General features: G+C 32.9%; 7 protein-coding genes, 4 long non-coding RNA genes and 1 pseudogene across 15 annotated transcripts; 4 read left to right on the top strand and 8 right to left on the bottom strand.

Annotated features, from left to right (window-relative positions):
* Positions 1-9,024: 9,024 nt before the first annotated feature.
* On the bottom strand, positions 9,025-18,748 carry LOC146914130 (histidinol-phosphate aminotransferase, chloroplastic-like). 2 transcript variants are annotated; one of them, XM_085717049.1, is made up of 10 exons: positions 18,697-18,748; positions 18,371-18,604; positions 17,193-17,276; positions 16,458-16,612; positions 16,239-16,336; positions 16,044-16,152; positions 11,845-12,002; positions 10,879-11,021; positions 10,238-10,378; positions 9,025-9,391 (listed from the first exon to the last, which is right to left on the bottom strand). In XM_085717049.1, exons 2-10 carry the CDS (start codon positions 18,596-18,598, stop codon positions 9,260-9,262), a joined length of 1,248 nt encoding a protein of 415 aa, XP_085573175.1. In that variant the 5' UTR covers positions 18,599-18,604; positions 18,697-18,748; the 3' UTR covers positions 9,025-9,259. The 2 variants fall into 2 exon arrangements, with proteins under 2 accessions (XP_085573175.1, XP_085573173.1); XM_085717047.1 differs by having other exon boundaries at positions 18,701-18,748.
* Positions 18,749-22,330: 3,582 nt separating this feature from the next.
* DCP2 (decapping 2) lies at positions 22,331-31,398 on the bottom strand. The gene is made up of 9 exons (XM_085717046.1): positions 31,273-31,398; positions 31,059-31,174; positions 28,814-28,965; positions 27,880-28,007; positions 26,863-26,958; positions 25,953-26,105; positions 24,279-24,382; positions 24,127-24,194; positions 22,331-22,807 (listed from the first exon to the last, which is right to left on the bottom strand). Exons 2-9 carry the CDS (start codon positions 31,142-31,144, stop codon positions 22,623-22,625), a joined length of 972 nt encoding a protein of 323 aa, XP_085573172.1. The 5' UTR covers positions 31,145-31,174; positions 31,273-31,398; the 3' UTR covers positions 22,331-22,622.
* Positions 31,399-38,965: 7,567 nt separating this feature from the next.
* On the bottom strand, positions 38,966-40,257 carry LOC146914128 (uncharacterized). The gene is made up of 3 exons (XR_015016463.1): positions 39,977-40,257; positions 39,828-39,881; positions 38,966-39,611 (listed from the first exon to the last, which is right to left on the bottom strand). It is a non-coding gene; the product is annotated as an uncharacterized LOC146914128 (long non-coding RNA).
* Positions 40,258-44,032: 3,775 nt separating this feature from the next.
* On the top strand, positions 44,033-49,769 carry LOC146914127 (5'-3' exonuclease family protein). The gene is made up of 4 exons (XM_085717045.1): positions 44,033-44,523; positions 46,680-46,914; positions 48,423-48,645; positions 49,032-49,769. Exons 1-4 carry the CDS (start codon positions 44,071-44,073, stop codon positions 49,240-49,242), a joined length of 1,122 nt encoding a protein of 373 aa, XP_085573171.1. The 5' UTR covers positions 44,033-44,070; the 3' UTR covers positions 49,243-49,769.
* Positions 49,770-52,003: 2,234 nt separating this feature from the next.
* GR1 (glutathione-disulfide reductase) lies at positions 52,004-65,772 on the bottom strand. Its single transcript, XM_085717043.1, has 17 exons — positions 65,686-65,772; positions 64,576-64,747; positions 64,283-64,347; positions 64,121-64,190; positions 62,316-62,387; positions 60,318-60,521; positions 59,020-59,093; positions 58,853-58,936; positions 58,181-58,268; positions 57,994-58,075; positions 57,331-57,404; positions 55,824-55,931; positions 55,613-55,677; positions 55,352-55,465; positions 54,232-54,331; positions 52,883-52,936; positions 52,004-52,271 (listed from the first exon to the last, which is right to left on the bottom strand). Exons 2-17 carry the CDS (start codon positions 64,720-64,722, stop codon positions 52,176-52,178), a joined length of 1,497 nt encoding a protein of 498 aa, XP_085573169.1. The 5' UTR covers positions 64,723-64,747; positions 65,686-65,772; the 3' UTR covers positions 52,004-52,175.
* A 17,747-nt stretch (positions 65,773-83,519) lies between these two features.
* Positions 83,520-85,892, bottom strand: LOC146914125 (uncharacterized). Its single transcript, XR_015016462.1, has 2 exons — positions 85,784-85,892; positions 83,520-83,827 (listed from the first exon to the last, which is right to left on the bottom strand). It is a non-coding gene; the product is annotated as an uncharacterized LOC146914125 (long non-coding RNA).
* Positions 85,893-90,754: 4,862 nt separating this feature from the next.
* Positions 90,755-95,874, top strand: SKL1 (shikimate kinase like 1). Of its 4 annotated transcripts, none has more exons than XM_085717041.1 (11): positions 90,755-90,995; positions 92,137-92,177; positions 92,319-92,373; positions 92,457-92,529; positions 92,623-92,710; positions 93,200-93,282; positions 93,671-93,797; positions 93,899-93,977; positions 94,059-94,123; positions 94,327-94,415; positions 95,591-95,874. In XM_085717041.1, exons 1-10 carry the CDS (start codon positions 90,803-90,805, stop codon positions 94,393-94,395), a joined length of 873 nt encoding a protein of 290 aa, XP_085573167.1. In that variant the 5' UTR covers positions 90,755-90,802; the 3' UTR covers positions 94,396-94,415; positions 95,591-95,874. The 4 variants fall into 4 exon arrangements, with proteins under 4 accessions (XP_085573167.1, XP_085573166.1, XP_085573164.1 ...); XM_085717040.1 differs by having other exon boundaries at positions 94,327-94,439; XM_085717038.1 differs by having other exon boundaries at positions 92,131-92,177.
* An 816-nt stretch (positions 95,875-96,690) lies between these two features.
* LOC146914123 (uncharacterized) lies at positions 96,691-99,868 on the top strand. The gene is made up of 2 exons (XM_085717042.1): positions 96,691-97,078; positions 99,571-99,868. Exons 1-2 carry the CDS (start codon positions 96,826-96,828, stop codon positions 99,588-99,590), a joined length of 273 nt encoding a protein of 90 aa, XP_085573168.1. The 5' UTR covers positions 96,691-96,825; the 3' UTR covers positions 99,591-99,868.
* A 1,750-nt stretch (positions 99,869-101,618) lies between these two features.
* LOC146914122 (low temperature-induced protein lt101.2-like) lies at positions 101,619-102,551 on the top strand. The gene is made up of 2 exons (XM_085720492.1): positions 101,619-101,783; positions 102,385-102,551. Exons 1-2 carry the CDS (start codon positions 101,703-101,705, stop codon positions 102,466-102,468), a joined length of 165 nt encoding a protein of 54 aa, XP_085576618.1. The 5' UTR covers positions 101,619-101,702; the 3' UTR covers positions 102,469-102,551.
* An 11,037-nt stretch (positions 102,552-113,588) lies between these two features.
* Positions 113,589-116,904, bottom strand: LOC146914121 (uncharacterized). The gene is made up of 2 exons (XR_015013910.1): positions 115,301-116,904; positions 113,589-113,852 (listed from the first exon to the last, which is right to left on the bottom strand). It is a non-coding gene; the product is annotated as an uncharacterized LOC146914121 (long non-coding RNA).
* Positions 116,905-127,485: 10,581 nt separating this feature from the next.
* LOC146914120 (secreted RxLR effector protein 161 pseudogene) lies at positions 127,486-128,247 on the bottom strand (annotated as a pseudogene).
* An 11,789-nt stretch (positions 128,248-140,036) lies between these two features.
* Positions 140,037-141,159, bottom strand: LOC146914119 (uncharacterized). Its single transcript, XR_015016460.1, has 3 exons — positions 140,760-141,159; positions 140,562-140,660; positions 140,037-140,465 (listed from the first exon to the last, which is right to left on the bottom strand). It is a non-coding gene; the product is annotated as an uncharacterized LOC146914119 (long non-coding RNA).
* Positions 141,160-144,179: the final 3,020 nt, after the last annotated feature.

Genomic DNA, 144,179 nt, shown 5'->3' with positions numbered 1-144,179 from the left:
TTTTTTAAGAGAATTTGTTTCTTGCTGTCTATTATTCACACTCCTGTTTGTTTTGTGACTAATATTTTTCACTCATTATTTAGACCTTAGACTATTTTGATGTTTTTCTTTCAAAAGAGGAAAGAAAAAAAATGCTAAAGCAAGTTGTTTTTTGTTTGTTCTTGTCTTTCCCATGCCTTTCTATAACTTGACCCGTTTACTTGAGTTGGAAACTATAACCCAGCACCATCTACACTCCAACTTGATCACGACTCCACCGTAAGTGTGACTAACAAAGAAATAGTCGTTTTAGTCCTTAATTTTGTAAGGCGTTGTTACTATATTTTTAAATTTATTGAAATTACAAACGCATCTCAAATATCACTTTTGTTAGTAATTTTGTAAATCAAGTAATTAACGGAATACATATTTAATGACTAAAATAACTAGCAATAAACATATTATGCGTGTTTTTTTTAGAACGTTGATACATTCAAAGACTATATTGAAATAAAGACTTGAACATTTTGGGACAAAAATATTTGTTATTCTTAATTAAACAGATACATTGGTATGAACACGATATAACATGTTCAACTATATATAGGACACAAGTTCATTTCAAATGATTGCTCTTGTGTGGATATAATTAAAGAGAAGAATTTTTTGATTGATCTAAAGAAAAATTTGCCACTGTGATTAAGTTAAATATAAAAGATTTTTTTTAATTTTTCATACACTTATATTCAAGTCCACTTCTAATGGATTTGTTGCCCAATTCCCCAAAAATCCTATTTATGAAAGGACACCTGCATAGGAGAAGTGTACACACATTATATATCATTTAATATCTTCCACCCACTGATTTTAGTCAAAGATTGACTTGAGTGTTAGGGTATTTGCAGATACATCTCTGTCGATAAACTCAATCGTCGTCCTCTACCATGCTTCATCAAATCCGACCGTTGATCATCAGGGCCGTTCCTATGAAATAGGAGGCTCGGTTCTATTTTTAAAATAGGCTCCAGTAAAATCAAAACACAATTCTTATTGTGTAGTTAAGCTTCATTAAAAAATCAGATTATGCGAAAAAGAAATAATTGTTGTGATTCTTTCAATGGGGGTGGGTATTATAATTTTTTTTAGGCCCATAGTTTTTAGAGGCTCGGTTCGGTAGCGCTTCTTGCACTCTCCAAGGTCTGGCCCTGTTGATCATTATCCACCTCGGATCACAAGCCTTAGCTAGGATCGTGATTTTCTACCGTCACAAATCGCAAGCCGTTCGATTAAGATTGAATGACTCACGTTTCAATTGTGTATAAAAATATGCAATTCAATTTTTGTCTCTTTGAGATTGGCAGACCTAAAAAAAGACACAAAACATGTTGCAATGGATGAGATAACAAAAATAAGCAAGCAAGCAAGCCAACCATCCAATTATGAGGAAAAGGGTATGAGAGAAAGAGCCAATATTAAATGCTCTCAATCAAGCTAGCTAGCTAGTGTAACAATTTCAGTGAGGTTAAGGTCATGACACTCAGAACTGACCCACACATTTAATGCATAAACCAAGTTGGCTGAGGAAAAGGACTTTTGCTAGTATTTACTCACTCAAACAAAGAAACTAGAGACATATGCAGCTCCTAATTTTATGAACAGCCGACACAAAGATGGGCAGTGAAGTCACGGGTGGCCCTGTGAGTATGGGCGGGCGGCGGCCGCCACGGCGCATCATCATTTTAGGGACATCAAAATTATTATTTTTAATTAGTATTATATGCTTTTTTTTAACTTGTTTTGATTAATTCAATTGAAAATGTAATTTTAAATAACCTTGATTATGAATGAATGTTTGACAAGGGAAAATGTAAGAAAAAAAACATTCAAATAATTAAAGGGATATAATTTTATTAATTCGTCTAGGACACCAAAAATTTTAGGACCGACATAACTAAACTGAATGATATTAAAATATTAATGGATGTAGTGTGGTATGCTACTACACATGGGGACCGTAGATTCATGCCTAAAATTTTATTGTAGTTTTGGTTTTGTTTAAATTTTTCAATTTGATATAATATTTAACTTTTTTCTACGGTATTTTATCTACAAAATTACCCTCGTCGTTTATTAACTTAATCTTAGATAACGATTATGTTTTTTATCTTTCTATTGACGTCATCTTTGTCGTCTTGATCAATTTACATATTGATCTTCAAGATTGCGATTTATGATTTAATTTCGATATAAGCTCATACTGTTCCAATCTACGGTCCTTCACTCATGTTTTCATATGAATTTTAAATTTGATTCTTGAAAATCTATATGCAAATAAAACAAAGGGAGAAAAAATGACGTGAAAAATAAAAAACGAAATCATTATTTAAAATTAAGTTAAGGAACGATGAGTTTAATTTTATCTAATTTTATTTTACTTGACTTTGTATTAAAGCAATTAATGACTAATTTTTTTTTGCACATATTTTATGTTGTAAACTGTTTGCATGTGATAATGTCATTGAAACACAAACCAAAGTGACTAGATTACAGCACACTAGATCAAATATCTTACCCTCTTCAATTTTTGTGTCCTATTTATTATTTGCCTTGTAACGAGTGACTCATTTGTGAAAATAACTTGTCCTAAAATGAATAAACCTTTCAAATTTTAAAGCGATATTAAAAAAATAAATCAATTGTACCTTTGTAATTAATATTATTTGTTGTGTGCAAGTGTGAGTTATATATCCTAAATTGGATAGAAATTTGGAGGTTGAACATTTTATAAGTGAGAGGATCCATAAACTCATATCTTACAGTTTTGGCTAAGAGTGTGTCTCTCTCACTTGTATAGTTGCTTTGAACGTGGGTGGTCTTCGAACCCCTCATGACCCAACACTTACATCACTTTTAAGTTAAAAATTTTCACTTTATATTTATTCTAATTACTATATATAAAGAAAACTACCTCTTTCAGCACTTTTGAGTTGGATTTTTTTTTCCCAAAAATGTCATCAATTTTCAATACAAATAAAACATGTAACAAATAGATAATAATAAATTTAAATATTAAAAAATTGTAACAAACACGATATGAAAATATATATACGTCTGATTTTTTTTCTTTCTGTATCATTTAAAAAATGTAAGAAACTAAATGAGTATATTTATACTTACTTTTTTATTATCTCAATTATACACTTAAACAACTTTTTCTATAATAAAAATTGTTGTTGGTGTTATTGAAAAGATAATCATCTTTAATTTGATTTGTTATAACTAGAAAGCAACAAACATTTATATTTTTAGTTTTAATCAAAATTAAAATTTTATAAAGAAACAGAGTTCATAATTTTCAAATTACATGTCCGTCTTTTCACTAGTTTTAATAATGAACACACCAATACTTGAGAGTATACATAATAGATACCGATTTATAAACAACAACCTATTATTTTTATATATGTGCTATAGTTTTAATTTTTGGCCGTACGTCAGTGATATTATTGAGTCGGATCCGTCTCATTCATCTTTTTTTTTTTGGAATTTAATACACTTGATGTGAAATGTTACATTAATTTCAAGCCTCGTGTTTTCAAAATACAACTCAGCCAAATATTTTTTCAAAGTAAAAATTACTCATAGATTTGATAGTGGGTGTAATAGAAATTTTGTGACCTATTTGACACATTTGTCTTGTAGATGGAATACCTAAAGTCAAGCCCATAAAACACGTCCCAACATTATTGATTACAGTCCATCTACTCTCAATATAACAAAACAACATACTAGCAAAATTATTTAACTGTCCCTAACTCTATTAATTTTCACAGTTGCTTTTTACTCCCAATCAAGGGTACTTTTGGAATTTCATTGCCCTTTTGTTTGAAAGGAAGCCGTGCCATGTGTCGCGTTCTGATTCCAGCAAAAATGGCAAGTGTATCACACTCTCCGACAGCGCAAGTGGGGAGCAGAGGCCGGAGAGAGAAAGCAAAAAAGCTGGACAGCATGGACGCGTGTTGGGTTTCTATTGGTTGGTTGGTTTTTAATTTTTTTTAATAATTGTAAATCAATTATTTTGTCGAAAAATAATTTAAAAAAAACAAAAAATTATATCAAAATTCATGATTTATTTTTCTCTATAAATAGAGACTTGGTTCATTTCATTTGGACACAGAAAAAAATACCAAGTTTTTTACTATCTTCTTCTTATTATATCTTTCTATTAGCAAACTAAGTGAAGTTTTAATCTTCTTTTTAGTGAAATGGATCCCAATAAATTATTTTAATAAATATTTTTTAAATATTTTTTCAGTTTTTCTTTATTTTAATTTAATTATAATCGATAATTGTAATTTTATGTAATTATAAAACCAAAAATATAAAATTAGAGAAGAATAAGAAATAAAAGGTGGTGGGGTAGAGTAGGTGGTGGGGTAGATCACTAACAGAAAAAATGACTACATCAAATAATAGTATAGTACATCAAAAGTTGTAGCAATAATTTAGTTCAATGTCTATATTAAAATATTTTATGTTAAAATATAGCAAACATATATTTTATTTCATTATTACTTATAAATAAAATTTGACTTTTTAAATATATTAAATAATTAATGTATTTAGTTTATATTATAGAGTAGATACATTAATTATTATTCAATTTATCTAAACAGTGAAATTTAGCTTATAATAGTGATCGGATGGAGTAGTACAAATAGCAAACATATTTTATGACATTGAATGTACTTTAAGAGTGCATATCCAATATTTGTTTACACATATATTAGGACCATGACCTACTACTAACAAACTCGAATCTTAGTAATGACAAAAAGCATGAAGACCGAGGCATTAACAACTAAGTTATTATCAAATATTGTTAGTATATGTTAATATCCAATTTCACTATATTTTTTTACGGGAATATGTTAGTATATACTCCCTCTGTTTCAAAATACATGTCCAAGTCAACCACTTCACATATGCCAATGCACAATTTTGACTGTTAATATCTTTAATTTTCTAAAGTAAAAAATTATAAAAATTTAATATTTTGAAAATATTTGTCGAGACAAATCAAACAACATCTTACATGATAATATTTGTATTTGTACATTAGTTAAAAAGTATGGTCAAAGTAAGTCAAGTGAATAGTGCACATTGCAAAAATTGGACATGTATTTTGAAACGGAGGGAGTATTTATTTATAAAATGTATTTTCATTTATTAGCTTTTTTAATATCCTCAATTATAAAACAAGAACAATATTATAATATACTATGATTAATTATACTTCAATTTTTTTCGTTGTTTTTTTTTAAATGTATCACTAAAAAAATCCTTCGAGTGTACAATTGTAACACGGGACTTATTTTAGTAACTACAACGAGTGATCGGTTTTAATTAGTATTTTCTTAATATATCTATTTAAACACCGCAGCTACCTAAGTTTTATGAATATATTGAAAAAAATATATGTGGGTGTATGAACTATATATTAATAAAAATATATATGTGAGTATATGTTTGTTTTACGGGAATATATTATTATATTCTAATTTCTAAAATCAAATGGGAACTATATATTGATAAATATATGTGAGTGTATGAACTATATATTAATAAACTATATATTAATAAACATATATCTCAATATCTCAATTTTTATATCTATTTAAACACCGCGACTGCCTAAGTTTTAATTTTTTTTAAAGAACTGCCGAAATTTTATTAATATATTATTAAAGTATATGTTGGTGTATGGACTATATATTAATAAAAAAAAATTGAGTATATGTTTGTTTTACGGGAATGTATTAGTATATTTTTATTTATTAAATCTATTGAGAACTATATATATTGATAAAATATATATGAGTGTATTGACTATATATTAACAAAAATATATCTCACTGTATTTTTTTTTACGGCAATATGTTACCATATGCTTATTTATGAAATATATTTTACGATAACAATATTATATAATACATTAGTTATGATTTTTCACGGGATCCTTATTAGTATTTTTCACACTAAAAAATATTAGTAAATAAAAACTATGATTATTTTTATTTATTAGTTTTTTTAATATCGTCAATATTAAAATTTAATATATATTTGTTCATATTAAAATTTAATTATTATGCTTTAAATATTTTACATATTTTCAGTATGGACAAAAAAATACTATACCAAGCTCAGTCGAGACGCGACACGCGGCGTAGCCGAGGCCATACAGCGCGGCGAAGCCGCGCTACCCGTGCTATAGCACGGGTATGTCGACTAGTTGTATGTAGAAAAAAATAGCAAACCTTATCTTTAGAGGAAGCAAAAAGATAAAATAAAAAATAAAAAAGATAAAAAACACAAACATATATTTTAGTTAGATTGTGCTACTCTAGAGTGAACAATTTATTTTACAGAGTAAAATGAACAATTACGATCGTAATAAAAAAAAAAAAAAATAGTTGATACACATGTATAATAAATTATAGATGATTAAAATATAAACTCTTGTGTTTCTTGCTTTACTAACTATACTTTAGAAGAGGAGTCAAATCAATTTTACTCTATTTTAAATCTTTTCAAATTCAACCCATATACTATCAATGGTTATAATTACTACTCCCTCCGTCTCTAAATTATTGTCGTTTAAGGTTTGTGCACGGTTATTAAGGAAATGATTGATTGTGTTGATTTCAATGGTAAAATTAATATCATTTACTAAAATACCCTTATTAATTGTAGTTAGTGGAGTAGTTAAGTATGATGAAATTCAATAAATAAGGGTATAATAATGGAAAAAAATAATAAATGCTGCATTGGTATTCTAAAGTGACAATTATTTTGAGAAAAAGAAAAAATGCTAAAGATACTATTATTGTAAGACGGAGGGAGTATAAGGTTCTTGTTAACAAGTACCTTAAGGGTATTGTTTAAGGAATCTATAAAAAGAAATTATACCTTGAAAATATAAGTCAAACACTTGTTGATGTTATAACCGTACAATTTCCAATGCAAAAGTTGCTACTTTTAGATGCTTAAACAATGTCATTAGGGCACTTGTTAATATTTTCCATACTATAATTATAAAGAGGTATATCCTAATGAGTCACCAAGGGCGGACATCGTGACCCGGGTTCGAATCCTGGACCTCATAGTTGTGTGTGGGTTTAATTTCAGTGGATTACCACTTAATCTAAGACAAAAAAAAAATAAAGAGGTATATCCTAATGAGTCACCAAACCTCTATTTTAATGTGAACTAGGATTTGGCAAAATAACTTTTATGATCTCTTAATTTAATTTCAGATAATAGTTTAGTTTTTTTTTTCACGTCATATTTCAAATATATTGTTTCCTTTTGGAGCATAACATATTTTAAGACTACTCACGGTCACGGGGGAAAACAGCTACAGATTTAAAGCTTGCAATCCATGTTCAAACATGGGTGAAAGACCAAAATGACATAAAGAAAAAGATTAAACACAAAAAAATTACCTTAAAGAACTACGTGAGCATTCTTATTCCATGAGTTCAAACCCTAGCCCAGTTGGGATTGCTGCTATAGGTATTTGTATATTTTTCAAGTATATGTCTATTTCCAAAGCAATTTGTTTAATTTTAACCCGCCAAATGCAGTAGGCAATTTTGTATTTATTTTTTTTTTTTACGTAAAATGAATTTTTAATGAATTTTCTTACTTTGCCAGAAACTAAATCGACGTTTTAGTATTTTCTGAGGGACTAAATAACAATTTGTGTATGTTCAATGATATCATACAATGGTAACTTGTCTTCTTTTTCTTTTTTTTTTGTCAAGTAACATAATGGTTAGAAATTCACATTTTAAAGTTGAATAAGTGGAAAATCCGAAATTCGAACCCCAGCCTCTGACATATATAATGCAATGTCCCTACTAATTAAGTTAGGCTCATGAGACTGCTAACTTCTGCTTTTAATTATATCCAAACAAACATCATTTTCCCTTTCATTTTTACCAAAAAATCTAAAATAAATCACTACCAAACACAATGGTACCGGCAAGCAGGGGTGGGAATAGGCTAGGCCGAGCTAGGCTTTGCAAGGCCTGAGCCTGACCTGCCATATTTTTTGAATGATTAAGTCTGGTCTGCGGCCTGTCATAGGCTTACTTTTTAGGCCTGAGTCTGGCCTTCTGAAAGCCTGATACGGCCTGCTAGCCTGATTAAAAGCCTACTTTATATGAACATCTTTTAATAAGCAATGTGATCTAAGTTTAAATAGACCACGAAACTAATATATCAACTAGATTAAACTCTTTTGATAATCAAGATAAGGTTTTAGGGAATTTGACTATATATTGTATCATATTTCAATTCTAGTTTATAATAATATATTTAAATATGCAAAAAATTAATGTATACTAATACGCTTAAAATACTGAATAAGTTAACAAACTTTTATTTTAATTCAAAGTACATAATATAATATAATAATAAATAATAGTATTCATATTTACATAAATAGACCGGCTTAATATGCCTAAAGGGATTTTTCAATGGCCTGTGGCTTGGCCTTTTAAGCTAAATAGGCTTCTAAAAAAGCCTAGGCCTTTTCTGTTTAAGAAAAAAAACCTGGCCTGACCTGTCGTAGGCTAGGCCGTAGGCTGGCCTGGCCTATTTCCATTCCTACTGGCAAGTCCAAAACGAGTAAAAATCCTCTCCATTTATAAAAATAAATGGAGAATGTCATTTAGAAAAAGATACACACAGAAATAGGTTGTGGGTCTTACCATTGAGTGGGTCCCACCATCATTAATAATTTTTTGCTTTTTATGTGTTTTTATCTCTCCAAATGGAACAAATGGAGAAAGACATAAATGGAGATGATCTTAACTCGTCTTAAACACGATGGTACTACCAACAAATACAACCTGAATATCTAAAAGGTACCACCTTAAAATAACCACCTTAAATACGAACAAAGCAGGTACAAAACTCAACAAAATACAACATGAGATGGTTAACTTATCCCTTAATTAACCATCTTAAAATATATAATACAAATGTTACAACTTCATATTAGGTGATGTGGCATTCATGTTGTGTATCTGAACCGTCCAATTAAATTGGACGGTTTAGAATGCCGTGAATATAGAACAGTTTTGAATAAGATGAAATCATTATTGTCTACATAACATAAACTAGCTCAACTTCTCTTAATATATTTTCCTCTAGTTTTGAATGTTACTTAAGAGAATTTATCTGTAATATCAATCACGTTGAAATTTTGCTCCTACGATAGTTTGCTTATGCAATTCATAAGCACATCTGTGTGTTCAGGCTTCCCAACGGATACTCGGACGTAGCCTTTCAGCTCTTTATTGCTGTAGTGGCGAATCATCACACCCATTTCGGCAAGGTCTTCCTGTGATCCAAAACAAAATGTCTATTTAGTTGGAAATATTCATACACAACTATTTTTAATGAAGTCATGCCAAATTTTCAAACAAATTGATTTTGCATTATGTCTACAAGGATCTTTCGGAAAATAATCAAAGTTCGCAGGTAGGAATCAATTTTGCTGCGTTTCTTAGGCCTTTAACTTGAGGGGGACCATGGTACCTATCAGTCCCTCATCTCCCTCTACCGCTGCTCTTAAAAACAAGGTTGTGAAAATCGTAAGTTAACTTATGGAATCGTAAGGTATCAATTTCGAGTTAACTTGGTTCTAAACTCGAATTTTAGCAAATGCGGAAATGAAACCGAGTGTACCCGGCTGGACTCACGGGGAACTTTTTACTGTTTTGATCCGTTTCTTCTTCGGTAATTTGATTTTGTTCTTGTCATTTTTTTTTATTTATAATTGAGTTGAATTATTGTTGCATTCATTGTATTATATTAGCACATATGTCATCAATATACTCATCTATGATACGAACCAATTTCAAATAGGCAAATAGAATTTTCTTAAACTCTCGATTTTGATAAACTTGCTTAAGAGTGTGCAAAGAGGTGATTTAAAAGAACAAATTCAAATTTTCCAATAGTTCAATTCCTATAACACGAGGACTAGTTTTTCTCCATGTGACTATTTATCCTATAAAATTGAAATTTTCTAGGACAAAACAGAAATCTACCAAATCAAATATTAAGGTGAATGTTTTGAATTTGGCAACAAACAATTATTACCACACATATATATAAAAAAAAATAAAAAATAAAAAAGTAAATAAATAAGTATGAAGATCTGGAGACATGAAAATGAATGTACCTTTAACTTCTTTGGATCAACTCCAGATGTAACCTCGCAAAGAATGAAATTAGAATGGCTTGGAAATGGCTTAAGGAATGGAACTGCCTTCAAAAGGTCAAAAAGCCTCCCTCTTTCTTTCACCAAAGCATCTTTGACATTCTGTATTATTTTAAGAATGTTTAGATTTGGGCCATTTGGCTTGCGTTACGCATAATAATATGCAATAATCATCTCGTGCTTGATACAATTTGTATTATGGTTCATCGATACTTTACTTATACTCCCTCCGTTTCAAAATAATTGCCTTGGTTTTTTTTACATAAATTAAGAAAAGCTATAAATATATTAAAGAATGTAGCAATTTTACAAAACTATTGGTTTTCAGTCATTGTATAAATGCATAATGACATGAAAGAAGTGCTGACAATAATAATTTAGGGGTAGAATTGGAAGAAAGGAAAATGTCACGTTGAAAAAGCAAAACACCACTTATTTTAGAATATTTTTTATACGCTAAAACAACAGTTATTTTGGAGACAACGGTTATTTTGGAACGGAGGGAGTGACAAGTATAGATGGTCATAATGTACTAGTGCAAAACGAATTAGCGTACATGTGTGAGAAGAACTTATACATATGACAAAACACAGAAGAAAAACCTCTAGATAGGTAGGATTTTGCAATGCTGCACATGCAGAAATTTCAGCAGCAACAGATACATTATAAGGTTGTTTTGCTCTCCATAGATATTTGATTATACTCAAAGGAAAAGCTCCATATCCCACACGTAATCCAGCTAAACCTGAGAAATTAATGATTGACATTAGGACATAGAAATCTCACCATGTTATATGTCACAAACAACCCAATATGATGATAAATATGATTTTATGCTTACTATTTCAACAGTAAATACATCAAACATCGGGTACTGTCCATACATTAATAATTTTATGCAGATTATTTTAATTTGTACAAAAAATATAAACCATACAAAATCGGTTAACAATTCCAATCCAAAGAGTGTCATCATTAGCTTCTACCTTTTATGTAACTATTCTTAGATTATAGATCTATCATCTATATGTTGTGTGTTGTAACAACAGCATCTTAATGCTACTAAATCTTCAAACACACTCATTTGTTATAGTTTGATTAATCAAATTACTGATATTCAAGTCAATAAATGACTATTAGAATATATAAAATGTCTAAAAAATCATATTATGCTAGAGTATTTTAGTTTATCACCTACAATTAATTTCTAATCTTAAATTATCTCTCAAGATTAGTTTCCATATTACTTGTTATTATCATGGTTTGTTTCCTGATTTCCCTATATATTCAGGATTAGAAGTCTTGTATCTCTATAAACAAGGGCTAGTATTTTGCAATTTGTATCAAGTTAGTATCAAGTGATAATTATGCATCATATTCAGAGATATTATTTATCTCGTCTTTCATCTAAATCCATTACTTCAACAATAACCATACACTAATAAATACTAGTAATGATTATGTTCAGCTCAGAAAAACATAATAGTATCATGATTCATGGTTTGATCAAGTATCACAAAAGAACAATTCTTATGAAAAAACTAATAGGAAAAAAGTACAAGTGTTACCAGCTCTTTTGCTGAATGTCCGAAGAACAATCAGATTGTCGTGTTTCTTCACCCAACTCATCTTTGATTCAATTGTCGAAAACTCAATGTACGCTTCATCCAGGACCACCAGTATGGGAAGCTCAAGTATCTTTAAGAGATCGTCATCATCAATTATACTGTTATGAAATTTTTATATCCATATACTTGATCAGAAGCTAACAGAAGAGAAACACAAATTACCAGGATAATAATAAGTGTTAAATATGTTTCTTAACCCTATGAATAATGAAATAATGTGCTTTTAGTTCATAAGAAGTCTCTTATCAGGGAATTTGAACCCTACGACTGAGGACGGCGGGGGTTGGGAACGGTGCAGGCTGAGGACAACGAGTCATGGCTCACAGCAGAGACGCTCAGAATGACAGAAAAGAAGGTTTAGAGTTCCTTTTCTGTGATAACCCTAAAATACCAATGCAACGGTTCGTTTTAAGGGTATTGTGGGGATTTCGGATTAGAAACAGCATAGTGCAACTGTAGTGCCACTCCAGTGGTGAAACGCGACATGATTTCCAGCCGCTACTCAATTCCTCGCTGCATCGCAGTGTGTGGGGGCAGTTACTAAACGCGATACAATTGAGAACATAGATTATATGCCGTAATTTACCTTTTCTCTCGTGGCATCCAACATATGACATCTAAAAATTAATTACCCTCAAATATTATATCCTCGCCAACATGTACATTTCTTTCACTTAAAACCAGAATGCAAATTCATTTCTACATAGATTTCGCTTGTCCTTCTCTAAATACCTATCCTCTCTTGCTTTTATTCGATGCAAAAGCTATCAATTCTTGCTTCCATCAGAATAGTTTTCAAATGGCTAGTTTTCAAAAAAGGTGAGATCTTTTCTTGAGGAATTGGATAAACCAACATGTACATCTCTGGCATACACAGGTATATCTCTTTCTCCACTTCCACTTGGTAAGTCTCAATTTTCTGTTGGATTTAATGCTTCGGATAAACCATCTAACCAATATTGGATACTAGATTCTGGAGCCACTGACCACATGACACCCTTACCCACACACTTTTCCACTTATTCACCTTGTCCTAGCAACAAGAAAATATCCATAGCAGATGGTTCCCTTATAACCGTAGCGGGTCAAGGAAATGTCCAAATAAGCCCAACTATAATCCTAGAAAATGTCCTTCATATTCCCAAATTGTCCACTAGCCTAATTTCCATTAAAAAACTCACAAAAGACCTATCATGTAATGTTGTTTTTTGCGACAATGCTTGTGTTTTTCAGGACAAGGATTCGGGGAAGACGATTGGAAATGCTAGAGAATGGAATGGTCTTTATTATTTTGATAACCAGAATCTCATCAGCTCCTCTAACATTTCCAACAACAATTCCTTTTTTTCTGAATCAATTAAGACCAACAAGGAGAAAGTCTTTTTGTACCATTGTCGTCTTGGTCATCCTTCAGTTAGAGTCATGAAACAATTATTTCCTTCACTTTTAAAAAATTTAGATGTTGAGAGTCTTTGTTGTGAGGTGTGTGAACTTGCTAAACACAAGCGTGTCTCTTTTCCTGTCAGAAATAAAATTAGTACTTCACCGTTTTGTTTAATTCATACTGATGTGTGGGGTCCCTCAAATGTTGCAAATATATCAGGTAGTCGATGGTTTGTAACATTCATTGATGATTGTAGTCGAGTTACTTGGGTCTATACTAAAACAAAAGTCTGAAGTTACCTCAGTGTTTCAACATTTCTTTGCAATGGTTAAAACTCAGTTTGGAGTAAGTATTAAGAGAGTCAGGTCTGATAATGCCAAAGATTACTTTAATCACGGGTTTAATTCTTTTTGTCAAAAAGGTATTATTCATGAGTCTTCATGTGTCAAAACCCCCAAACAAAATGGGGTTGCTGAGAGGAAAAATGGGCATTTGTTAGATCAAACTCGAGCTATGTTATTCCAAAATAAGGTTCCTAAGCGATTTTGGGGGGAGGCGGTTTTAACTGCATCTTATCTGATAAATTGTTTACCTTCTAGTGTCCTTGACTCCAAAACTCCTATTGAAGTTTTATCATCGTTCTATCCTTATATGCCCACCTCTAATAATCTCACTCCTAGAATATTTGGGTGCACGTCGTTTGTCCATATCCATAGTGATGGTAGAAGTAAACTTGATCCTAGAGCCTTAAAGTGTGTCTTTATAGGGTATTCCTCCACTCAAAAGGGTTACAGATGTTATCATCCTCCATCTCATAAGTATTTTGTTTCTCAAGATGTCACCTTCCATGAACAAGAAAGTTATTTTGGTCAAACTCATCTTCAGGGGGAGAATATAAGTAAGGAAGATAAGTCTCTTCTACTTCCTGACCTTACTTTCGGGCTAGAAATTGTGGTTGAAACTGGAGGTGACAATGTTGAGATGGAAGTTGATTCTGAAAATCATGTAAATGTTGAAGCTGATGTAAGATATGGGAAAAATATAAGGATTTATACACGAAGAAAGACCTTTGGTTAGCCTTCATTGCAACCTCCAACACCTTCATTGCGTTGGATTTGAGGGGGTGGATTTAGTCCCACGTCGGATAGATAGCACTCTTAAGAAGAGTTTATAAAGAGGAGGCACTCCTCACCTTACAAGCCGGTTTTGTAAGGATGAGTTAGGCCCCAAAATTTCAACACACATGAACAATACATTCAAATTATATTGGCTTTGTGTTTGCACCCATAATTGATTCTGAGCAGTTCATAATTTATACAAAATGGACACATAATAATTACATGCAGCTCTTCCTCTGTAGTCCAGAAAATAAGTTCTTTGACTTAATTCTTGGTGCAAATCTGGAGGCAGGCTAATGGATAATTTATCATCGCGAGTACATCAAGGACCTACTTGTCAAGAGTCAAGACCGATATGCTAGAGGTAAAGTCGACCCTCTCCTAAGGTTCATGATTCTAAGTTGACTGAGCAAGGAAGCCAAAAATCAAATTTTCAGTAAATAAAACCTGTCAAATTGCGATCTCTGGTCTTGAACCACATTGGGGTGATTTGAAATGGATTTTTGGTATTTAAAAGGCAGTCTTGACTATAGGTCGCAATTATTTCCTACTGCTCCCACTCAGCCAATTCACTATCAAAGCCTATGCGGATACTGAATGGGAAGTAAACCTTAATGACAGGAGGTCAATTTCTGACGTTGCCATCTTTCTTGGTCCTAACATTATCTCATGGTGTTTTCTAAGCACATTGTGGTTGCTAGGTCCATTACAGAAGCTGAGTATAGAAGCCTACTTCAAGTTACAGCCGAACTGTAATCCATTCAGACATTACTTTCTGAGCTAGACGTGTCTGCCAATGTTCCTCGGGTTTTATGTGAATACATTTCTCAATTAGCTGTCACAGTGAGAGAATACATTTCATTTTCTAAATACTGGTTGCGCCATTGTATTGAGCAGTTTTTTAATTAAATTGATTCAATATAGTAAACACTTTTTCGAATTCACTCATAACATACGACCAAATTCTCCTATTTATTTAGGATTTGGAGTCTTGTATCAAACTATTTATCAATCATCATATTACACAAAAATCATATTTCAAAAATCTTTATTTATTTTTTTTCGCCTTCTTTCATTTTAAAACCATAAATCCAACATAGCATCAGAGTCTATCCCAACATGAAGATGGCAATTCCTGAAAATTTCATGCTCCAAATGTCCAACTCTGGGCTGAAGGGTTAATGTCCTACACCTCTTTTGATGTGAGGTGCATCGCCAGTTATAACTACTAATTCCTGAAAATTTCATGCTCCAAATGTCCAACTCTGAACCTATTATGATGTGAGATGCACCGCCAGTTAATGCCGTACTAATTTCATGCTCCAAATGTCCAACTCTGGCGGTGCACCTCACATCATGACCAGCTTTTGGGATTGAGTTAGGTTCAAGCCCAAATTCTAGGAAATTCAAATTCTGGTACCTAGTTTTCTAAACGGTTTGTGGATAGCGGAATATGGCTTAAGGCCAAAATCTTCCATACAAACACACCATTGATGATGAGCATCCCTACACAAATTGGCTATGACAGTTGTCAAAAAATCTGACACCATTATGCCTGGCTACCATTTAATAAGAGTGTTTCGATATATGCATTGTATAGCATAAAGATGTCGAAAAAAGGGATACTAGATAGTTACCTCCCATCTGGATTGTTTGGAGATGTTAAAAATATGCATTTGGGCTTCTCTTGTTTAATAACCTCCGTTATTTGTTCCACATTCAAGCTGAAATCTGGCTTCCTTGGAACTACAGTTTAAATAATGCACACAAGTTATGCACATCTGACATGGCATAATAACAAAAATCTGAAAGTTGATAACAAAAATTCTCACCTTTGATGACAAGTGCTCCATTAACTGCAGCGTCAAATTCATACATTGTGAAAGTTGGAGGGCAGTCGACAATCTTGTCACCGGGATCAAGAACACAACTGTAATATATATAAACCATATTTCAAATCACAGAAAATAAGAATGAGTTGTCAGAGCTAGCTATGCTGAAAAATAATTGGAAGCCAATGAAAAAACACGAAATGATGAAATGGTTCTAACCGCATGATCAAATCAATAAGCTCGTCGGCACCACATCCTACAAGAATATATTCAGATTCAAGTCCTGAATCTTGGGCGAGAGCTGCACGCAATCGACGGCTCTCCGGATCCGGATAGACATATGGGAATCGTATTGACCCTAGGGCTTCCATGACCTATCATGTCAAAACTCCAATAGTCAGCTCGAGAGACAATACATTTGAACATAATAACCAAGACAAGAATTTAAAATCATAAAAAAATAGGAACATGTAAGAGTACTAAAACAAGATAAATGAGATTTTAACACAAATTTGACATTAATTTCGACAACAAACTAGATGGTTAACAGAGTTCAAAGTGGTTAATTATATTCAGTAGATGCTTAATGAATATAACAAGGTGTCACTACACATTAGCCATCCACTGAACACAATTAACCACGATTTTTAGGTGTTCAAATATACATGCATATCCATTAATCATCAAAAATATATTCAAATATACACAATTTTCAGATGTTCAAATATGCATGATAGTCATAAACCACGGTTAGTGTTATGGTTAATGACTTCCAAAAGCTGCGGCAACTTGTTATATTCATTAATCATCCACTGAACTATTTAACAATCTAATTTGTTGTCAAATTTGTGTCAAAATATCATTTCTTATAAAGCAGTGCGCTGGTCAGTTTGAACATTATGTTATCATTTAATAATTTATCAATGTGGAGAGGAAAATAGAATAAAAGCTCACCTCTGGAGGTGGTCCATAAGGATTTTCATTAGCATCTAACTTAACAATATCCTCAGGCTTGCGTCCTAAACGAGAAGATAAAACCTGCAGCATAAACCCTCTTCATTTGTTACTAAACAACATTGCAGTGGAACAATTTTCCCAAGTAACATGGTTGCAATACACAGACACAAACGCAAAGGCCAAACACAACACTGACACATCAGCACATAAAAGAAAATAAATTATGAAAAATTCTTCGGTACTCTGGAGCTTTGTTGGATGCTGGTGTCCTGTTGGTAAAGCTAATTAAAAAAACTTAAGAGCAACAAAGTTTATATCAATAAATTTACTTTGTCAGTGTGAAACACCAGACACGCCTTGTATCAGAAGCGTATTTGCTACATAGTGCAATAGTCAAAGACAAAAAAAAATTATAACACTAGAACAAACAAGAATGCTAGACACCACACAGACATGTTTGACACCAGTAGTGATTTAAGAAAATAAATTAATTGAATATAATCAGAAATCACATGTATTGATGTCGTGTCACTGTGCGGACACCTCTTGTATTAGAAGTGTATGTGCTACATAGCACAATGATCAAAGACTATTGATAAATGAGTAAACACTGACACAGTCAGGGACACCAGACATGACACACACATTTGGACACTCTGATGTTTATCAACCAATAATAATTTATAAACATAAATTAATCGAATGTAATCCATAATCGCATGTGTTGGTGTGTTGTCATTGTGCGGACACACCTTCAATCAAAAGTGTCTTAGCTACTTAATACAATGGTCAAAGACAATATACTAATAAAAGAGTAAACACTAACACAAACAAGGATACTGGGCACGACACAGACACGTCGACACCTATGAAGCACGGATGCAGACACAACACGGACACCGACGCCGCTAATAATTTGAGAAAATCACATAATTCAGTGTGATTATATGTGTTAGTGTTGTGTCGTGCCAACACGTGTCCAACACTGGGACACTCCTCATCCGAGAAGTGTCCGTACTTCATAGGTCGACACCAATAATAATTTAAGAAAATATATTGATTAAATATAATCAGTAAGTAATCACATGTATTGGTATCGTGTCACTGTGCGATATAGACACGCGTTCTATCAGAAGTGTCCATACCGCAGAGTGCATTGGTAAAAAAAAACAAACCTCAAAAGGCAAAATGGGTTGATAAGGAGCCAATTTCCTGAGATGTTGTCTGATAAAGGAATCACCAGTAGTAGTAACCTGAAGAGGACCATTGTTGACTTGTTCAACAGAAGAAGGAGGAACCATTGAAGAAGCCATTGTTACAAATTTCCTTCTCTGCAAATTGGTGAGTGATGAATCAACCAAGCATAAAGCAGATGAAGAATTTTGTAAATTTATAATACCCATTTTAACCTGAATAACAAGAAGAAATAAATCAAAATGTTCCAATTCAGAAGGGTATTTTACAGAGAGAGAGAGAGAGAGAGAGAGAGAGAGAGAGGTACAAACAAGGGTTGTCTGTCTGTGTTCGTATGTCTCTCTGAACTGGAAGTGTTTGTGGTAGCCGCCGGTCGGAAAAAATAAATAAAAATTACAAAATTTGTTTTTTATTTACTTTTTTTTTCTTACTTTTTGTAATTTTTTTCGTACCTACCTTCCGTGAGCATTCCCAACTTTTTCCGTACGTATTAAAGTCTGTTGGTATTTGACAACAATATTATTACCATGGGTTTCAAATATCGAATTATTTATTTATTTAATGAATTTTAATCATTAAACTATTTCACTAAAAAAAGTACTAAATTTCATTTTTCTTCATAATCTTTCAGCAGAAAAAATTTCTTCTCCATAAAAAATGGCGTGTTTCTGTCTCTGCAAAAAAAAATTGCACACGGTTTTAATCTTTTGTTTTTTAAAATTAAAATTGTTTAATTATCTTTATATTTTTAAGATTTTGAGAGAAAAAATTCTATATGTATAGAAGTTTTTCCAAAAAAATTTAGAATCTTTAATCAATAATAAATTAAATATGAATTTCTTAAATTTACAAGTTCAAAATATAAATAAATAATTAATACCTCTGAGCTAAATATATGCACAATGTTAATGTAGAGTAACAACATTTTCAATTTCATCATTATTGAAAAAAAAAACATTTTCAATTTCAATCAATCATAATGAGGTTAATTTTAGTTTGGACCAGTGAATGTTGGGGTTCAACTTGGACCAGTTTTTTTTTTTTTTTTGAGAGAGCTTGGACCAGTTGAATTCTAGCTTTTGATATAAATTAATTAATATACATGGTTGTGATTGTTTTTTTTTTTGAAGAATGGTTGTGATTGTTTGTCCACTACTTGATGTCTAAGTTAGATGATATCCAAGCCTACTCTAAGACTACCTGCACAGTAGTACTGTTGTCATTTTGTGAAAATGGTTGCTTGGGCCGGATATAGACCTGGACTGATAAATATCCAAGCCTTTTGCCAAATTTGGGTCGGGTTAAAATTGTGTGAACAAGTTTAAAACATTAATTTCTCCTTTAAATTGAGTACTATTGTTAAAAACATTAATTTCACCATTAATTCCAAATGGATACACGGTTCCAAGTTAAAAACAATTGTATAAATTTTTTGATTTTCTGCAGCTTAAATAAACATTCCCATTAATTTCATCAAACAGCAAACAGCAAAATCCAAATCCGTCGGAAAGGATTCTCGTCGTGGATCTTTGATTGTTTACAACCCATTGAATTTGATTCAATTTCTAAAAGTGTTTATCAAATTGAAGTGATGAAAAGTGAACTGAAACTGAATTTAAATTTGGGGGTTGGAGGAAAAAGTATGAGTTGTTGAAGTCATGAATTGAATGTCCTTGTGTTTCCAGATCTGTAGATTGATGATTAGTCTTAGTTTTGGTTAATGGAAAGAATATATGAGGTTTCTAGAGTGGAACAGTTGGGGATCTGGAAGAATTAGGGATCTGGAGAGTTGTTTTTGTGCATCCTTAAGCAAAACACATGAAGCTGAGAGCGATAGTAGCAAGGTTGGATCTGGAAAATTTGTTTGAAAAAATTGTCTTTGTTTTAATGAACATTAAATTTAAGTTTATAGTTGGTTAATAGATCTGAAAAAATAAGAACTTTGTAAATATTTTGTTAAGAAGGATTACTATCATGTATTCTTGTAATAGGGTGTATGGTATAGGGTAACTTGAACACAACCTGCAAAAGCAGGTTATTTTATTGGTCCAAGTTAAACCAAAACATACAGTGGTCCAAACTAAAGGGACCCTCATAATGATTATAAATATTTGACTCTTATCATAGGGTGCATTTAGTTTGGACCACTTGAAGTTTGGGTTCAAGTTGGATCAGTTTTTTGTACCATAGATTAAATCAGCTCATCAATTTTAATGGTAGTCTATCTACACCAAATCTCTCCCCTCTCTCATTCATGTCTCTATCAGAATTTAGAAATGGAAGTGAGAGAAAGTAGAAAATCATCAACACATATTTTTTTTAGCTGAATGAAGATTTGTTGAATTTGTGTCTCTGTCCACAACACATTCAACTTTGTTCAATAACTCATCTTTCACCATTAGAGTAAACTACTTACACTAGTCACTGAAGATTTTATTACACCGACACTACCAGCTGAAGTGTGGTTTTGTTTTTTTGGTTTTTTGGTTTATCTGCTTTTACTATGAAAGAGCGTTTTAATGTAAATTTGTTTTGATCTAATTTGTGTATGTCTTCTGGCTTCTGCTTAGGATAGTGTTATTAATATTTTTTTTTGTTTCTAAAAAAAATAACTATTGAACAAACACTAATCACTTCTTTACCAAACAGAAGAGTAATGATAATTGATAGTGCTATCTTCATTTTTTTTCCTTCTTGTTAATCAAAATCCAGGTTAAAATAAAAATTAATTAAGTTAGTTAAATCCTAATTGAACTAAAAAACTTGATAAAAATTAATAAAAGTTCTTTTTTTCTTTCAAACTCTTTTCACCCATTCAGTTTTTTTCACATTAATGTTTTAAATACATTACATTAATGTCTTATTTCACAAAAAAACAAATAGCCCATTATAAAAAAATTATTGAAATAACGAGTTTTTGCTGCAAGATTCTTTGAGAGAGAAAGACAAAGAGACAATGAGATGAGACAAAGATAGAGGGATTTGATGTGGAGAGACCATGATAAAATTTGATGGACTGATTTAATCTAATGGTTCAAAAAACTGGTTCAACTTGGATCCAAACTTTAAGTGGTCCAAACTAAAATCACCCCTTATCATAATCACTTTTAAAGTCATGCAGAAAATTAGTTTTGATGCACAAGACTCTAAAATTGTTTAACGACACTGTATGAAAATTATCCTCAAACTAAAAGTAACACTTAAAATTGTCTTTACTTACATTTAGTTACCTAAAAGACAAATATAAATTGCAAACTGATCGGACTAACTGTTCAGTCATTTATTTCCTAGTTTATGACTTTCTGTATGTAGAAACCAAATTTTGAATTGTTTATTCATGGAGTAACATTTTATAATGTTCTAAAAAAGTCTGAAAAAAAAAAATACATTCATACATACTCATTGACTTAAGAAGGGCAAAAAAAAAAAAAAACTGATTGTATTGTTCTCGTAATGAAATTGTATTAAGATATTACTGCTACATTTTCAAGTGCTAAAATAATACCAAAATCAAAAAATCAATTTATTTTAACTTGCTTTCGAAGTAAACTTCAAGACCACCATTTATACATTCCGAATAATTGATTTCAAAATATATTAAAACATGCCCTGCAAATTAACATTCAACAGGTTAATCACATCCTAAGCACCTATTGAAAGCGAACATTCGGGGTATATTTTCTACGCAATCTGGAATCAAACTTTTACAGCCTAAACTGCAATGCTCACTTTCAAAAGCCAATATACGTTCCGAAAAAAAATACATTTTACTTGTGAATATTGAATATTTTAAACAGAAAGAGTCGTAGAATGTTGGGTGTTACATAAGCAATCCCTTTATTTCCAACAATAAAGATGTCATGTTTACAGCACAAGTTTTCCAACAACAAAAATGTGCTTGCTATGTTGGCATGAAGTAGCTGCTTTGTAGAGATTAATCGTATACATAACCGCAGAAATAAATTATATTCTTTTTGAGATCGAGTTTGAGGTATCACAAGAACGAGTACAGTAACTTTTACACCGAAATGTTTCTACTTCTTCATATGCTACTGAGAATACTATCTTTTCACAGGTACAAAATACTTGGTTGATGCACATAATCTACATATTAGACTACTGGACAAACATCATGTACAGAAACCTAACTAGACCATAGAGAGGGATAACTACGGGTGAAATGGGCAAAACAATTCAGTCGAAGAATACTTTACAGAAACGGTTGCGGGACTTTCAAGAAAAGGAAGCTTCCATTGCTTGTAGAATAGGTGCAGTGCTAAATCTGAAATTCCTTAAGCTCCGGCCAGGCCCCACATCGATAGGCTGAGAATCTGGTTCAGATTTTGTTGGTTGGCTGTCCATAATTATTGTGGAACTACTTCCAGTAGAACTGTGCTTGGCTTTCCACACACAAATTGCTTGATAAAAGAATAAAGGCCGTTAGTAATCCTGATGCAAAAGTCTTGAAAATCCACAAGAATCAAAGTAAAAATGCATGAGTACAATTTATGCAAGCGCATCTACCATTTATTTTCTTTTTGAATCCGAGCCTAGTGCAATACATTGAACTATAGCTGGTAATTAACACAAGTCTAATGACAGCCAGAGTAGATAAAATAATACTCCCTTTGTCCCATATTATAAAATCATGTATATTCTATACTAGTCAAAAACTTATTAGTTATTACTAATTGTGACTGACTCATAGCATTTTATAAATACATCACTGCCTACGACTACAGTGAATAAAAATATGGGTGAATCCAGCCAACACTACTGTGCTGCAGAACAAACAACTTTGTATATGTGGATGATATTATCATCCATAGATCTTCTCTAATTCCGTAGCTCATTCAGAAGTGTGAAACACAATTTTCCTTGAAGCAACTAGGTTTGGTTGCTTGTTTTTCTTGATATCCAGATTAAATTAAACACATCTCTGGCTCTTTACTGTTGTATCCATCAAAGTATACCAAGAACCTTCTACACAGGGCAGATATGGCAGATTGCAAACCAATGGCCAATCACAAGCTAGGAAACTGCAAAGTCTCTGGTAGATCCCTTTTTTATCTTTCCCTTTATTGTTCTAGGTTGGAGCGTAGCTATATGCTACAATCACTCATCCACAACTAAGTTTTCTGTTAATATGGTCTTCCAATACATAGAAGTGCCCATTTTAGAGCAGTCGAAATTTGTCAAAAGAATTCCATGGTTCCTTAGGATACCATTCATCACGGGGGTACTGCCGCAGCCCTGTTGTTGCAGATTTCTTGCACCAGTCCTGTAGTTAATTGTGATAACCAGAGTACAGTAGCCTTCAGCCACAATCCAGTTCTGCCCCCCAGAATAAAGATTGTGGGATTGGATTTTTATTTTCTTTGCAAAAGGGCTATGCAGTCAGTAATTTTCTAAATGCTGTGCATGTGACATCTCTTGATCAACTTACTGACTCCCTTACTAAGTGTCTCACAGACCTCTGTTTTCAATCCATTCTTGACCAAATCAGAGTGCAGTCTTCTCTTAGACCACCTTGAGAAGACGGGGAATGTTAACGGTATATGCAAATGCATGAGATAACACTGTGAATACAGCTAAGGTCATAAATTCATAAAACAGATTAATGTTCTTTCTCTCTCAAATTAGTTTCTCTTTCTTTATTTTCATTATAGGCAGTTAAACAATAAAATAATAGATGCTTGTAACAACCAACCAGTACTTGCATTGACATAGGAAATACCTTTAAGTGGCAAATCAGGTCTTGGAGCCATAGGAGGTTGGTGTGTTGAAATCCAAGATTTCAAAGATCTGCATTAAGGCAGTGAAATTTTTTTCAACATTGACAACACAAGAGACATTACCAAAATATCAAAAACATAAAGTTGTACTCACGCCAGAAAGGGAGACACCATATACAGCTTAAGACCAGTGATCCCACGAGATATCACATCATCACTAGAAGGTTGAAGTTCATCAAGCCGTTGCCATGCAATTTCCTGTAAAGATATAACAAGATGAATTCTCAGCTTCTTGTAAAATCAGAAGAGTTCATAGAAGATTTTTAACCAACTTTTCTTATCAATTTCTGACTCTCATTGAATGAATAGAAAACAGTTACAATAACCTTTTACAAACTGACATGTGCCCGTCACTTGACAACTGTTCATAGCTGTTTGGTGCCAGCTGTAGCACACTGATCTAACTATAACTAAGCTAGTCTAACTACTTCTCTTATAATTCTTATCTCCTACAGTAGAACTATAACTAAGCTAGTCTAACTACTTCTCTTATAATTCTTATTTCCTACAGTAGCTATAAAACTAAACAATGCAGGGGATAAATACAAATTCAAATTTCAAGGAAACGTGACTCCAATATATCGGCAACACTAGTTCACAAACTACAGCTGAACAAGGGATAAAAATGATGAAGTGCTATATGTTTCACAACTTCATTTATTCAATATAAAGGGTTTGGTGACAAAATAGAAAAATGTTAACCTTCTTGAAATATGGTCAAAGTAATTCCGATAGACTTGGACAATCCACATCCCTCGAGCTTTTCGGGTTGAATTACGCTAAGTATAAACTTTAAAATATGCATCAGACTATCCTATGTATGTTATTGAGCAAACCATATTTTCCCACTCTCTAGATGTCTAGTCTTAGGCAAGAACGAGTGTTTTTGGGAAACCCGCATTTATCAACCTTTTAGAGCCTACACATGCAACTCTTGGTTTGATGGAGTGTGTTGCCGACGTGATTAAATACAAAGCTTTCAATGTTTTAAAATTTGTTTTGCCAAAAACAAAAACAAAAAAATCTTATTTATCTCTGTACTAAGTGTGTTTTTGTTAAATAATAATTTGATATTTTAATTTCAGAAATTGGAAACTTTAATCTTAGATATGATACACTTGTTGTAAAGAAGTAATAAGATTTTGATTATGTTTACATATCCTAGTAATCTCCCTCTTTATCCTATATCCATCTGTGGGGCAGTTTAAAAGAGAATATGTTACAAACCTGAAAATTAGAATTGAATACTAAGAACACTTTTAATCGAGAAAATATGAAAGAATTGGAGAGAAAACTATCCCCTTCTACAATAGAGTCACAGTCACTACTCTATTTACAAAATGTTTACAATACTCGATGAATCTTCTATGTCCTTGTATTCTTCTATCTATAAATGATACTCTCCAACTAATCAAATAACAAACTTCCCTAACTAATTCTCCTTCATCCTATATCCTAACAGAATAATATGTACATTAGGCTGGAGAAGAATACCCAATACCCATGATCATATATTTTCTCCTTATATGCAGATGTTTTCTTGTTTTTGGAGTACTGTGACTCTATGTTTTCCGTCTAGCTTCTTTGTTTTGGAAATCAGGGTATAACTCATAGTGCCTTGTAATTTCCCGTTCTCTTTATGTAAAGAAATTTTATTTTTTTATCCGAAACTACTACTAAATATATTGGTGATAAATCTGGTGTTAAGGAAATACGATGATTGAATTATAAAAACCTTCAAAATAAATACATCAAAAGAATTACATACACTGATCTCCTTTTTGGTTTGTGGGGCAAATGAAGTATCATCTTTGACACCAGCAATAATGTAGAGTCGTACTCTCTGTTGTCCAAAAATAACTTCAAGGTATTCATCCTTGTTAAGAAATTTTGAAACATCAAAACCAGTTTCTTCCAAGACCTGCATTTAGCACAAACAAAAACAAGTTAGGAAAAGCCAAAGCAAGACTCTGGTGTATTTGACCAAGCTTAAATTTTCCTTAAATTAAAAACTAAAAATAAGAGCTGAAATTGTTTGGTGATTTCAGCTTGATTCCAGCTTACTGGTTATTTTTTAAATAAAATTCTTTGGTAAAATATTTTTATAAAAACCTCAAACTTATTAAAAATTCTATAAGACCAACATTAGCAAGTAATAGTTTTCAATTTCTTTTAGAATGTGTGTGTGTGTGTGTGTGTGAAAATAGTTCAAATTAAACCAACATACAATGGTATTTTTACGCTGTGCAATAACTTTTTATCAAATGCTTGTATTACAAAACTCACTGTTGTATTAAGAATAACTATCACATAGATCGTACATGTAAATTTTAAATAATTTAAAAAATAGTCTGTTATGTTATTGAAATAAATAAAAATTATTGGTATTTAAAACCGTTTAATAGATAACATATGTGACGATTGTTTCAATATGCCTACTAGTCTTTAAGAAGGATATTTGGCCTAACTTCTCCATTTAAGGAGATGAGAAGCCAAAACTAAGATGGGTGAAATTCACCCTTAGTATGACATGAATTAGCCAATTCAAAATACTTGTAGGTTTTATAAATCTATATCAATTTTGTTATGTTTCCTAGACCAACAGGGCAAAAGAAAATGGAAAGAGAGTCATTCACGACTAGAATCAAAAAGGCATAACTCTGAACAGTCACGCTTACTTCTCTAACAGCACATGCATGATCTTCTTCATCTTTACTCTTTTTGCCACGAGGAAAACTCCAACTTGAACCTTTCCATCCCTTAACTAGCAAACACTGTCAACATATATGGAAGTAAATAAGCATCACCATACCAATAAATAACTTAGATAGGAACATTTTGAGTCCCGCAATGGAGGTTTCTGATAGATATTGGTTCAATAACAAACAGATTTGGAACAATTTCTGATATTTATTGATACAAACAGAATTACAGTATAGAGAATAACACAAAAATCACACATAATAACACTAGGATAATTGTTCTCCAAGGTTTCGAGAGCCTTGGCCTCTCCCTTCCCCAAATGTTCGAGAGTTGGGTCTCTCCCAAATCCCAATAACCACTCAATAACTTCCAGACAACCCTCTTATGTCTGACCCTTCTCTTATTTATCCTTAAAACATAACTGACTCAATTAATAATTAATTAATAAAACATAACTGACACAACATAGATAAGACAAAACATAACTGTCCTAAAATAGCTGCTTGACAGAATATAAACCACAAGTCTAACAGTTCCCTAGAAAAGTTGCATGGCTTCATTATAAAATTATTTTCTTGAACCTAGAAAAATTTATGACATGATGTAAAATATACACTAGCTTCAACATATGGCTTTCCCCTTCTGAAAAAAGTGACAGCTTGAAATTGCAGGTTATAAGCTAAATAAACCTGAATGACTTTTCTTCATAAATAATTGTGCCCGGGTCAAAAAAAATAAAATAGCTGTGCTTGAGTCAGAAAATTTTTGCTTCTGAGAGACCTAATTAAAACAATTTAATGAGCATTTAAAGTACCTACATCCCTCATGTTCAGAAACAGTAGGTTTTACGGAACACAGGATTTGTGGAGATGAAAGCAATATTTCAAAAAATAACCCATAATAATAAATTGTAATATAATAGAGAAACAAGGTATTGTCTTATGAAGAAACCAAATAATCAGTACCGTTAAGAGCATTTATTCTCAGCTTACCCTTTCATAGGTTTCATCAAGAATTATTGCCCCAGTTACAGGAACTCGAACCTTGTAGGAAGTGAAGTCCTTAAAAATATCATCTATATGGGCCACATAAGGCTTCAAAACATCACAGCTATTGAACACTGATCAATATTAAGGAAGAATCCAGGTATAAGATGTGAATACAGAGATTAGGACAATGAAATTAAAATGCCGGGATGATTAGCCTTTTCTATGCAAAGCCTAGACAACATTGCCTTCAAATGTCTAATAAGTAAATCATAACAGGGATATCCTCGTCTCGCCTGGTCAAAAAATTAAATTCAAAAACAACACTATTCTAATATTAGCATTTCATTTGAAGTATGTGTGTATCATTGCACAAGCATGTGAGCATCTTTCTGTTCAATACCATGCAGAGAAAATTTCCACTAAGCCACTAATAGTTTGATCTGAAATCCATGTAACACATGCAGTTTCCAACCTTAAACATGGCATAAATGACGACAAAAATACGAAGCTTTCCACAAAACTAAACTGTACATGGTTATGCTTGGTTCAGTATTAGAATATTAGAGAAAATCATACGAGGAGAATAGTGTATATTCCCACCACGATTTGTTTCATACATTACAAGAGACTGTATGAAGTATAAAGTATAATAGAATATTTAAATCTTGAAGAGCAACAAAGTTTTAACAAAATCAAAGATTTCAAAACATCCAAGGAAAAAACATTCTATGGATATATCACGTTCATGTCTAAACCAAAGAATTCAGCTTACCATGTTGTTTTCCCTTGTTTAATGAAAACTGAGAAAGAATCCAGTGCATGAAAGAATTAGAATAGCTCATATATTACTGTTATAAAATGTAGATTAAGTAATAAGAGTAACTTATGCTATTTTAAACAGAGGATAGAAAACAAAAGAAAACTGCTGTAAGGATACTTAAAGAAGTGAACTCCTTCAGACTTAAAGACTTCAGAGATGGATTATTTTCTACAGAATTATCTTCATAAAACCAATGTGCATACTCCACAAGAAATAAGATCCTTTCGAATGATTGAAGATCTTCCTTTGGCACATTTAGCACAAACCGGCTGCAATATAAACACATAAAGTGGCCTTTTACTATAAGAACAGCGTAAATAGAGGAAATAGAGAGGAGAGAGTCAATGGAAATGATTCCGAGTGTGACACAAATAAAAGGATAGAATATCAAACAGCATACGATAAACCAATATCACCAAAAATGCATACCAAATCATTTCAACAAATGTCCAAGCTATTATCAGAAAGTACAAATAAAAACCGAATAAAACAATTGAATGGGCGACAGAACCCCAGAAAACAAGGTATATTCTAAACCACTCCCTTATTAATCCTCTCTAAATGTTATTAATCTCTTTCTGACATTATTCTAGATGTTGTTGATTCGTATGAATAAACCTGATTTTTCTTACGATATTTCTTCCATCGAAGTACATACGGTAATCGTACTTCTACGCCAATAGCCATATGGAAGGATATAAGTTGACTTGTTAACTAAGTAAGTTGATTCCAGGTCTAGTGATTTGGCATTTGGAGGTTCCCTCTGTATAGCATCATCGCCCTGTTTTGACAACTTGCAGCCAGAAACTATAGGCGATGAAATAACTTTGGCTTCAGCCATCTCACTGTCGATTGTATTTATAGTGATTAGTTATTCCTTCTTTTCATTTAACTTAATACAGTTTCCTTAGATAGTTCAGTCATTTCCAAATTTCCCTCCTTAGAGAAAAATGTGTTTATTAATGAGGCTCATTTTATATTGTATGCTCAAGGCAATTATTACTAGTATCTTTGTCTTATACTCAATATGGTTTATTTTCGCAGTGTTCGTTTTCTTATTGCAGATTGAGTATCAGAATCCTAACAATTAGATTTTAACCAAAAAAAAAAGTAGCCTAGTAATCTATTCTTCGGCAATTAAAAACCCTTTAACAGCTCGACTAATAAGTATACAGTAAAATAAATTGATAATAAGAGCAAACAGTCATTTTGGTCCATAAATGCAAGAGGCTCTGTCATGAATATGATAGTATTTGAATGTATCAAAATCACAACAACAACAACATGCCTAAATTCTTCTTTAACTGCATTTTTTGCAAGTCCATAAAATTACTAACAAAAGCGACACTTGAGGATGCCTTTGTAACTTTGATACACTCAGGACTAAAGTAACAGCACTTCACATATTCAGGAACCATGAATCGAATCATCGATGCTTAATCTATCATCTTCTTAATAGCTGTTCATTTTAAAAAATATAATAAATGTTTCATCCATTGCCAACACCACAATTCCTCAAGTAAGACAGCACTAGTCAATTTCTAAGTGTATGTTTGGTTTCACGAGGAATCGATGATTTCGGAGGTGTGGAATTGATTTTGACATGTTTACTGTGTGTTTGGTTCTATGGTGAAAATAATTGAATTTGAGTTAATTGGTTTTGTAAAATTGAATCTAAACGTAAAAGTGACTTGAACAATAAACTTGAGTGTTAAAATCAATTCTAGAATCAAAAGCTACAAATCATAGCTTCAAGTAGAATCAATTGTAGAGGCAAAATCAATTCTTCTTGAAAACAATCAATTATGTCAAAATCAATTTTACACCTCCAGAATAAACTTTGGATTCCTCAAAAGTGGAACCAAGCATACACTTAGTGAGTGTTTGGTGTACCGGTGGGAATGAGCAAAACTCGGTTTGCATAGAAGCTACAATTTGGAGCTTCTGCTTTTTCACTTTAGATTTGCTTTGGTAACTGTGCCTACCGTGGTTTTGGTCTTTACAAAGCTATACCAAACACAGCTTTAGATGTTCTCTAGTAGAATTGATTCTAAATTGAAACAATATATATCGTTTAAATACGTAGATATATCCAAACACAAACCACTTCATATGCAACTCACAATTAGGGCCCATTTGGAATGACTTATTTTTAAGCTTATGAAAAATAGCTTATGCAAATAAATAAGCTTTTATGTTAATTCATAAGCTGTTTTTTCAAAAACTACATTGACAAGCTTATGAATAATACATAAAAGCTTATTTATTTGCATAAGTTATTGTGCATAATCATTTCTAAGCAAGTAAAAATTCAGAAGAACGTAACCCTAAAAGCAGAAAAAGGGAAAATTGATGAACGAACCTGCAGAGATCATCGAGGAGTTCTTGAGGAGGAAGAACGGTTTTGTAGTAGGAAGAACTTGGAGAACGATGATGATGATTTGACATTGATGAATGATGGGTTAAAAACAACAATCACTACAAAACCAAACACAAATCAGAATTTGATTATAAAAATTGATGTGTGAATGATGAATGGGAGAGATGATTAAAAGGGGATGTGATGGGAGGCTTACGGTGGTGGTGGGTGGAGGCTTACGGTGGCGATGAAAGAAAGATGGGAGAGAAAAACAGTGTTTTGTTCTTGTTTATTATTAAAGTTTATTATTAAATAAATCTCAACATTTAAATTTAATCTTGCCACATGTCTTTCATCCAAAGCCTAAATGGACTAAATGGAGCATTACATAAATGGAGCATACACTCATTTTGGGATCCAAATGTTGATTTTTTGTTTGTTTGTTTTTGGTTAAATTCCAATTTTGACCCCTTAACTTACGCAACAGATGATTTTGGGTCTCGACTTTTGAGTGTCGTAGACGAAGGTTTGTGAATGATTTATGATCACGACGAGTTTGATAATGGACACCATCTTTTAATGTATTTACGACAAAATTATTGTCTGGACAAGAGTTATGAGCCTAAATGATTTTTTTTTATGACGACGATGTTTTCTGGGCTTCGGCCTAAATGATGGGTATTCGTGTTAAAGTTGATTGTTAAACCTTGAAGATTGATTGCAGAAGGTTTGTGTGTATGTTTGTGGAAGTTGATATCGGAAAAGACAGTTGCTGGTCATGTGGAGGACAAATAGAGAGTGGTACCAAGTGCAATACGAGGGTCTACACATAATTTTTACGTGTTGTGGATGCGATGAAAGAGTATGCTCCTTCAAAAGAGAAATCAAAAGTAATGGTAGTGTCGAAATAAGGTAGGTTTTCTAAACGCGTGACTTGAGGATCAAGCCGTCTTGATCCGCAAGTCTCTCCTTTTAGGTTACGATCTCTGCCTATAAAAGGAGAGCTCGCCCCACTCATTCTTCACACCAAAACTCACAGTTGATGCTTCCTGTGCGTTTTCTCTCTTCTCCCTTCGATTTATGTTAACGAATCGTTCTTCTTCTTCTTCTACTCCTTTCTGTCCCTTCGATTTCGATTAAGAGTGGTTACGTACCATATTCGAGTGGTTTTAATCGAACGATTAAACCATATTTGAGGTGTAAATTCTCGAGCGATTACATATTGTGCAGTGTGTACTCGTAACAGTGATCTGGACTATTTTATCCTGGAGGCGGCGCGGTTGTTAGTCTACCTTGCACAATTAGAGTAGTGCCGTGAAACGTCTTAAAGAAAGCGACCTGATCGTGACTCACCCCGGTAATTTCCTTGTTCGGTATATTTTTAAATTCGAAAAACAACAACCTTTCATAGACCCATAATGAATTTGAATAGAACAGTTACAAAATAAGATAGTAATGAGGATACAATTCTCTTTATGGTGAGTAATTACATTCTTAATTCTTTACTTGGTGAGTAAATCAAGGTGGAAAGGAAAGAGAGAAATAATAAAACTATATTTGTGGATATTATGGATCATTTAAGCGGAGGAAGATTCAACATCAACATACCAAACATGACTTTTCTAACTTGGAAGAATATATCAACATGCAAAAATCGATTCAAAATGAAGAAATGGATCCAGGGATTAGACTTAGTCAAAAAGTCAAGAACAAGTTGAACAAAAAAAGGCTTAATCCGAAATTAAATTATAGCATCAAACTAAGCCCAAGCAAACATCATTATGACCCTTTAAACATTGGGGTTTATGTTGAGAATATACAACACATGGATGGTGGTATTGCAAACGATGCAAAGAATATTAACAAAAGCCAAGTACAATGAGAAACCACAAGGTTCCTATGTTATATGGTATTATAATCACCAACCATCTTTACTTACCTCGCACAAGGAGTACTAGAGAAAAACTAAGAGCAAGGTATTGTTATATTGAACTCTTTAGAAGCTACTTTAGTTCTGATCTTCAACTTTTTTTGTATGTAAACCATGTATCCTCGACACGTACAATTGCGGAGACTAATCCCTCGAGCCTTGTGGGACCCAGATGGGTGGCAAACTCTCTCTAAGAGTTTTAACGTTGTTGCGTGTCCAAAGTTGGATTCGAATCTATGCGCTCTTGAGTCTGATCTACAACTGTATGTAAACCTTCATGGGTTCATTTTCGATTTCCTTAATTTTGGTTGTGCAAAATATCTTTAATATCGATAAAGGAAGAGAAAATACTTTTGATGCCACAACTTTAGAGACCAGACCAGTGTGTACAATTGCAAGACCCATAAATTTTTTTTATATCTATACTATATATGAAGAAAATAAGGTATTTAATTGGAAGGATTTTAGGCTGGCTTTTTTGTCATTCAAATTATACCCTTAAACAAATTTTCTTATAATAATATTATATTGTTGGTGTTATTAAAAAATATAAGAATTTTTATTATATTTGTTATATTATTGTTGTCATTTAAAAAATCAAATATAATTTGTTGAGTTTGTTACATTTGAAAGTCACAAATATCTATATCTATACTTATAATTTATATATATATATATATATATATATATATATATATATATATAAATTCATATAAAATAATATTTGTCATTTACACGTAATTTTCTATAAAATATTTTTGATAATCTACACGCGTTAGCACATTAAAAAGAGCAGAAAGACATACACTCACGTTCCCGTCTTTTCGCTAGTAAAGATAAAAAAGTTTATTCGATTTGTGTTAGAATGGTTTAACTTCATTATCTATTATATACTATATATAAAGAAACAGGGTCGTTCCGGTAAAATCGGAGGCCATGTTCAAATATTAAAAATGGTCCCCTATAAAAAAAAAACAAGATTTTTTAAGCAATGGTAATCATCTTTCTTAAATTCTTAAAATAAATAAAAAATAGTAATCATCTAGAAAAACAAGATTTTTTAAGAAATGGTAATTATCTTCCTTCAAAAAAAGTAATAGTAATCATCTATTTAAGTTGTAAATAACATAAAAAAAATCATTCTTATTAAATAAAAGTAAGTTTGTATGGGAAGGACTAACTAATTTGTGTTGAACTTCACTAACCACTAATTGTTTTAATATTAAAAATTGGGTTCATATTTCATAATAAAAAGAAACGCTAAAAACTTAAAAAGAATCATCACTTTGTTTAGTGCAAAATAGGTCTTAAGTATATTGGTTGTTGTTGCTTAAACAAAGTGTCTTTGCTCGGAAAAAATAGCAGCAAATTAATACTAGCATGCATAATTAAACTTGAAACAATAGAAAAAAAATACTAACTATTTAACGGATTTAATTTGAGTTGTTGATGGAAATAGATGACAAAATTCATGATATATAGTAGTTTTCTACATTCATACGTAACTCTGAAATGCATATTAAATTGTAATGGTCTGATAGTTGTGTATGTAATTGAGACTTTTATATTTGGTTCTAATTCACACAAATGCTCGGGATTGAACCTCAAGACCAAGGACTCAAATGTATTCTATTTTACCACTAAACTATTACAAAATATCTACTAATTTTTTATATTTTATTATATATATAGCTAACATTTTTAAGTGCTATATTTAAAAAATGTCTATTTTACCACTAAACTATTACAAAATTGATTAAGTTAGTGTGTATTATTGAGTGAGTTTGTTTTAATTTATTTTTAAAAGAGAAAAATTCTTTTAGAAAAAGATTAAGTTAGTGTGTTTTATCAGTGACTTTGTTTTGATTTGTTTTTAAGAGAGAAAAGTTGGGGGTGATTGAAGGAAAAAACACAAAAGTATATAATTTTGGTGACGTGTTAAAATATTAAAAAAGGGTAAGATTGTATTTTTGATAGATATTTAGAAGTTGAATTATAGATTAAGTTTGTTTATTACTGTATTTTATTTATTCTAATTGACATTAAGATTAAGTTTGTTTTTGTACCAAAAAAAAAAGATTAAGTTTGTTTATTCTTTAAAAAAAATATTAAGCTAGTGTTTTTATCAAGTTTGTTTTAATTTGTTTTAAAAAGTGAAAAATACGTGGAGATTGAAGCAAAAGACACAAAAGTATATAATTTTGATGACGTGTCAAAATATTAAGATGTGGTAAGATTGTATTTTTAGTAGACATCCTTATTTATTAATTTTGTTACGTCTGCAGCAATTTAACCTAATTTTTTCCCGCTCATTTTTTTATTAGGTTTGCAAGTATTTAACCTAACAAATTCCCTCTAAAAAAATGCATCGCACCAATTTTATTCCTATCCTCTTGCCTTTTTTTTTTTGAAGAAAATATTTTCTACACTTATTTGATGCTGCACGTTTGTTCTAGAAACTATAAGCATATCAATGATCACGTTTGATGCCTTCTATTTTATACTTTTTTTTCGGCTACCCTAATTTCCATGTAAACTTGGTTATATATACCTGAATTATTGATAGGATTACCGAATTTTCTTTTATAATATTTTCAGATGTCATACATTTTATGAAGTGTTTTATTTTGCCTACTATGAATTATCACGTGTTATTTTTTCACCGTTACCTATTATATATTGCATTTTATTATTCGTATGTCAACCCCTTTACAATAAACCCGAGCGGAGCACGGGTCAAAAATCTAGTTAAGTTTCATAATTAGACAATAGATAAACACATATAACAATAAATAAGAAAAAATTTAAATATTAAAAAAATGCAACAAACACGATATATATATATATATATATATATATATATATATATATATATATATATATATATATATATATATATATATATATATATATGGGTCTTGCTACAAGCCACCCTTTGGTGGTGTCTTTTAGCAAGTCACACCTCAAGGTGTGATTTGCACTTTTTAGTTATAACTTTGCTAAAAGACACCTTCATAAAAGTAAGTTGGTGTCTTTTCGCAAATGCTCATAGAGTAACTTGCTAAAAGACACCTTCACAAAAGGTGTCTTCTAGCAAAACCCTATATATATATATAGCATATCAAGTGAGAGGGTTTTTATTGTGAGAGGTGAGAGGGTTAAATTATAACCCTTGGATCAATATTAATGACTGAGATGAAGTTTGTACATTTTTGGTCTCTCCTTCCTGTATCATTCGGCCCTCCTTCTCTTCTCCAGTTCTCCATTATTCCACTTGTTCTCTTCTTGCTCTTACCATGATAACTCAAAGCAGAGTTTGTTTAACCAAAAAAATAAAACTCACGAAATAATTCTTGAGATAATTTCATCGAAGGAAGATATCCAACTACCCTTTTTTTCTTCAATCGGGAATAATTGGAATAGAGAGGTAAAAAAAAACTCATTGATTGAATTAGAGGATTAAAATGGAAGAAGGAAGGAATCAATTGATTGAAAATATTCTTTTATCGATAGAAAACAAGAGAGACCAATTTGAATATTCATCCAAAATCAATTCACCATCACAAAGGGAGAGATCCCAATATCATTCTTTTTTAAAATCTTCATGTTTCTCAATTGAGCTTCAGTTTCAGGATTCACGTTTAGAATCAACATTTCAGCCTCTGTATTAACCCAAACTAATTTATCTTTATCTGTTTGATCACCCATTTCATCAGTCATTTATGAAAAGCTAAATAAATTAAGAAGAAGGAAGAAAAAGAAGAGATAGATGATCAGGATTTTATAGCACACACAGTAGTTGTTGGGTTAAGTTCTCCTGCAATACTTAATTCAACCAGGTCATCGATCTCTTCTTTTTCTTCATTCTTCATAGATTATTTAGCTTTTCACAAATAAGTGATAAAATGGGTGATCAAACCGATAAAGATAAATTAGTTTGTGTTAAGACAAATGCTGAAAAAACTAATTGCATATGATAAACAACAAGAATTGATTGTTATTGTAGAATTTGTTAGTTAACATGGAACATCATTAACACTTAGAAGAGGTGCATTACATGTATGTATAATATCATTGGAATAACCGAGAGCAACCATTTACTTGAGATAGATCATTATGTAAAAAAAACACATTAACTATTGATAAATACAATAAACAACAATCAATATTAACATACATAATCATATATTTATAAATACGCTAAAATTATAAGAAAAAAAATGACATGACATAGTTTTCTACATTAAAATCATCTAATCAATTTCCACTTCAATTAGTTTTACAGAGAATTTACTCAATTCGTCTAAAACTATGTGCTAATTTACCTACGAAATAAAAAATACAGTTAATTTTGTATGTAAAAGAAAAATCATGACGAAAATATTAATTATATCTCATCAAAATTTATTGAAATGGATAGGATATGGTTTGTAAAGTGGTTGATGTTTCATTTTGTGTTCTTTTACTGCCATTATAAGAAGGTACGGTGATGGTACAACCATATTTGAATAAATTCACAAACTAAACACATACTTTCATTTAAACAACATACACTCAAAACATATACTAACAAACCATGAGTCTATATATATCAACAAAACACAAATTTTCAAATCATTCAGTCTCAATTTGTATGGGATTTGGGTTACCTATAATTAAGGAAACACAATTGCAGATAAAAGCTAGACAGTCACTTGTAACACCTAATGCAAAAAGGCAAGAGGTCAAATTTAATATATTACAATAGATCTTAATATCAGAAAATGCAGCCAAAAAGAAAGTTGTTGAAATACTATGACATCTAGTTGTTTATCGTATGCAATTAGCTTTTCAACGTCTGATTTTTATGACACACTTTATCTTTCTTTTTCTTCATTCTTCTTATATTATTTATCTTTTCACAAATGGGTGATCAAAAGGATAACGATAAAATAGTTTGTGTTAAGACAAAAGCTATAAAGCTAATTGCATATGATAAACAACAAGAATTGATATTGTAGAATTTGTTAGTTAACTTGGAACATCATTAACACTTGGAAGAGGTGCATTGCATGTATGTATAACATCCTTGGAATAACCGAGAGCAACCACTTCCTTACGATAAATCATCTTGTAAAAAACACATTGACTCTTGATAAATACAATAAACAACAATCAAAGCTAACATACATAATCATATATTTATAGATACACTAAAATTATAAAATAATAAAAATGACATGACTTAGTTTTCTACGTTAAAATCATGATCTAATCAATTTCCATTTCAATTAGTTTTACAGAGAATTTACTAAATTCGTCTAAAACTATATGTTAATTTATGTATGAATTAAGAAATACAGTTAATTTTGTTTGTAAAAGAAAAATTATGACGAAAACATTAATTATATCTCATCAAAATTCATTGAAATAGATATAACATGGTTTGTAAAGTGGTTGATGTTTCGTTTTATGTTCTCTTCCTCCCATTATAAGAAGGTACATTGTTGATGCAACCAAATTCGAATCAAATCACAAACTAAACACATACTTTCATTTAAACAACACATACACTCCAAACATATACTAAAATACCAGGAGTCTATAAATCAACAAAACACAAATTTTCATTTCAATCGGTCTCACTTTATATGGAATTTGGGTTACCTATAATTAAGGAAACACAATTGTAGATAAAAGTTAGACAATCACTTGTAACACCTAATGCAAAAAGGTTGGGGGTTAAATTTAATATATTACAATAGATCTTAATATCATAAAAATACAGCCAAAAAATAAAGTTATTGAAATATTATGACATCTAGTTGTTTATCATATGCAATTAGCTTTCCAGCCTCTGTCTTAACACAAACTAATTTATCTTTATCAGTTTGATCGCCTATATCATCAGCCATTTGTGAAAATCTAAATCTAAATCTAAGAAGAAGGAAGAAAAAGAATAGATAGATCATTTGATCAGACCAATTGATAGAAACTCGAGTTAAAAAAAAAGAAACAGTTGTATTATTGAATTGAAAATCCTGTAACCCTAGAACAGAAGCTCCTCAGAGAAGAGATGTTTCTCTTCCTGCCTAAACCGTAAGGTTCTAAGTGAATAGTGATCAAAATATCCCTAACTCTCTCTTACCATCCCTTTATATAACCTCTCCACTTTATTTTTCTATTGTAACTAACTCTCCATCTAAGTGGGCCTTGAACATTTGGGCTTACGAATACATATTAGAAACTTATCATTGGTCTTAGACTAAGGAAGAGGAATTTATGGTGTACAATGCCAAGGGTAGAATTTACAATCTTCATACCAGTTGAGATTTCTAAAATTCACAACCTAACAAGAAGTTTGATTCCAAAAACATTAAAGATATATACAAAATAAATGGGAGGGTGTCAGGAGGCAGAACTCACACTTTCAGTGAAATTTGTTAAATTCAGTGCTATTTCTCTGATACCAATAACAAGATTCTGGTTCCACAGTTCAGCCGCCTTAAGAGCAGAGAGAGCTTGCTCCAACTTTGCTTCAGTTGCACTGTTTTGGGACATCAGTTTTGTAATCTCTTTAATGGCATCCTCGTATTTATTGTTGAGTATGGAATATCGCAAATCAAGAGAACTCTTTTCTGATCTAGCTGCATCAACTCCAACAGCACAAACATCAAAAGCATCAAGCACTACACCATCAATCAATCCAAATTCATTCAAATAAGTCAATCCAAACATAACCTAAATCAAAAATCGAAATGATTCTAATTCAATTCAATTCAAATTCATTCGATTGATAATAATAATAATAATAATAATAATAATAATAATAAAAACAACAAAATGAAGAAGAAAAATCAAACTGTGGTTAGGTGGAAAAGGATGAAACTCCTGCATCCTAGGGTTTTCCTAAAAACCTACAAAATTGAACAAATTACAAAATCTTCATTGAATTCAACGAAAACAATTGGGAAAGTGGACGATGAGGTGATGAAGAGTGAACAAAGTTTACCTGAATATGGATTTGATCGAGTTACGGAAATTTTCCCGGAGATTCTCGGGAAATTCCGGCGAGAAAGTGAGGGAGTGAATATTTGGAATCCGATAATTTTTTTTTTTTAGAAACTTAATATGTTTTGTATGTTGTCTGGTGTCGGACACTTACATGTCAGTCTTAGTTTTCTACGTTGAAATCATATCTAATCAATTTCTACTTCAATTAGTTTTACAGAGAATTTACTAAATTTGTCTAAAACTATATGTTAATTTACGTATGAATTAAGAAATACAGTTAATTTTGTATGTAAAAGAAAAATCATGACGAAAAAATTATTTGTATCTCATCAAAATTCATTGAAATAGATATGATATGGTTTATAAAGTGGTTGATGTTTCATTTTGTGTTCTCTTCCTCCCATTATTAGAAGGTACGATGATGGTGCAACCATATTCGAATCAATACGTAAATTGAACACATACTTTCATTTAAACAATACATACACTCCAAACATATATTAACAAAACGAGAGTCTATAAGTCAACAAAACACAATTGTAGATAAAAGATAGATAGTCATTTCTAATGCAAAAAGGTAAGGGGTCAAATTTAATATATTATAATAGATAAAATTTTATATATGCAAAAGAATAAAGTCGATATAATAAAATTTTGAAAACTCGTGACTATTTTAAAAATATCAAACATCAATTCCTTCAAAAAAAATCAACATTAATATACTGTTTCTATTAAATATTTTTTATTTTATATGTAAAACATCGTTAATTATTTACATCTCATTCATTGCAGATTTTTTGTGCTTATATCTCAAAAATCTAATTTTATATATGCCGATATGAGAAAGTTGATATGCTTAAATTTTGAAAGTTAATGATTATTTCAAAAAATATAAACATTAATGTAGTGTTTTTATTGATTTTTCTATATATACAAATTACTCAAATTAAAAGATTAAACGATACGAGAAAAAACTGTTTCTTTATACTTATGACATGAAAGAGTATATTAAACTTTTTTTCCTATATTTATGCCATAATACATTGTTTTTTTCCCTATATTTAAGGGAATTTTTAAGGAGAATAAAAATGAAACAATTTAGATCTCGTAAAAAGTCAGTCAAAAAAGACAGTTATGGAAATACCGATGTCTGTTTGCAAACAAACTTCTGAAGCATCTCTTCATCCTCAGATACTTACTTTAGTACACCTCTGTACAACTTCCACTTTAAAAGTTGCACTCAACACAATTTCTATACTACCGATCAACTTGTTATATTGCTTATTCCTAGGCATTAATTTCTCATCTGAAATTTTATACGACTAGTCTGAATCATATGAAAAAAGCGTTCAACATCATCATCATAGTTAATACACTTTCCTTTTATAACCCTCTATATCCTTGAGGTAGAAGCTAAAATTTTTTCCTTGTCCACCTTTACTTTTTGTTTTGGTGAAGCACTTCATATCATTTTATAATGACGCAATCCCTTCAATAACCCAAATCGCTTGAATTCTCATATAATGTTCTAATCGAAGTAAAAGAAGGTAAAAATTGGTATTGCGTGATTTATTGGATAAATTAAAACATCATTAACACTTGGAAAATGAGTATTGCAAGTATGTATAACATCCTTGGAATGACCGAGAGCAATCATTTCCTTGAGATAGACCATCTTGTAAAAAACACACATTGATTCTTGATAAACACAACAAATAACAACCAGGGCTAACATACATTATCAGATATTTATAGTTAAGTTAAAATTAATTAAAAAAATATTACATGGTTTAGTTTTCTACATTAAAATCATGATCTAATCAATTTCCACTTCAATTAGTTTTACAGAGAATTTACTCAATTCGTCTAAGACTATATGTTAATTTATTACATTACACATGAAATAAGAAATATATTTAATTTTGTTCGTAAAAGAAATATTATGACGAAAACATTAATTATATCTCATCAAAATTCATTGAAATGGATATGACATGGTTTGTAAAGTGAATCGATGTTTTAGTTTGTGTCCTCTTCCTCCCATTATTAGAAGGTATGGTGATTAGAGTTGTCAAAACGAGCTATCCGTTTGGGCCGAAAGCCTGAATAAAACGTAGGGTTTGGGCCTCAAAATATCAACATTAATATAATGTTTCTATTAATTATTTTATTATTTTATGTTCAAAACACCGTTAAATAGTTTCACCACGCTCGTTGCAAATTGTATGTGTTTGTATATACAAAGACAAATGTTTATGTATTGATATGAGAGATTTGATGTGATAAATTTTGAAAACTCATGAGTATTTTCAAAATATCAACATTAATGTAGTGTTTCTATTGAATAAATTTTTATTTTATATTTAAAACAACATTAAATATTTGTAGTTGAGGATTTTATATGTTTATATATGCAGAAGAATATAGTCGTTATGATAAAATTTTGAAAACTCGTGACTATTTTAAAAATATCAAACATCAATTCCTTCAAAAAATATCAACATTAATATAGTGTTTCTATTAAATATTTTTTATTTTATATATAAAACAATGTTAAATATTTACACCCCACTCAAAAATCTAATTTTATATATATGCCAATATAAGAAAGTTGATATGTTTAAATTTTGAAAACTAATGATTATTTTAAAAGTATAAACATTAATGTAGTATTTCTATTGATTTTTCTATATATACAAATTAGTCAGATTAAGAGATTAAACGAGACGAGAAAAAACTATTTCTTTATACTTATGGCATAAAAGAGTATAATAAACTTTTTTTTGCTATATTTATGCCATAATACATTGTTTTTTTTCCTAAATTTAAGGGATTTTTTTTTACGGAGAATAAAAATGAAAAAAATTAGTTTTATATTTTAAAAAATGACCATCAAGATCCTGAGTTAAAAAATGATAATTTTAAAATTTTGTTGGAGTATGATTTTTTTTATATTATATAGTAGTAAATTTTGTATTTTCTATGCAAAACTCCATTTTGTCCTTTTTCATCATATCCTTTGCGGATTTTATATGTTTATATCTATGGAGGCAAATTTTTATGTACGAGACGAGAGAGTCAATGTGATAAAATTTTGAAAACCATGACTATTTTCAAAATATCAACACTAATGTATTGTTTGTATTAAATATTTTTTCATTTTATATGCAAAACACCGTTAAATACTTGCACCACATTTGTAGCATATTTTATGTGTTTATATATGTAGAAGCAAATTTTTATGTATTGATATGAGAAAGTCGATACGATATCATTTTTTTTTTGGTTACAAAGCGAAACACTGACAAAAGAAAAAGACAGAAGAAAAAAGAAAAACGAAGAAATTAGCGTCTCATGAAGAGGGTTCCCATTGCGCCCGTCCTAAGAAGAGGGAGTAAATCCTCTGGAGGAGAAGTATGGATTGTAAACTCATCATTTGTTGAAGCTCTCAATTTAGCCATGAAATCCGCACATCGATTGCCTTCTCTAAGGGTATGTTGAATAGAGAAACTTCGAGTAGCCAGAAGGTTCTTAATATCCTGAATAAGAACAACATAGATGTGGAACTGCGATGTGACACCATAGATGAGGTTTATGGATAGGAGGGAGTCTGAGTAGCACACCAATTCTTCAATTCCCATGTTTATAGCCAACTTGATGATAACATTAATGTAGTATTTTTTTAAAAAAAAAAAAATAAGTATCGTTTTTATTAAATATTTTTATTTCATTTTATATATAAATTAATGAGATTAAGAGATTAAAAGAGACGAGAATAATCCATTTTTCTTTATCTATAAATTGATATATTTTCAAGCTTATGAAAAATAGCTTATGCAAATAAATAAGTTGTTATATTAATTTATAACTTCTCACTAACGAAAACTTTATCTTCATAAGTTGTTTTTTTTTCAATAAACTACCTTAACAAGCTCATCAATAATAAATAAAAGTTTATTTATTTGTATAAACTGTTTTCGTATAAGCCGAAAATAAGCTCAATCCAAACGGGTCGAAAATCTATAAAACAAAGATTGTTTGTTTTGTTGGAGATAGGAATGAGATAATATCAATGTCTCCATAGAGAAGAAGATGATGAAAACATTATCATCATCACATGCTTTCAATTTCATTCACCCTTGCAACTTCAACCCTTCATCATCTTCATCTTCTTCTTCTTCTTCAGTAGTATCATTCAAGAAAACTCCAAAAACAACATCACTACAAAAACTGAACACAGAATCAAAACAACAAAGCAAAAGGGTATTTTTCTTAGATGTGAATCCTTTGTGTTATGAAGGAACAAACCCTAGTTTACACTATTTTGCTAAATGGCTGAAACTTTTTCTATCTCATCAAGTTACTCAATCTCATCCTGTTATAGCTGTTTTTGATGGTGAAAGAGGGAGTGAGTTTAGAAGGAAGTTGCTTCCTTCTTATAAAGCGAATCGGAGAAAATTCGCGGCGAATGGTGGTGGTGGAAGTGGACATGTTGGGAGGTTTTATGGTGTTATTAGCGATGTTCTTCGGAAATGCAATGTTCCTGTGAGTTTGTTTGTTTTTTTATATATTTTTTGTGTATATATTTATATATGTTTTTTGTTGGGTATTTAAAATTGTTGTTAAAGATTCAAAATTTAAATGCATGGTTTCGGATTTGAGGAATGGAGAGTGTGATTTTGGGCGTGTTTGGAATCGTTTGTTTGAGATTATTTACTAATATAAGCACTTTTGAGAGTGTTTGAAAAAACTGATGAAAACAGCTTATGAAATGTTCATAAGCTGTTTTTTGCTTATTTCCACGAGGACTCTAGCATAGTTTATGAAAATAGCTTATAGATTATATGTAAACAGTTTTAGTTTGTTTTATCATGTGCTATTGACATAGCTTATTCATAAGCGCTTTTATGATAAACATTTATGCTATAAGGTGCAAAGTAGGTTGTTTATTCGGATAGAGTTTTTGTTTTACAAAGGGGGGTTAGAAGTGTGAAATGGATATTGCAGCACTGAAAATTTTGACAGAAGGCGTCTCTGGTGTCTGTCATGACACGGGCACATGTGGTTATGTTCAATTAATTCAGTTTCTCAAATGGTTACTAGTGTCGACATCGTATCCGGTATTCATGTCTACGTCGGTGTTTTTTGGAGATTATGGGATTAGGTATTGGGTGTCAGTGGGGATCTCACTTGTGTGAGTGGGGGTGATTCCCATCTCAGTTGGGGATGCACTCATTTTCTTCACTTTGCAACCAGACTTATCTCTCACCTTTTTATAGCTATTCTCATCATTTAGTCACGATTGTACAGAGGATCCTTACTGTTATCGGAGTGATTAGTTCAATACCAATCGATGTTTGTTCATGCCCAATTGGTATCAAAGCTCAGATCTTAAGAGCTTTTGCTGTCTAAAAAAATTAATGTATGACAAGGTTGGAAAGGATGCGAGTTAGGAGGAGTTTGAGAAAATCGATTCCAATTTTTTATGAAGAAAAAGGTGCTCAATGGTGGTTGATTTTTATTGAGAGGCACTTTGATGTTGTTTTTTGTTGTCTTAATTTGTGAACCAAATGCTAAAAGGTTCTACTTCTTTCTCTTAATTATGCTACTTTATAGGCATATATATGAACTTATACCTACACATGCGTGTTTTATGAAATTCGTAGAATCTTACTAATCGTGTTGCGATTCTATGATGCATGCTTTTATTCCCCCTCTTCTGTATCTAGGTAAAATCTTGAGTTTGACAACTTGAAATGACTTAATTCCTCTGCTAGTCTACTGCCACGGATAAGCTACTTTAAGTATATGTCACTTATTCATTAAACCACGACACTTTATTCATTAAGCTACAACTAGCTCTAATTCATTAGACTATGTTCAACTATAGAAACTCTTAATTTGATTGAAGTTCAGGTTATACCCAAATCCTCCCAAAAAAAGAAATTCATGAACTACTAGTACTTAGTTTTATGATTTGAAATCTTGCTTTCATCAAACTATAATATACTTTTGATTTACTTAAGGATACATTATATAGCTAATTACTCTTGCATACAATTGCTTACACCTTTGCTCACACATTCCAGCAAGGACGTTTATTTATTTTATCGAGAAGCTTATCTTCATCAAGTTGACATATAAAAGTTCCAACTTTCCTTGTTCCTCATGGAATATCCATACAACTACTCTAACTGTATTTTGACTACTCAAAAGTCAACACACAACTGAGTTTTCAGCAGCAGATAGTGCAGAAAAGATAACAGAATTATACATGCATTCTTAAAGCTCATTAATTAAGTTTTGTACCAAAACTTATTTTTGCTTCTGTTTGTGTCTGAAATTTTAACCATGATGTCCTGAAACTTTGATCACATTAAAATCCAGTTGTCACTAAATCACCGATGACAACTTATTAGAATATTTTATTTTGTATGTTGAATGGCATTGCTGTGCATGCTATTGTTCTGGAATATTTCTATACTCTAAAATTATAATTACAAATGATTAACTAGTTGGCAATTTGTTAATCCAAACAATACATTTCTTACTTTCTGTAGCTTTCTTTAAGTGACTGTTTTCATTTTCAATCATAGTGGAAGAATAAGCAGATTTTGTTCTAATAAACATATGTGAAACTGCATAGTCAATTTTCTTTTATTCAATCACATCATTCATTGTGACTAAATGAAATCATATAGGTTATAAAAGTTGATGGCCATGAAGCTGATGATGTTGTAGCTACACTTGCTGAACAAGTTCTCAAAAAAGGGTTTCGAGTGGTGATTGCCTCCCCTGATAAGGATTTTAAGCAACTTATTTCTGACAATGTGCAAATAGTTATGCCTATGCCAGAGTTACAAAGGTGGTCCTTCTACACTGCGAGACATTACAGAGATCAGTATAATTGCGACCCACAATCCGATCTGAGCCTTAGTGAGTATATGATATATCATACAGACACTACTATATTCATGTTTGATGCGTCCATTAATTTATATTTATGCCAACATAAATATCCATTACTATATATATTGAAAACTTGTACATGGCTCAACCAATTTATAAATTTCATAATTGCTGAGATGATACAACCTTGCTGCATAAAGAACTAGAATGTAGTAGTCTGATAGAAACTGGATAAATTTATAGAAGAAAATGGTGTTAAATTATAGAACATAGTTGTACACTCAAAGTATTCGAGAAACCTAGTGCTATCTCACTCGAATTTTCTTTCCTCATTGAAGATAATCTCTCCAATTCTCTTTCCCATTACATATAATCCCTCATCTCATAACCCTAACTAACTTGGTAGAGCACCGAATCTCTCGAATACATACAGTTTGCACTGTTTTCTATAGAAAAAAACATTCTCTTCTGTAACTTTTTATCTAATTTTTATCAATTGTACAAATAAAATGCGAAGGCTATGTTTGGATTGATGGTATGTGATGGAATGGAATGGAATGGAGTGGTAACTAATTATGTTCCATTGTTTGGATTAGCAAAAAGTGAATGGAGTGGAATGGAATACAATGGAACCCATTCCATCCCATACCATCCAATCCTTCAATTTTCTATTCCCCCCAATTTGGGGTGTATGCAATGGAATGGAGCACCATAATTTAAATATTACCCTTTTACCCTTATTTTATTTTATCATTATTGTTTCCTCTTCCTCTCAAATACTTCATTTTTTCAATCAGTGTGTGTCTTTCTTCTTGTACATATTTGCGTGCTTACTTTTTTTCTTCTTTGCTTTTATGTTCGTGCATTTCTCTGTATATGTAGTGGACCTTTTTTTCTTATTCTTTGCTTTGTATACCCAGCGAGTTTGAGTTATTTTTCTTGCTTTCTATACACAACGAGTTTGAGTTCTTATTTTCGTGCATTGTTTGTATATGTAGTGGACCTTTGTCTTGCTTTCTTATTCCATTGTTATTCTCATGGAGGTGAGGTGAGTGCAATTAATTTTTGGTGACTGCAATTCCTACGAGTTCCTCTTTGGGATGATCTAGGAGCTTTTGTTTGGGTGGTTGAATTATTAAAGAAGATAATTTTTTTTGGTTACAAAGTAGATAAATTTTTTAGTAACGATATATTACATAATAATAGTGGTTTTAAATAGGGGTAAAAATGGAATAAAAACTATAATTTGTTTTATTCCGTCCACTTTCCAAACAATGGAATGGAAACATTGTTCCGTTACATCATAGAATTTCCAAACGGTGGAATGGAATATCTGTTCCGTTCCGCTCCATCCCACTCCATTCCGTTCTGTTCCATTCCGCTCCGCTCCGTTCTGCTCCGTCAATCCAAACAGAGCCGAAGAGTTCGATTTCTCCCCAACCCTTTTGTATAATATGACCGTGTTTTAGTTTACTAGTCAAGTGGTAATAGGATTAAGACTAACATTTCTGTTTATGTATGCTGTAATTGTGTAGGATGTATTATAGGTGATGAAGTTGACGGTGTTCCTGGTATCCAACATCTAGTCCCTAGTTTTGGATGGAAGACTGCTTTAAAACTTATTCAAAAACATGGTTCATTGGAAGCTTTATTAAACGCGGCTGCAGTAAGGACTGTGGGAAGACCATATGCACAGGATGCCCTTACCAAGTACGCTGATTACTTACGGCGGAACTATGAAGTTCTTGCCTTGAAAAGGTATTGATGTTTGTTTCATAAATCTTTGCCTTGTTATTCACATCTTTACACGTGTTGAAAATAACTGTTGGTAGCTGAGGTGGCGCCGGCATAGCTGGATGTCATTTCAGTTATCATAGTGATGCTTTGTCTTGAAACTTGGGTTGGACCTAACTCAACCCTCCAAAACCGACTTGTACGATGGTGACTTCCTTCTCTTATAAAGTCATGTTTAAGTCTATCTCATGCAATGTGGGACTCTTAACACTTTGTTATACTAATTTTGGTTACAGTGAAAGTATTCACATCTTGTGGAACATTGTTAATAATTTTTAATATGCCTCATTTGTCCCAACCAATATTCAACAATCCTATTTTTCTGATATATATGAATTGAAATTTGACAGGGATGTAAATGTTCAGCTTCATGAGGAATGGTTGGTTGATAGAGACACTCACAATGATACTATTGCACTATCTACATTGTTCAAATATTTGGAAGAAAGTAAAGAGCCAATAACTATGAGGAATTTTGTTAGTAATAGGCCTGCTAACACCAGTGCTTATGTTAGAAAGAAGCATATAAATCAAATTAGTGTTGGGACAGATGTTATGTAATTTTTTTTTTTTAAAACTCGGTATCTGGCTCAAGGATCGACTGATTCGGGGGACCAATCCCTCTGTCCACTAGCGAGAGCCTCGATTGAAGTCAGAGCAATTGAAGAAAGAGCAAAGCTCTTTATGGACTGTCCCTACACATGAATTGTTGACACCTGGAAGATTCAAACATGAGACCTAGAGAGAAACACACTCCAGGATCCCAAACTTTCACCACCAAGTCGACCCTTTTGGAAGTTATGTAATATTAGTGGGCAGTTTATTTTTTTATTATAAAATGGAATTTAGAATTATAAATATAGACTAAAAGCGAAAAGGGAGGGCACTAAGTATTTTGTATGTCGGTTGGTTTGGGAGATACCACTCTCTAATTCCCGGAGGTTGTTTTATTTCCAACAGTTATTTTTATGTTTCAGACAGTTTTCATTTTCTGTGTATTGCAACTACTTCTACTGAAGTTACCGCTCAGATTTGTATACTGCAGTCCATTAATAAACAGTAACAGGTTACAACCATTTTCTGGCAAATTGTTAGTTGAGAGAGACACTCACAATGATGAGTTCCATGTTTGCAATTTTGAAACTTGTAAAGAGTATGAATTTTGATGTTTGTTTGCATGCTAGGAAACTTGAGATCATGTTTGGTCGCTATGAAAAGTAGGTTTAATCAGTAGTTTTCAGAACATTGAGATTTTTTGACCAGAGTATTGTGTAAGTATGGATCTTCCATCTGATGAAGGGAATTGAGCCTCATTTTATATTGAATTTTGAAACTTAACTATGTATAGAAATTGGAAGCCCCTAATATAGATCTCAATTGACTCTAAACTACACATTTGGATGATTACACAATATAACAATTTCTCTAATAGTGCCTTGTTTTGAAGTATCTATATCTATACATATCTTTGCAGTATTAATTAACTAGATCTACTATTTTACAATTCATCAAAAAATCACTTAACCAAATCATTTATCTGGTAAATTGCATGAAATAAATAAATATTTCATACGTACGGTATGTACCAGGAAGACATTGAAGAAATTGCTTTTAGTTGAAATAAAGTCCCCTAAAAAGTCTCGAGCACACTCGTCAAAAGATGTATCGACATGATTAGCAACAACAAAAAGTATTGATATTACTTTTACAAAAATGTTTCATGGAAGCTCAATTTTCCTTACATCTACGACACCTGTTTAATCACATGTAAAATTATGGTTAACTCAGTTGACATGCTTAATTTAGATCAAGTTAAAAACTGTGATATTGTGGTTAACATATAGTTAGACTAGTATCGCAGGTGCAAGATGTGGCTGGTTGCACATATTTCAATCATATGTTTGGTGGTTAACATTCCTTGCTCTCCCCTCAAAAAAAAATCTTGATCTATCCCAATGATTACAAAATTTAAAGCTATGTTAATCATTAGGCCTTGGATATGTCTTAATGAATATCTAAACTAGATTAGGTATCAAGTAATATTATGCTTGTAGATTTAGAATGACCAACACCACAATCATAGCATGTTATAGATATTTAGTCCTAATTATATGCTATTCATACAAAGGAGACCATGTAACTACAAAGTTAAGTGCACGATAAACATGAAAATTTGATAAGACGAATGTACAAACATGATCTAACGTCTCAGTTGTAAGCCTCTACAAACTTGATCAACATCCATGACTGAGATGGGATGCCAAAATATAGGGGAAAACTAAAAGAAGCAGACACAAGGTGCATAAGTGGACGCGAAAAATGGCTCTTTAGTCGAAACTCAGTTAAGAAACAATAACACATACAGCTTACTCAAGGACCGCAATAATTTTCTTAGTAAAGACTAAATTTGATCCCTCACAATTTTCTCCCTTACAAAAAAAAAAAAAAAAAAACGCAATTTAGTACATTTCATTTTTATCAGAGAAAAAATTAGTCACCGACTTAACAAAGGGACTTATTAGTATCCCGTTTGAAAAAGTTACTATTTTGGTATTACCTTTGTCAGTGACTAAATTGGACCTCGAGAAAATTATCAGGACCAAATTAAGTATTCACTCAAATCTTCCTTTTGTCAATAGATCGATGGCTCAATATCTAGGTATTCTTATAGAATTTAAACACCCAAACAAAGACCAGCCACTGGGATCTAGAGTTAGGGACCTTCAGTACTCTCAAGACTCAGCACTGAAATTTCAAAAAAAAGCGATCTATACCTCTTCAATATGGCATGATATACATATGTATCAGATGGCTCACATACTGTTTCTTTTTTCTGACAAGATTGAAGAAATTCTCATACCTGGCAACTAGACAACATAACTTGGATAGCTTCTTTTATTCCCCCTCCCCTCATTTTTCAAAACACTTTATTTGTTCAAATTGACGGTACAAGAAATCCCCTATAGTTTAATTAAATTTATACTTCCTCTAAAACCGAGAACAGGGTTCGGACAGAGTCGGGCTACCTTCGGATGGAGAGGGTTCAAATTCATTGTCCCCAACCGTATGAATTCCTGAGACTAATATATCACTGAAATGAGAGTTTCAAAGATAACGAAATGGAAGTGAAGCACACCGCAAAAAATTTACTCATGACTAAGCACAACAGGATCACGCAAGAGAGTTGACTGTGATACCCTTTGTCATCATCAGATTATTGTCTGAGCATATTTCAATTTCGATGAAATCAAACAAAATAAGAAAACAACCTTCATTACAGAATGTGGAAGAAAATGATATTTGCTATAAAAAAAATACTCTCTTTGGGTATCTGAAAAAACAGACATTTTTGTATTGCAGCTACACTATTAACAAACAGTATATTTTGATTAGTATTTTACAAAATCGAGGGGGATATGCCCGATAAAAGAAACATACAAACAAGTCCTGACCAATTTGAGCTGATCTTATTTAGCTAATTAATTAAAATGTGTTTATAAATTCGTCTTGGGCTTCGCACTACCGGTAACACGCCTTGTCACTGAGCGCATGGTCACAAATTCTTCTGCAGCCGATGGATGTATTCCCACCTACATAAAAGAGCACACGGATTAGGACTTGTTTGTTGCATTATTTATTAATACCTAATAATTAAGATAATTCTTTTTCAGTCAAGCTTATTTTATAAGCAAATTTACTAATGGTAAGTACAAAGAGTACTCCAACTCATCTCAAACAAAAAAGATTTACATTTGATAAGCCTATGTATAACTAGATTTATGAATGATAATAAAGCAGCTTCATTGGGTATGTTTAGCTAAAAGGAATGGGAGAAAAGTAGGTCTGAATCTACTCAGGAGGTAAGGGGTGTGGAAAAGAAAAGATAAAACAGAAGCAATTTTGAAGTTGATTTTGGAATTTATCTGGACGAGTATATTGAAGAAACACAAGCAATATCATGGATTCTTTCCACATGTTCAAGGAACTAATGTTCCTAATTACTGTAATTATATTTAACTTTAACCTTTGAGTATATAATCTAACTACTGTGGTGAAAATAATATAATAGGTCAATTTTGCAGGTGGTTGCATCAACAAAAGATGAATGACTTGGTTTGTCATACAATCGTCTTCAGCAACAACATCCCTGTAACTATCCTAGAAAGATCGAACAGAATAATCAAGAAAAATGTGAACTTACCGTGCTATCAAACTGCGCTTTAGTAGCTCCACACTTCAATGCAATAGCAATACCCTATTGATCACCAATATTAATATTATGAATTGATAGACAAATAAATATAGAAAAATCAATGAGCAATAAATAACTTATAGAAATACGGTCGCAAACACAACTAATTCGTTGAGAAGGATGCATACAACAAGATAGATATATCATTGATCATATTATTTACTATAACTGCAACTAACTTGGGGATAGTAGAATACTCTTCAGGTTTAAGAGTCCTATGGATGTATTCCTTCTATCCGAACTTGTCCACTACAAAAAATCTTACACACAACTTACCTGAAATTCTATCCCCGTAGACATGTATCCCATCCCAAAAACCATAACTGAGACTACAACTCAGTTATTACCTTTGCTGGGAATTAAAACATCAATAATAATCCACTTTTCAAGTAGTTTGGGTTTTTCTTTGTATATCAATTAGATTAAGCTCAACGTATCTTAGAAATTTAATTGCTCCCTTGTAAATTGCATTAGTTCTTTGTTATTGTAATTATCATGTTTATAATTTAAGCATGCTCAAAGACATTTCGAAAACTATTCTGCTTTCCTATCTTTGACATGGTATCACAAACTCCTGATCTAATGACTCTACTTCCGTTCAGAAAAACAGACTCGGCATTTTCTGCTGTCAGCATCCTCAAATCTTGACTGGCTAAGCCAACTGTCAATACAGTTCTGTGAACTTTCTAGCATTCATCCATACACCACCGTACATTTACAGTCCGCCATCTGTATATTTTCCGGCACGATCCAAAACCAGGCACAGTTGTTCCAGAAAAATGTCCCCAAAGAATCTATGGGGAGAAGTTATTCTGAGCTAACCAATTTTTGAAAGAATAGTGTTCAAACTGATAATGGAGAATTTCTATTAAAAGATATTAATAATCCACTCTCAAAGTAGCTTATAATTGTTGTATAGCAAGTAGATCGAGTCCAATGTATCTTAGGAGTAGAACTAGCTTAATTGCTCCCTTGTAAATTGCATTTGTTCATTTGCTATCATTCTAATTACCTTGTTTTATAAATGAAGCATGCTGCTAATGCAAAGTATATCAGGCAAATTAAGAAAATATTTTGCATTCCTATTTTTTCACAACCTTTTTTTCTTTCATTTCTTATCCCTCCTCTCATACAGACCAATTTTTAGGTCCACTAGAATGTCGATTTTGACTTCTATATTCTTAGTCCCACAATAACAAATGAAAATGTAAAGGCTCCTAAACAGTTGACAGCATAGTAAAGAAAAAAATTACATTGATGCATCATAGCTAGCAGAGAATGTGAAGCAATAATAGTACCTGAACAATTTCAGGTGCATCGGGCCCACACATAGATGCTCCAAGAACTTTATCAGTCTGAGCATCAACAACAATCTTCATAACAGTTTTCTCTTGCCGCCTATTGAAAAAATATCAAAATTTAACAAGACAATATAGAAATGAAACATAAGAGCAGGAACAAACATAATCTAGCTGAGGATTGAAGAGCATGGAGAGATCATAAAAGACCAAGTTAAATCCAAATTATACTTCCAACCAGAGATAAAAGCAAAGAATCAATCAACCAACAAAATTATTCAACAATGGAAAGGAAACGAGTATTATTTCATAAATAAGGGAAATAGAGTGAAAAGGAAATAAGAGTATTATTTCTTAAATAAGAGGTATAGTGGAAAGGAATTCCAACTTCCACAAATCCATTCATGAAGGAAAAGCTGGACAGAAGATTGATAAAAACAAACTGCAGCTCATGGGTGAGCAGACTGTTAACAATAGACCTTCCAACAGAACGATTCAGCCAATTACTTGCAAGCTGAGAATGATAGATATTTATTCAACAATATGAGGGGGAGGTTTCTTCATATGATGTAACAATGTCGTATCATTAGTTACTAGGTATAACGGAATTATCAGGCTTGGGCTTTTAATGGACAAACCGTCCATTTGGAAAATGGATCGAAATACACATTTCAGATGCTAAATTACCTGTTAAAATTTCTTAACATCACAAACAGGATTTAGTATGGTGTGAATAAACAAGGCCGGCGGTGATAGGATCAAGTGGAAAGGACTAAGAGTTGAACCTTAGTATTGGACCTATATGAATTAAAACCAAAATTAATGTCGCCTTTCAAGGTTCAACTCTTGGTCCTTCCCCTAATTTTAAAAGATCTTGCTAAAAAGGTAATCAATCAAAACTCATTAATTATCATCGGTAACCCAGATCTGGAAATACCTCAACAACCTTCTACTTCCATTGTTTTTATTTGTTATTATTTTACTTTTGCATTGTTACAACTCTCCTTTCACCAAAATATTCTCTCATTCAATTAATTAAATGATGCTGATACTGATAAAAATAGTGTATATACTACGTCGAAAACCAAATTTGTGGGTTTTCACGCATCACTAGACTTACCCAGAGATTGTATTTTTCATAGGGTTGAAGGTTGACGTGAAAACCAGTAAATCGCCGTTTGTTTGCTCTACTGCCTCCTCCTCACTTAGACCAACTACTGAAAGTGGTGGAATACTGCAGAACCAGGGAAAAATGAGCTATATATTAAACCAAAACAGTAAAAAATAAAATTAGGCAGAAGGAAGCAGATATATTATCATAAGTCAACATATTCATAGTAGTTAACATCTTCCAAGTTTTATCACATAAACAAAATTATACCTGAACACTGCGTAAGGAATATCCCTATAATCTGGCTTCTGTGTTTTCCCACCAAATACTGTGTTCTGCATATATTCAAATAAAACAAAATAACTGTATGTTAAACAACAACAAATAACATCATCGTATTACCAACCAATCACCAACACTTCCCATCCCAATCCAAAAGAAAAACAGGTCAGCTACTAAACTAAATATCACAAACACTTACTGCAAAGTGTGATGCTTCCATCAAGGCCACCGGGGTAAGATTCATTCGGTTGGTTACATCACCCACAGCCCATATGCTTGGGATGTTGGTGCATGAATACTCATTTACCTAAAACAGGAATGTAGAACATTTAGATCTGAATGTCACTGCGACTCATAATCATTCACAAGCAATACAACTTTTTCAATTCATATATAGTCAATCTGGATAACAGAGCACAGTGGCTGACCCCCAAAACACTATAGAGGATAGCGTGTCGCCGCTAAGGAAACAGGACACAGAATCCGTATCATACAAAAAAAAACCAAAAAAGTAGAACAGTCAACATTGAAGACATCTATAACTAATAATCAATATTCAAACCCAATATAAAGTAAAGGGTCTTGCTAACATGTGCCCTTAGGACACTTGTTAATGAATAAAAGAATAGAAATTTTGTCCTGAAAAAAACAATTTTTAAACTTTTCAAGAAATTGAATACAAATTTTTTAATACAATGTTTCAATATTTGATTAATTAACAAGTTCCCTAAGGGCACATATTAGCATTTTCCTAAAGCAAATAAAATTTAACTGAATACAAGTGAATTTTCATTTAAATAATGATGATGTAGTGGTTGAAATATAGATATTTGTTAAAGCATTACTTGGAAAATGACTAGCGTGTGAATAAATGCTGTTGCCTATCCTGATGTAAATTGGGTAGAATCTTGTGGAATTCAACCCAAAAGATCCAGAAAATCACTTTTATAATGTTTTATAAATGTCTGCTTAATCTTTTTAAACAAAACAGAATTAGGAAATAAACTATATTTTTATTATTTAAAATGGCTACTAGAAAGAAAAAATAAAACTATTATAACTAAAATAAAAGTATTGTTCATAATTGTAACCTATCAAAAAATTACTTCTGCAGTATGTAAAATTTCTTAGGGGATGTTTGTTTCAAGTTTACTAGATTTATTCCTAGGAATAACCCTCCTGGGAATATAAGGGTGAGAGTTTTATTCCACGGTATTTCTAAAAAAAGATGTTTGGTTAATATTATAATATTCCCAGGAACTTTTATGATATGGAGGTTAATAGGTAGTTATACATAAACTTATTCCCATCCCATCTTCATGGAAACTTTATTCCCACCCTTTTTCTTTGGGAACATTTTTCTATTCCCAGGAACATTTTAGGAACATTTTACACAGGAATAAAATTTACTAAACTTATAACTAACATAGGAAGATATAATTCTATCATTTTATTCCCAGGAATCTATAAAAATAACTTGAAACAAACACACACCACTAAAGAGAAATAGCCTTTTCACACAATCTTAAGATCGGCTTTTTTAAAAAGCTTAAAGGAGCAGGAACTCTCGATATTAATAACAGCTCAATAAACTAGTCAACACATAACTAAATTATGGCCTTTGCAGCTTGATAACAAACATGTTTTTTTGACTTCATCGAAAATTCAAGAATACAAGCAGATGATAAAAGAAGACGGCTACTAACCACTATTGCTCCTGTCTTATCAACCTCTACGCCTGCTTTCTCTAAATTTAACCTCTTAGAATTAGGAGCCCTTCCTGCAGCAACAAAAGAGCACTAAGAATACATGGATAATTCTTTAAGACACTCTACTGTTAGTTAAAATTTAAATGAGTCCCACCAAATTATGTGGGTCCTGCATAGTTTTGATGGGATCCATATGAATTTCAACTGATAAAAAGTGTATGTTGAGATCCATATGAATTTCAACTAATAAAAAGAGTATGTTGAGATGCGAATAGTGCGTTGCTACAATAACTCTTTCAAATAAGGTAAGCAAATGTCCCATGAGATAAATATGCACAATATTGTTCCCACCCTTCCAAGAAAAAAACAAAAGACAAATAAAAAGAAAACTTCGCTTCATACATTATTCATTTGATCAATGTACATATAAACTTTGAGTAAGTTTAATGCTTCAATTCTGTAATAGGGTATAAAATTTGATCAATCATATGAACCAATCGGATTACCATTTACTAGCGAAGATATTCTTATTGTGTGCTTCTTCATTTAAAGATAATATAAACTTCTGACATGAGCATAAAGGTGTTTAGAAGTCCAACAGCCTAAAAAGTAAATAGTAATGCTAACCATTTTAGAAGTCTATGTCATCTGTATTCTTACCAGTGGCAAATAGCACAACATCCGCAGTCAACTCCTCACCGTGATCTGTAGTAACTTTAATGCCATCCTCTGTTTTGATCAACTAGAAGAAACTCATTGCTATTAGCCAAGCCTCCAAATAAGAAATTAAAAAAAAAAAATTACTTCATCAAAATATATGCCGAGTAGCAACCAAAAAAGGCAATACCTGTGTCAAATTTGTTCTTGGATGCAAATTAATTCCCCTGCCTTCAAGGTTTCTTGCAACTACAGCTCTCATTTCGTCATCAAAACCTCTGCAACAGAGTTTTATAAAGCATGAAGTAATTATACAAAAGAAAGCAAAAATGAAGTCAGCTAAACACAAAAAAGAAAGAATGTTGAATCCAATGGATTTTCTATAGTAAGCAGTATAGGAAAAGATCTATTAATTCAACTATCTTCGACATTTCTTGCAACCTTTACTACACATGAGACTAAATAACCTAGAACTTTCAACACTCAAAGCATAAATCCTAATAAAATTACTCCACTTGAATGATACAAATAAGGAGAAACTACACATGAGACTAAATAACCTAGAACTTTCAACACTCAAAGCATAAATCCTAATAAAATTACTCCACTTGAATGATACAAATAAGGAGAAAAACTGAATATTATTATTTCTGATGATTTTATGTATATAAGCTCCATTGTTTATATAAAAAAATGGTTTCATTGATGGAGGAAAAAAATATTCTATTGTAATGACTCTTAGTTCCCAAGTATTAGGAGGCCCTTTTTCTATAGTTTGTACTAAATGTATATTTTTGTATTGTATCAAACCAAAATGAAAGAGATTAAAGTTCATTAGTTTCAACTCATTTCAGAGCCACACCTCAATGGAAGTTCCTTTCTGAAAACGAGATTGACATTGGCACCCATCCCACGCCATATAGATGCAAATTCAACTGCAATATAACTGAACAGAAACATATATACAAATTGATTAGTGAGATAGAGAGTAGTTATAGTAATAAACATGAGAAGCAGATGAAGGCATACCCTCCTCCAAGAATCACAACACGTTTAGGAAATTCCTCTAAACTTAGAGCCTCATCAGATGTTATACCCAACTCCTGCACAACAGCTCTCATAGTCACAAACAAATAAGAAAAATGGGGCAAGAGAAGAAAACATCAACACTCATCACACATCCTAAAATTTTATTGTAAAAGTTCGTAGTTAAGATTAAGGAATAAGAACTTCCATAAAGAAAAAAAAATTGTTTGTCAAGAATGGGTGAGATAGATGAAAAAACCCAGAGTTTAGATCCCAACACTCCATATGAAGAAATTGTTCCTGTAGTCTAAGACTCAGGAGATACGCCTAAATTCAAAGAGAGGGAAGTTTAAACGCAAGAGTATGATATGTTTAATACTGACCTTCTAAGCTGTTGTAGAAATCATGCATTCATGCCAATTTATGCAACAAATTATTCATCTACAAAAGTTCAATAGTAGTCTTGCAGAAAGCAAGATACTATGTGTCCATACTTGAACTTGAAACAACCGCTACTTATTAAGTTTCCTCCAATTAAACACAATCTCCTGAGTTATCCCTTTATTCTGTTCCATCGTTATTGTATCACCCAAATCTTATCCCAAAACTCTAATCAAGATAAAGAAACTTATTTAAAATTTTCTGATCTTCATTATTTGAGATATTAAATAAACTGGCATAATTTTAAATACTATAGCACCCTTATCCTAAAAAAATTAATCAACATAAATAAATTATTTTTGAAAATTTTCTAGAAATTTTAATTATTTTAAAAGCTTATTTATTTTGTTTTAACTCTCTGGTTTCCAGGGAAATTTTCATTGCATTTGTGCAAATAAAAAATAAAGACCAGGATGATCAATGGCCATACTGTGACATAATAAACATCTGTGCAAATCAATACTACACTCCATATCAATCATAAACTTCTAATTCTAAACATTCATATTCCTAATATACTACTCCCTCCGTTTCAAAATGAGTGTCGCTTTAGGCTTTGGCACACAGATTAAGAAATTGAATGAAATAATCATTGGATATAACGTTTTTACTAAACTGCCCTTTACTTTATAAGAAAAAGACAAAATTAAAGTTGCATTGAAAATTGTGTGAGAGAAAAGTTTGAGTATTTATTGAGGGTAAAGTTGGAAGAAAAAAATTAAAGTTGTATTGGAAATGTAAAGTGACATTCATTTTGAAACAATTTTTTTTGGCTAAAGTGACACTCATTTTGAAACGGAGGGAGTAATAAACATGTAACTGTCATGTTTACAATGGTATATTAAAACAAGAAAACAAACCTGGCCAGGAATATTTGGACGTTGAGCCCTGCTGCCAGTTGCAATCAAAATATGCTTTGCCGAATAGGACAATTTAGTACCATCCAACTGTGTCACCTCAACTTCATGTGGACCAGCTATCTTTCCCTCACCTTCAAATAGTTTAACCCCAGCATTGGATAACAACCGCTTGTAAATTCCATTTAATCTGTTAATTTCATCTGTCTGCATTTTGACAAAGGACAGATTATTGATAAACGGACAAATATACTACCTTCATTTTTCATGTACTAATAAACTGCTCTTCGATCAATAAAATTGGACAAGCTGGAGAACATGGGTGTATAGAATTTATAAAAATCAATAGTCCGATTATGTAATCATGTATCTGTGCATCGGCACTTTTAAGTTCTATACTCAGTGCATTCTATATCAGCTAGAGCCAGGATCAGTGTCAGACTGTCAGCTCGAGCGAACACGCATGCCTATCTAGTGGCCACTGCCAGAACTTGCTCATTGTGCAATGACCAAAGAAAGCCCTATCACAGAGTTGCATGGATAGTGTCACCCCGTGAACTGGCACATTACATGTGGTAAGGAGCAGCATGCTATGCCAGGAACAAGGTTTCAGACAATGGGAAGACTTGTGACCCTAATGAGTGATACCCATATCATGGTGGAAGTGTTCAAGCACAGGGAAATCATATTTGCTTTATTCCTATTCAATGTGAGCTCTCTTCAAATGTCAAAAACAATAACAATGTTACAGAAGAATGATAGTAAAGGCTACGGACATTACTCAAACAAGATGGGGTCTTTATTCTTCAAACACTGTGATGATCAAAATGTTAGTAGCCGTAGGATTGTATGAGTTCCTGGAAGTCTCCAGTTTTAGTGCAATTTAACATTGTTCTTCATCATGAGGACAAAGTGAATGTTTAGTAGGGGAGTACTGATAGGTAAACCCAAGTTTGTTAGTTAGTTAGTTAGTTCATTAGGCAGTTAATTGAGACAAGGAATGCTCCCTATAAGTAAGAAAGGGGGATTGAGAATAAGGGCTATGTTCCCTATGTGCTTTATATCTAGTAATTGAAATGCTGAGATTTATGAGGTCGTGTGTTGAATTTCGTGCTATATTGAATGTTATGTGATTTGTTACTAAGAGTTAATCGATTGAGTTGTCAAGTTAATTGATTATATGAATAAGATTAAGTAACAATTAATTGATTCGGTCAATGATTAATAATTAATTGATAAGAATCCTGATGTTTGATTAAAATTGGTTAGGTCAGTGATTAATCTTTGTACTAACTAACGCGAACTGATGCATGTGCTGATCCTACCAACTCGATGTCAGTATAAGTTAGTATTGGTGTCAGTACAAGTTAGTGTGTCTTGGGGCCATTTACTTTGTGGAAAAAAAAAAAACTATTTTCATTTCCTATAATTTGTGTTAGTTTTATTGGTTAACAAGGCAAAAAGAGACTCTTAAAATGAACAATTGTCTTGCACGTTCGGAAACAATCTAAATGTCAAAAGAACTATTTTCATTATTTTCTGAAATGCATTATCCATAGCTAGCATTTTAGCTTTTCTCTCCATCACAATGACACACTTTAAAAGTCTCTTTTCCTTGTTAACAAGTAAAACTAACAATTTAGGAAATGAAAATAAAAACTGTTTTCACAAAGTAAACAGGCCCTTAGTTTCTCGCTCAGTATAACTGAACCCAGTACCAGATTCCGGATTGGTTGGTTAAATATCAAAGGCATTTGAAATGATGAATTAAATCAAGATCAAGCATTCATAGATTACTCTCTAGTTTTCTCTCACTTGCTTCTCAATTCCTGACCCTTTCATAAACAAGGGAACATCTAGAAAACCAAAGACTGTTCAAATTACATTGTAAGAAAGTTTCCTATGTACAGAAGCTAATATGATGATTATATTATATTATATAGAAAAAGAAATGATAATGCTTTAATCTTATTTAAACCAATAAATAAGATCTCAAAATACCTTCTTTTGCAAGAGCTTCTTCCAATTGAAGTCAATATTCTCACTCAATTCCCATCCAAAATTTCTAGCATCCTATCATCAAACCACAGTCAAGTTTGTTAAATCATCAAACACAAGTTAGCTACAAATGATGATCTCACAAGCACTTAAGTATTATAATAACTACAAATGATGATCTCACAAGCACTTAAGTGTTATAATAACTACAAATGATGATCTCACAAGCACTTGAGTATTATAATAGCTACAAATGATGATCTCACAAGCACTTAAGTACTCCCTCAGTTCCTTTTTAATTGTCACTTTTAGAGAAAAAATTTGTTCCTATTTAACTGTCACTTTCAAAGTTCAATGCAACATTAAATGTTGTTTTACCAATATTACCCTTAAATATTTATTGTGGAGAGAGAAACACATGAAATGAAATATTAAATTAATAAGGTCATTATAGTAAAAGTAAAAACAATTGTATCAAAGGTAGTAACTTTTATTGATTGTCTTGGTTTGTGTAAAATGTTAAAAAGTGACAATTAAAAAGGAACGGAGGTAGTATTATAATAACTACAAATGATGATCTAACGAGCACTTAAGTATTATAATAAACGATGATCTGACAAGCACTTAAAATATTATAATAATCATGATCTAGAACTAGTAAAAATATCAAGAAAAAACTGATATGTTGTAATGAAATATGATGTTCAATTCATTTGCATCGCATACTCAATAATTATGATCCAGCACCAGTAAAAATATCAAGAAAAAACTGATATACTACAATGAAATATAATATGTCCAATTCATTTGCATCACATACTCAATGAGAAGTGAACCAAATAATGTAACATTACATCAGATCTTGTAACATAAATCTTGTAACGTTTATGTTAGAGATTAAAAAAAAAAAAAAAATCACTGTCTTCACATAAATAACTCTTCCATAGTATAGAGCCTCAATATCTAGGTGGTCTGTAACTGATCTCTGTGGAGCAAATATTTTATTTGAGAAACTTAAATATCTGTAAAAGGGTAAGAGGGTCTATGCATTGTTGATGCTTCAAGCTCAAAGGGCTCTCACTTGAAAAGGAAATACTAAAGATATATAAAAATTATTAATGTGTCTTCACCTAACAACTTAAGCTTGCTTTTGGAATAGTTAGAAGCTTTGATGAGCTACAAGTCAATTATAATACTTAGTGTCCTACTTACTTTGCCTTATTTTGTGTAATTTAAGTCATTCAATCTAAATTACTAGAGTGGGTATCTAGAGCCAGGCTCCGATGTCCTACCTCCTATTCTAGTGCCGCCGAACACCTTAGACTGAAAATTTGGAAGAGGGGAGGAGTAAGCCATAGAGAGAGCGAGGTTTGAGTCTGTTATATAGAAAGGTAGACATAATGAGGTATGTTGAGTTTGTTATTTGAAATAGTGAGTCTTGATTTTGTACTCTCTCTGGCTTGGCGGGCATCACCCTCTTCTTTCTTTTCTTGTCTAGTTCATTTCCTTTAGAAATTCTAATTCGTAAACAGAATTTTGATTGGAACTTCCTGTCAAGATACAACTAAGTATCCATCAAAGCTACAAAAACAGGACAGTGAATGCAACAAGGCTGTGCATCCCCTGTGCATATCATTTATAGGTGCTCCCTAAAAATAACCTTGTAGAACACAGACAATCTAAGAACATAATAATATCCTAAAACAAATTGCATTAAAAATACTGAAGTGGGCAAAGCACGGCAATCGCTCAATATATCCCGTAACTAATCCATGCTGTTACTAAAAAACTCAAGAATCAACCATTACCTCAAGGTCACCACCATAAGATGCTCCATAGACCAAAATCTTTTTGGGAACACAACCACGAATGACACACCTTTGAAATTAAATAAATATAAGCATTTCAGTAAGTAAGATATTATTGGGGAGAGTAGAGAAAGAAGGACAAACAACAAAACAAAAACTTACGTTCCACCGACTCCTCCAATCGTTTCTGAGCTAATCGGATGAAAAGGAAGCTCACAGATTGCAACCTTTAGACACATGATGTGGAATATAATTAGAAAAGTACAAATAAACCAGCAGAATAGTCTAGAAAATAACATAATGAACTAGAAAATAACATAATGAACTGATATTAACACGAGATTTGCATCAATAATAGTAACAATAAACAAAACATCTTGTCACATACTATTAATCAACATCAATATATTAATAAACAACAGAATGTTAGCATCAGAGTACACATAGTAACAAACCTTAGCTCCATGATTAGATGAGAATCTAGCAGCACGAACACCACCACTTCCAGCCCCAATAATAAACAAGTCAAAGTCAAAATTCGTCCCTTCTTCTGCACCTTTGTTCAAATCAGGTTCACCGTCCTTAAGCATCTTTCTTGCCATCGCAATCAAAAACTTTTTACAAAACCTACAACATCACAATTGTTAAAACTCAAATCAAACCCTAAACCAACATATTAGAAACAAAAAAAATTCTCAAAATAGTTCAATCACTGTGTTTGCAAGTTCACTCACTCCAAATCTATGAAGCACGGACACTCTTCGGATTAGCCGTGTCTGGGTGTCGAACACGACACGTGTCCCACACCGACACGACACCAACACATATGATTACACTAAATCATGTGATTTTTCAAATTATTAGCGGTGTCGGCGTGTCAGTGTCCATATCCGTGCTTCATAGCTCCAAATAAATGGAAACGATTTGAACTGAAACTACATCACTACTCAAATCAAAAACTAAACCTAGAAGCTAAGTCAAAACTCATCATGAATCAAAGAAATCAAACAATTTCAAAACAATACTTCACAAGTGTATACTCACTTCAAATGAAAAATTTCTTACTTAACCTACATAATCATGATCATTAAAATCTAAATCAAAAACTAATCCAACAAATTAGTTCAAAATTCACAGTACAAATTAAACAAAACAATACTTTGCAAGTTCACACTTGCTTCAAATCAAAAACTTAATTAACCTACATAATCACGATCATTGAAAACTAAATCAAATACTCTAATCATCAAATTAGGTCAAAATTCAGAAATCATCAAAGAAAACAAGAAATTTCAAAACAAAAATAACTCTAATCACTGCGTTTGCAAGTTCATTCACTCTAAATAGAAACAATTCGAACTGAAACTACAAAATCATGATCGATGAACTTCAAATCAAAAACTAAACCAATTTAAATTAGGTCAAAATTCACAATAGGAATCAAAGAAATCAAAACAATAAATCGCAACTTCACTCGCTTCAAATCGAAACAGAAAAATTGATGAAGTTTTTACTATGTTATAGAATGAAAATCAATGAAGAAAACGCGAAACGCGAGAATTTACCTGTGATGAAGATTGATGAATGAATGAAGAGAAATGAAGAGAAAGAAGAACGCGATTCGTAGAAATGAATTTGTAGAGAGAAGATGTAAGAAAAAGAAATGGAGAAGTGTGATACGTTGTCTACTTGTCTGTTAAGGAGTTTGTTATTTGCACCTCCCCCAGGTGTTGTATTTGGCTATTTGCACCCCCGAATATTTTATAGAAGGTTCTTTTTTTAATTGGGAATTTCATCAATGTAATGCATGACGTTATATTTACTTTTTTAGAAGGAAATTCTATTTGGTATTCGTAACTCACCTAGACCATAAAAAGGGAAGGGTTCAACGAGGGGATGGTGTGGGGCCCTCAGCCCCTCCCTCCCGAAAGCAATAGTACTCCATCCGTCCATCCGTCTCTAAATAAGTCGTTTAAGGTTTGTGCATGATTATTAAGGAAATGATTAGTTATGTTGATTTCAATGGTAAAATTAGTATTATTTACTAAAACACCCTTATTAATTGTATTTAGTAGAGTAGTTAAGTTGGATGAAATTCAATAAATAAGGGTATAATTATGGAAAAAAAAAATAAATGTTGCATTGGTATTCTAAAGTGACAATTATTTTGAGAAAAAAAAACAATGCTAAAGAGACAAATATTGTGAGACGGATGGAGTATCTTATTCGGTTTGTTTCTAAATTCTAAAGTTTAGTTTAGTTCAAATATTGTCGTTCTTTTTTCTTTTAGGATGAAAATTGTCATTCTTATTAGAAAAGCTTAAATGCACTTTTAAAAATTGATTTTTTTGGGTTAAGTTTTTTTTCCTCGAAAATTTGGCCTCATCTCGTTTTTTAAGATGTAGCTTATTCATTTTATAACGTGACAATGTTTATCAGATCACATTAAATATCTATTCTATTATTATAAAAGTTTGTTAGGTTTTTTTTTTAAAAAACCAAAATAAGATATATATTAACAACTGTAACATCCTGCTCTTCAGCTAATGGAAACATTACCAGTTAAAGTGTCAGAGGACTAATGTACATGGAAGACGAGTATGACGGGGAACATTTATCAACGATATCAGTCAAGTATGGACTTATGTATCAGTGTCAAACTAAACACGATTAAGGCCAAGGGTATTTTGGGTATTTGCACGCAAGGAGTATAAAAGCATGTTTGGCTCAAAATATTTCATTTTCTCATGTTCCTTCTCTCTAGGTTTTGAGAGAAGATTTTCTCTCCACCTTCTCTCTAGAACCGCCCCATCTCTCCCTCTCTAAGCCATCAAAGCTTCCTAATACATGAAATTGGTGATTAAACACGGATTATAGAAGCTTCATGGACAAGAAAACATCAAGAAGAAGAGGTTTTAGCATGATTGGGGAAACTTGGAGTTAGGGTTTGAACTTGGGAAGCTTGGAACTTGAAGCAATCACAAGAATCATGCTAGGTGAGTTCTTAGATAGAACCCACCTTTGGGATTATATGCATAAATTGGAAAGGAAAACATGATTTATGTTAGTTTAGTTTTGATGAACTTTTCTACCCCCAAAGTGATTCTTGTTGATTCTATGTTAAATTGCCATGAAATATGTTTAAAAATGTCTCTATATGTTGCTGGGTGTTTATGGTTCATTGCAGGATCGAATTGGACGAGTTTTGGGTCAAAATTGCAAAATTTGCACCACAGACCCGAAGAAACTCGCTATTAGCGAAATATTTCGCTAATAGCGAAATTCCCTAGGAAATGCAGGTCACTAATAGCGACTCCCTCTGCCCAGACCAACTTTTGTTTGGCTTGTTGGCTCCTTTTAGGGTCGGTGGTGCAATCCGAAGCCTTTCTTTCATCGTTTTACAACTTTATAACCCCAAAACAACATCGATGCAATGCACATAACATCGAATGAATCTTGAACTGAAAATCATGGCTAAATTAACACATGCATCAAGGATTGCATTAGAGAATCTTAAGCATGATTGGGTAGCAATGAAGTAAGAATGGGTATGAATGTAGAGCCTCGACATAGCTTGTCAAGAACTAGAATGTTAAACTAGAATCCTATGTAAGTTAAGACGCGAAGTATATTCTCTTCGCACATGATCAAGAACGATTATGCACGCATGTTGAGCCGTGGATTGATAAGTTAATCTATCCACTATGAATAAGTATGAACATGAATGAACAAGAAGGTAGTTTACCGCTAATCAGATCGATCTCGGATCCGAGGTAAATGAGTATGCATGTATAGGTTTAACCTTACATGAATGATTAAGACTATGACTATAATGAATGACGTAGGTGCCATGTCTCTTGTGATCCATGCTAGGTTGGGATCTCAAGGGGTTCTCTTCATGGGAACGGGATAAGCTCCGCAAGGGGGACCCGCATGTCACTGAGTAAGCAAGACGTAGGTGTCGTGAGCACGGGATAAGCTCCGCAAGGGGGGTCCGCACGTCACTGAGGGAGTCTGATGTGCCTTAGCTAGGTTTTCATCGGTATGTATGGGATTGTTCTCGGGGTTACTCCACCCGGGGCTCTCCGTAAAATGAATCAAGAAAAGGATTGTTTGTTCAACGCTAACCTAATGAATGAATGAATATGACTATGTATGATTATGACATGTTAGCCATGAACAAGTCGTGCAATAGAGCAAGATATGAATGATATATCGATGACGATCATAGGTTTCCCTAATCGTCCGGTTTAGGACCGTGTCATGAAAATGTTATGTTTAGGCCTCGATGCGTTTAGCGAATCTTGGCATAGCAGTATTAGGTTCCCTTAAACCGCCATGACACGTATGATGTTAGTAAAGACCTATGACAAGTAAGCTGAAGCTATGACGGATCTAGTATGTACGAACGTCTAGGAAAGCATGACCACACACGTATAATCAACCGTCAGGTTGTATTGTAGACACGTGGTGAACGTAGGTTTCCCCCGAGGTTACCTATAGCCTAGGATTAAGTAGAACTCACTGAGACATTATGTCTCATCCCAATCCTTATTTGTTTCAGATAAGCAGGATGGCATTGCAAGCTTGTAGCCGGATGGATATTTCAGCAAGTGCTCGTTCGTAACGCTGCAGGATGTCATGGATTCAAGGATAATTTCATTATGTATGGTCGAGATATATTGTTTTGTTGTAGTACGAACGTGATTTGTTGTATATAATATTCATTCGAACTTTTATTGTTGTAAATTTTAATTTATCCAGTACTGAGTATAACGCACATGCTAAACTTACTAGGTACATTTAGTATGAGTGTTACATTTGGTATCAGAGCAGGTCGATTCAGATTGTGCCATGAGTCATTAAGTTACAACTAAGGTAGGGGGATCATTGGGTTCCGGGTAAATGTTCTAATTGTTGTTGTTAGTTGAGTCTGATCAACTCAATTTAACATTTGATGGTTAAGACGGATGCCTGGGAGCTGAATAGGACCCAGAGGAACGAAGTATGTGATGAAGATGAACTGAGAAGTGAGAACTCGGAGCGAGTTATAGAAAGAGTTTGATCGTGCCAGAAGGTGACCGGTGAACTAGGCAGAAGAAGTTTGAGTCCTCCGGGAATGTAAAGCAATGTTAAGATGGAATGTTCCGACAACGTTGGGTGAGATGTTAATGATACTTCGTATACCCGAAAGAGAAGAATTTGAAAATATCTAAGTTTGACCGGGAGTTTCGGTAAGTGTCTTTGTTGAAATGGGTTTGTGATATAGAAAGGAATTGTATTTTGGAACGTAAATGCAAGGCTACAAGAATAGGAAAAGTCGACATGTGTTGACAGAATCAGTAAGCTATCTAAGATAGTAGTACGAATAAGATTCTAACGTTGGATGTTGAGTGAGTCGACAGAGAAACAAATCAAGTCATTCGTTACGGAAGAAGTTAAGGATTTATGTTAAGAGTTAGAACGACTAAGGCATTAATTTATGATGAGTTGAGAATCTTATCGAACGATGTTGATGCTTGCCATGCATGTGTTATAGAACATTTTATGATGTTGGGAATGACTGATGTGCATTGGGTTACTTGAGAAATAAGATTTTAATGCAAAATATGTTTTCTGGAAAATTGAGCTGAAGAAACTCGCCAGTTATGATATAGAAAATTGAGAGTGGTATAACAGCATTTTACAACACGCAGAAAAATAAAGTTTAATTAGGGCAGTTAATGATAATCATCCTAAGGCATGGAACTTTTAATCAGTTATCTGATTTGGCTATTAAAAATGGAATATTAGTTGGTCAGTAATATAATTTTCCACTTTTGGAGTTTATGGTAAAAATAATGTTATATTGACTATAGTTTTCTTTATTAGAGAAAGCTTCATGAAGGGTTAAGACATGGAAAATTTTAATATTAAACTTGATAGGATAAAGTTTGAAAAGTGGAAAAATATGTCAGAGGAGGTAAAATATCTACCTACCCACCCCATTTTTATTTCCATATGTTAAATTTGACAATCCAAATTTTGATCTTGTATTTTAGAATATCAAGATATTGAAATTATAAATTGATGTTTCTATTAGAGAATTTTTTGCTAGTTAATTTTTTGTTATATATGAGGTCTAAAGACACATTTGTACTGCCATAGATACTTTGACATTTTTAATACTACATGACATAGTAAGCATCTAAGACACATTGAACCAGATTGCTGCTTTTGCAAATCCATTCAAATAAGAGTGGTGTTAGTTTTTACCTTAAATTCATATGTTACACATTTTAGTTTGCATGCTTAACATCAATACATCGGATAATGTAAGTTTGATATGGTATACAATCACTTAAAAAATGTGCGCTTGATATCTTTAATAAGTCTTAATTAAACGGACAATTTCGATATCGTTAGATTGGGCACTAGCACCTGAGTTTGATCCGGGGATACGTTAAATTTTTTGTTATGGGATAATTCTAAATTTCTGATTGTTTATGGGATAGAAACATTTAAATGTATATGAACTTCATTTATCTATATAGTTTGGTTTCACATAAGAGTTCCCTAAACCTATTGAATTAGCTGAATATGAACAAGTTTTAGGCTCATCCGATACCATTTTTGCATGATGGCAGAAATTGCTAATTTTATTTATATTCCATTTTAGTTTCGGTAAAATAGTGGACAGTTCATATCTGAACAAATTTAAGAGCTTCAAATACTTTCAACACCAAGTACCATGTTATGCACAAAAATACCCCAATAGAAAAGCCAATCCAATGCTTTCAGGTGAAGCTTGAATGGAAGATTAACATCCTAATTACTACATAAATAACCTGTTCAAATTAAACCAACAAATCAGTTAATCAACAATCAAAACATTAATAAATAAACATGCACTAAGATCCAGAGATTTAATTTAATGCTAAACTAATAGGTTAATACTACACTATATGACCATGTCTAGTGCTTCTAACAATTTAAAAAAACTAAAGAAACCCACAAATGGCATGTGGACTAATACTTCCTCAATTTCCTAAGTTCCTTTTCGACTGCATTGTCAATTTCTCCAATGTAGCGACGAAGCATAATCCACTATGTCATGGTCAATGAGATACCTGAAAACAAGTATAAAATGTCATTGCAAATTTTTCACTTCAATTCAACATGGCCTCATCCAACTAGTAACACATCATATTAGCACACATAGTACATATGGATAGAGCACTAAGCATATCATGCACCACTACTACCTATGTTGTTAATCACAAATAGAACCGAGTAAAACTGACAAAGGAGCTTCGAAGGCATATGGTGGGACAGTGGGGGATGTGTCACTATGCTACATCGTCATTGCATGCTATTGATAACATAGACAACATTTTAGAGTATGTTCAATGAGAAAACAGTTATTAATCACAATCTATTCTATTAAACATTTCATCAATCACCTGATATAAAAATAAACAAACAACCCATCATAACATTTCATAAACAACGAAACCGCCCTTCTCGACAGATTCATCGCAAACAAGCCATTGAAGAGAAAACTGAGAAAATGAATTGAAATACCTTTTTTGCCATGCATCATCATGTCATCTTTGATGTAAAATTCTTGAATGTCGATTCGTAACTGTTTCTTCCAAGACTTCACGGAAACCCTCCTCTTCTGTCCATCTTTTGAGGAACCAATCTCACAGACAACGACTTCGTCATCGGAATCTGAATATGCACTCCTTTCATGATAGGCCTTTTCAATTGCGGCCATATTGTTCTAAGTTTAACCACTGTTGCACCGTCAAACTTATTCCTGACGCGAAAAAAAAAAGAATTCAAAAACAATCTTTAATAACATAAACATCATTATGTGTTATTTACGATAAATAAAATTATAAATAAAGACAAGAATGTGTAGGTAAAGACACACATACTTTTGAAATTACTATTTGTTTACCTTGTCACTAAGCCATTGTATACAATCTTTATATTCAAAGATTTGTAAATTAACAATGTAATTTCTAACTTTGGTATCTTGTTACATTTGAGTGTTTGAGGTCTTTTAGATGATTTTGTTAACATTTTGAAGGACATTTTGTTTGGGAGCAAGATTTGATATTTACAAAATCTGAACAATCTATTGTAAACTTAAATTCAATGATCTTCTTTTAGTTCATGTATTGTAATTAAGATTCTTAATTTGTTTAAATTTGCTTCATATATGCATTAAATTACAATAGAGCTACTTCAAAAGTGAGCCTAATTCGCTTAAATGTGTACTTTTCTTTTGAAATGGAAAGATATTATTTAAAGACTCAAAACTTGCACAAGAAGTACACGCGGGCAAGAGAACATATAAGAGTCAGCATGCACCGTATATAGGTGGCAACAACCGAAAACAATAAAGCCCAAATGGACAAAAAAATACAAAGAACAAGTGCAACCCCACACAAAATTACGTGGAGACAGGTTTGATATTATAATATGGTGAAAAAGAACAATACAATGTACCGTTATCTGAAGGACATTCCTTGCCTTTCTTCAAATAAAACTTCCGAATTGACACAAGTTTTACCTTCCAGTAGTGAATCGTCACCGTCATGTTATTTCTTTTAAGCTAAAATTCAGGAAGGAAAAAAAATTATAATATTTAAAAGTCATTTTCTCATTGATTTATTTGAGTTATCATTAACCAAAATAAATAAGTCGAAAAAGGTGAAACATACATTGCAGATGAAACGATAACCAGGATAAATGTATTCATAATTGTTCAGATACATGCCTAATACTCTGCGAAGTAACATAAACGAGGTCGTTAAGGCACGATTGTAAAAAAAATATATCTACCACAAAGTAAACAATACCATATATATTTTAAACATACACAAAGATAATTCTATATCTAAGCATCAAATGGGTTATTCTAAAATGTTGATCATAATGTCATAACAGGTGCAAAAGAACTCACAATCACAACTATGTTTGGATAATGAATCTCGTTATTCTTTTGATTTTTAAAAAATTTCTAACATAGACAAAAATAGAGTAATGTTATGGACAACCTATTTTACACCATCTCTTAAACACCCATTAAACCATTGGTCCACGTCATTAGTTGTTAAACAATGTATACGGGATAACCAGCTTCGCTGGTTTAATTGAACACTTTTTTTTATTGAAAACTATACAAAAATAACAGCTCACCCATCTTTTTTGTGACTAGTAAGTACTTGTGAACCCACTTCTAATAATCATAAAAAAAAGTCTTTAGATCAAATAAAATATCAGACTCCAAGAAGCCAAATACATAATCCTTATTTACATGATAAAAATGGACTGTTTCTTATATGAAAAAAGGGGTTCTTCAATTTCCAGGTAATCCAAAATCAGGAATAGGAATGGATTTTCAATTCTCAAACTAGGTTTCAAAAATTCAGGATTATATTAACTTTTTTTTTTGTATGTTTTTGTTTGAGAAGGAATAAAATAAAATGAAGTGAGAACTTATGGTTGTTTTTTATCATGACCCAATTAGCATTTTTATACAAATAATTGTACTTAACTTTTCTTGTTGGTCGCAGAAGGATTTATCTCCCTCAAATTTATGGCATTTCAGATCACTTCTTTACAGTGTTGTCAATTTCATGTCGCAAAAAATAGCAATTAGTTTAAATTCTAATATGTCACAGCGTTATAGCTACTATCAGTGTTATCATATGACTGTTGTAGAAGTGTTATAGCTGCTATAAGTGTTGTCGTCATATGGCAGTTGTAACATCTCTAACGGAATTCGAAGAAAACTGCTATTAATATACGATTTCTTACAAAGTGTTGTCAAATCGGTATTGTCACTTGTGTGTTACAGAAAAAACAGTTTGTTCAAATTCCACTATGCAACAGTGCTATATCACTGCCTTTTCACAATATTTTGTACAAAATAGCCTATCGCGGAACAATGACAATTTGTTCAAGTTCTTCTATGCAATAGCGCCAAAGCCACTATTTAACAACATTGGTTGCTATTTGATAATACTCTACACTAAACCGTGAAGGTATATCACAAAGTAGCACTGATTTATTCAAATTCCGCTAGGCGCTATGACCACTATTTGATAACATTACTTTATAATAAAAACATATTTATCAAAGATAATTGATATGGATGAAAACATCACCTATTTTCTTGTCATATTCCAAGGTCAAATTTAAAAGTTCATATATATTATAACATGCACTAAATGGAAATTTGCAACTGCAGACTCCTTGCTTTAGACATACAACATGAGGGAACAAATGCTAAAAGAACAAACCTAAAGCCATACACATGAAAGAACAAACCGAACCTCAAAACAAAACCTATCCAAACCGCATCAGCTTCAAACACAAATTTAAACACAGTTAGCGCCTAAAGCTCACACCCATACTCCAACAATGCCTTAGACTACATAATATCAAAGCCTTCACACTAGAGCTCAGTTCAATTTGTAATGCAATAATATAGCAGTCACTATGATTGAGTACTCTTAATAACAAAAGGTATTGCAAATATCAACCAATGCCTTATCCGATGGTTTTCCACGTGAGTCCATTTTTGAAAAAAAACCATTCATTGAAGAACATTTTATTGTTGAATCAACCACTTCATTCATGTTCTACAAGGGTTTATGTTGTTTAGGAGTATTGTTACTTTTACGGCCACAATCACTTTCATTCTCAACATCATCAAATTTCATGATTAAATTCTTCCCATTACCTTCATGGCAAAGCAACTTATTTGAAAATTTTATTTTTGTAGAAGGCTACAAAGGATTTGGGTCAAATAAATCCCCTCCATCAAAGAAATCTCCTAAAGAAGGGTCACCAAGAAGGCTCCTAACCCGTTTCAGCACATAACTGAAAATGGATAATGATCTTTCCCTTGTAGTTTGGAATTTAGCACCACCACTATCTGGTTGCACAATTTTATTCTTGAAACCACTATTCAATCTACCAACTAAAGGACTTTGAAATGACGCAAGACTCGCTCTTGTACAATTATCCATAAACTGTAAATGAAGGGATTCTTCATCACAAGCATTAAAACTTTTAGCATTATAGGGAGGTTGAATATTACTAACAACAGTTTGAAATTTAATTGGAGTTTGCTTAACACCACTATCATTATATGTTTGCACAATTTTATTCTTGAGAACATTCTTGAATTTTCTAACTACAGGAGGTGGTTCTTCATCAAAACCATGAAATCTCTTGGCATTATTAAAGGTTTGTTAATTACTATCAATGATGTCTTCTTGCAATCCAATTCCAAGTAAGGTCTTTGCTCTAACAAGACCGTTAGAAGATATAGTAACTTTTCTTCCTGAGCCTGTCTTGAAAAGAGAATTTGAGAAGGCAAATCTATCATTTGTCATATTCTCTTCATCTGTAAAAAAAGATACACTAACTCAAATTAAGACACTTCAAAATTCACCTCGCAGGACTTTGAGAGAAACCGGAGGATAAATAATAAATAATTTTGTGTGTGAAAATGAATTATGAACATGAAGTAATACTACATTACAGTTCCATAATCAAAACCAAACAATAAACTTTCGACATATATATATATATATATACACACACACACACACACACACTCCCTCCGGTCACTATTATAAGCAAAAGTTCACTTTTTAGATTCATTCAACAAGTGATGTATGTGGTCTATATATATAGACTACATACATCACTTGTTGAATGAATCTAAAAAGTGAACTTTTGCTTATAATAGTGACCAGAGTGAGTATGTTGAAAGTTTATTGTTTGGTTTTGATTCTGGAACTGTAATGTAGTATTAGCCACCACCAAACATCATCCAAATTATTAACATTGCATGTTAGTCTATATATATATTAGCCATAAGTTTCTAACATTGCATGTTATTGAGGAAAGGCATAAAAATGTCCAAGCTAAACTAATAGGATGATAGTACATCATATGATCATGTTTAGTGCTTCTGATGATTCAAAAGAAAAAAAAAAGAATTAAATAAACCCACATATAGTATCTGGACTAGTAATTCCACTGGTTGCACAATTTACTAAGAGTCCCCATTGTGTGCATTGTCAATTTCTTCAATATGACCAACTAAAAAGCCTTTCTCTCTCTAAAAGTAAATCTTCTATGACCTCTCTCTAAGAAGCCAACCCGCACCTCCCTCCTTTCCAAAATGTCTTCCTCGATGTAGAAAGTTGTGGTGGTGGTGTGACGGTGGTTCAACCATCCGCATCACCTTGAGACGCTGTCCTCACGGCGGTGCTCTCGTCGGTGTCTCCTGTTTTCAGTGCCGCCAACTGCGTTCAGATCCGGAGGCACGTTTTCACGGTGGCGCTTTCGTGGGAGACATGTTTTTCTTTTCTTTGTACCGATCTGGATTAGAGCAGGTGGTGGTGTGTTGTTGGTGGTGTGACCATTTCAGATCCTTGGTCGCTTCTGTTCCCTGGCCGCTTCAGATCCATTCTGTTGCTCCAATTCCACTTCAGATTCGTTTCCCTGCTACATATCCGCTTCTGATCCAGTTTCGGTTGGATCCAATCCATGGCCGATGTTCTTAGAAGATTCCAGCAGAACAAAGGCGCTGGTTTGAACTATGGTGGAGGGATGTGGTGTTGTGTGGGGTTAAGTGGCGGTGCTGAACGGGTTTTTGGGTGGTGGTGGTGGTTTAAGTGGTGGAGGCTCAGTGGTGGGTTTGCTTTGGTGGTGGAGGTGGGTGGAAGTGGTTTTGTGTCGCTGCCATTGGTTTCTTTTTTACTACGGTGACGAACACATGCTTCTAGTTACACGAGGCCGCCTTTTTATGGTCTAGGTTGTGGTTCCGCTTCAAACCGGCGTCGCTGCCCGTGTTTTGTTGTTGGTTATTGTCTTCCTCTAGATTTATGTTTGGGTGGTTGCTTGTTTTCTTGGTGAGGATGTTTCGACGGCGTAGTGATATGGTGATCATGGTGGATATGCGAAGTGGTGATGTGGTGGTGGTGGAGGTTATTCAATTGTGGTGGTGGTGGTGGTGAAGTGTGGTGGAGGTGATGAGGTGAGGTGATGGTTGGTGTTTTAAGTGAGGAGGTGGATGCTTGCTTGTTGGGGTTTTCCTTTGAAAACAACGTTACACGGGTCTTTGTTCGTCGTCACTGGCTATGGTTTGTGCCTTTTTGGGAGGTTTAGGTGTTTGCGGAGTTTAGAGGGTGTGAGTCCCATTGCGTTGAGCTTTTTCCTTTTGATTTGTATGTTGTTAAATCTTCGCATGCCATGTTTTCGTCTTACATATTGTTTGCTGGTGTTCGATGGGCCGGTTCATTTGGCTTCGAGATCGGGAGTCGGGGTCCAGCTGTAATCTCTGTTCGATTTAATTTGGATTTTCTCTGGTGTACCGGGGGCGAGGGGTGCCCTGCTATTTGGTTCTAAAGTCTGGTGGGCCGATCTCTTTTGATTCGAGATCGGGAGTCAGTTCTTTGACTAAAGTTGGTTTTTGGGCTTGTGTTTTGTGCTCTTTCGGTGGATCAGGGGTCGCGAGGTTGTGGCAGCTGCATGATCCTTAGGTCAGGTGCTTTTCGAAATGTGGCTTAGCTTGGGTGTTGGGGTTTGTGTTTTATTTTAAGGGTGTTCTTTGGAGGTGAGTAGTGACGATGGGCGGTGGTGTATACCGTGTTTACAGTGCTTGTTTCTTTTGGAGTCGTTTTTAGGTGTTGATTTGTTTTGGTGGGTTTATTTTCAGGGTGTTCTTAGGTGGATATGATGTACCGTCTATATGCGGCACCATTTGTATCTTGCTTCGTTCATACCCTGCGTCTTGCGGGGATGACGTTTAATAATATTTGTCGTTTCAAAAAAAAAATTCTTCAATATGACCACAAAGCATTATCAACTCCGTCATGGTCAATGAGATACCTGAAAACAAGTATACAAATGTCATAGCAAATTCTTTACTTCAATTCAATAGCCACCACCAAGCATCATTCAAATTGGTGGGAAGAGAATGAGTATAAAAGAACTAAAACTCATCGAACTATATCAAGAAGTAAAACTCAATAAATGTCAGCTAACTATATCAAGAACTAAAACTCAGCAAATGAATAGAAGAAAACAAAATCTATTCATGTACTCTATTTGATCCCAAAACCGAAGGAAACACATAAAAGTAAATCTTCGTATTTGTACTACAAATGATTTTGGAACCCAATGGATTGCTTTTGAAGGTGAGGAAGATTTGGCGGCTGCAGAGTTTGTGTTTTGCTACTGTAAGGGTAGTTTCAGTACAGGGAGCGTTGCCTGGATGTCAACTGAGATTGTCTGCTATTTCCTGCTACAGCCTGTGTATGTGCCTCAAGTGTGACAAATTTTTGGGGATCTTTTGGGAGGTTTTTATGCTTGGCGCTCTGCTGTGTTTCCGTTTGGCTCATGAGAGAGGCCTTATCAAATCAAGGACATTTGTCAAAAAATATTAAGAAAGAAAGGTACATCATACACCAACAACTTTTGTGCACAATTTTAACCTCAATTTGTAAAAGAGACAGAATTGCATGGAATTAAGCCGTCTATCTTGGTTTGTGATGTTGGTCTCATGCCTTCTATACATGTTTAATATGTACTTACCGGTGCAATCTATACATGTTTCTAATAAGTCTCTTGTGCTTCCATATAAATAAATAAAAATATACATGAATAGCGATCTCAAAATAGTTATGTAATGTATTTTAAATGACATAATAATTTTGCAGGGTTGAGAATGTAAAAAAAATATGCTAATCAGCACCATTTAAGATACCAAAACATAATATCATTTGATACAGAACCATTTGGAGTACGAAGGACGACCTTTGATACAGAACCGCTCATAGAAATTATGCAAACAGATTGGCGATGAGATGCCTTAGATAGTTCATATATAGAGTTCATCACATCCTGCAAAAGAATTAATTCCAAAACCATATATTTAATTAATTCCTCAAATATATCTGAAATCAATGTAAACATTGCTTAAACAAATGCATCACCTATTTGATTCTTATCATGAGACAAACAACAAGCTAGCTCTTAAGAAGCAACAATATCTGATCATGCCAACGCAGAAACTTCTAAATATGTGAACACTTCAGTGTTGCATGTAATTATTTTCTTCAAAGGTGATGTAACTACAGGGAAGCGTTTATGCAATAGAAACAACTATATAACATCATAACTCTTTATCCTTACATAGTAGCTTCAAGAATTATCATAGAAAAACAATGCAAAAATCTTTCATGTTTATACATATTAACAACAAAGGTTTGTTCTATATATAAACAAATGAAATAATTGTGATTTTTCATTCTCCCATCAATCTATAGATCTACAAACATAATGAATTCGTCCAATATGTGTCACATGTTCATGTTTATTAACTTGTTTTTCAGATTCCATCTTTTATTTTGTTACTATGTAAAGTTTTTCTTACATTTCAAGCTTAAATTACGTAACATCTACGAAATCAAAGATGATTCAATAGTCTAGTTTTGTGGAAAACGATCTGAGGATGAAACCAATAGTGAATATTCAAGAGAGAAAAAGTTTCCTTTTAGAATTTGATTGGTGAATAACTAGTTGGTTTTTGCACAGTACTTTGCCTGCCTTGTTTATCTTGGAGAAAGTTCGTTCCGTATGATTACAATATTTAGAAACAATCTTTAATCTTAATCTCAGTGTTATAATTCTATAAAAAAAAATGTTCCAACAAGATAAAATATCTCAACAATCATGCAGGTACTTCTGTCAACGATGTCCTGGCTTATATCACTTAACTTTTAATGCAAATATTTGGCACGTCAATGTGATAGAGAATCATAGTAAACCTCTAAACGGAAAATATAACAAAGCTGAAATGTTTATAAGAATGCATATTTGGCAAGGAAAGTATCCTCAAAAGTATTGGTCTTCAACACAAGAGTATAAGATAGTTGCAATGGCATTGTCAAGATTCATCCAATGGAAAATAAACATGCACGCTTAACTAATAGGATGATACTACATCATATGACCATGTTTAGTGCTTCTGATTATTCAAAAAGGGGGAGAAAAAAAAAAGAACTAAAAAAACCCATATATATAATATTTGGACTAGTAATTCAACGGGTTGCATAATTTCCTAAGAGTCCTCATTGAGTGCATTGTCAATTTTTCCAATGTGATCACAAACCATCATCAACTCCGACATGGTCAACGAGGTACCTGAAAGAAAGTATACAAATGTCATAGTGAATTCGTTACTTCAATTCAATAGCCACCACCAAACATCATCCAACTTGGTGGGAAGCGAATGAGTATAAAAGAACTAAAACTCATCAAAATATATCAAGAACAAAAACTTAGTAAATGTCAGCGAACTATATCAATAACTAAAACTCAATAAATGTCAGCAAACTATATCAAGAACTAAAACTCAGCAAATGAAATAGAAGAAAACAAAATTTATTCAGGTACTTTATTTGATCCAAAAATCGAAGGAACACACATAAAAGTAAATTGGGTCAAAATACAAACAAATAACCCTACAAGAGAACACTCTAAGTCTCAACAGTAATACAGAGACAATCAAGGATTGGTAATAAGGTGCCTTCTAAGATGGATGAGTAACTCATATAATCCCTCATGGATGAGTAAAATATCCGCAAGTGCATGGTATGTGGCTCTACACCGTATCTCTTTCTCTCCATCTAAACTCTCTCTTCTACCTTCACCATCACAACTTATGAGACAATGGAACAATTTTCAAACCTCTCAAATGGATCTTATCTCTGTTAGAATGAATCAATGAAACAAAAAATTAATTATAACAATTCTCCTTTCCACTTCCTCTCAATCACAATTACTCAAAAATTGATTCACCCAAAAACAACCAAGATCTCAAAAACTACGAATCGTTGATACCATTCGAGAAAGAATCATGGGTAATATGAGAGTTTCTACAATTTTATTTTTAAAGTTTTGATTTTTAAAGAAAATAATGATGTTGGTGGTGGTCCTAATGCAACCATTATTATACCGGGGAATTTCACAAGGTTCTTCTGGCCACAGTTTGGATGAGTCAAACTTAAATTTACAGTTGCATCCATGATAAGGAAGTAATTGTAATCTTAATTTCGGAAATTTCACTGGACAATAAGAATATTCTATATATAATTTTTTTGAATCAGTATATGTTATTAACGATGAACCATGCAAGGCGCGCTAAAAATTCGCGAATAAAGAAACTGGTACAAAAGTGTTGTAAATAAGTGATACACTTAAAACAAAACTCCCAAAAAACACCACAACAATTGATATCACCCAAAACTGGCAACAACTACCTAAAAGGAAAGGAAATCAACTAACATCAAGACCCAAAACTGGCAGCAACTCACTGTTTTATAGGACAGGAGAATTGCAACAATCTCTCCCCCTAAAACACAAAACAGACCAGCAGCACAACCTGTGCATAGTTCGAAGATATGGCAGCACCGCAAACAGTCCAAAAACCAGTGAGCTGAAGGCTGCATACCCAACCTTTAAGCACTAAAATTGCCCACCCTTAGCGCAACAAGCATTCCATCGGGCTCCAATTCCATTCATAGTATAAGCAAGACGACAATATTTGTCCTCCCCAAAATCCATCGCCAATAAATAATTTTCACTTCCTCCACTATCTGTTTCACCCCTTTAGTTGTATTATTAAAAATGTGATCATTTCGAGCTTGCCAAATTTTCCAAATCCTCACGTTCCAAATCAACCTCAAACCTTTTCGGATTTCCTTATTCATTGATCCTCTTAACAAACATTTCCAATGGACAAACAAGTTTGAAGGAGTGATAAAATTAAAGTTAAACTACCACATAAATTTCAACCAAATATTGTTCGCCAATGAACAATGTAAAAATAGGTGATTGGAAGATTCAATCTCCATCCCACACCAAACACAAGTAATAGCACTTACCATTGGTACGTAACACATTTCTTTTATGAAGATTGATCCTCGTCGGAATCCGGTCAAGGAGAAGCTTGCAAGAGAATGCTACCACCTTCGACGAAGCAGACTTCCAAATTTGACGAAACACCTTATTTTTCTCCTATGGACGGTTGTCATTTATTATCAAGCCTTCCAATTTGGCATACATAGATTTAACTGAAAACACCCCTTGTTCCTCCAACTTCCAAATCCACCTATCTTCTTCTTGGCATGTTCAAAAGCCTTCCAAATCCTCCAATAAATAGTTCAAAAGATTAGTCTCCCATTCAAAGAAATCACGCCTCCAAGAAAAACCCCACCTTCCCCCCATTTGAACCATCTAACCACATCTCCTCTACTGTCGCTTCTTGGTTATTTGCCATAAAGAAAAGACTTAGAAATTTAACCATGAATGACACCTCGCTACTTTATGCCTCCCTCCAATAACTTGTACTTGTACCGTTACCAACTTTTCTCACCACCTCCGTATCAAACCAACTTTGAACCATCCCTCCCTCTAATTTCAGCAAGTCCTTCCACCATCTAGACGCAAAACGCGACCAAGTACTGCCCCTCACCAACAACTCGGTAGCCTTTTGACCATATTATATTTCTTCACCAACACCTCCTTCCAAAGAGCGTTATCCCTCTCCACCAACCTCTACCTCCATTTCGGTTAAAAAAAAACGTATATCAAAAAAGTCTTTTATGCATCAATCCAAAGTTCTAAATATTACTAAGTCCGTATAAAAAAATTTCTCTGTCATTAAATGTTGGATTTTTATTTGGGGATTGAAATATTGTATACATAGTATTTCCTTAAAGTACTTGTTGTTATTTGGTTTCTAGTTATTTTTTTCGGTTCATTTTAAAAAAAAAATGTGAGATTTGTTAATTAGTTAGGAAAGGTTGGTGATTTGAAGGTAGGGGAAATCAACTTGCTACAGAGCATGTTATAGTACAATATTCTGGGTAAACTCAAACATGAGAAGTGAGAGAAAGTTGGGATAGAGAAAGGAGATGTATAAGGTGTTGGTGGTGCATCATAATATTTGTGTAACATCACAATCTAGCCGTGTATTACACTCTTCCATGGTGGAAGACCTATCAAGCTCATCCACCCTAGACTGAGCCTGGTAATAAAGGGAAAGGGAAATCAATTTCAAAATGGATGCAAAACATAACAATTTATAGTCAAATTACGAAACACATACATCATTAGGTACAAGTGTGGAACCAAACTAGGTTAAATCAAACTTTGAAATAAGTATTTTTGTTTTAAGCCAGAGAGTCGTAGATTATGCCTTTTTTTGCAAGTTTTTGAGGCCTTATTAAAAAAATGTTACTAATATTAAGTTTCATAACATGAAGGAATGAATTATGTAACACCCTAAACACCACATACTATTTTTAGATAATAATTCAACAATTAATAAGAACATTTCAGGATGTTACTCTTCGACATTTAAAAACAAATCAAAACTCCATCATATAATATCAAGTCACTGTGGAAATAAGTCTCAACAACATAAAGTTATACATCATATATCAAAATAGATACATCCTAAAATGAACTAGAGGTTCATCAAACACAATCTGCTAACATAAATAAAATCCAAACAGTCATAATCAGAGCAATAGTATGCTAGACTTCAAAGAAAATGTGATAAAGAGCGAGTAAGCTTCAAAGCCATCCTCAGAAAACTCACATCAATTATGCGTCATCAACCTGCAAGTTTACACCACAAAGGCGTAGGCGTCCAACCCGCATTAAGTAGGGTGAGAATATAATCAACATAAAGGAAATATAAACGCATGTATAGCTTCAAGGTAAACAACACATCATGCATATTTATATTCATGTCATCAAAGATAATAAGTCTCAATCAACAACTTATAAGCATATATTAATGAAAATTAAAGACATTCAAGTTAACATGCATTTAAAAGGTATATCATTAGGACATCATTAAATGTCACATCTTCAACATATTCTCACCTCCATACAACACAACTTCAAATTCCATAACACCAAATATTCACATCTTCACGTAACACAACATTAATTATTCACATCATCGATACACTAGCAGATATGTATGCAATGTACCTAACTCAACTCTAGCAGATATGTATGCAATGTACCTAACTCAACTCTAAATGCATGTGGTACCAAACCTACTCACCAATTTTGGACATCATAGATATGTTACTGATTAATCCCACACGTCAAATCACATCGTCCAATATGCAGGACTATGAATGCATGAACACCATATAGGACATTAACAATGCAAGAATCGACTTGAAAGATATACATCTTTAGATAGATCTTCGTTATATAATCACTTCATTATATAACACATCAACACATCATCTTATAGTCATATAATCACCTCATTATATAACACATCAACAAATCAACCTATAATTATAGAATCACTTCGTTATATAACACAACTTCATTTAATCACATCATTGTACAATTCACGTCGTCATATCATATACCAACATTATCATTTCAAACATATCATCATCTTTATTCATCACCGTAATATAAAGCATCTTCATTCACATCATCAATATAAATAAACATCTCTTTTATATTCAACATATCATTATAACAACATATCGTTATATAATCACTTCATTATATAACATATCCAATTATCACATCAATCTCACATCATTAAACAATTCACCATTTACATATAGCCAAATAATTCATCATTTACACTACGTCACATAACTCAACAATTACTCATTACATTCTCATCATTAAATGTTCATCATCATATAATCATCACAACTCATCATTCACTAATTCATCAATTCAATTTATCATACAGTTTTCAACATTCAAGTTTATTAAGGTTACATGCTGGTACATACTCTTTAGCCATAACATATTCCCATGTCCAACATCATACTAGTTCAACCATTATTATCAATCAAAAATCTTTCCAAGGTTATTCATTTTATTGCACTAGTTCAGTCTAGGCCAACAAATCAAGTTCATTAATTCTCATAGGTCACTAAAAAGGTTATGCTGAAATTTCATGAAAAATGTTGCATGACCTACTTGTAGTATTTTGATCATAACTCAAGATCTAGAAATCCAATTGGAGTCAAACCAAAGACAAAAAAAAAAAAAAAAACTAAAATCTATATCTACAACTTTCATGAAGACACCTAAACCCAGTTCAGAACAGAAAATTGCCAAACTGAGACGATTAAAAATGCACGGTGACAACAAAATTGCAGTTTTTTTTCAACTTATTTAAAATGCAATTTCCAGAATTTTAAGCTCTTTTAAAGCTCCAATCATCCAAAAACATCCAAAAACATTTATGATCAACCCAAATCATCCAAAAACATTTATCATGGTCAAAACACTTTAAATAAGCACTTACAATACATCAAAACACCAATCATGCATAAAATTTCATGAATTTTCACTCATTTTAACATAAAACTCAAAAACACCAATTCAACATAATCAAACATGAATTTTAACGTATCAACATCATGAATTCACAACTTATCACATACATAACAACAACAACTAGAACAAGAATTAACACCAATTCATCACAAGATTTATGAAAGTAGAGAAAAATCATACAATCCATAACTACCCAATTGCTCATAAATCCCATATGGTGAAAATAATATCCCCTCTTACATCTTAATTTTCAAAGCTAGACTCCTACAAGCTTGAATCTTTCTCTCCTCTTTGATTCTTTTAGCTCACATCTTCTTTCTTTCTAGACTCCCTTTTCTCTTCTCTTGCCTCTTTCTCCAAAATGTTACAAACGATTTTCTAACCATAATTCACAAAGACTACCACTTATTTATATCCACTTGTTTTGGACTTGGTTCTCATATCTCTTAATGGGCTTAGCTTCTAAGCTCTCCACAAATAAAAAACACTACACAATTACTTCACTTAAACCTCCTATTCATTCATACACATCTATTCTCTTAATTCCTCATAATTTCTTATTTCTCATGACTTCTCAAAAATACCCTTCACTCTTAATTGTCAAAAATACCCATTACTCATCAATTTCTAATAAAATAAACTAACTCATCAATTTAACCACATTTAAATAAAGTAACAAACAAATAATTTATAAATAATACTAAAACTAGAAATCGGGATACTACAGATTCATTATGTCTACAATATAATCATGTTTTGTATTTGTTATTTTGAGATGTAAATCATTGAAGCTATTATAATGTCATTAGAATAATCTTCTTAGCCATATTTGTTCTTTTTAATTTCATTTATTCATCATTTGCTTCATTCCTTCTAAATTCCTAGTTTATTTTAAGTTAATTGGCATAAATCATTGTCTAAATTCCTAGTTTTTTTCACTAGCTTCCTGATTGTTCAAATCTAACACATACAATAATCCTTGTTATCCATAAATTGTTTTCACTAATCATAATCCCAAATTTTCATCGAAATCAAAATCATCAAAACCTAGAATTATCAATTTTATTAAAACAATTAAAAGGCAGGACAATTTCAGTAAACTCTAATTCCCAAATGATAGAACAAATCGTGAAAGAATCAAAATCATTGGATGAACAGTGGATTAGATATGACAGATGCATCAACAATATTTTACCTGGAGCTCACTTTGTCTGGAATTTTACCGTCGACAGTTTGATTGATGATACGACGAATTGTTGGAATGCTTCTCTTGTTCAACAGGTATTTAGCTAGGATACCGCATTCGATATTCTTAATACACCGCTGGTCACCCAGGTAACACATAACATGTTGATATGGAAGGCAGATGCGAATAGAATTTATTCGGTTAAAAGCACATATAGACTATGTGTGGAGGAGCTCGTGGATAATACTAATTTACGATGTCAGTGTTTTTGGATAGACATTTGGAAATTGAAGGTACCAACAAAGATTAAGAATCTTATTTGGCGAATTTGTCGTGGTGTTTTGCTTACTTGAATTTGGCTGCAAGATAAAGGGGTTCAGTGCCCAACTAACTATGTAAGCTGTGAGCATTAGACAAATGATACAGGTCATGTTTTCTTCCATTGTCAATTTGTCGTCTAGTTGTGGAACTTGGCAGGGTTATGGCAGCAGGTGCATCATGTTGTTTACTCCACGACAACAACAGAGGCCATTCTTTCTCTTTTGATCTTGCAGCCTGATTTTCGGTATTGAGTGGCATCTATAATTTGGAGTATTTTGAAGCACTGCAACTTGGCGCTTTGGCAGAATGAACATGAAGTATGCACCCAGGTTGGGGATCGCACTTGATACATCATGGACGAATGGGTTACGACGAACACTATGCATTCTCCATCGCGACAACAACAAGAAATTGGTCACGTTGTTGCTGTCACGCACCCACCAGCTGCTGCTCAGGAGTGACTGCTGGTACCAGGTCCTATAGAGTTGATACGAGGGCACATACCTCTTCCGGTTCAAGTTAAATGCAACATTGATTCCTCATTTTTGCCTGTGCATAACCGTACCAGTATCGAAATTTTCCTCCGTGATGAGGAAGGCGCATGTATGCTAGGGAAAACCATGAGTTTCTCACCTATGGTTTCTGTCAATATAGGAGAAGCTCTTGCTCTCTTTCATGCACTACAATGGTTATAAGACATCCGGTTTGACAACATGGAATTTGTAGTCGACTCAAAAATTACGGCTGATGTGGTTATCGTGAGAAGAAGAGATATTACAGAGTTCGGGCAAATTATTACGATATGTCAGGACATTATTTCCTCCTACTTTACAAACTCTAGGCTGGAGTTTCATAGGCGACAAACGAATATGGTAGCTCATGCTCTTGCTCGTGAGGCCATTGACGCAAGTAGTCCCACTATTTATTTTGCTATCCCCGATTATATTGACACATTGATTATGAATGAAATGGTATAAGCATCTGATATACTTTTAGCAAGTGTACTAAAAATGCATCGAAGTAATAAAATTTATAAGTTCGTATCCACAGGGATTGTTTCAATTTCTACTCGGTAAAAGCGTTAAAATAAAGGATGTATTAAATTCAATGGTGCCCTAGGCAGTTGGTTTGTTTGCATAAGAAGTAAATTAACGGAAAATAAAAATTGTTTGGAAAAGATATGGAGAGAGATGAGACCAGGTCTTTCGAATCCTCTGAGTTCCCTTAATTGGTATACTGCACCTATTTCTTACGAATGATTCTCTAGTTTCACGATGGTTAACAAAATAGCCCTAATCAATCCCTTGACTTAGGACCCTCTTCTCAGATTACAACCCCTAATTCCTTAGGTGGTCTAATACTCTTTGAAGATTTGAAGAACGTTAACTTAATATCACAAAGAAACGATTATCCATTCCTAGACTAACCATGTTTATTTAAACAATTCAATTAGGTCTAAGTTGAAAGCTAGGGTCAGTAGTCATTCATTCTCACGAAATCATGTTTATATTTGATCAGAATATAAAAAGCATTAAGAACAATTGAATTGAATAAAAACTAGATTGTCATTCACAATAGATAGAGTTTCACAGCAACATGTTTCAATTAGGGTCACACAGAATCATCTCAGACCTAGTCTCTAAGAGATTTAGTTACTCATAATCGAGTTTACAAATAGCATAATCAATATAGGAATTAAAACATACATGAACTGATAGAAGGTTGAAGAAATCGTCCTCCTAGCCGTCTTTAGGTCTCAAAATCGCACTTTGCACTCTCCAATTCGTAACCCTTGTTTTCAGAATAGTCTTCAGCTTAAATAGGCAACAACTGCTCCTAAAATCGTGGCACGATTTAATGAAATCGTGACCCGATTCTGTCTTGAGTAACAAGCTTTCCAAATTAGGGTTCCTAAAATCGTGTCACGAAATAGCCATCGTGACACGTTTTACCAATGTCGAATGAACCTTATCCTGTGCTCCAAATCGTGACATGTTTTCAACAATCGTGTCAGGATTTTACTTTCTTCAAAATCTTCAACTTTTCATGCTTTCCTTGCTGAAAATAACGTAATGACTAATGTCATCAACATCTTTATTTAAAAAAAAGTAATTACAAGCAATAAGATTTTTTTAGAGTTTAAAATAATAGAAATAACAATAGTTTTTTTAAAGGAAGAAATAACAATTGTTAATGCTTCTTTAAAAATAAAAAACAATTGTTAATGCTTATCCACTACCATTAATCTGAAAAATGTTATAATGACCAAAACATGTCACTTTTTTTTTGTGTGAAACCAAACATAAAATTGATTATATTTATAGGGGCCAACAACCTATTTAACCATTTGTCAAAAAAAAAAACCTATTTAACCATAAATTAAAATACCACACATTTGATGTCCGCATAAAAAACTCAACATTTGGATGAAATGGTAAAATATATGTTTCAGCTTAATCATAAGTCTTGAGTTTGATTTTAGCATGAAGAACGTAGCAATGTTTAATATCTTGATGGAGAACCTTACCATCCATTAGAGTTCTACCCAACTCCATGGATTAATATACACAATTGCGCGTGAAAGATGTCCGACTAAAAAAAAGCGCATTAAAAGTTCAATTTTTAATAGAGAACTCAACTAGACGCTAACGTGTCCAAATTTATATTTTCCTCACTAAGAATTGCAATTATCCATCCCAACATTTCTACACAATTACGAGGTCTCAAATTCGAATTTGAATGAATGCATTAAATCTCATTATATTGGAACAAACTATTTTAAATCTCATTATATTGTCTCAAATTCCAAACTATTTTACATCTTATCTATATATAAAAGAGATGTATGATTTTGGTCAAACTTTTTATCTTTCAACTATTCCTATCATTTAAACTATTTTAATTACAATTTTACATCTTTAATTAAAAATCAGTTAAATCTCATTATATTGGAACAATTCTATTTCTACATCTATATCTATACCTATATGTAAATCGGATGCATGATTTTGAAGTGACTTTTATCTTTCGATTATACCTTCATTTAAACTATTATGAGCGTATGTTTGATTTCAATTTTGGAAGGGTCAAAACTAACTATAGCAGGTGTAGAATTGATTTTATAGTGCTCAAAGTTTTAAAGGAGAATTAATATTTTGATTATATTTGTGAAGATATAATATGTAGGTTTTTGCTTCTGCAATTGATTTTAACTTTAAATTTATTGTTATATCCATTTCCAAGTAATGCTAACAACATTTTTTTTTCAACAATTTCTCCAACAATCACTCACTTATCGAGTTAAATCAATGTGTTTCCTACACTTTAGAAATGAGAACCACATAAAGTGGTAGGACCTACATTAATTTTATTTGATGATAAGAGAATGAATGTTAAAAAGAGTAAAGATAGTGTCGTTAGCCTGGTTCATCTATTTTTACATAAACACATCTAAACATAAATCCAACTTACTTTTATCTATAATCAATTTGATAAAAATCTATTCATTCAAAATAATTTTTTTAGGGTCATTCAAAATCAAATTATTAATTACAATTTTATCAAATTATTATTTGTGTCGGTGTGTCTGTCTCCTTCGTACTCATAGACAAATATAAATTAACTAATTTTTCAAATTATTATCGGTGTCGGTGTCAGTCTCAATGCTCATAGACAAATATCTGTATGAGAGATAGGTACCGGATAAGTGATTTGAAGAAAGAAGTGGGAACAGTTGGTAGTTTGTTATTTCAATGGAGAAGGCAGCAAGCAGTATGTTGAAGCAGATGAACATCAGCAGTCGACTTGTTCTTCCCGGCAGTTGTTCATCCCTTCAATCTTCATCTTCTTCATCTCTCCACTTTCCATTCCCAATCTCTGTTCCATTCAAATTCCGCAGCAGAAGATCAACTAACTCTGTTTCTGACGCTGCTTTTCCTGTTCCATGTATGTATATGTAACTCTCTCTTTCTCTTTCTCAACTCTCAATTTTGTATACATGAATTATTTCATATACTTATAATTCATATTTGATGTTACGGTACACATGCATTTTGATTCATTTTTGTGTAAATTGATAGAGTAGTTGGCAATAATAATTTTGGAATTAAGTGTTTTTTTACTGAATTTAAGATATTCGGTGAAATTCGTTGCTGGAATTGTGACATAATACATGACAGCCAATTATGATCTATGAAGCAGTGACACAGACACTAATACATGGACACTGTTGACACGTCGACAATATTAATAATTGATTGTATCATGTGTGTCGGTGTCGAGTAGGGCTTTGTTAGGTAAAAAATGGTTGATAGCTGATAAACTAGCTGATACTAGTGGACAAGTTTATCGCAGATAGACTAGCTAATTGAATTTATAGTATTCTGTATAATTAACTGATAAATACGAAATGACATCAAAAGATATTTTTAATTTATATTTTATTATTTTTTAATTAATATAAAAAAGGTAAAATTGAGGAAAAAATGATAAGCTATAAGCTACTTGAAATAGTTTATAAAGAAGCTGTATGCTCGTGAGGAGAAGTTGGTTACTAAACAAGTCAATTTTGGTCATATGAGCGTATAAGCTATCAACTGTAAACTCAAAATTTGGCCTTGCCAAACAGAGCCTAGGTGTAGCACTAACACAGATCAGAAATTGGATACACTTTCGACCAAAAGTGTCGGTGCTACTGTGACTTTGACGTTAAAATTTCTTTACTTGATTTTGATTACCAACAATCGTAATTCTACACGTGTGTTATCCCCTTAGAGTTACTATACTAGAGTTATATCCACAGATTTGATCCCTTTAGTTTAGACCAAGTAAGTTAAACTAAGAACTATTGATAAGAAATGCTAAATCAACAAATTTGATCTCTAAACAATACTATCATTTGTTGGTATTTTAATTTATTCATGGATTTTCTGTGATTCTGTATGCATGAGTGAGAGTTGATTTTTCTACCATCAATTGTTGATATTTATTATCCTACCCTCTAAATGTAAATAGACGAGCAAGATTCCTTTTGAAGTGATAATGTAGAAATTGATGTTCTTACTTTGTTCTGCCCATTTAGCTTCAGTGACTAAGGTTTCTGCGACGGATTTATCTCTTGCGGTGAAGGTGAGATTACTCTTCATGTTCACCTCACAATCATAATTGGGTTTGTTGTTTTGTTTTTATTCTCTGTATAATATAATTGACCCTGAGATTCAGTCTTTTTGAAATGAAATTGCGCATTTTAACTGTTATCGTTTGATGCAGAAAAAAGCAGCAGATGTATCCCCTGAGCTGAAAGGGTCCTCCATATCTTTGATTGGTAAGAATAACTTATAACATACACAATCAATGGTTTTCGGTGTTTCTGGCGTATTGTGACTCTACCTGATTTATTTGATCAAGGTATGAAAAGCTCTCTTAAAACCAATCTGGGAAAACTGCTGGCTGATGTATTGCGATATTATTATTTTGACAGGTATCTGTTCATTCTTTGGTAAAAGGTTTCATTTTGGATATAATGGTTGCTTCCGATTTTTAGCTAAACTTGATATTTATTTACTTTATTCAGCGATAATTTGGTGGAAGAAGCATTAGGTGGTGCAGCAGCTGCAAAATCCTTCAAAGAGAGTGATGAGACGAGCTTCTATGACTCTGAGGTAATTAATTGTCTTAGACTTACTTAGGGCCTGTTTGGATTGACTTATGTGAGCTTATTTACTAGCATAAGTAATTGTGTGACCGTTTGGGTTGGGATAACTTATGGAAACAACTTCTGACATGTCCATTAGCTATTTTAAGCTTATTTCCATAAGCTATCCAAGATAGTTTTTGAAATCAGCTTATTTGCAAACAATTTTGACTTTATTTTATCTTTTGTTATAGATATAACTTATACATAAGCGCTTATGCTATAAACACTAAATTAAGTCGTTTATCCAAAATAGGGTCTCACTTCATGTTTATGTACTCTTGTGCATCAAACAATGTGATCCTATCCTATTCCTACATAACTGATTGCTTCTAATTTGTTGAACTGATGTGTTCTTCTCACTTAAATTTCAGGATAAAGATGCTCATGTACATCAATCATCTCTGATGAATTAAACTATAAGTTATACTTATGTTTTAAATGTCAAATACTGCAGACTGAAGTACTTAAGCAATTGTCGTCCATGGGTCGGCTAGTAGTTTGTGCTGGAAATGGCGCTGTACAAAATTCAACTAATCTGTATGGATTTATAGTTGCGAGATCACTTTTCTTAACTTTACGAAAGATCAAACCTTCATTTTGGTCCTTGAATGTGTTAAGCACTGTCACTATAGTCCTTGAATGGAACAAAATTACAAAAACATCCTTCGATACTTCTTTTCTTAGTGAGTTTGGTCCTCGAATGTGTCTTTTTTTAGTTAGTTTGTCTTCGTATGTGTCTTCCCTTAGTCAGTTTAGTCCATAAAATTACTAACAAAAGACACACTCAAAGATGTTTTTGATATACATTCAAGAACTATAGTGACGCCGTTTGACACATTTAAGGGACAAAATGACGATTTACCCTTTACTAAATAATATTGTTTTAACTTCAATATAGTTTTAACATGCTCTTAAACTGTTATAGGGCGCTCCTGAGACATGGGATTACATTCTGGATAGATATGCCTTTAGACATTGTGGCTAGGGATGTAACCGAAAACCAGAGTCAATTTCCTTCATTTGAGATATCTGCTTCAGGATCTTACCCAGAGGTAATTTCTTACTGTAAAAAGTTCAATCATATATGTTTACAAGCTTCCACTTATAGTAAATCTAAACCTTAATTGTTAATGTCTCTGTTAATTGACATCAGGTAATGGATGAACTCGGTGCTCTATACAATAAGTACAAAGACGGATATGCTACAGCCGATGCAATTATTTCACTTCAAAGTATATAACTTTTTTCCGGTCTCTTTTACATTTTTTACCATGTAGGCCTCAAGTCCTAAAATAGCTTCTTTCTTTTTACAGAAGTAGCTTCTCAGTTGGGTTATGAAAACGTAGACGACATTACAACAGAAGACATGGCTTTGGAGGTTATAATTTTTATTCAAGCAATTATTAGCTATGATTTGGAGCGTGTTTTACCAAGTTTTTCATATTAGGACCGTACCATACAAGCATCATTTTTGCTTGTTACTAACTCTTGGATGGATATTCTTCACACATTTTGATAAAATTTTGTCAACTTTTTCGGCTATGTATCATTATCTTACTTACAATTTTTCACTAATTTTAGGTTCTTCGGGAGATTGAGAAGTTGACCAGAGTAAAGAAGATGATGGCAGAAGCTGCAAGACCATTTTAACCAACCCGGCAAATACTTCAGTTACGAATTTCGGAATTCTAAAAGTAATTTTGAATTTACCTATTTCTTTACATTTGATCTTGTTTATTGGGACGATGTTGTGATGTTACTTGTTTTATCTCCCCATTAGTTTTCTTTATCCTATCCGTAGAAAACTGAACCTCTCAGAATTTTAGACGCACACTCATATGGCACTCTGTGTTCCTCATCTTTCGCAGTTGCTACATCTAATCCATTTTAATCATCCATTGCTGAGGGTGTTACTCTCTAGCACCCCATTGAAGCCTCCTTAATTTCTCTTCACAAATACTCCCTCTGGTCCTAATTATAAGATATTTTTTGGTCTTATCGATGAGAAAAAATTACAATTTTTAAGATGTATTTAATATATCTCACAATTTTTCATGGGTATACTTGGAAAACCTTTTTAAAAGTTAAAACTGTAATAAGTTAATTGGTTTTGATGTTTTTTTAATTTTTCTTCTTATAATTGAGACCAGATGTAGTAACAAATTTCTCTCCCAGAATCTTGTTCTCTTGCTCATACCTTATCTTTGTTAATTTGCAACTGTTTTTGTTTTCATTGTTCAGCTGTTCTGCCAAATGGATCCTCTGGTTCAACAAACCCTATATTGTTTTCGATTTTCTTCCTAAAATCTTCTGCCAATTCTTCCATTTTCCTTTCTGCTGGTCACCGATTCAACCTGAACTTATTCGCCATGATTATGGTTTGTTTTTGGTCCACATTTTTTCGGTCAATGGTTGGTGCCTGATCCTTTATAGTTTTCTCCTGATCAACTATCTGGGCTGCCAACTTTGTGTTTAAATTTTCTATCTTTGCTAGGCTTTCAGCGTATTCCTTCTGGTTTCGCTCATTTTAGAGTTCCAACTTCATTTACCTTTCATGTAAATTGTCCAGCTCTTGTCTCATGTCATTAACTTCAGCTTTTAAAGCCGTGATCTCCATAGTAGCTCCATTTTCACCGCCTTCGTTTCGATCCCCTCTCCGTGTCATTGCTGCTTTCAGGTCATGGTCTCCATCCTCCAGGTCCTTGTTTTCAACCATCAACTGTTTAATGACTTACCATTGTTACTAACTGTTGGATGGATATTCGTCACAAATTTCGATTAAATTTTGTCAACTATTTATGTAATGTATAATTATTTTGCTTACAATTTCCATCGATTTTTTTAGGCTCTTGGGGAGATTGAGAGAAGTTGACAAGATTAAAGACGACGATGGAAGAAGCTGCAAAGACCATTTTATCCAACCTGGGCTTTGCTTCCATTACCTGTCATGAATTTCAGAATTCTAAAAGTATTTTTGAATTTGTTTACATTTGATCTTTGTTTAATTGAATAATGATATTAGTTTCATTTCTAAAAATATAGAATTACTCATTCATGTAATAGTAAATACACCTTTTTATACATACCCTTAGTCATTGTGATTAATTCATTTCTACACAAGTATTTCAAGTAAAGTTTCATTCCTTAACTTCCTCATTTTTTTTTTTTTTTTGTAATAAACTTCCTTATTTTATAACCCACATCATTCCCAAAATAAATTGCAGATTCAATTTAGTTCTATATTATATTTTACTGTGTAAAATAACAAATGTGTTTTACAAAATAAAAAAATTGTCATATTTTTTTGAGAAATTATTTTGGGACAAAGGATTGTAAATGCTCAAACAGTATTACAGTACCAAATATTTTTGTCTTTTTATTTTTACTCTATGGACAAAATTGATGAAATATTTATCTGCAAAATTATGCTTAAATTTAAAATTAAAAAATAAAATAAAATATGCGTAGTTAATCATGTTTGATGTCGACCACTTTTGAACATACAGCCTCAATGTTAAATAACCCATAAACATCTGTTAACGTCGACGAAGTTGCTTAAACAAAATGGATGATCGTTTAAATACTCTATGATTTAAATGACCACTGTGTAAGAAAAAAAACTTAAAACCAATTGATAACAAAAAAAACCTTAAATGATTAATTGGATATTATATAAACATATAACTTAAAAGGCGGCCCGAAGTTATTTATCCAAAAAACGATAAGAAAAAATGCTAACATGTACCTTGTGAGTTGTTACAGAGATTCGAACCTCCACCTGTTCCTCAGAAGTCACTTGGTTAAGAGTTTCTCTCTTCAACATCGAGAAACTCGGTTAGAGACCTGACAACCAGAGAGGTTCGTAACCCACCCCCTATATATATAATCATTATGAGCTAAGCAACATTTTTATTGGAAGTTGCGTAGTAAATTCCTTTTTGTCTAATGTCGTTAGCATGACCCATGAGAATGACTTTTTGTTTTGCATAATTTTTATCTTGAAATTGTCTTCTTCTCAATTGAAAATTCAGAACCTTTGTTTAGGTATATTTAGTAACTGAGAATTGAGAACTGAGAGAGATGCATCTATGGCCAACAAAGAATCTGAGAGATTCATTCAAATCATCATACCTGAAAAAACTGGAATGGAATACTCAAAGAATGAAAAACAACCAACAACAAACTCAATCATCAAACCAACAGAAACTGCTTGATGATGAAGAAGACAACAACAACAACGTTGATACCACTTCTCAAAATGGAACTGTAACTTCCATATGTCATGACCTTCTCTTACTTCTCTCTTGCTGTTACTGTTGTTTCTGCTGTGGCGGTAACTATTTCTCTTTTACCTTTTTTTTACTTCTTTTTTTAACTTTCTTTCTTTTAAATGTTTTTATCAACTAAATTGTTTTATTCGTTTTTATTGAATATGGTTAATCTTGATCAGTTTTAATAATATATGAAACAATTTTAGATTTCTGTAATATTTTAGTATATGACATCAAATTGAAAAATATGTATTGAATAAAACTATATTATGTGGTGTAACAATTTTTCAATTTAGTATATGCATAGTTCAACCCTAAAGAATGCCGATATTGTTATTGTTAGGTTGGACATTTTCAGTGGGGACTTTATAGTTGTGTGTGTTAGTTTAAGGTGTTTGTCGTTGACAAAAAAAACATTCAATTATGTATATGGTTAATTCATACCACGTTTTGAAAATTATGAAAATTTGGTAAATCATGTAGTTGAATCAACCACAATTTTGAGTGTGAATTGAACAAACCATCCAAAATCAACTAAATTAACCATCTTTTTGAACGTGATTAACCAGGTGTCGCAAATGTAAGGAAAAATGGGCGTCTAAATGTCACAATTTTTTTCTAATTATTTCTAAGAATCTTGTGTTATTGTACTTTTTTTCACAATTTGTGTAACTGTAGTGTAATAGTGTTTATTAGGGAAGTGGTGAATTTTGATAATTTAATTTGGTGAAGATGTTTTGGTTTTGATTTTTTGTCTTGGTTTATCTATGATTATGATTAATCAAGCTGGTATTTATAGAAGAGAGGAATGTATTTATTCATGTAATGCTTGCTGAATCGACCGTGCTTTTCTGCGGGGTTATGTTTTTTTGGTAAGGTTAATCAGTGTTGAAACTTGAAATTGATAACGAAATAATAGTTTGAAACTACGGTTGCAGCCGCAGTTAACCTGCGCGAACCTTTATAATGCAGGAAATGCGGCCACTGTGGTCGAAATTTCAACTGTGAGGCTATTGTAGAACCTCAAAATTATTTATATTTCAGTTGCAATTGCAGTGTAGGACTGCAATTTAAAATCATGAACGAAAGTGTTCCACGTTTCTGGTATAGTTGTTCTAGCCATAAGGAAATTGACAGTGTCAAAGAACCAAACCTGAGTAACATAGAACCTTACTTCTCAAATCAGACTTTGTTTACATCGACAAAAAACCAGGAAGTTGTTGTGTTATACTTCATCATCAAGAAAATTATTCAAAAAAGCATATACCAACCATGGATAAGAGCCAAAGTAAGAAAGTTTGAATAACGAGTGGTTAAATAACCAGAGAAAATGTCTATATAATAAGTGGCTAGACTACTTAATACAATACTGCTGAAACCTTCTTATTCTGCATTGTCGTTGTCTGCTTATGTGCCTTCCTATGATTTTGCTTATGTTTTCTGTTTGCTTACTTGTCACCGTGTAACAGCTTTCAGTAGCTTCTAGCCTTATACGTGTTATTTATGTCGCATGTTCGTAGTTTGTTGTTTTCTGTTATTTATGTTGCATGTTCGTAGTATGTTGCTTATGTTGTATTTTCTGTTAGAGTATGTTAGCAACAATAGAATGCTAACAAGGTTTGGGCGTCCACAATCGTATCATTACTAGTGTTGTCAAATTTCCGCCATGGCCTTGTACCATGGCGGATTTTGTGCCGGCCACCATCGGCTGCAACACCTATCAAATCCGCTATGTTTCCGCCATAGGCCACAATGTCGTGTTCATATGGCAGATTTTTTCCTGGCCGCTATAATTGTCATCTCTTGTTAATAACACTGATCATTACCTAGTCTGTTAAATCCAACCTTTGTCCCAAGGCTATAAAAATTTGCTCCTATTGTTTACATGGTGACCACCTAGCTTTTTGTCGAGGTAACCAGTGGTCCACCAGGGTCCTGCTGTTGTCCTTTTCTAATCTTCACCGCAGAAATGGGGCTATAAGATCCTGAAATCACATACATGAACTCTTAGCCTTTTCTTCCTAAGGTGACAGTTTTGGTACTTCCAAAACCAACTGCTTTTGCCTCAAACTTTCCATTTTGGCCGCAATTTGTTGTTAAATCTAACGTCATTTTGAACAATGGGCGGGATGCAGTTGTGAATTTATGATGCAAACAAGTAAACCTCTCAGCGGCATATATAACAATTTTATATCTAGTAGGCCAAGCTCCCATCTGAAATTCGCGAAGGTCTTTAAACAAACCACTATTTCTTCAGTCTGCGCTTGACAAATTGACTGCAAAATCAAGAACTGGTTTATTGCTACATGTTTACAACGATTTAACACATCTTTACCAACATTAGAATGTATATGATTTTTATTTGTTTGATCAGTGTAGTGAATCTTTAACTTCTTTAGACGGCATTGTAAATAAATTTTCTCTTGTTCCTTTCATTTTCCTTCTTGAGGTGGGGTCATAGTTGTTTGAACTTTGAAGTGATTTCAAGTCCATTGAACATGATTTTATTATGGAACCCTTTATTGATCTTCTTAATTGTGATTTTCTCTTGAAGCTTGTGTTGAGGAGAAATAAGGAACAAATGACTTCTAATGTGTCTTCAAGCATGGTGACAAAACTTGTGTCAAGTACAAGGAACAAATTTTGTACAGTTTTTATTTTTTTGGTATTTAGATTTTAACATTATGTAATTATTTTATTTTATAGTTTGTAAAAGGGTGCAAAATTGATTAGTAAAGGAGGTTTCATTTTCCTTTGTTCAATGCTTATGTGCAAACAGATTAATCATACAAGAACCAAATTTGTATAGTTGATTATTGGTTTCATTGTTTCTAGGTTTTAATGTTGTACTATGATTGTCCTAGTGCTTGTTTGGTTCTAAGGTGGGAACTTCCGACTTGAATTTGCAATGGTCAATCGTGGTTTGATTAGACTTTTATTCCACTCACGACTTGTTTCTTAAATTTTAGCTGGAACAAGTATTGGTCAGACTTTATTTACCTTACGGTCAAACTTTATATTACTAAAAAACTATGTAACCAACACTTGTGTTTGCTTCGAACTTGTGAGAAAGGATTTCGAAGTGAATTAGGCTTGATTCAGTTGTTTGTGGTAGACAAAAATTACGGTCTTTTTTGTACCACATCTCATACTACCATGTCAACTACGAGACATGTGAGATATCATCTTTTGAATGACAAGAAATCAATTTAGAGGCGTTTGTTTAAAAATTATTACAAATACATTTTTGGGTTAAATATGTTTTTGGTCCCTATAAATATACCAACTTTTCGTTTTAGTCCCTCTAAAATTTTCCTTCAACTTTTAGTCCTCCAAAAATTTTCCATATTCACTTTTGGTCCCTCTTTTAAAGTAAGCTCATATGTAGAATTCATATTTTTGAATAAAAATTTTCAGAAAAATTCATAATATTATAAGAATCTCTCCCAAAAAAATTTAGAATTTTTTAACAAAACATGAATTTAATATGAATTTTTATATTTTTGATGGTTAAAAATTCATATTAAATTTATGTTTTGTTAAAAAATTCTAATTTTTTTTTGGAAATATTTTTACAATATTCTACACATTTCTGCACAATTTCGTTAAAATATACTAAAATTAACTTAAAATTAGGGACCAAAAGTAGTGATTGAAAATTTTATAGGGACTAAAAGTTGAAGGAAATTTTTAGAGGGATTAAAACGAAAAGTTGATATATTTATAGGGAATAAAAACATATTTAACCCTATTTTTTATGTTTTAGTTATATTTGTGTGTAAGATTTTTAAAATATCATTTTGTTAAAAAATATGATTTTTTTTGTGAATAAAAAAACGATTTTTATTCTCAAAATGAAAAACTATTTTGATTGGCATTTGAAGAAATTCTTCTTAATGGAAGATTGAAAAACAAAATCTCTTTATAATAAAACAAGCACAAACATTTTTTTCATCAATATTTAAAAAATACTTACACACAAACATAATTAAAACATTAAAAATGACTTTCTTTAAGAAACATAAACAAATAGGCACTTAATATCGGCATCACATTTGTTTTAGAATTGCAATCTCTTAAAAATGCTTTGACCATATCTTATCTGAAATGAAACTTTGGTACACTCGTATAATATTCGTCTTTATGCATTTAATAACACTCGTATGAGATGGTAAGAGATTTTTTTCAAGTTAACTAGAAGTTTTTAGTTCGATTTAAGTCATTTGAATATAATGTTAAATCTTTTGAGTGAAAACTTTACCACCTATAACAGTTTTATCCAATTCAAAAGATTAATCAGTACAATTGTGCGCAACAAATACTTGATTCAAATCATAAAAATCATCTTAATGTTATATTAAAGTAGAGATATAGATTTTATTCCAACATGTCTCTATCCCTATTTTAATATAGCATTAATATGATTTTTATCAACTAATGCATATATTTGATTCAATTTATACAAACGCATATATTTAACTTTCTACTACCTGAGAAAGGTTAAAGTGACACATGTCAGTTGTATAACACACGTGTCTTAGAATGTGGATACAATTCTGCCATAGTGAATGTGAGATCTCCATCTTAACCGTTTTCCATTTTCATTCTCTCTAAAATTAACCATAACACTTCCATTTCAATTCTTTCTATTTTGAGAAGAACAAGAAGAAAAAAAGAGTAAAAAGAATGGGTTCTGAAACATTTGTGGAAGTTATACTAGCAATATTGTTACCTCCTGTCGGTGTTTTCCTTCGTTATGGCTGTGGAGTGAGTATATTTCTCTTCTCTTCTCTTCTTATTCATTTACCATACTTTATTCATTTTTGAAATAATTTGTTATATATGAAACATTAACACAAACACAAACATCGAATGTAACACTAACACATAAACACCACATATGATTTTGTCGATATTAGACACAAACACATTTTGAATATCATAAACACTTTCAATTTAAAGTGATGATACGACATAGATGATTTGATGTCTGACACGAATCAAGACACAAATGTTGAACGTGACACATAAACACCACATATGATTGTGTTGATATTAGACGTCAACACATTTTAGACATCATAAACACTTTCAATTTAAAGTGATGATGCGGCATAGATGATTTGATGTCTAACACAAATCAAAACACAAATGTTAAACATGACATTGACACATAAAACATCACTTATGATGTGTTGTGTTAATGTTTAACATCTATCATGAACACCAACACGTGTTGGACATTAGATAAGTTTTTTATTTAAAGTGTCGATGCTATATAGATCAGATAAGATCTAAGATAGATTATTGTTGGTTTGATTTATTGATCTTGTGATTCATTTTGTTGGTTGGTAATTATGAAATGCAGGTGGAGTTCTGGATAGATGTGGTGCTTACATTACTTGGATACATTCCAGGGATTATATATGCCATTTATGTATTAGTTGGATGACACTTTTATAATATTCATTTTGTTTTATAGACATTTATCTTAATTTTCTCCTTTTAATAATATATACATTAGTTTTTCTTTAATAGCTATTTTATGTTTTATTTCTTCTATTTAGGAGGATGTAGGTAGAACATTTTTATTTGGACTCTCAACAACATCCTTAACACTTTGCTCCTTAATTTTTCCATTTCACCATCCTTACAAGTATGATAATGATACTAAAACTATATCATGTCAATCTATCTAAATTCAATTATAATTCTTCAATTTATCAAGTTATATTAGACATGCTTTGGATAAAAAATTCAAAACGTAGTTATGTACCATGTGATATCTTCAATTTATATTAAAATTATTTACTCATACCAATATGTTGTGACATAAGTCATAGAAAAATGTTTGAGTTTCTTAATCATATGATCCAGGATCTAATCCCTACCCGGTGAGTACATAAAAAACTACTACACCCTCCGGTCACTAATATAATCAAAAATCCACTTTTTAGGTTCATTCAATTAATGATGTATGTAGTCTATAATAAATACTACATACATCATTAATTGAATGAACTTAGAAAGTGGATTTTTGCTTATATTAGTGACCGGAGGGTGTATAAAAGAAGAACTCTTTAATAGATCACAATTAATTCGAGGAATTTATATCTACAGTTGTATGTAGGGATTAATTAGTTGACCTAAAAAAATTATTCCCCAAGTCTTTTTTCTTTTTGGTTACAAACTTTAAACTATAAGATGGACATGGAGGAAATATTACTTGAAGATTGGCGTGGCTTTCTATGCATGGTAGTAGTAAATTTGAGTCGCACTTAAAGTGACAGTTAAATTTCTTTTATTAACCTTCCGATTTTTAGGGGAAGAAATAGTGGCAGACCATAAGTAAAATTTTTGGATGTCAAAGTAAAAAAGCTACAAGCTTGAATAATAAGCCTCTAGAATGATTATTTTTTGTCAGATAGTTTAGTGAATAGAAATCCATTCTTAAGGTGAATATGTAGGGAATTTCAGGTTTGAATCTCGGCCTCTATATATATAATGCGATGTCAGGGCCGTTCCTAGAGTTTTATGGGCATTAGACATAGTATGAAAAAAGGGCCCTTTATATAATGGTGCCGTCTCCCGTGCGCAATCCCCATAGGTCTCGTATCGGTGCGTGATGTTTTAAAACCGGGAGTTTTTGGATGTTGTACTTGTTTACCTGTTGCAATGGGTTATATTTAATATACTAATTAAATAAATTATTATTGTACATATTTGTTAAAAACAAAATTACAGGTCTAATTTCGGAATTTCACATCAACTAAAATACCCATATCCTCTTTTTGAAGTTTCAGGTTTTCCATCAAAGATCTGGTAAAATCATTCCTTCCATGTCATGCAACTTTTCTTGTTGTTCTTAACCTTAATCGTGTTGGATCTAAAACTAAGATGTCGAATCTGAAAAAACCTTCGCTGCTGAGATTCCTCCATAATTGACGTTGCAAAGACACGATCTGAGATTCTCCAAACTCAGAAAATTCCCAATCTTCATCACCAGACATTTATTTAATTAAAGTCTGGGTGACGGCTCAAATACATCTAAATCAAAGACATTAATTTTGTGTTTCATTCAATTTTGCTTGGTTTTTCCATTGTCAATATATTCCCATTTGTTATTCAATTTTATTGAACCTGACTGTTTGAATCAGAAATTACAATTACAAATAAAATAAAATAAATACAGAACGAAAAGAAAAAAATTGGAGAAGAAGAAGAAGACTAGACTATGAGCGGCGGCTATTTGTAGCACTGATATAAAAAGATGGAAAAAAAATAGGGTTTAATGATGGATTGAACTTTTTTTATACTCCCATGATGCATTTTTCTCTATTCTAGTCCATCAAGTATTAAAATTAAGAATTCAGATGTGAACTAGACATTGATTTGTTGGCAAGAGTTTTGTTATTTTATTTATTATGAGTATTGGATCGGTTTTGAGACGAAATATCTTTCGATCCAAAATAAAAATTATAACCGATTCGATCCAAATTTACGTAGTTTAATTTGGATTGGGTTTTGGATATCAAAAATGCAAAATATATTTTTTTGTTTACTTTTTTAAGAATATAATTTTTTATTAATATTAATACTACACAAACACGGTAATATAATGTGTTTGATGCAAAATATTAAAATTACAGTATGAAAATTATCAATTATTTTGTAAACGTATGATCTAATAATAATATTGATTAAATTAGTGCAATATATGAGATTAAAAATCAACAAGAAACATAATAATGCAATATATAATACTAGAAGCATGATATTCTCTCTCTCTCTCTCTCTCTCTCTCTCTCCCTCCCTCCCTCCGAAACCCAGACCTTCAACCTCTGACTTCTCTGTAATTCTTCATCGCGCCGCCTCCAACCCACAATTGTTCAAGATGTAGACACTGGTAAGCGGTGGTGCGATGATGGCTCAACCATCCGCATTGCCTCTCGTCCCTGTTCTCTCGACGGTTTCGTCGGAAGATCGGGTTCTCAGGCACATTTTTTTCAGTTCGGTGGTGGCACCGACGGTTTGGGTTCTCTCAGATCGCGCCACCGCGACTTGGTTTTGGTTGTTATGTGTTACTGCTGGATTTTGTGTCTGGGTTTCTCTGGTTTTGGGAGATCTGGTTTTGGGAGATCTGGATCTTGGTTCGAGTACGTTTCTATGGTCGCCGCCGCCGTCGACGACTCAAACGGGTTCTTTGTGTTCTCCGTCGCTCTCAGACCCATTTGGGTAGGTTACATCAAAGCCGGTTGCAGATCCGATTGCTTGTTCGTTTCTCAAATCCGGTGTGTCCTTCGACAACTCTCCTGGCCTTCGATTTCGTCGTGGTGCAGGTGCGCTTCATGTGTCGGAGGATTCAGATGATTTTGGCTCGAAAGGGCTGGTAAAGCTGCTGTGTTGTTGCAGGGGCTCTTAGTTCGTGAATCCTTATGTGTTGGCATTTAATTCATACACTATTCTTTGAAAAGTTAGGTTTATGTATAGTCAGGCCTGGCTATGTTACTTTGGTGTTTGTCGTGTGGCCATGCCCTTTGATTATCTGATTATTATTATCCAGAGCTGTTGAGTTCTGCAGAAACATATGGTGATTCGTCGATGCTGTTTGAATATTTGTCGCAGTCCTTGTGGCTGATTTCAGACTGCTTTGAAATCCTAGTCATTCGTATGATTGACATTGGACTAATTGGACTCGAAAGAGTAGGTGTTGCTTGTTGCCTCGCTGCAAGGAGTTGTTGGTTCTTGGATTGTGCTGTGTTGACGGTTGGTTCATACACCAGATAGCTTACCTTTGTTTAATTAGGATTAATCATTGAAGGTTGGTCTATGTCCCCCCCAGTTTTTTCTTGTATTTTTTCCCTTTTTTTAATAATATTTATGAGCACTAGGCACAAGTTTAGAGTATAGTTGAGAAATCACCTATTCTCTTTCTTGATGTTTTATGCTCTCAAATTTTATATATATATATATATATATATATATATATATATATATATATATATATATATAATACTAATAAAAGAATAAATATGTATTTACATTAATCTTTGTGGTTCGGTTTGGTTTGGTTTGATTTTGAGAAAGTGATCCGAAATCCGATCTGATCCTAGTGGTTTTTACAAAACAACATCCAAAAGAATCCATAAATATTCAGTTTTTTTTTGCGGTTTTTCGATTTTTTTTGGATCAGTTTGGATTTAAACACTCCTATAAAATATCCATATCCTCTTTTGAAGTTTCAGGCTTTCCATAAAACGTTTATTTATTTATTTTTGAAGTAGATTAGTCTTAGAAATTCACTTTTTAAAATTAGAGTATATGAGGTTTGAACACGGATCCATGCATGTATAATATATTGTCTACCAACTGGAATAAGTTTAAGGAATTTTTTTTTTATATTTGGTTTTTCGTTAATTATTTACTATATCATAACAATTATTATTTTTAAAATGGAATATAATCGATCACATCGTTTAATAGTGTTAGAAGCTCAAAGCTTCATCAATGGGGTTTGTAACAAAATCAGCTAGAAGAGAGAGAAAGAGAAAAGAAAGAGAAAGATAAAATGAGATTGATATTATTGAATGAACTCTAAGAATTACACATATTTATAGAAGCATATAGATAGCACTTAATGAGTGACAGGTATCACAGTATAATAGGCTAAACTAATATGCTTAATCTATTCTTTTAACAAATATGACCTAATTGAACTAAGAATGATGCAAAAACTGAAATTTCGATGATCAGAATCTTTGACATAAGTCAATCCAACAATTGGAATCTTCGTCATAAGTCAATCCGAGTCTTCAACCCTTTTTTATAGAGTTTCTTGACCTCTTGTAGTTGTTAGGATGTGTCTAATAGCCTTGTGCCACATGTTTTAGTACTTAGCAACTTTTGCTTGAAAGTCTTGATTAACACTCTGAACTTTAGAATGTTTCTGGGTTCATCAGATGAACTTCAGAATGTTCATATGTTCATCAATATGAACTTCAGAATGTTAATGAGTTCATATGTATGAATGTCAGATAAATTTCTGAGTTCATCATATAAACGTCAGATGAATTTATGGGTTTATTCACGAGTCTTGTTCTTCGTATGAACTTCAAAAAGTTCCTGGACCTATACCTTTGAAGATCAATCCTGGAACTTGTGCAAAAGAGAGGAAGAGTGAAACTGTCACTTTATGCCCATGCTTTAAGGGATTTTGCTAATCTTTTACTGTACCAACTCTCATATGTGTCTACATTGTTACTATAATTATTAACATATGGTATAACTTTTACACATATTCCTTTTAGAGTGCATATCCTCTCCATTTGGAGAGAAAATGGAATACAAGGCAATAATGGAATACAAGGCTTATTAATTCTCATATCTTAGATTAAAAATATTTTAATAAATAAAGTTATTAATAAAATTATCATTTCAACATTTTTTTTATAATAAAAAATGAAAATATGACTAACATGTGCACATTTTGATAAATAAAGACTTAAATGGGACGGAAAAAAAAGATAAAGGACCAACGTGTTACAATTAAATAAGATAAAAAAATTCTAATGTAATTTTGCCTTATTTTTATTGTACCCATTCTACACTTGAGTTTTCATCAAAATGGCAAGAACATTGCTTGCTGAGATTTTCACTTAACAGAGAATAAACATGGAACGTGTTAGCTTGCTGGGATTATTTTGCAATTTTTCAATAATGACGAAAAGGCCCTTTGTGAAAATTGAATCCAAAATCAATTGCATTTATTAAATCAATATATATGTTAAAAAACACACAACCTTAATGGGTCACTTAACCTACTAATCTAAGCCATTGAAAATCTTCAAATTACATCAAATGGTCCACATTCCTTTTGCAACAAAACAATAATAATAAAAATCAAGTCATGCACCGGTAGGAGACCCATGAGGTCATGCACCGTAGCCTTTGCCTTATATAATACGTCATAAAACTTTTTAGCTCATTGTTGTGATTCTATTAGCTCTTAATTTTGTTTTTTTTTTTTCCGCTTTTCACTACCAAATAATTTTTTTTAGGCAACATCTGAAAAAAAAAAAAAAACTTTATAGTCACCAAAACAAAATAAAATACCGTAAAAAATAACAACATCTGAAATGATCAAGAATGCATCTCGCATCGGTTTCATGATCTTGAATGTGTCTAGCATGTTCTTGCAATATCATATTCAATTTTGCAATCCTTTCAATCAATTCAAGAAAGTTGAAATTACAATATTGATATAATTTATTTTTTTGGAAATTTAGAAAGACAAGATTAAGATTAATTTTGTAGGCTCATTTTCAACTAAAATATAATTTGTTTTGTTATGAATATTATCTCAATTTCTTGGATAATAAATATCACCAATATTTTTAATATTAGTGAGACACATTATTAGGAACAAAGGGCCCAAAAGAATATCGTCAATTTCTCCCATAATAAATTTTTTGGTATATTATTAAGAATTTTTTTTATAGGGAGGGTGTATATAGAAGTCGTTGGGTTATACGAGGGTAGAAATAGCAAATCTCGCCAAAAGGGCCTAAAACATTAACAGACTTGTGCCCAGTCCTTCATCATGTAAATATTTGGGGCCTTTCAGTGAACTTTGCTATATAAACCCCCAATAAACCAAATATTTCTATATACGCCCCTCTCCATAAATTTTTTTTTAGGGCCCCCTAACGGCAAAGGGCCCTAGGCCGTCGCACCCCCGGCCTATGCCTAGGGCCGGCCCTGTGCGATGTCACTATCAATTAAACTACGCTCGTGGGAACAAATAATGGATTCTTTCACAAATACAAAATTAATTAGTTTTAAAAAATCAACAATAAATCATTTCAAAGCACCAATAACATAGATTATGTTAAATGCAATGTCGTAAATATGGTTTTTGTAGCACACGATTGAGCTTCATCTGCAACAATTTAAAAGTACCAAGATCTTTTTAGACTACAACATAAATGTATCAAATAACGACTAATCAAGTTAATTTGTACGGAAAATCAATTCAGTTTGCAACAGAAAAACAACCTAATTTGTACAATGCAACAACATTCGAGATGAATGTGACAACAAACACGCACAACCGGAGTGGAGAGAAACAACACAATGATAGATAAAACACGCGGACAAATTAGACAAATGTGACAATAGTTGGATGAAGATGGGTGAACGGGAGAGGGATGAACAAAGTAAACAAATGGAGAGACGCTGACGCGAAGAAAAGGAGTAGAAAGACGAGATCACTGGTGAATGAAGACGAACAACCACAACGAACAAAGCTATACATGTTTAGGTAGAGCACGAGCCAGAGCAAATGAGACGTAAAAATGACATAGATACTATATAGTTTAACTATATCCCAGGAGGGCTCAAGATAAAAGAGGGCATAAAGCTCCAAGAAAAGAAAACTACAACAGAATCAACCGAGGAACAAATATCTCCATATAATCAATAACTAACAAGTAACTGAATTAAGATCAAAATATATTTTAAGATCACCCATACATCCAATCAATCTCAAAAGGAAAATAAAAGTAATTAGTAAATTAATATTAAACCACATAAATTTTACTGGCTTTTACATGGGATGTGACCCTAGCATCAACAATTTTATTTTTTTCAAGGTACAAATGGTTTAGCAATTGAGCAATGCTTCCAAGTTATTTGTCGTTAAACTAACTTCTAATACTTAATGGTCATTAAGCCATTTTCTCATTCTGGAAAAATAGGAAGACATATACTCACCTTAAACATATCCTAATGTGTATGGCATAAATGATCCAATACTAAGAATAAAAAAACTACCATATGCATATTGAAATATATAATACTAATAAAAGAATAAATTAGAGGATTTAGTTATGACATACCTTTGGTACTTCGTCGATTTGATTTTTTTATAGTTATGAATACTTTCATAAGAATTCGATTATTTTCCCTGTCTACTTCATCTAGTGTTATAAGAAACACTACGATGGATTGAGTCAAGCACATAGTTTGTATGGTCAAGTTCTGATTGAGAAAGCAATTAGAAAGATGCTAACATATTAAACTGTCAAATCAATTATAAATCAAATTAAACAACTGAACTCAAATCTTGATTGACTCGTAAAGATGCACACACAATCAGAAAAGTAATCTTTGCAAATTTACAAAGAAAATGAGAATTCGTAAAACTGTTGAAAATATAGAATAACAAAAAGCAAAAAGAAAGGTTGACAAAAAAAAGTAAAAAGAAAGGGAAAACTAAATTTTGCAAGAAGAAGCAACAAAATAAATAATGATTTGGAAACAAGAGAATAAGAAACAAGCCTTGTAAAGAAGAATAAAAAGAAGAAGAAGAGAAAGAATAAGAATTAGGGAAAAAGAAATATGCGGCGCCTTTTATAGAAAAAGTAGCAAAGGAAGATGAGTGGTTTTAGGGTTGTAGATATGAGTTTGGGCCATGGAAAATTAGATCTATCTTTATCAAAAGACTTTCCACGGTAAATAAGACTTATCATTTTTAAAAGAAATTATTTAGTCACACCCCTTATAAACCTGATTACACCATGAAATGACCATTACATCAAGATTAACAATTTATCTACCTTTCTAGAAAACCGTTAATCTTGGTGTATCTCAATAACATATCAAATGATTTTATATTTTCGTATAAAATTATATGAGTGATATATATATGATATAAACATACAATCCAACTATCAAATTTGAAAAGTATGTATCGAGTAAAACGATATTGTGTGGTGTGACATTGGAATAACATTACATCAATGTAGTTTGACCCCTCTTTAAAGTATATGTATAAACTTCAAGCTCCTGTTATTGGTAGATAAATTCTCAAAATATATTTGATCCTATAAATCAAGTATTCAAGTAAGATCTTAAACTTACCATTTCTCATAACTAATGCTTAACTATCTCCACAATAAGAATTTTACATTCTTATGTTGTTGTGGAAATATACGAGAAATTGATTAACTTTGCAATTAGTTAGTTAAGGAATTAGTTAGAGTTATCTAACTAACTGATAGAAAGTTGGTTAGATTTAGCTAAGCTAAATAGGATACTCCTGTACATTGTTCAAAAGAGATTAAATTCATTTAATTTCTACTAGTTTTCTCTCTATTTCCTTCTCATCATATCAAATGGAGCTAGGGCTTCTCTACCATCAATTTTACTTCTGATATTGTATCATCACCTTGATTTTATCTTCAACAATGGTTCGCAACATCAATGGTTCTACCTCTAATGGAGAACAATTTAGATTCCTAGGACTCTAGCGCCAACAGATTTATCGCAAAATCCCTATTGTATTCATCCGAGTGAGAACACATCCAATTCAATCGCTAATCAACCACTTGATGGAAAGAACTACCATTCTTGGTTAAATTGATGTGAAAAGTGGTGATTTTGAAGAACAAGATTCGATTTCTTGATTGAAGTACGCCACAAACCAATCATTTTGATCCTAGCTATGAAGCGTTGGAACGAAGCAATACTTTGGTTCATACATAGATCCCAAATTCGATCTCGCTGTCTGATGATAGGTCATTTTACGTTATTCTTAACATGTTTTTTTATTCATTTTCAGTTAGTTTTTTTTATCCAGAATATATTAGAGACATTTCCTATGATTTCAGGACATTTATAATGTTTCCTATATTTGTGTCATGTAATTCTACTTTTCCTAAAAAATAGCAATTATAGGGTGTTTTGATGTAATTACAAAGAAATCAAGACATATAAAGACTTGTGAAGACATTGGGAAGATCATGAATGAAGATTTAAGAGGCCTTGAAAGAATTACAAAGGGAGGAATCCTGATGACAAGTCATCTTACATTATTCTTGACATGTTTTTTAGTTATTTTTAGTAGGTTCTAGCAGCAACATGGAGGAGTATTTGAACAATTGCCTATGATTTTGGGACTTTTGTAATGTTTTTTTATATTTGAGTCTGTAATTCTAGTTTTCCCGAAACATAACAATTTTAGGGGGTTTTTGAAGTAATTCATGAAGAAATCATGCAAATCGGCAAATCATTAACATTTGAAGAAATTTGAAGACTTAGGAAGACAAAAAATGACGATTCAAGAGGCCTCATGAGTCTTACAAGAGGGAGGAATTCAGTTCCCAAGTTCCGAGGCAAGTAATTTGAAGACGAAGACCTAAAACGACGGAAAACCAGAGAATTTGGGCCCAGGAACTGATGTCATGCGCCTAGCCCATGAAAAAAATGCCAAGGGTATGGAATTCAAAAACCATGCGCCTAGGGCATGGTATGAGGCACACTCACATGCGCCTAGGGTATTTCCCATGTGCCCCATGCATCCAAAAATGCGGGGCGTAAGCGTCTTTTCCAGCTATTGTTTTGGGTAAAGCCCGCACTTTTAACCCAAACCCAGGTAGAAACTCTCACTATAAATACTAGCATTCCTCATTCAGAATTTCTCGTTCAGAACTGTGACAGTTCAAGAGAAAGGCAACTTTGGAGCTTCAGGAGAGTTTTTATTTTGGTTCAATCAAATTCTTTGTTTCCTATTTTACCTTAATTCTGTTTCTGAAAAATTGATGTTTCCTGTTTTAATCTGATATCAATTTCGAAAATTAAGGGGGAACAATTAATCAATATCATTAACATTTATGCTTACTTAAAATCATTATTGAAAATGAATGTTAAATTGAGGGGGAGCTTATGATAAAAAATAGCACTAGTCATAAAGCTCAAAAGACTCAGAATTCAAAACAAATCCAAAATATAATTCAAATTTTTGTCATCATTAAAAAGGGGGAGATTGTTGAGATAAATTCCAAAAATCCCTTTTTAAATTGTTTTAATGATAACAAAACATTTAAATTATATTAAAATGAATTCTGAGATTATTTGTTATTTAACATGTGTTCTTGAGTGATCTTAAAGATAGGTTGCAAAGCAAGCAAATATTTTTCAAGAACATTCTCAGCACTACTCTCTTGATATGCCACGCCAAAGTCAGCCCAGGCAAAGACAAATTAGAAGATCTTGGTATTTAAGAAGAGTTTATGTGTCAAGGACCTTTGTGGAAATATGGAACAAAAGGATCAAGAGTTTTATGCTACAAAAGAAACATATTTATTATGATATACCTTCAAAAGAATGAAAAGAAATAAATAAATATAGATCCTATGAGAAAACAAAAAGGAAACCATGAGCATTAGACAACACATCAAGAATGAAGTACAAGAGATAATGAGAAATGGACAACACATCAAGCTAAAAGGAATAGATAAAATGCAATCACTTGTACTTGCTTTCTTTCTCTCCAAGGCATGTAAGTATGACAACACAACAAAAACAATCTTGGTTGCCAACTAGCAAACAAGAAATATGCATGATACTATTCATGATGTCATACTTTATTGCAAGCTGTCCAAACAGATTTTTGAGAACGTTCTCAAAATTTCGAGAACAATCTGCCAATCAATTTTTCGCAAGAGTTTTTCACTTTGATGAGTTGGCAAACTGTAACACCCGTATATGAAAATATCTAGAATATTCATAAGAGTGCTAGAACTGATACTGGATACATTAATTATACAATATTGGAACAACATTAAGTTCTTTAGTCTAGATACAACATCATTCCAAAGTTCTTATGTTACATTATTACACCAAAGATTTGTCATAACCTAGTACAATCACAACATATATATAACCACATGACTCATAATGTAACATATGCATCCTTAATCCACACCATGAAAGCTCCAAGAAAACACGATCACTCCAAGACCTTTTCTTTACCTTTACCTCGGGATACCTGTGAACCTGAACAAATAAGGAGTTGGATGAGACATAATGCCTCAGTGAGTTCTTCCTAGCCCTAGGCTAGTGATAACCTTGGGGGAAAAATCCTACGGTTATCACGTGTCTAAAATACAACCTGCCGGTTGATTATACGTGTGTGTGGTCATTTATGTCTAGACGGATGTGCACACTAGAAACCGTCTTAGAACCTTCATAACATGTTATAGGCTTTCACTATATCATACGTGTCATGGCGGTAAAGAGATCCTAATACCGCTTGCTAAGGTACGTTGAACGCACCAAGTCTACACTAATTCATGACACAACCTATACCGGACGAATAGGGAAATCTAAGTTCGTCTTCGGTAAATCATTCATTTCATAATCTAACATAATCATAACATGCATAGTCATATTTGTTCAGTCATTATGTTAGCGTGAATCAAACAACATTATCTTGGTTCGTTTTACGGAGAGCCCCGGGTGGAGTAACCCCGAGAACTATCCCATACATGACCGATGTACGTACATCGGACTCCCTCGGTGTCGTGCGGGTCCCTTACGGCTTGAATCGTTCCCCTTAGATCGAGAACCTCTTGCAACCCACTAACGTGGCTGACAAGAGACACGAGCACCTACATCTTATATTAATCATGTTCATATACATACATATTCATACTTGTTCATAGGCATAGAAGATATTCCTCGTATCACAACTCATAATACCTAGAAGGTAATATAACAGTCTAATCTTGACGACTATGCCAAGGCTCTATGTTCATTCACCTCCTTAGATCATCACTACCCATCATGTTTAAACTCTCTTTAGTCGTCCTTGTGACACATGTTGAAATTGCCATGATTCTCGATTCAAAGTTCAAGTTACGGTTGGTACATTTTCTATTAATTTATGAGGACCAAAAATGCCATAACCCAAGTAACAAGCCATTTAGAAATTCAAAGTTTTAATCAAGTCAAGTTTGTTCAAGTTGTAAAATAAGTGAAAACAACAAAAATATATTCCAAAGCGATCGCATCGGACCCCCACAGGACTGGCACCAAGCACCCGAGCACAAAACAACACGAAAAATTGCTCTGTCAGGGGCGCCTGGCGCCAGAGGGTGGGCGCCTAGCGCTAGCTCTCTGACTTTGGGCGCCTAGCGCCCTTGGTCAGGCGCAGCGCTGCGAACCTGCGTTTTCCAGCTGCGGATTTTTGGCATTTTCGACCCAAAACTCCAAATTTTCATCCCCTACATGTACCAACTCATTCCAAATGTTGTTAACAAGTTTATGTACTCAAAATAGCTTACAAAAACATATACAAGATCATGTTCCATGGCAATTTATCATGTAATCATCAAGAATAACTTTGGGGTTAAGAAAGTTCCATAACACTAGATAAACATAGATACATGATTCTATCACAAGAATATCAACCCATAGGTAGGTAATTTAACTATAGAACTCACCTTGCCCAAAGAAAAGGATTATAAGCTCAAACCAAAACCCTAGAAATCACTACACTTGATTGAGAAAGAAAACTAGTTGAAAAACTTGCTCCACTACATCCAAAGCTCACATGATCACTTGCTCATGAAATCTTGAACAAATCTTGAGCAAAGATTGAAGGATGGGGATCGATTTTTAGAGAGGGAAGAGAGGAAGAGAAAAGTTTGTAACCTAGAGTGAGAAAATGGAATGAAAATGAAGATTTTTGGACCCAATTACCTTAAATAGTCCTTAAACTCAAATGACTATTATACCCTTCTGCTTAAACATGCGTATTTGTATCGCTCTCAGATATTACGTTAATTCTTAATACGCGGGATATTACACAAACTTTCCTCTCCCTATTTTACCCTCAGGAGCGTGTGTTTATTACAACAGCAAGGGACTCCATTCATCTATAAATACAAGAGCTTGCAAAGAGGAAAGGCATTGAGTCATTAAGCAAATACAATGATACTTGATTTTCAAAGCATCAAGAATACTTCAAAGACTCTCTCATTGTGAGCAATAGCAAAAATCCAGCAGCAACTCTTTTTACTTGAGTTCTTTACAAAGGCAAAAACATTGTATATCAAAAGCAAATATATTGAAAAGAATCACTAAAAGTGTTTAGTGATTGTTGTTTGTAAAAAGCTAGTAAGTGAAACTAGTGTAAAGCCCAAGGGGTGACAAGAAAGAAATTGTATAGATCAAGGAAGTGATCTAAAAGAAAAAAGAGGAGTTGATGTTAAGTTATAACTCAACTACCTAGTGGATAATCTCACAGTATTGTGGGGACTGGACTAACCCACATTGGGGGAATCAGGATAACTTCTTGTATGTGATTTTCTCTTTCTCTATCTCTTTTATTTTAAACAATATCACACACTTCACAATATTATTGTTTTATTAACTAACGCACTAACCTACTCCAAGTATATACTCGAGAATTTTTATTAGATCACAATTCAAACCCCCTTTCTTGTGATATTATTTAACTTCAAGTGTATGTTATTAATTATGTATATGTCAGAACATTAGTATTATATTATTAATTAATTAATTTCGAACTCTATATAGGTAGATTGATGTAGAGTTATGCCTCCCTCCCATCAACATTCTCAAACTTTATGACCAAACGTTCGAGTTGTATTGTCAATAGAATTGGTTTCACTTATAGATATAACTGAATGATTGTTTGCAGGGAAAAAGTTGCTGATGCTCTTAAGGAAGCAGATGCTATAAAAGATATTCAAAACCAAACCAAAGTCACACATTTGTGAACTCTCTAAAATCTCTCTCTCTCTTGCTTTTGGATTTTTCATGCTTATGTTGTCTTGTGAAATTCAATCAAAACAATATATGTTGTTCCAATTCGATCCATTCCCCCTAACACTAACAACAACATGGAAGTTGGATTTTTCATGCTTATGTTGTCTTGTGAAATTCAATCAAAACAATATATGTTGTTCCAATTCGATCCATTCCCCCTAACACTAACAACAACATGGAAGTCGATTCCTTTGCACCACAACTCAATTGTCACTAGGTTGATTTCTAAGCTTGTATTCTATGATTGTTTTTTATTTCGTCCTCTTCATCTATCACTATTGTGTCCGATGTCGGTGCTTTTCACCATACAAAAACACCGACATCAGATATAACAGTGATAGATTAAGAGGATAAAATAAAAAACAATCATATAAAACAAGTTTAGCAATCAACCTGGTGACAATTGAGTTGTGGCGCAAAGAAATCGACTTCCATGCTGTTGTTAGTGTTAGGGGGAATGGATTGAATTGGAACAACATACATTGTTTTGATTCAATTGCACAAGACAACATAATCATGAAAAATCTAAAAGCAAGAGAGGGAGAGATTTTGGAGAGTTCACAACTGTGTGACTTTGGTTTGGTTTTGGATATCTTTTATAGAGCCTGCTTCCTTTAAGAGCATCAACAACCTTTTCCCTGCAAACAATCATTCAGTTATATGTGAAACCAATTCTACTGTCAATACAACTCGAATGTTGATGAGCGGGAGGCATATCTATACATTATCTACCTATATAGAGTTCAAAATTAATGAATAATATAATACTAATGTTCTGACATATACATAATTAATAACATATACTCCCGTCAAAAAAATTAATAACATATACTATATATAAATATAAATATAAATATAGTATATTATATACACACACGTACACACATGTACCATTACTCCATCCGTTCACAACAACTTTGTCCTCAAATTTGTAATTAGCATGAATAAAAAAATTAATATATTTACTAATCTATTATAAATTGTCAATTCCTCACTTCACACAAGTTCAAACTACCCAAAGGTGGGTTCTAATCTAAAGGAACTCACATGTTAAGATGCGTTATCCTGTGAGGGCAGATGAATTTATCTAGTAGATGTGGTTTATTGCGGTCTAGCTCTATAATTTGTAGACATGAAAATTAAATAACTCCTAATATGTATGGATCTCACGTGTCTTCTTGATCTTGTATAGCATACTGTATATGCTCTTTGATACATCACATGAGACATTAATAACACCAATTTTAATGAGACATAGCTAGATTTGTAGAACATAAATATAGATATTATATAGTTTAAAAATTATATCCCAGAACTATGAGGGCTTAAGATAAAAAAAAGGCATAAATCTCCAAGAAAAGAAAACTACAAGGGAATCAATCGAGGAACAAATATCTCCATAAAATCAGTAACTAACAAGTGACTGAATTAAGATCAAAATATATTTTAAAATCACCCAAACATCCAATCAATCCCAATAGGAGGATAAAAGTAAGTAAATTAATAATAAACCACATAAATTTTACTCGCTTTTACATGGGATGTGTGGCTAGCATCAACAATTTTTATTTTTATTTTTATCAAGGTACATCTGGTTTAGAACTTAAACAATGCTTCTAAGTTATTTGTTGTTAAACTATCTTCGAATATATCAATGGTTATTAAGCCATTTTCCCATTCTGGAGAAATTAAGACATATACCCACCTTAAACATAACCTAATGTGTATGACACAAATGATCCAATACTAAGAAGAAAATAACTACCATATGCATACTGAAATATATATTACTAAAAGAAAAAGAATAAATTAGAGGATTTAGTCATGACATACCTTTGGTACTTCGGCGATTTGATTTTTTATATTTATGAATACTTTCATAAGAATTTGATTATTTTCCTTGTCATCTTGATCTAATGTTATGAGAACAACTACGATGGATCGAGTCAAGCACATAGTTGGTATAGTTAAGTTCCGATCGAGAAGGCTATCTGAAAGATGCTAACATATTACATCGTCAAGTCAATTATAAATCAAATTAAATCACTGAACTCAAAATCCTGATTGATTTGTAAAGATACAGACAGAATCACAAATGCAATCTTTGCAAATTTACAAAGAAAATGAGAATTCGTAAAGCTGTTGAAAATATAGAATAACAAAAATTGTAAGATGAAAGGTTAACAAAAAAAGTTAAAAGAAAGGGAAAACCAAATTTTGTAGGAAGAAACAATGAAATAAATAATGATTTGGAAACAAGAGAATAAGAAACAAGCCTTGTAAAGAAGAATAAAAAGAAGAAGAGGAAGAAGAAAAATTGGGGGAAAAAGAAATGTGACGGCGCCTTTTATATAATAGGTAGCAAAGGAAGATGAGTGGTTTTAGGGTTATAGTTATGGGTTTGGGCCAGAAAAAATTAGATCCATCATTATCAAATGAAACTTTCCATGGTAAATTAGATCCATCATTTTTAAAAGAAATACTCTAGTCACACCCCTTATAAATCTGATTACACCATGAAATGACCAATATATCAAGATTAACAATTTATCTACTTTTCTAAAAAAACGTTAATCCTTATGTATCTCAATAACATATCAAATAATTTTATATTTTCGTAAAAGTTTATATGAATGATATATATGATATAAACATACAATCCAACTATCAAATTTAAAAAACATGTATCAAGTAAAATGATACCGTGTGGTGTGACATTGAAGTAACATTACATCAGTGTAGTTTGACCCCTTTTAGAGTGTATGTATAAACTTCAAGCTCCTTGTTATGAAACATGGTATCCATTGATGAAGGAGAGAAAAGCTTATGAAATTCTTTCTATTGATGGAAAATGAAAATTACAATGTGAGAAAGTTAACCCACTTATGGGGACGTTACACCTATATATACTAATAGGACTAGTACTCCTTGTAACTAAACTATGTATCTCTAATAGTCCCCCTCAAGTTGGAAGGTGTTCAAAAACACATCCAACTTGAAATGAGAAAATACAAGGAAAGATGCCGGAAATACATCGGCTAAGAAAAATATCAAACAAGTGCTCATCCAACAAGAAGCAACCACAACTCAAGGTTGAACCAATTGAAGGAAGGAGCATTAAAGCAACGCTTAACCACCATCCGGTAGAAGCCAATATCAACAAAGCCAATTAAGGCACAACGCTTAACCATCAAGAGTGTTCAATCACTCAAGATAGAAGCACAAGACAAGAAATACAAGGATATCCAAAAAAACAATGATGATATCCAAAAAGAAGTGCAAGGAAGAGCCATAGTCTACAATGGAAGGAGGTCATATACAAGACCAAGGATCCAAAGATAAAAGTGATGCCCTTCCAATGCCGAGTCGAGACAAGAAAAACCAAATGCAAGGAAGAGCCATAGTCAACAATGGAAGGAGGTCATATGTTGAACAAACTTCACACCAAAAGTACCATGAAGCAACAAGACCAAGCTTCCAAAGATAAAAGTGATGCCCTCCTATGCCAAGCCGAGACAAGAAAAACCAAAAGCAAGCCAATAGAGATGCATAGCCATGTGATGTGTCTTCAAATCACAGAAAACAAAACCATGTTGATGCATTCAAACCATAGGCCAAAACCAATGCTTCCAATAACGAAGCACTCAAAATAACAATCCAGGACAAAGAAACCGAGGAAAAGTAATCAATCCAAGAATCTTCTAACAATCCAAAACTGAGCCAAAATCATAAACCTCACCAAATACAAAACCAATGGCATGAAAGTGCCATGTAGAGCTCATAAAGGAAGGGAGCCGAGTGGTAAAGACAATCTGCCTAAAACTAGCACAATTGTGCATCCACAAAACTACTGATGAAGAAAGCCAGAAGCAAGCATCTAAATCATATTAAATCAACAAACAACAACTAAGAGCAGCATTCAACAATGTGCTCAAGAATTGTATAGAATCAGAATATCTTGTTTTATGAATCTCTAATGCCCTCAAACAATGAATTTGAAAAGTGAGCCTCAGAACCATCTCAAAAAACAATATCGAAAGTCTCAAAGTCAATATTCAAAGATGATGAATGAGTACTAATAGTCCCCCTCAAAGTGGGAAAGTTTACCAATTTGAGTTTGAAAAACAATGAAAAGTGCAATTGATTCTTACTAGGTAACCAAAGCAGCTTCTGAACCAAACAGCTTCTGAACCAAACAGATTCTGAACCAAACAGCTTCTGAACCAAACAGCTTCTGAACCAAACAGATTCTGAACCAAACAGCTTCTGAACCAAACAGCTTCTGAACCAAACAACTGTTGAACCAAACAGCTTCTGAACAGCTTGTGCAAGAAATAACAGAAGCATGAAGCAAATCTAGATTCAAAGAAATCCTTCAAACAACATACATACACGTGCGAAAGCATATTCAAATCGAATCAAGGACGATCGGATTGAAAATCAAGACCGAATTACAAACTAAAGCAAAACTACAAACTGTAATGGAATGCGATGTAAACAGAGTCGCAATCGCAAGAACATGAGAAATCAAATTGCGAAATCGCGATATTCAGAAACACGAAATTGCAATCGATGGAGAATTCGAACAAGACATACGAATCACACGTGAAATCGAAGTTGAAATTGATCAAGAAATTTCGAAACCTTAAGATTTGGGGGAAAATTACGAAAACGAACACAGATCAATTATGAAATTGAATGAGAACAGTATTTCGATCAAGAAATCGTAACCGAATTTGAAGATTGAAGGATGAAGGATAGAATAGCAGAAAAAAAAAGAAAAAAAGCAAGAACAGGACGCAGAGGAAACTGATTTAGAAAAGAAAGGAAAAGAAAAAAGGAATAAGAAAGGAAGAACGGAAAAGGAAAATGGAACAAAGCTGAGAAAATAATTTTCTCGAGAAAAATGCAGCGGAAAATCCTTCAAGGAGGATACCAAATTTGCTCTGATACCATATTATGAAACACGATATCCATTGATGAAGGAGAGAAAAGCTTATGAAATTCTTTCAGTTGATGGAAAATGAAAATTACAATGTGAGAAAGTTAACCCACTTATGGGGACGTTACACTTATATATACTAATAGGACTAGTACTCCTTGTAACTCAACTATGTATCTCTAATACTCCTGTTATTGTTAGATAAATTCTCAAAATATATTTGATCCTATAAATCAAGTATTCAAGTAATATCTTAAACTTACGATTTCTTATAACTACAGATTAACTATCTCCATAATAACAATAATACATTCTTATGTTGTTGTGGAAATATAAGAGAAATTGATCAATTTTGTAATTAGTTAGTTGAGGAATTAGTTAGAGTTATCTAACTAACTGATAGAAAGTTGGTTAGATTTAGATAAGCTAAATAGGATACTCTTGTACATTGTAAAAAATAGATTCAATTCATTTACTTTCTTCTAGTTTTTCTCTCTCTATTTTCTTCTCATCATCTCAAATGGAGTTATGGTTTCTGTTAGACATTAATTTACATCTGTCTCTAGATGCATCCATTTCAAAGTCAACACATCAATTTCCATATCAGTAGTTTATTGCATCAGATTACAGATAGTTATTTCAATTCATTGTGTCATTATGTTATAGCTGTAGCTTAGAATAAGTCAACTGCGTCAACCTTAATTTATCATTATTTCATTATTATTACATGATTGTATATATACTATGTCTGTACATTGTAAACTATATCAATAACAATAGCCAATTCTCTATCAATTTTACGTCTGATCTGGTATCAACGCTTGATTCTATCTTCAACAATGTTTCACAACATCAACGGTTCTACCTCCAATGAAGGAACGATTCAGATTCATGGGACTCTGGCGCCAAAAACTTTATCGCAAAATTCCTATTGTATTCATCCGAGTGAGAACACATCAAATTCAATCGCTAATCCACCTTTTGACGGAAAGAACTATCATTCTTGGATAAGTTGATGTGAAAAGTTGTGATTTTGAAGAACAAGATTTGATTTATTGATGGAAGGACGCTCAATTCGATCATTTTGATCCTAGCTGTGAAGCTTGGGAACGACGCCATAATTTGTTTCATACAAAGATCCCAAATTTGATTTCGCTGTCTAATGACATATCATCTTATGTTGTTTATAGCATGTTTTTTAGTCATTTCAGTTAGTTTTTCGGGACATTTGTAATGTTTTCTATATTCTTGTTATGCAATTCTAATTTTCCCAAAACATAGCAATTATAGGGTGTTTTGATGTAATTACGAAGAAATCATGCAAATCGGCAAAACAAGACATATGAAGACATGTGAAGAATTTGGGAAGGTCATTAATGAAGATTCAAAAGGCCTCAAAAGACATTACAAAGGGAGGAATTCTGTTTCCAAGTCCCAATATATCTTATATGGAAGCAAACACCCAAAAAGACGATGAAACATGTATTTACACGCTGGAAAATACATTGGGGAGCCCGAAGCATGATCCATGATTCCTAATCATGGCCATGCGCCCCAAGTGTGAAAAACAATACACTAAGGTGCACAGCCATGCGCCCCAAGTGTGGGAAATCCAAGCCAGAACTGCTTTTTTGTTACTTTTAAGTGGAAAAACCCTATTTTTAAGCCCTATTTCAGGTAGAAACTCTTCATATAATTACCACTCCTCTCATTCATAATTTCTTATTCAGAATGAAGCGGTTCAAGAGGAAGGCAAACACTAAGTGCTTCAAGGGAGGAATCTCTCTCTCTCTCTCTCTCTCTCCCCTCAATCTAAGTCTCTAGGGTATGTTTTATTTCTTTTGTAATTTATCTTTAGTTACCAAGAGTAACCAAATCTATTGGAACAAAGTAGGTTTGTACAATTACTATAAGGTTTTTATGATAACAAAGTATTGAAGAACAATTGGATATACTAATATGTGTTCAAGTGTGCAGGATCCTATAATATATCTATCATTAAATTGAACGTGTATAAAAGCATCAGAAGCACTAGAGAAGCTTTAAAGATTATGGTAGAAGACCTGGCGAAAAGTTAACCATAAGTCAACATATTGGATCAGAAGAAAGGACGTCTCTCAAAAGTTGAAGATTAATCTAATCAGACTCTGTGAAGATCATCATACTCAGAAGAGCTCATCAGACTTGGAAACCCTTCAGACTCAGAAGATCTTGAGGGACCTAGACTCCACCTCAGTTTTTTCCTCTTTTGTGAGCTGTCTTTATCAAGGATCTGAGTACATTTTTGTCTTCTTCTGACCACATGTAGAAACAGACAAAGGACTTTAAGGACAAAGAAAATGAACGAAAAATTCCAGTTTCAGTAAAGGATTTTCATATGACTATTCAATGAATTATCCATATCATGCAAGGGTCTAACATCCTTGATTCGAAGCTTCTCAACGACTCTTAATGCGCTGACACTCTTCTCCGGCGTCTCTCAAATCTTTGTCAATACAAGGATCTGAATACCTGAAGAAGATTAACATGACTCTGCTACTTTACTTTGCCTTTAATTTGTCAAAATCAAATAGCGCAAAAATACTTAGGATTTTCTTATCAAAGTTTGTGTATTAGAAACCCTAAAGTCTTAATAGTTTGTTCAACATTGTTCAGTTTACACTACTAATTGTTTATCAAGTGTAAGAACAAATTTGTTTATTTGTAAACAAATAGAAGTCTCTTACTTGTGAAGCTTGAGCATCAGAAGTCTCTTTTAGTTTGTGATTGAGCATTGAAAATATCTTGCCTGTGCGCTTGAGCATTAGAAGTCTCTTGGAGTTGTCCTTGAGCATTGGAAGTCTCTTTCAATAGTGATTGAGCAATACAAGTCTCTTGGTAGTGACCTTGAGCATTTGAAGTCTCTTGCAAGTATGCCTGAGCATTTGGAAATCTCTTGGAAGAGTGTCCTCGAGCAATTGCAATCTAGTGAGATTATTGTGAAATTCATTGGAAGTGCAAACAGACTGGACTACTCCTGTATTGTGGGAGGAACCAACATAAACTACTTTGTGTCTGCTCTTTCTCTCTCTTTCTCTTTTATCTCTGCGCTCTGTTATTATCCATTACATACAGACTCTGAGTCAGACTCTGAACCCATCAGAATCTGGCTACTGTTAACACTTAGAAAAAGAACCAGAAAAAACCAACACAATTCAACCCCCTTTTTGTGTTTTTTCTCACCTTCATAATCTTTATATGCTAGGGTTCTAAGATGAACCTCTATTTTGTTTGTTGGATGTTTTAATTTAATTTAAAGTCTTAATTCAGTTATTTTTCGAAGAATCCTAATGCCGCTTAACATTCTACGATAAAAAAACAGGTTAACTCCTAAACTCTTGTTCTGTCGAAAAAAAACTAAATTGCAAACACCACCCCCGATCCCCCCAATCTTTTATATTTATTGTTTTTATTTATTTTAATTGTTCCAAAATAAGTAACGCAAATTGCTTTGAAACGACAATCCTGTAAATACAATACTCTATTTACACTTTATTACTATTTGCACGTGCAGATCGTGTGCGAATTTCTGATATGCAATGCGCTTAAAATGATTTCATGGAGCCATTTGCACGTGCAGATCGTGTGCGAATTTCTGATATGCAATTAAATTTCTATGGTTTGAAACAAAACCATCTCTATGTAAATAACTACTTTACTGAACTTAGCTCTATTTGAGAGGAATTAGAGAATATCATGAGGAAGCTTTTGTAATCAGGTTCTTATCTGGTCTCAACGACAATTATGCTATTATGCATTCCAATTTATTTATGATTAACCTTTTTCTGAAGATTTTTACTTGCTTATTTTTTTAAAAGGGACGATCTTTATTACTCTTGGTAATAAGAGTGTGTTCGGCCTGTCTCCCGAGAAGTCACGTGGTTGAGAGAAACTCTCTTCAACCTCGAGGAAGTCGGTTCGAGATCCGGCACTGAGAGAAGAGAAGAAGAGGGAAAGAAGAAAAAGAGTGGTGTTCGGACTCTCAACATCCTTAGCACTTTGCTTCTTAATTTTCCCACTTCATCCATCAAACCATTTTTTTTTTGTTAATAGTCTAGTGGCTAGAATTCACCTTTTTCAAGGTGAATAAGTGAGGTGTCCGAGGTTCGAACTCCGACCCCTGCATATTATAATGCATGTCCTTGCCAACTGAGCTAGAAGAAGAGGGAAAGAAGAAAAAGAATATGTTGTGACATAAGCATAGAAGAATGTTTGAGTTTCTTAACCATATGATGCAGGATCCAATCTTTAACCGGTGAGTACAAACAAATATATTATAGAGCAATGCTATATCTCTAGAAAAATAACATCAATTAATAGATCTCAATTAAATAGAGGAATTTATATCTACAATTGTATGTAGGGATTAATTAGTTGACCTAAAAAACTTATTCGTCAAGTCTTTTTTCTTTAGGATACAAACTTTGAATTATAAAATAGACTTCGAGGAAATATTACTTGAAGATTGGTTTGGCTTTCTATGCATGGAGGTAGTAAATTTGAGTGGCACTTAAAGTGGCAATTAATTTTTTTTACTAACCTTCTGATTTTCCCCTTAAGAAAGGGAAGAACTAGTGGCAAAGCTTAAGTAAAAGTTTTGGGTGCCAAAGTAAAAAAGTTTTGAGCTTGAATAATAAGTCTCCTGAAAAAAGAAACAATATTTATTTTTAAGTAGTCTACTGGATAGAAATCCAACATTTATTTTTAAAGGAAATCCAATGTTTGTTTCTTGAATGAGAAATTTATATCTAGGAATAATGTTCCCAGGAGATAAGAAGTGGAATCCTAATCCCGGGTACTTTTAAAAAAAAGTGTTTAGTTGATATTTACTACATTCCTGAAATTATTATTTATTGGTAAACATGATGTATATGGGTAGTTACTAAGTGCTTACTTAAGTTTTATCACCACCTTCATGAAAATATTTTATTCCCACTAATTTTCTTGGGAATAAAACATGGTAAATGAGAAGTTATTTTAATTCTAGGAATGCTTTATACCTTGTAATTAATTTCCTAACTTTGTAACTCTTCTTTGTAACTTTTCGTATTTCTAGGAATGATTTTTACAACCACGAAACAAACACCCCCTTAAGGTGAATATATGATGAACGTTCGAATTTCGGCCTCTGCATATATAATACGATGTCATTAGCAATTGAACTATGCTCATGGGGACAAAGAATGAATTCTTTCAGTAATGCAAATTATTAATTTTAATAAATCAACATTAAATCATTTCAAAGCACCTAATAACATCAAAATAGTATAAATGGAGGAAACCTTCTCGAAGTTATGTTAAATGCAATGTTGATGTATCTTTTTTCTCAAATTCATAACCATGTTATGAATAGAATCTTTGGTTGAAGTTTGCAAGGGGAAGAAGGTCAATTATTTGAGGTTGCCTCTAAGATTATGGTGGATGATTTCAAGAGGACTACTCTAGATGCTAATATGTTTGTTTTCAAGTTTTGGATGATATTCCAATATGTAACGATTCTTTGATTATAAATGAAACACAATAGACTTTCTTTAAAAAAAAAAAAATCAACAACAATATCAAAGTGCTGAATTATTTTCATATAGCAGCAGAATAATTCAGTTTCATACTGCTAACTCAGAACAATAGCATTAAAGGGAAAATGTTTCTTGTTTATATTTCTGTATATACAGCAGAGCCCTCTATTGGGTATATATACATGAATGTAATAAATAGCATTTAACCTATACATGTTGACTAAAAGCTATATATGACGAGAAAATAAAATAGCCTATAAATCAGGGATTAACACTGATGTGTATCTCTTAAATATTGACTAATTACATAGGAAACAACTCATGCCAACACTCCCCCTCAAGTTGGTGAGTAGATATTTCTAATACCCAACTTGTCTAGTGAGTTGTGAGAGACTTTACTTGAGACAACTTTTGTTAACATATCCGCTAGTTGATCTTCAGATCTCACAAATGGAAATTTGATGATCTTTTCCTCAAGATTTTGTTTGATAAAATGTCTATCCACCTCAATATGCTTAGTACGATCATGTTGAACAGGATTATGCGAGATTTCAATTGCTGCCTTGTTATCACAGAACAGTTTCATCTCCATTTTTGGTTTAACACCAATCTCAGTCAACAACCTTTTTAACCATAGCAATTCACAAAGGCCCTTAGACATTCCTCGGAACTCTGCTTCTGCACTAGATAAAGCCACAACCTTTTGCTTTTTACTTCTCCATGTAACTAGATTACCCCCAACAAAGGTGAAGTACCCGGATGTGGATTTTCTGTCAGACAGACTACCCGCCCAATCTGCATCGGTATACCCTTCCACATTTAGATGATTATTCTTGCAAAACATAAGTCCTCTGCCCGGAGCATATTTTAAATAACGGAGTATCCTAATCACCGCATCCATATGAACTTCACTTGGATTCTGCATATATTGACTTACAACACTTACGGCATATGCTATATCAGGACGAGTGTGCGACAAATAAATTAATTTTCCTACCAACTTCTCGTATTGTTCTTTATTTTTTGGTGCTGAATCACTATTTCCTCCTAATTTTTGGTTTTGGATAGTTGGTGTATCAACTGGCTTACAATCAAGCATTCCAACTTCGAATAATAAATCCAATACATATTTACTTTGAATCACTATTTCCTCCTAATTTCATTTGATCTGGCTACTTCTATTCCAAGAAAGTATTTTAGCCCTCCAAGGTTTTTCATTTCGAATTCAGTTCCAAGCTGTCTTCGAATTTTGGTGATCTCCTCTGTATCATCACCAGTAATAATCATATCATCAACATAGATCATTAACACAGTTACCTTTCCTTTTTGATGCTTCAAGAAAAGTGTATGATCAGAATTGCTTTGTTGGAACCCATATTTTTTCATAGCCAAGCTAAACCGACCAAACCAAGCACGTGGTGATTGTTTCAATCCATATAGAGCCCGTTGCAGCCTGCATACAGTCCTATCACCAGATGGCACGGTATAGCCGGGTGGAATGTCCATATACACTTCTTCCTCAAGGTCACCATGAAGAAAAGCGTTCTTCACATCAAATTGGTGTAATGGCAAATCTAAATTTGCAGCAAGGGACAACAAAACTCTAATTGTATTTAACTTTGCTACTGGTGAGAAAGTCTCTTGATAGTCTACACCATAAGTTTGTGTATATCCCTTGGCCACCAATCTTGCCTTGTACCTCTCTACAGACCCATCTACCTTGTACTTCACAGAAAACACCCACTTGCAACCTACAGATTTTTTTCCATTAGGTAACTGGACTAGGTTCCATGTGTTATTCTTTAGTAATGCTTCCATCTCTTCTTGAATTGCTCGAGACCAGTTTGGATCAGATAATGCCTCATGCACTCCAACTGGAATATGACAAGAAGACAGCTTGTGTGCAAAGTCCTTTAGAGGTTCAGAGAGCCTCTCTGTGGTAACATAATTAGCAATTGGATACTTACGACCCTTCTCTCCAATGTCTGGTGAATACCGATCAGGGGGTTTACCCCTATTTTACCTGTATGGTAACTGATAACTAGTAGTAGCAGTATCTAGATTATTATCACCAGCTAGTTTAGTAGGACTTACCTCATGGACATCCTCGGGAGTGTCATTGCTGCGTGCACACGAGAGAGGGGTATTGCTAACACATCTTCCATCAATAGCTCCATTATTAATGGCGTAAACATCATGACCAACCACATCAATTATATCATTTTGATCTATGAAAGCTACATCGTTATCCTTGGTTACATCCACCAAGGCATCATGCTCAATATTATTTGTACCATCACTCCCACCTTCATTAGTACTAGCATCATTCATCAATGTAGTGTGACCAACATCCTTAGTTTCTTGACAATCCCACCACTTCAGATCTTCACTCCATATCTCCTCCTGAAGATGAGAAGGGATGGGTAAGGAAGAGTAGTAATATTCACATTCTTGGAAAGTTGCATCCATTGTGGTGTAATAGCGTTTGGTGGTTGGGTCATAGCAGCGATAACCTTTTGTGTTAGTGGCATATCCCAAAAACACACACCTTACGGCACACGGGTCAAGTTTGGTTCTTTAGTGTTTATGTAAATGGACAAACACAACACATCCAAACACTCGAGGAGGAATGAGAGAGCTAGAAGGCAATGTAAAGTGGTTTGCTAAAGATTGTAAAGGAGTTTTGAACTCCAATACCTTGGATGGCATTCTATTTAGGAGATGAATTGATGTGCTAGTTGCATCTTCCCAATGTTTGTTGGGTACTTTGGTTTCAATCAACAAGGCTCTAGCAGTCTCTAAAATATGTCGGTTCTTACGTTCAGCTACCCCATTTTGTTGCGGAGTACGAGGGCATGAGGTTTCATGTATAAGGCCATGGGTTTGGAAGTAAGTTTGAAATTGTTTATTCACATACTCTCCCCCATTATCTGATCTAAGAATCCTAACATTTGTTGAGAACTGGTTTTTTTATCATAGCATGAAAGACACAAAACACATCAAAAGCTTCATTCTTGTGTTTTAAAAAGTATAACCAAGTCATGTGAGTACAATCATCGATGAAAGTCACAAACCAACGATTCCCTAATGCATTGTTAATGGGAGATGGACCCCAAACATCTGTATGAACCAAAGAAAAAGGAGTACTACTTTCATTTGAGTTAATTGAAAAAGGTACACGGTGACTTTTAGCTAAGATACAAGTATCACAATTGAAAACTGATGGGTCTAAGCCTGAAAATAGTTTTGGAAGCAAATGTTTCATGTAGCCAAACGAAGGATGTCCTAGACGGCAGTGCCATAACCATATTGATTTTTCCTTGGTTCCACCTGAGTGTTGCACATGGTGAACTCTTCTTGAGTTGAAGTCTTCCATGTAGTAGAGACCCCCTCTCTTAGTACCACACCCAATGATCTCCTTGGTGAGGATGTCCTGAAAAAGACAAAATTTTGAATACATTAGAGCTACACAATTCAAATCTTCAGTAGCTTGTCCTACTGATATGAGTTTAGTTGAGAGGGATGGAACCAATAAAGTATTTGGTAAGGAAATTGAGGTTGATAATGCCACAGTTCCAGCCCCACTAACAGGGTATTTAACTCCATTAGCATTGATAATGCTAGTCTGTCTCGGTGTAGTCTTTGATGCAAGGTCATTTTCGCAAAACGTCATATGGTCTGTTGCCCCTGAATCCACTATCCAACCATTGTACCTATTGTCATATGAAATGAGGCAAGTACAACTATTGTTACCTTCATTTTGTGTATTTGCTGACTCAATGTCATGTTCAACCTGCGAAACTAGAGAAAGTTGTGGTTCTGCACCAGCGAAGGCCACTCGTCCCGAGCCACCTGCGGTTTCTTTCTGTTTCTTTGCTTTAAACTCATTCCACCATTCTGGATACCCATGCAACTTGAAGCATGTGTCACGGGTGTGCTTTTTGTTTCCACAGTGGGAGCACCCACCACCATCGATTGCTTGACCTCTGATCTTTGTACTTGTTTTACCTCCATTTGAAGATGGATCTCCTCCCTTTATCATTCGAAGGTTGTTTGGTTGTTGTAATCCCCTAACTCCTTTGGTTGTCATAACTGCTGATATTGCAGTTTCTGAACCTGCTAGCATCACTGTTTGTCGGATCTCCTCTCTGCGAACATGCGCATAAGCTTGTTCAACAGTTGGGAATGGTTGAATCTGAAGGACATCACTTCTTATCTTGTCTAGCCTGTCATTTAGCCCATCAAGGAAAGTATACACTCTGTCTTCCTGTAAAAGAGTATTATACTTTTGTATATCAGCAGGACAATCCATTGGATTTGGACGTCTAAAATCAATTTCTCGCCATAGACCTTGGAGATTATTGTAGTAAGACTCAATAGATCCTCCAACTTGTTTCATGCCGTTTATTTGTTTCTTCAAGGCATATACTTGAGAAGTGTCAGATCCATCAAAGTAGGTTACCACAATTGAATCCCAAACATGTTTTCCTGTCGGAAAACGAATAAAATTGTTAACAAGATTTGGATCCATTGAATTGATTAACCAACCTTTGACTATGGCATTTTCTGTTCTCCATCTTCGGAAAGTGGGATCTGCTGGTCCAGGTTGGGGAATATCTCCATTGATGTACCCCAACTTATCTTTTCCTGAGATATGCATCTCAACCACTTGTGACCATAAAGCATAGTTGGTACCATCGAGTTTGATACCAATTTGTGCAGCGGAATGTTCATTTGTGGTTATGGTTATTTGATTCTGGTTTTGGGTTTGGTTTTGGGTCAGAACTTGGGTCATCTTTGTTGCCAAAGATTCAATGAAATCTGTAGAAAGAACAAGTTGCTTCTGCTGATCGTTCACGACATCATCGTCGTCGGATCGCTCTGATACCATGTTAACTCAGAACAATAACATTAAAGGGAAAATGTTTCTTGTTTATATTTATGTATATACAGCAGAGCCCTCTATTGGGTATATATACATGAATGTAATAAATAGCATTTAACCTATACATGTTGACTAAAAGCTATATATGACGAGAAAATAAAATAGCCTATGAATCAGGGATTAACACTGATGTGTATCTCTTAAATATTGACTAATTACATAGGAAACAACTCATGCCAACACATACAACAATATCAAAGTAAGTATGGTTTTTGTACCAAGATCTTTTCAGACTACACCATCAAAGTATCAAATAACAACAAATCAAGTTAATTTACACTGATAATCAATTCAATCAGCAAGAAGAACACCTAGTTCATACAATGCAACAACATCCAAGACGAGCATGACGATGAACACCACAACCGGAGTGGAGAGCTACGACACAAAGATAGATAAAGCACACAAACAAATTGTGAATGATATGGGCTCAAGTTATGATCCAAGCCCAATAATGGAATTGGCCCAAATGATGATCCAAGCCTAATATTGTGATTGGTAAAGCCAGTTTTGTAGCAAGACACATGTTCATGGTGCATGAAAGACAAGTTGCACTTCTCATGTAATGCATGGTGTGGCAAAGTGGATGGTTGCATGCATTGACATGTTGCAAGATGCATGAGATGCGAGTGACAGGTTGCACTCTTGGAGTGTGCATGGAAGACAAATGACTTGTTGCACAATACTTAGCATCTTATGCTTGCTGCCTCTGAAAATAATTTAAAATAATTAATGAAGCATGGGTAAAATTTACACACTGGCTTGATAAATGTATATGATAATTCACACGAACCTCTTTCAGTATTTGAATAATGTCCATTGCACTAAGCACTCCAACAAACTTGCACCAACTAGAATCCCACACAGGAGCCAAAGATACTCCCTGCATATGGGCATTCAATCTGCATCACACGAGACATTAATAACAGTTTAACAATTATATATCCCATAACTATGAGAGAGAAAGAATGGACAATAGCAAGAGGGAGTAACAAGGAGATTCGGAAGCAAATTACAGGCGAGGAATATAACAATATTTTACATTACAAATTTTCCAAAACATACCTTTTACAATATCACATTGTGGGAAAATTAAGACCCATATCATATGCATGTTGAAATATATAATACCAAAAAAAAAAAGAAAACTAAGAAGAAAAAAAATTACCATATGCATATTGAAATATATAATACCAAAAAAAAAAAATTAGAGGATTTAGTTATGACATACCTTTGGTACTTCGGCGATTTGATTTTTTATAGTTATGAATACTTTCATAAGAATTCGATTATTTTCCCCGTCATCTTCATCTAGTGTTATTAGAACAACTAAGATCGATCGAGTCAAGCGCATAGCTGGTATGGTCAAGTTCTAATTGGGAAAGCTATAAAAATTATGCTAACATCTTACACCGTCAACTCAATTATAAATCAAATTAAACCACTAAACTCAAATCTTGATTGACTCGTAAAGATGCACAAAAAATCACAAAAACAATCTTTGCAAATTTACAAAGAAAACGAGAATTTGTAAAAATGTTGAAAATATAGAATAACAAAAAGTAAGGAGAAGGGGAAAACCAATTTTGTAGGAAGAAGCAAAATAAATAATAATATGAAAACAAAAGAATAAGAAACAAGCCTTGTAAAGTAGAATAAAAAGAAGAAGAGGAAGAAGAACTGGGGGGAAATGAAATGTGACGGCGCCTTTTATAGAACACAAGTAACAAAGGAAGACGACTGGTTTTAGGGTTATAGTTATGGGTATGGGCCGGGGAAAATTAGATCCATCATTATGAAAAGAAACTTTCCACAGTAAATCAGATCCATCATTTTCGAAAGAAATTTTCTAGTCATACCCCATATAAATATGATTACACCATGAAATGACTAATATATCAAGATTAACAGTTTATGAACTTTTCAAGAAAACTGTTAATTTGGTGTAATTTAATAATATAATAAATAATTTTATATTTTTGTAAAAATTACATCAATGATCTATGTGATATAAACTTACAATCTAACTATCAAATTTGGAAAATATGTATCGAGTAAAACGATATCGTGTAGAGTAACATTAATGTAATATTACATCGGTGTAATTTGACCTCTCTTTTGAATATAGTTATAAAATTCAAGCTGGTGTTATTGTTAGATTAATTCCCAAAGTATATTTGAACCTATAAATCAAGTCTTCAAGTAAGATCTTAAACTTACCATTTCTTATAACTTGTAATTAACTATCTCCACAATAACAATAATACATTCTTATTCTTATGTTGCTGTGGAAATATAAGAGAAATTGATTAACTATGTAATTAATTAGTTAAACAATTAGTTAGAGTTATCTAACTAACTGATAGAAAGTTGGTTAGATTTAGCTAAGCCTATAAACAGGATACTGTTGTACACTGTTCAAAACAAATACAATTCATTTAATTTCTTGTAGTTTTCTCTCTAGCATCAATTTTACTTCTGATATGGTATGATCACCTTGATTCTATGTTCAAAAGTCTCTTGGTAGTGACTTTGAGCATAAAGTCTCTTGTAAGTGTGCTTGAGCATTTGGAAGTCACTTACAGGAGTGCTTGAGCAATTGTAATCTAGTGAGATTATAGTGAAATTCTTTGGAAGTGCAAGTGGATTGGACTACTCCTGTGTTGTGGGAGGAAGCAATATAATTGCTTCATGTTTGCTCTTTCTCTCTCTTTCTCTTTTATCTTCGCGTTCTGTTATTATCTGTTGCATTCAGACTCCGAGTCAGAATCTGAACCCATAAGAATCTGAAAGTGTTAACACTCAAAAAAAGAACCAGAAAAAACCAACACAATTCAACCCCCCTTCTTGTGTTTTTCTCACCTTCAAAATCTTTTTAGGCTAGGGTTCCAAGATGAACCTCTATTTTGTTTGTTGGATATTTTAATTTATTTTCAAGTTTTTATTCAGTTATTTTTTTAATCCTATTTAATTTTACTGTCATGCGTAAGATTTGTCTCTTCTGAAGACAACCACCCTGAGATAACAATACTTATGAAGGTGTCATACGTAATATTGGTGCAAACCCGAATCAGGAAGTAACTAAGATAACAAGTACGATAATTAGTGAAACACATTGACTTCATGACTTAAATCAACCCATTAACTTCATTCTTCTATCATCCTTGGTAAGGTAGACGAGACAGGGCTGCCCGTTTTTAGAACTATCGAGAGGGAGAGTGTGTTGATGTCCTTCTAAGATTCAATAAATGAGGATAACTTTAGGACACTGAGAAAGTAAGAAAGTAAGAACCTACACGTACCTTTACGCGCGTAAATGTATCTCCCTACAAGACTGACAACCCCAAACACTAAAACACGTAGAAACTCTGGTGGAAGGTTGCAACTGACAACTGGAGAATGATGAACCAAAACCTCTGAGAGAGTAAGACCCCACACGTACGTACCCGTGTGATCAGGAGGCGCAACTTGACAGCTGGTAGGTAGTAAAACCCCACGAACTCATCACTTAGATATAAAACGCTAAAAACCGAATAAGGCTTGACTGTTAATTAATTTTAGCAAACGAACAGTGGGGATTCAAAGAATCCTAACCGCTGCTAACATTCGGCAATCAAAAACCAGGTTAACTCAAAAACTCCTGCTCTACTGCAAACAGACTAAATTGCAAAATAAGTAACGTGGATTGCCTAGTTAGAACGATATATATACACTCTGCTTATACTTTATTACTTGGTAAACAATTTTATACACTAAGAATGATTCTCTTCTCACAGAATGTGTACACAAATTTGGTTTCAAAGGCTTAATATGATTTGAAGGAGCCATTTGCACGTTCAGATCTTGTGCGAATTTCTGATATGCAATTAAATTTCTATGGTTTGAAGCAAAATCATCTCTATGTAAGTAACTACTTTACTGAACTTTGCTCTATTTGAGAGGAATTAGAGCATCGTATGCCTGTTCCATAGTGACATGTGTTATTTCTTGTACTTGTGAAGCTATGGAAATTTTAAGAAAATATCATGAGGAAGCTTCTGAAATCAGGTTCTAGGTCTCAACGACAATTATGCTATTATGCGTTCCAATTTTGATTGAACCTTTTCCTGATAGAAATTGTGCTAAATCGGAAGCTTGAGTAAAAGTTTTGGGTGCCAAAGTAAAAAAGTTTTGAGCTTGAATAATATGCCTCCTGAAAGAAAGAAAAAAAAAAGAATATTTGTTTATGTGGTTTGTGCGATAAGAAAGTACCACTTAAGCTGAAAGGAAAGTTCTATTGGACAGCAGTCAGACCGGCAATGATGTATGGTATGGAGTGTTGGGCGGTTAAGAGCCAACACGAGAGTAAAGTAAGCGTAACGGAGATGAGGATGTTGCGTTGGATGAGTGGTAAGAATAGACAGGATAAGATTAGGAATGACACCATTAGAGAGAGAGTGGGGGTAGCACCTATAGTAGAAAAGTTGGTAGAAAATAGGCTTAGATGGTTTGGACATGTAGAGAGAAGACCCGTAGATGCCGTTGTAAGAAGAGTATATCAAATGGAGGAGAGTTAGGTTAAAAGAGGTAGAGGAAGACCTAAGAAAACCATCAGAGAAACCATTAGAAAAGATTTAAAGGTCAATGAGTTGGATCTAAATATGGTTTTTGATAGCACACTATGGCGTCATTTGATCCATGTAGCCGACCCCACTTAGTGGGATAAGGCTTGGTTGTTGTTGTTGTTGTTTGTTTACGTGGTTAGAAATTCAATGTTTGTTTCTTGGATGAAAAATTTATATCCAAGAATAATGTTCCCGGGAGTTAAGAAGTGGAATCTTGATCCCGGATACTTTTAAAAAAAAAAATGTGTTTAGTTGATATTACTACATTCTTGAGATTATTGGTAAACATAATGTATATGGGTAGTTACTGGGTGGTTACTTAAGTTTTATCACCACCTTCATGGAAATATTTTATTCCCGCTTATTTTCTTGGGAATAAAACATGGTAAATGAGAAGTTATTTTAATTCTAGGAATGCCTTGCCTTATACCTTGAAATTAATTTCCTAACTTTGTATCAATCATAGGAACTCTACTTTGCAACTTCCGTATTTTGGAAATGATTTTTACAACCACGAAACAAACACCCTCTTAAGGTGAATAAATGGGGATTCTCATGTTCGAATCTCAGCCCCTACATATATAATGCGATGTCACTAGCAATTGAACTATGCTCATGGGGATTCTTTCACTAATGCAAATTATTAGTTTTAATAAATCAACATTAAATCATTTCAAAGCACCTAATAACATCAAAATAGTATAAATGGAGGAAACCTTCTCGAGGTTATGTTAAATGCAATGTTGATGTCTTTTTTTCTCAAATTCATAACCATGTTATGAATAGAATCTTTGGTTGAAGTTTACAAGGGGAAGAAGGTCAACTATTTGAGGTTGCCCCTAAGATTATGGTGGATGATTTCAAGAGGACTGCTCTAGATGTTATTGAGTTTGTCTTTAATATCAGTGAGTGTGGTTTATATTTTTTTCTTATATTCCAACCTTTCAAGTGAAATCAAGTTAATTTTTGCACTGAAAATCAATTCAATCAGCAAGAAAAACACCTAGTTCATACAATGCAACAACATCCAAGATGAACATGACGATGAACACCATAAGCGGAGTGGAGAGCTAGAACACAAAGAAAAAGCACACGAACAAATTAGACAAATGTGATGATACATGGATGAAGATGGGTGAAAGGGAGAGGGATGAACATAAAATAGCATACAAATGGAGAGAAGCAAAGACAAAGGAAAGGAGTAGAGAAACACGGTGACAGGTGAACGGGGACAAACAACCACGACAAACAAAGCTATGCATGGCAAGGTAGAGCACTAACCAGAGCAAATGAGACCACACACACACACACACACACACACACACACACACACACACATATATATATATATAAATTAGAAATTGGACAATAAACATCTCAATCTAATGTTCCATCGGTCGTGCTCATTAATTTGCGTGGTAATCTATTCTTTTAAGAAATGAAATCAAAAGATTAATCTAAGACTCAAGTTAGATCATTAGTGATACAAGTGTGCAAGTTAAGATGTGTTCGAGTTAAAATGCAATGAACATTGTGGATGAAATTAACAAAGTAAAATGCACAAGTAATGGAAAAATACATACACAAAGTGCAAAAATCTAAAAATAAAAGGGATATATTTACACACGCGCGCACGTGCACCATCACACACACACACATATGAGTGAGTTCATATATCGTTCTTTTAACATATTCAATAAGATGTGTTATCCTGTTAGGGCAAATGAATTTATTTAGTAGGCGTAGTTTTATGGGGTTTGACTCTACAATTTATGGACAAGAAAATAAACTAACTCCTTACATGTATGGATGCCAAGTGTCTCCTAACTTTCAAGAGCCTTCTTTTGAAAGTCTTTCCTTTTTATTTGAATTTTCGGCACTAGAAAACCGATAACTAACTACTTGCTTGAGAAACTTCTTGAACACACTTTGATATTGCATATTATATAAGTTATATAGCTTAAGTTTCCAAGTAACTCGATCTAAAAATAAAAAAAAAATTAAGTAACTCAGAATGTGGTACGCTGAATTTCGTTCAACTTTAGTCCTCAAATTAATACTCTTTTGACCCATTAACAAGATACTGTTGACTCGAAAACTGAGCTTCAACGTATTGATGTTTGTGTAAGACATATAAGTCTTAATCTCATATCCCTAGTTGTTGAACTTCACCTCCTTAGGAGATCTGAAAAAGAAAATTGAAATAATGAATAACATTAAAATGTAGATGCATCATGCATGTCTTACTTATTCACAACCACTTTAAAACGGAGATACGTATGATTCTGGGAAATTATAGTAATGGTAGAAGTGAAAAGATCATAGATAAGTTGTTGTTTGAGTTAAAAAGCTGATGGCAGAATCAATAAGTCAGTGCTTAAGCTGTTTCAGAGAGGCAAGAGCTTAAGTTGTGGTTTGGGGTTTGGAAGCTTTAAAAGAATTCAGATTGTTTATTGGTTGTTAGAAAATTAAATCAAGCATAATCTAGAAGATTTTAGAAGTATGATGTGGCTTATGAGATAAGATTGCCACTTAAGTTGCAAAGTTTGAATTGAACATTAATACTTAGCTATTAGTAACTTACTTGTCCATTAAGTTTACTTAACAATTAAGAGTTGTATAAAGAGCAACACGTGGATACTAGGTGTCTTATGATTGTATAATTACTTGGAAGCTAAGTATGCTTAGTCATTAAGAATAGTCTTACTTAGTATTTTGCCTACAAAAGGCTATGCTTGTACCATTGTGAAAAATCAAGTTTTATGAATGAAATATAAGAGTTCAAAATACAAAGTCTCTCCTCTATTCTTTCCATGTTAGTGTGCTTGTGTTAATTTGCTTATATGTCCCACTGATATCATTGGTGTGTTTCTTTCAGTGAAAATAAATTGTGTAATCGATTACGCAATGTCCATGCCTTCAAAAGAAAGAAGAGAATAAAAAAGACAATAAGAAGAGAATATAACAAGATAAAATATTGAAGGATGTGATTAACCTCATGGGAAGTATTCAGGTTCTTGGTGACCCTGCATCAGACATCGATGCTTAGGTTCATATTATATACTTACATTTGAGAGTGATATCTATTAAAAGGTGATCTACGTTGCATAGGTACGGTACCCGGTACCGGTACCGGTACGGGATACAACATTTCTCTAAAAATTAAGGTACGGGTACATCAAGATAATAATGCTCAAATGACGAGCAAAAATTCAACCAACTATTATAGTAAGAAGACATGATACAATTTGTTTTTTATTTGCGTCAATCCAAAGTGTGTGTACTTCTATCTCTTTTTGTAATCAAAATGAAAATACAATACTGTTGTAACAATATTAAAAGTAAAAGTTAACTTTTTAGATTCATTCAATAACCAATGTATTTGGTCTCTATTACGAAGAACAATAACTAAACAACACAAAAAAATATGTTTAATTACATCTTTCCAAAAATTGCTTCTTCTTTGTATCTGTTCTTGCGAGTGCCGAAAATTGCTTCTTCTTTGTTGATGATAATTGGGATCTTGGTCTTGAAGGGAAGAAAGAGCTTCATTTCTAGAATTTTGGTTCTGATTACATCTTTCCAAATCACCTGTTGAAGAAGTGATGTTGATTGGCATGTCTGGAAATTGTTGTTGTTGGCATGCCATGAAGATCAAAATTGCTTGGGTGATATATTATTTTACGTCACTATGTTTCTTCAAACCTCATGTTCATAAAGAATATGCAATGCTTGCTTAAGTGATAAATCTATACCTAAGACAGTAACCTGAAAGAAATTATCTTAAGCAAATTAGCTTCACTAAAAATCAAATAAATTGCTATAATTGAATGGAAACATTGAAGGGAGAGTGGTGTATCAAACCTTGCCATGCATACTCAGCAGCCACAGGAAGCAAATCGTAAGCAGTATTTGATGACATAAATTTATATATATGGTAGCGAGAGACATGCAGAGCAAACTCTGTTGTCAAACAAGAATAATCAGGAAGATATTTTTCAAAGCAAATATAAATGTTAAGAATAATCATTACTAACATTGTGGGGAAATTATGACACATACCTTTGGTACCTCGGCGATTTGATTTTTTATAGTTATGAATACTTTCATAAGAATTTCATTATTTTCCCTATCATCTTCATCTAGTGTAATAAGAACAACTATGATGGATCGAGTCAAGCACATAGTTGGTATGGTCAAGTTCCGATTGAGAAAGCTATAAAAAAGATGCTAACATCTTACACCGTCAAGTCAATTATAAATCAAATTAAACCACAAAACTCAAATCTTGATTGACTCGTAAAGATGCAGACAAAATCACAAAAGCAATCTTTGCAAATTTACAAAGAAAACGAGAATTTGTAAAACTGTTGAAAATATAGAATAACAAAGTAATTAAAGAGAAAGGGAAAACCAAATTTTGTTGGAAGAAGCGAAATAAATAATAATATGGAAACAAAAGAATAAGAAACAAGCCTTGTAAAGAAGAATAAAAAGAAGAAGAAGAAGAGGAAGAAGAATTGGGGAAAATGAAATGCAACGGCGCCTTTTATAGAACAGAAGTAACAAAGGAAGACAACTAGATTTAGGGTTATAGTTATGGGTATGGGCCGGGGAAAATTAGATCCATCATTATAAAAAGAAACTTTCCATAGGAAATCAGATCCATCATTTTCAAAAGAAATTTTCTAGTCATACCCCTTATAAATATGAATACACCATGAAATGACCAATATAATAAATAATTTTATATTTTTGCAAAAATTACATCAATGATCTATGTGATATAAATTTACAATCTAACTGTCAAATTTAAAAAATATGTATCGAGTAAAACGATATCGTGTGGAGTAACATTAATGTAATATTACATCGGTGTAATTTGACCTCTCTTTTGAATATAGTTATAAAATTCAAGCTCTTGTTATTGTTAGATTAATTCCCAAATTAAAGTATATTTGAACCTATAAATCAAGTCTTCAAGTAAGATCTTAAACTATCCCTAAAAAAATATTAAGATCTTAAACTTACCATTTCTTATAACTAGTTATTAACTATCCCTAAAAAAAAATTAAGATCTTAAACTTACCATTTTTATAACTAGTAATTAACTATCTCCACAATAACAATAATACATTCTTATTCTTATGTTGCTGTGGAAATATAAGAGAAATTGATTAACTATGTAATTAGTTAGTTAAACAATTAGTTAGAGTTATCTAACTAACTGATAGAAAGTTATAAATAGGATACTGTTGTACACTGTTCAAAACAGATACAATTCAATTAATTTCTTGCTCTTTTCTCCCTATCATCAATTTTACTTCTGATAGGGTATGATCACCTTGATTCTATCTTCAACAATGGTTCGCAACATCAACGGTTCTACCTCCAATGGAGGAACATTTCAGATTTATGGGATTCCGTCGCCAATAGATTTATCGCAAAATCCCTATTGTATTCATCCGAGTGAAAACACATCCAATTCAATTTATAATCCATTCAATTTATAATCCACCACTTGATGGAAACACCTATCATTCTTGGTTAAGATCGATGTGAAAAGTTGTGATTTTGAAGAACAAGATTTGATTTCTTGATGGAAGTACGCCACACCCGGATCATTTTGATCCTAGCTATGAAGCTTGGTAACAAAGCAATAATTTGTTCATACATAGATCCTAAATTTGATTTCTCCGTCTATATCTCAGAATCGTGTACACAAATCCGGCTTCAAAGGCTTAGTATAATTTGAAGGAACGATTTTCACGTGTAGATCATGTGTGAATTTCTAATATGCAAATAAGTATCCATGGAATTCAAGTTACCTAATCGAAGGCACGCAGTTCTTCAGTTTATTGGTGTTGTTCGTTGTTTTTTTTTTTCAAGACATAAAAATTGAATATATTAACACTGGCGATGAACCACTTCAGCACAAGGTGTACCAAAGGGTCACCCATAAAAATGTCCTCTATTTTCCAGTTTTTAATATGGGGGCTGTTAGCTTACACCCACCTAAAAACCCTAAGGTACAAGTTAACAAGCTGCACCTACTTGTACTTTACTAAAACACCCTTTTGTCTCTATTAAACTTTATTTTAATTAAAAGGACATTTTTGTAAATAGCATAAATAATATTTATTTATAATAGAAAAACATGGGTGTTTTGGTAAATAACTAGTAGGTGCAGCTTGTTAACTTGCACCTTAGTGTTTTTAGGTGGGTGCAAGTTAATAACTCCCTTAATATCAATCTGATTTCCATAGGGAAAATAACTAAAGATACACCATGTTTTTTTTTTTTTTTGACAAAAAAGATACACCATGTTGTTGCTTATTTTGTGATAAGCAATGTTTCATACTAACCATGGATCCGAGGATGATTGGTCTAGGCAGGCCTAGCCTTAAGGGAGTGCAAGGTGTTCTACCAGGTCGGGCTTCCAAATGTTACAGGCCTCAAACAAAAAATTATGTCTAATATCTACCCCCATTTAAATAAAAAAAATATGTTACTTCTTTTTCTTTCTTCAGTACACGTTTGAGTTTTTTTTAGACTATAGTTCTCCTTTCTATACATAAATCTGATACTATCAAACCACCCTAATTTGTAAAATCACTTAATCAGTCAATTTGGAAAGTCATTTCATTGAAAGAATCACAACAATCATTTCTTTCAGCATAAACCATCCGTTTTCCCTTCCCACAACGAATGAGTGACAAATCCAAACGACACTGTTAGGTAAATTTCATCTCTCTTTCACTTAATTTTCTTTTTTTTTTATTTCGTTTCATGTTTAGAAGTTCTTATTCTGATTTTTTAATGAAGTTTAGCTAAACAAAAAAATTACGTTTTTATTTTACTCGGGACCTATTTTAAAAAGAGAGGCAAGCCTCCTATTTCATAGGAACGGCCCTGGGTCTAGGTAGCTTGTGTAATGGACTCTTACAAAGCTAGTTTTAGTATAACTACTGAATGTCTTGAATCATTACATATGGATTTATTGGGACCATTTTCAACTGCAGTTGTATTTGATCATCATAAATATTTTTTAACCGGAATAGATGACTATAGTAGGTACATCTGGATTGTGTTTTTAAAAAGGCAAGTTTAAAGGGGCAACTCAAATTTAGACATTTAATAATTTTTCTAGAAAATAAATTTGATAAGAAAGTAAAAACTTTCAGAAGTTACAATGGCCTTGAGCTTGCATTAGTTGATTTCTTCTCAAAGAAGTACATCTTGCATTAGAAATTTTTTGTTGCAACTCACCAAGAGAATAGGAGATTAAAAGGAAACATCAATGCATTTTGGGAATTTTTAAGTACTCCTATGCAATCTCATCTAATATGACTACATCAGGAACGTTCTGGTTGTTGCTTCCATCCAGTGGCGGAGCCAAAAATTTTATAGAGTTTGGGCAAAAAAAATTATCGCAAATTCATATGTGACATAATATATATAAATAGTCATTAATCGAAATAA

Source organism: Medicago sativa, chromosome 6, assembly GCF_051527215.1.
Source record: "Medicago sativa cultivar Bolivia chromosome 6, Bolivia_mono, whole genome shotgun sequence".
NCBI lineage: Eukaryota > Viridiplantae > Streptophyta > Magnoliopsida > Fabales > Fabaceae > Medicago > Medicago sativa.
Note: the sequence above shows the minus strand (reverse complement) of the source record. Positions and strands in the feature narration are given on the sequence as shown.

Excerpts from the sequence above, each read along its gene's own strand:
- LOC146914122 (XM_085720492.1), top strand. The coding sequence starts at position 101,703 with ATGGGTTCTGAAACATTTGTGGAAGTTATACTAGCAATATTGTTACCT. Across the intron at positions 101,784-102,384 it reads TCCTTCGTTATGGCTGTGGA|GTGGAGTTCTGGATAGATGT; the intron begins GTGAGTATATTT and ends TATGAAATGCAG.
- DCP2 (XM_085717046.1), bottom strand. The coding sequence starts at position 31,144 with ATGTCAAATCATCATCATCGTTCTCCAAGTTCTTCCTACTACAAAACC. Across the intron at positions 28,008-28,813 it reads GAAGGAGTTCACTTCTTTAA|TGTTCAATAGCTGTGATGTT; the intron begins GTATCCTTACAG and ends AATATTGATCAG. Across the intron at positions 26,959-27,879 it reads TTGATGAAACCTATGAAAGG|TGTTTGCTAGTTAAGGGATG; the intron begins GTAAGCTGAGAA and ends ATATGTTGACAG.
- SKL1 (XM_085717038.1), top strand. The coding sequence starts at position 90,803 with ATGGAGAAGGCAGCAAGCAGTATGTTGAAGCAGATGAACATCAGCAGT. Across the intron at positions 92,178-92,318 it reads ATTTATCTCTTGCGGTGAAG|AAAAAAGCAGCAGATGTATC; the intron begins GTGAGATTACTC and ends CGTTTGATGCAG. Across the intron at positions 93,798-93,898 it reads CTTCAGGATCTTACCCAGAG|GTAATGGATGAACTCGGTGC; the intron begins GTAATTTCTTAC and ends AATTGACATCAG.
- LOC146914130 (XM_085717049.1), bottom strand. The coding sequence starts at position 18,598 with ATGGGTATTATAAATTTACAAAATTCTTCATCTGCTTTATGCTTGGTT. Across the intron at positions 11,022-11,844 it reads GACATTCAGCAAAAGAGCTG|GTTTAGCTGGATTACGTGTG; the intron begins GTAACACTTGTA and ends TTAATTTCTCAG. Across the intron at positions 10,379-10,878 it reads AAAATCCTACCTATCTAGAG|AATGTCAAAGATGCTTTGGT; the intron begins GTTTTTCTTCTG and ends AAAATAATACAG.
- GR1 (XM_085717043.1), bottom strand. The coding sequence starts at position 64,722 with ATGGCAAGAAAGATGCTTAAGGACGGTGAACCTGATTTGAACAAAGGT. Across the intron at positions 59,094-60,317 it reads GTCCAAATATTCCTGGCCAG|GAGTTGGGTATAACATCTGA; the intron begins GTTTGTTTTCTT and ends GCTGTTGTGCAG. Across the intron at positions 55,466-55,612 it reads ATTCCTTACGCAGTGTTCAG|TATTCCACCACTTTCAGTAG; the intron begins GTATAATTTTGT and ends CTGGTTCTGCAG.
- LOC146914123 (XM_085717042.1), top strand. The coding sequence starts at position 96,826 with ATGCATCTATGGCCAACAAAGAATCTGAGAGATTCATTCAAATCATCA. Across the intron at positions 97,079-99,570 it reads CTGTTGTTTCTGCTGTGGCG|CTTGTGTTGAGGAGAAATAA; the intron begins GTAACTATTTCT and ends TTTCTCTTGAAG.
- LOC146914127 (XM_085717045.1), top strand. The coding sequence starts at position 44,071 with ATGATGAAAACATTATCATCATCACATGCTTTCAATTTCATTCACCCT. Across the intron at positions 44,524-46,679 it reads TTCGGAAATGCAATGTTCCT|GTTATAAAAGTTGATGGCCA; the intron begins GTGAGTTTGTTT and ends GAAATCATATAG. Across the intron at positions 48,646-49,031 it reads GAAGTTCTTGCCTTGAAAAG|GGATGTAAATGTTCAGCTTC; the intron begins GTATTGATGTTT and ends GAAATTTGACAG.